This window comes from Microchirus variegatus, assembly GCF_963457635.1.
Source record: "Microchirus variegatus genome assembly, chromosome: 13".
Classification (NCBI taxonomy): domain Eukaryota; kingdom Metazoa; phylum Chordata; class Actinopteri; order Pleuronectiformes; family Soleidae; genus Microchirus; species Microchirus variegatus.
In genome coordinates this window covers 11878725-12022903 of record NC_139814.1, presented here as the reverse complement: position 1 = coordinate 12022903, position 144179 = coordinate 11878725, and the positions used below count along the sequence as shown (strand labels likewise).

At 39.3% G+C, this 144179-nt stretch overlaps 11 protein-coding genes across 15 annotated transcripts in view; 4 read left to right on the top strand and 7 right to left on the bottom strand.

Moving 5' to 3' along the window:
• Window positions 1-10566: 10566 nt before the first annotated feature.
• clk2a (CDC-like kinase 2a) lies at window positions 10567-19627 on the bottom strand. The gene is made up of 13 exons (XM_083900180.1): window positions 19497-19627; window positions 17548-17804; window positions 17179-17428; window positions 15999-16089; window positions 15167-15233; window positions 14676-14792; window positions 14094-14260; window positions 13435-13529; window positions 13113-13242; window positions 12896-12978; window positions 12550-12629; window positions 11950-12040; window positions 10567-11851 (listed from the first exon to the last, which is right to left on the bottom strand). The coding sequence occupies exons 2-13, from the start codon at window positions 17802-17804 to the stop codon at window positions 11663-11665; spliced, it is 1617 nt and encodes a 538-aa protein (XP_083756306.1). The 5' UTR covers window positions 19497-19627; the 3' UTR covers window positions 10567-11662.
• A 1148-nt stretch (window positions 19628-20775) lies between these two features.
• Window positions 20776-26977, bottom strand: setdb1a (SET domain bifurcated histone lysine methyltransferase 1a). Its single transcript, XM_083900209.1, has 9 exons — window positions 26921-26977; window positions 25971-26203; window positions 25528-25631; window positions 24945-25433; window positions 24211-24480; window positions 22504-22705; window positions 22280-22353; window positions 21590-21780; window positions 20776-21472 (listed from the first exon to the last, which is right to left on the bottom strand). The coding sequence occupies exons 2-9, from the start codon at window positions 26138-26140 to the stop codon at window positions 21326-21328; spliced, it is 1647 nt and encodes a 548-aa protein (XP_083756335.1). The 5' UTR covers window positions 26141-26203; window positions 26921-26977; the 3' UTR covers window positions 20776-21325.
• A 4789-nt stretch (window positions 26978-31766) lies between these two features.
• Window positions 31767-42953, bottom strand: cers2a (ceramide synthase 2a). The gene is made up of 11 exons (XM_083900289.1): window positions 42593-42953; window positions 38815-38985; window positions 38197-38314; window positions 37874-37992; window positions 36560-36617; window positions 36090-36140; window positions 35834-35926; window positions 34437-34565; window positions 34154-34260; window positions 33340-33493; window positions 31767-33243 (listed from the first exon to the last, which is right to left on the bottom strand). The coding sequence occupies exons 2-11, from the start codon at window positions 38982-38984 to the stop codon at window positions 33097-33099; spliced, it is 1146 nt and encodes a 381-aa protein (XP_083756415.1). The 5' UTR covers window position 38985; window positions 42593-42953; the 3' UTR covers window positions 31767-33096.
• A 5766-nt stretch (window positions 42954-48719) lies between these two features.
• Window positions 48720-73047, bottom strand: celf3a (cugbp, Elav-like family member 3a; the record flags this gene model as incomplete). 3 transcript variants are annotated; one of them, XM_083900296.1, is made up of 12 exons in its annotated part: window positions 48720-48847; window positions 49843-49986; window positions 51224-51328; window positions 53151-53210; window positions 53753-53902; window positions 55057-55201; window positions 56249-56392; window positions 57651-57730; window positions 58959-59087; window positions 60524-60572; window positions 70621-70703; window positions 72903-73047. In XM_083900296.1, 12 exons carry the CDS (start codon window positions 73045-73047, stop codon window positions 48720-48722), a joined length of 1362 nt encoding a protein of 453 aa, XP_083756422.1. The 3 variants fall into 3 exon arrangements, with proteins under 3 accessions (XP_083756422.1, XP_083756423.1, XP_083756424.1); XM_083900297.1 differs by having other exon boundaries at window positions 58959-59084; XM_083900298.1 differs by lacking the exon at window positions 53753-53902.
• A 5041-nt stretch (window positions 73048-78088) lies between these two features.
• Window positions 78089-92640, bottom strand: rprd2a (regulation of nuclear pre-mRNA domain containing 2a; the record flags this gene model as incomplete). The annotated part of the gene is made up of 11 exons (XM_083899484.1): window positions 92422-92640; window positions 88096-88225; window positions 87711-87862; window positions 86311-86363; window positions 86078-86204; window positions 85803-85978; window positions 84621-84963; window positions 83736-83957; window positions 83252-83419; window positions 80858-82514; window positions 78089-78233 (listed from the first exon to the last, which is right to left on the bottom strand). The coding sequence occupies exons 1-11, from the start codon at window positions 92597-92599 to the stop codon at window positions 78089-78091; spliced, it is 3351 nt and encodes a 1116-aa protein (XP_083755610.1). The 5' UTR covers window positions 92600-92640.
• A 647-nt stretch (window positions 92641-93287) lies between these two features.
• ciarta (circadian associated repressor of transcription a) lies at window positions 93288-99692 on the bottom strand. The gene is made up of 6 exons (XM_083900005.1): window positions 99542-99692; window positions 96432-96746; window positions 96264-96339; window positions 96074-96152; window positions 95813-95966; window positions 93288-95649 (listed from the first exon to the last, which is right to left on the bottom strand). Exons 2-6 carry the CDS (start codon window positions 96744-96746, stop codon window positions 95284-95286), a joined length of 990 nt encoding a protein of 329 aa, XP_083756131.1. The 5' UTR covers window positions 99542-99692; the 3' UTR covers window positions 93288-95283.
• A 5905-nt stretch (window positions 99693-105597) lies between these two features.
• On the bottom strand, window positions 105598-107134 carry mrps21 (mitochondrial ribosomal protein S21; the record flags this gene model as incomplete). Its single annotated transcript, XM_083899782.1, has 2 exons — window positions 105598-106006; window positions 107052-107134. 2 exons carry the CDS (start codon window positions 107132-107134, stop codon window positions 105826-105828), a joined length of 264 nt encoding a protein of 87 aa, XP_083755908.1. The 3' UTR covers window positions 105598-105825.
• A 3250-nt stretch (window positions 107135-110384) lies between these two features.
• On the top strand, window positions 110385-115013 carry crabp2b (cellular retinoic acid binding protein 2, b). Its single transcript, XM_083899940.1, has 4 exons — window positions 110385-110504; window positions 113812-113990; window positions 114335-114451; window positions 114874-115013. Exons 1-4 carry the CDS (start codon window positions 110423-110425, stop codon window positions 114922-114924), a joined length of 429 nt encoding a protein of 142 aa, XP_083756066.1. The 5' UTR covers window positions 110385-110422; the 3' UTR covers window positions 114925-115013.
• A 6161-nt stretch (window positions 115014-121174) lies between these two features.
• On the top strand, window positions 121175-130499 carry scamp3 (secretory carrier membrane protein 3). Its single transcript, XM_083899709.1, has 9 exons — window positions 121175-121592; window positions 122018-122098; window positions 123457-123573; window positions 124553-124673; window positions 124992-125120; window positions 125808-125970; window positions 126632-126733; window positions 127344-127461; window positions 129592-130499. Exons 1-9 carry the CDS (start codon window positions 121539-121541, stop codon window positions 129727-129729), a joined length of 1023 nt encoding a protein of 340 aa, XP_083755835.1. The 5' UTR covers window positions 121175-121538; the 3' UTR covers window positions 129730-130499.
• Window positions 130500-131096: 597 nt separating this feature from the next.
• rnf115b (ring finger protein 115b) lies at window positions 131097-137912 on the top strand. Of its 2 annotated transcripts, none has more exons than XM_083900056.1 (9): window positions 131097-131185; window positions 133539-133597; window positions 133679-133736; window positions 133884-134038; window positions 135760-135828; window positions 135923-136001; window positions 136125-136218; window positions 137175-137290; window positions 137459-137912. In XM_083900056.1, exons 1-9 carry the CDS (start codon window positions 131108-131110, stop codon window positions 137579-137581), a joined length of 831 nt encoding a protein of 276 aa, XP_083756182.1. In that variant the 5' UTR covers window positions 131097-131107; the 3' UTR covers window positions 137582-137912. The 2 variants fall into 2 exon arrangements, with proteins under 2 accessions (XP_083756182.1, XP_083756181.1); XM_083900055.1 differs by having other exon boundaries at window positions 133826-134025.
• Window positions 137913-139215: 1303 nt separating this feature from the next.
• Window positions 139216-144179, top strand: part of ash1l (ash1 (absent, small, or homeotic)-like) — a 26947-nt gene continuing 21983 nt past the window's right edge. For both annotated transcript variants that reach the window (XM_083900106.1, XM_083900105.1), the window contains exons 1-3: window positions 139216-139332; window positions 140325-140408; window positions 143132-143915. In XM_083900106.1, the coding sequence (XP_083756232.1) occupies window positions 143316-143915 (600 nt within the window). In that variant the 5' untranslated portion in view covers window positions 139216-139332; window positions 140325-140408; window positions 143132-143315. The remainder of the gene's footprint in view (window positions 139333-140324; window positions 140409-143131; window positions 143916-144179) is intronic.

Sequence of the window (144179 nt, the reverse complement as noted above, 5' to 3'; positions counted from 1 at the left end):
TCAAATTGTTTCCCGATTTTGGACGACATAGAATAGTATGACGTTTTTGTCAAATTTTGGACCAATTTGTTTTTTTTAAAAATGGTCAAATTTTGGAAGAAATAGTGTAGTATGACATTGAGGTTGACGACATAGTATAGTATGATGTTTTGGTCACATTTTGGGCTAAAAAAAGAAATCCAATTTTTTTTTCCAATTTTGGATGACATAGTATATAGTATGACGTTTTTGTCAAATTTTGGACCAAATTTAAAAAAAATTTAAATGGTCAAATTTTGGACGAAATAGTGTAGTATGACATTGAGGTTGACAACATAGTATAGTAGGACGTTTTGGTCACATTTTGGGCAAAAAATTTTTTTTTCAATTTTTTGTCCTATTTTGTACGACATAGTATAGTATGACATTTTTGTCAAATTTTGGACCAAAATGTTTTTTCAAACAAATGCTCAGATTTTGGACAAATAGTGTAGTATGACATTGAGGTCGACGACATAGTATAGTATGACGTTTTGGTCACATTTTGGGCTAAAAAAAAAGACATTTCAAATTGTTTCCCGATTTTGGACGACATAGTATAGTATGACGTTTTTGTCAAATTTTGGACCAAATTTGTTTTTTTTTTAAATGGTCAAATTTTGGACAAATAGTGTAGTATGACATTTAGGTTGACAACATAGTATAGTATGACGTTTTGGTCACATTTTGGGCTAAAAAAAGAAATCCAATTTTTTTTTCCAATTTTGGACGACATCGTATAGTATGACGTTTTTGTCAAATTTTGGACCAAATTTTAATTTTTTTTAAATGGTCAAATTTTGGACGAAATAGTGTAGTATGACATTGAGGTCGACGACAAAGTATGGTATGACGTTTTGGTCACATTTTGGGCAAAAAAAAAGAATTTTCAATTTTTTGTCCGATTTTGTACGACATAGTATAATATGACATTTTTGTCAAATTTTGGACCAAAATGTTTTTTCAAACAAATGGTCAGATTTTGGACAAATAGTGTAGTATGACATTGAGGTCGACGACAAAGTATGGTAGGACGTTTTGGTCACATTTTGGGCAAAAAAAAAGAATTTTCAATTTTTTGTCCGATTTTGTACGACATAGTATAGTATGACATTTTTGTCAAATTTTGGACCAAAATGTTTTTTCAAACAAATGGTCAGATTTTGGACAAATAGTGTAGTATGACATTGAGGTCGACGACATAGTATAGTATGACGTTTTGGTCACATTTTGGGCTAAAAAAAAGACATTTCAAATTGTTTCCCGATTTTGGACGACATAGCATAGTATGACGTTTTTGTCAAATTTTGGACCAAATTTGTTTGTTAAAAAAATGGTCAAATTTTGGACGAAATAGTGTAGTATGACATTGAGGTTGACGACATAGTATAGTATGACGTTTTGGTCACATTTTGGGCTAAAAAAAGAAATTAAATTTTTTTTTTCCAATTTTGGACGACATAGTATAGAATGACGTTTTTGTCAATTTTTGACCCAATTTTTTTATTTATTTTTTTATTGTTAAAATTTTGGACGAAATAGTGTAGTATGACATTGAGGTCGACGACATAGTATAGTATAATGTTTTGGTCACATTTTGGGCTAAAAAAATAAATCCAATTTTTTTTTTCGATTTTGGACGACACTATAGTATGACGTTTTTGTCAAATTTTGGACCAAATGTTTTTTTTTTTTAAATGGTCAAATTTTGGACGAAATAGTGTAGTATGACATTGAGGTTGACGACATAGTATAGTATGACGTTTTGGTCACATTTTTGGGCTAAAAAAAGAAATCCAATTTTTTTTTCCAATTTTGGACGACATAGTATAATATGACGTTTTTGTCAAATTTTGGACCAAATTTCATTTTTTTTAAATGGTCAAATTTTGGACGAAATAGTGTAGTATGACATTGAGGTTGACGACAAAGTATGGTATGACGTTTTGGTCACATTTTGGGCAAAAAAAAAGAATTTTCAATTTTTTGTCCGATTTTGTACGACATAGTATAGTATGACATTTTTGTCAAATTTTGGACCAAAATGTTTTTTCAAACAAATGGTCAGATTTTGGACAAATAGTGTAGTATGACATTGAGGTCGCCGACATAGTATAGTATGACGTTTTGGTAACATTTTGGGCAAAAAAAAAGACATTTCAAATTGTTTCCCGATTTTGGACGACATAGAATAGTATGACGTTTTTGTCAAATTTTGGACCAATTTGTTTTTTTTAAAAATGGTCAAATTTTGGAAGAAATAGTGTAGTATGACATTGAGGTTGACGACATAGTATAGTATGATGTTTTGGTCACATTTTGGGCTAAAAAAAGAAATCCAATTTTTTTTTCCAATTTTGGATGACATAGTATATAGTATGACGTTTTTGTCAAATTTTGGACCAAATTTAAAAAAAATTTAAATGGTCAAATTTTGGACGAAATAGTGTAGTATGACATTGAGGTTGACAACATAGTATAGTAGGACGTTTTGGTCACATTTTGGGCAAAAAATTTTTTTTTCAATTTTTTGTCCTATTTTGTACGACATAGTATAGTATGACATTTTTGTCAAATTTTGGACCAAAATGTTTTTTCAAACAAATGCTCAGATTTTGGACAAATAGTGTAGTATGACATTGAGGTCGACGACATAGTATAGTATGACGTTTTGGTCACATTTTGGGCTAAAAAAAAAGACATTTCAAATTGTTTCCCGATTTTGGACGACATAGTATAGTATGACGTTTTTGTCAAATTTTGGACCAAATTTGTTTTTTTTTTAAATGGTCAAATTTTGGACAAATAGTGTAGTATGACATTTAGGTTGACAACATAGTATAGTATGACGTTTTGGTCACATTTTGGGCTAAAAAAAGAAATCCAATTTTTTTTTCCAATTTTGGACGACATCGTATAGTATGACGTTTTTGTCAAATTTTGGACCAAATTTTAATTTTTTTTAAATGGTCAAATTTTGGACGAAATAGTGTAGTATGACATTGAGGTCGACGACAAAGTATGGTATGACGTTTTGGTCACATTTTGGGCAAAAAAAAAGAATTTTCAATTTTTTGTCCGATTTTGTACGACATAGTATAATATGACATTTTTGTCAAATTTTGGACCAAAATGTTTTTTCAAACAAATGGTCAGATTTTGGACAAATAGTGTAGTATGACATTGAGGTCGACGACATAGTATAGTATGACGTTTTGGTCACATTTTAGGCTAAAAAAAAGACATTTCAAATTGTTTCCCGATTTTGGACGACATAGTATAGTATGACGTTTTTTTCAAATTTTGGACCAAATTTGTTTTTTAAAAAATGGTCAAATTTTGGAAGAAATAGTGTAGTATGACATTGAGGTTGACGACATAGTATAGTATGACGTTTTGGTCACATTTTGGGCTAAAAAAAGAAATTACATTTTTTTTTCCAATTTTGGACTACATAGTATATAGTATGACGTTTTTGTCAAATTTTGGACCCAATTTTTTTATTTATTTTTTTATTGTCAAATTTTGGACGAAATAGTGTAGTATGACATTGAGGTCGACGACATAGTATAGTATGATGTTTTGGTCACATTTTGGGCTAAAAAAAGAAATCCAATTTTTTTTTCCAATTTTGGACGACATAGTATATAGTATGACGTTTTTGTCAAATTTTGGACCAAATTTTATTTTTTTTTAAATTGTCAAATTTTGGACGAAATAGTGTAGTATGACATTGAGGTCGACGACAAAGTATGGTATGACGTTTTGGTCACATTTTGGGCAAAAAAAAAGAATTTTCAATTTTTTGTCCGATTTTGTACGACATAGTATAATATGACATTTTTGTCAAATTTTGGACCAAAATGTTTTTTCAAACAAATGGTCAGATTTTGGACAAATAGTGTAGTATGACATTGAGGTCGACGACATAGTATAGTATGACGTTTTGGTCACATTTTAGGCTAAAAAAAAGACATTTCAAATTGTTTCCCGATTTTGGACGACATAGTATAGTATGACGTTTTTTTCAAATTTTGGACCAAATTTGTTTTTTAAAAAATGGTCAAATTTTGGAAGAAATAGTGTAGTATGACATTGAGGTTGACGACATAGTATAGTATGACGTTTTGGTCACATTTTGGGCTAAAAAAAGAAATTACATTTTTTTTTCCAATTTTGGACGACATAGTATAGTATGACGTTTTTGTCAAATTTTGGACCCAATTTTTTTATTTATTTTTTTATTGTCAAATTTTGGACGAAATAGTGTAGTATGACATTGAGGTCGACGACATAGTATAGTATGATGTTTTGGTCACATTTTGGGCTAAAAAAAGAAATCCAATTTTTTTTTCCAATTTTGGACGACATAGTATATAGTATGACGTTTTTGTCAAATTTTGGACCAAATTTAAAAAAAATTTAAATGGTCAAATTTTGGACGAAATAGTGTAGTATGACATTGAGGTTGACAACATAGTATAGTATGACGTTTTGGTCACATTTTGGGCAAAAAAAATTTTTTTCAATTTTTTGTCCGATTTTGTACGACATAGTATAGTATGACATTTTTGTCAAATTTTGGACCAAAATGTTTTTTCAAACAAATGCTCAGATTTTGGACAAATAGTGTAGTATGACATTGAGGTCGACGACATAGTATAGTATGACGTTTTGGTCACATTTTGGGCTAAAAAAAGACATTTCAAATTGTTTCCCGATTTTGGACGACATAGTATAGTATGACGTTTTTGTCAAATTTTGGACCAAATTAGTTTTTTTTAAAAATGGTCAAATTTTGGACAAATAGTGTAGTATGACATTGAGGTTGACAACATAGTATAGTATGACGTTTTGGTCACATTTTGGGCTAAAAAAAGAAATCCAATTTTTTTTTCCAATTTTGGACGACATAGTATAGTATGACGTTTTTGTCAAATTTTGGACCAAATTTCATTTTTTTTAAATGGTCAAATTTTGGACGAAATAGTGTAGTATGACATTGAGGTTGACAACATAGTATAGTATGACGTTTTGGTCACATTTTGGGCTAAAAAAAGAAATTAATTTTTTTTTTCCAATTTTGGACGACATAGTATAGAATGACGTTTTTGTCAATTTTTGACCCAATTTTTTTATTTTTTTTTTATTGTCAAATTTTGGACGAAATAGTGTAGTATGACATTGAGGTCGACGACATAGTATAGTATGACGTTTTGGTCACATTTTGGGCTAAAAAAAGAAATTCTATTTTTTTTTCCAATTTTGGACGACATAGTATAGTATGACGTTTTTGTCAAATTTTGGACCCAATTTTTTTATTTTTTTTTTTATTGTCAAATTTTGGACGAAATAGTGTAGTATTACATTGAGGTCGCCGACATAGTGTTGTATGATGTTTTGGTCACATTTTGGGTTAAAAAAAGAAATTCAATCTTTTTTTTCCAATTTTGGACGACATAGTATAGTATGACGTTTTTGTCAAATTTTGGACGAAATTTAATTTTTTTTAAATGGTCAAATTTTGGACAAATAGTGTAGTATGACATTGAGGTCGCCGACATAGTATAGTATGACGTTTTGGTCACATTTTGGGCTAAAAAAAGAAATTATTTTTTTTTTCCAATTTTGGACGACATAGTATAGTATGACGTTTTTGTCAAATTTTGGACCAAATTTAATTTTTTTTAAATGGTCAAATTTTGGACGAAATAGTGTAGTATGACATTGAGGTTGACAACATAGTATAGTATGACGTTTTGGTCACATTTTGGGCAAAAAATTTTTTTTTCAATTTTTTGTCCGATTTTGTACGACATAGTATAGTATGACATTTTTGTCAAATTTTGGACCAAAATGTTTTTTCAAACAAATGGTCAGATTTTGGACAAATAGTGTAGTATGACATTGAGGTCGCCGACATAGTATAGTATGACGTTTTGGTCACATTTTGGGCAAAAAAAAAGACATTTCAAATTGTTTTCCCGATTTTGGACGACAAAGAATAGTATGACGTTTTTGTCAAATTTTGGACCAAATTTGTTTTTTTTAAAAATGGTCAAATTTTGGAAGAAATAGTGTAGTATGACATTGAGGTTGACGACATAGTATAGTATGACGTTTTGGTCACATTTTGGGTTAAAAAAAGAAATTAAATTTTTTTTTTCCAATTTTGGACGACATAGTATAGTATGACGTTTTTGTCAAATTTTGGACCAAATTTTATTTTTTTTTAAATTGTCAAATTTTGGACGAAATAGTGTAGTATGACATTGAGGTCGACGACAAAGTATGGTATGACGTTTTGGTCACATTTTGGGCAAAAAAAAAGAATTTTCAATTTTTTGTCCGATTTTGTACGACATAGTATAGCATGGCATCTTTGTCAAATTTTGGACCAAAATATTTTTTCAAACAAATGGTCAGATTTTGGACAAATAGTGTAGTATGACATTGAGGTCGCCGACATAGTATAGTATGACGTTTTGGTCACATTTTGGGCTAAAAAAAAGACATTTCAAATTGTTTCCCGATTTTGGACGACATAGTATAGTATGACGTTTTTGTCAAATTTTGGACCAAATTTGTTTGTTAAAAAAATTGTCAAATTTTGGACGAAATAGTATAGAATGACGTTTTTGTCAATTTTTGACCCAATTTTTTTATTTATTTTTTTATTGTCAAATTTTGGACGAAATAGTGTAGTATGACATTGAGGTCGACGACATAGTATAGTATGATGTTTTGGTCACATTTTGGGCTAAAAAAAGAAATTAATTTTTTTTTTCCAATTTTGGACGACATAGTATAGTATGACGTTTTTGTCAAATTTTGGACCAAATTTTAATTTTTTTTAAATGGTCAAATTTTGGACGAAATAGTGTAGTATGACATTGAGGTTGACGACAAAGTATGGTATGACGTTTTGGTCACATTTTGGGCAAAAAAAAAGAATTTTCAATTTTTTGTCCAATTTTGTACGACAGTATAATATGACATTTTTGTCAAATTTTGGACCAAAATGTTTTTTCAAACAAATGGTCAGATTTTGGACAAATAGTGTAGTATGACATTGAGGTTGACGACATAGTATAGTATGACGCTTTGGTCACATTTTGGGCTAAAAAAAGAAATTCTATTTTTTTTTCCAATTTTGGACGACATAGTTTAGTATGACGTTTTTGTCAAATTTTGGACCCAATTTTTTTATTTTTTTTTTATTGTCAAATTTTGGACGAAATAGTGTAGTTTGACATTGAGGTCGACGACATAGTATAGTATGACGTTTTGGTCACATTTTGGGCAAAAAAAAAGACATTTCAAATTGTTTTCCCGATTTTGGACGACAAAGAATAGTATGACGTTTTTGTCAAATTTTGGACCAAATTTGTTTTTTTTAAAAATTGTCAAATTTTGGAAGAAATAGTGTAGTATGACATTGAGGTTGACGACATAGTATAGTATGACGTTTTGGTCACATTTTGGGTTAAAAAAAGAAATTACATTTTTTTTTCCAATTTTGGACGACATAGTATAGTATGACGTTTTTGTCAAATTTTGGACCAAATTTTATTTTTTTTTAAATTGTCAAATTTTGGACGAAATAGTGTAGTATGACATTGAGGTCGACGACAAAGTATGGTATGACGTTTTGGTCACATTTTGGGCAAAAAAAAAGAATTTTCAATTTTTTGTCCGATTTTGTACGACATAGTATAGTATGGCATCTTTGTCAAATTTTGGACCAAAATATTTTTTCAAACAAATGGTCAGATTTTGGACAAATAGTGTAGTATGACATTGAGGTCGCCGACATAGTATAGTATGACGTTTTGGTCACATTTTGGGCTAAAAAAAAGACATTTCAAATTGTTTCCCGATTTTGGACGACATAGTATAGTATGACGTTTATGTCAAATTTTGGACCAAATTTGTTTGTTAAAAAAATTGTCAAATTTTGGACGAAATAGTGTAGTATGACATTGAGGTTGACGACATAGTATAGTATGACGTTTTGGTCACATTTTGGGCTAAAAAAAGAAATTACATTTTTTTTTCCAATTTTGGACGACATAGTATAGAATGACGTTTTTGTCAATTTTTGACCCAATTTTTTTATTTTTTTTTTTATTGTCAAATTTTGGACGAAATAGTGTAGTATGACATTGAGGTCGACGACATAGTATAGTATGACGTTTTGGTCACATTTTGGGCTAAAAAAAGAAATTCTATTTTTTTTTCCAATTTTGGACAACATAGTATAGTATGACGTTTTTGTCAAATTTTGGACCCAATTTTTTTATTTTTTTTTTTATTGTCAAATTTTGGACGAAATAGTGTAGTATGACGTTTTTGTCAAATTTTGGACCCAATTTTTTTATTTTTTTTTTTATTGTCAAATTTTGGACGAAATAGTGTAGTATTACATTGAGGTCGCCGACATAGTGTTGTATGATGTTTTGGTCACATTTTGGGCTAAAAAAAGAAATTCAATCTTTTTTTTCCAATTTTGGACGACATAGTATAGTATGACGTTTTTGTCAAATTTTGGACGAAATTTAATTTTTTTTAAATGGTCAAATTTTGGACAAATAGTGTAGTATGACATTGAGGTCGCCGACATAGTATAGTATGACGTTTTGGTCACATTTTGGGCTAAAAAAAGAATTTTTTTTTTTTTTCCAATTTTGGACGACATAGTATAGTATGACGTTTTTGTCAAATTTTGGACCAAATTTTATTTTTTTTTAATTGTCAAATTTTGGACGAAATAGTGTAGTATGACATTGAGGTCGACGACAAAGTATGGTATGACGTTTTGGTCACATTTTGGGCAAAAAAAAAGAATTTTCAATTTTTTGTCCGATTTTGTACGACATAGTATAGTATGGCATCTTTGTCAAATTTTGGAACCAAAATATTTTTCCAAACAAATGGTCAGATTTTGGACAAATAGTGTAGTATGACATTGAGGTCGCCGACATAGTATAGTATGACGTTTTGGTCACATTTTGGGCTAAAAAAAAGACATTTCAAATTGTTTCCCGATTTTGGACGACATAGTATAGTATGACGTTTTTGTCAAATTTTGGACCAAATTTGTTTGTTAAAAAAATTGTCAAATTTTGGACGAAATAGTGTAGTATGACATTGAGGTTGACGACATAGTATAGTATGACGTTTTGGTCACATTTTGGGCTAAAAAAAGAAATTACATTTTTTTTTCCAATTTTGGACGACATAGTATAGAATGACGTTTTTGTCAATTTTTGACCCAATTTTTTTATTTTTTTTTTTATTGTCAAATTTTGGACGAAATAGTGTAGTATGACATTGAGGTCGACGACATAGTATAGTATGACGTTTTGGTCACATTTTGGGCTAAAAAAAGAAATTCTATTTTTTTTTCCAATTTTGGACGACATAGTATAGTATGACGTTTTTGTCAAATTTTGGACCCAATTTTTTTATTTTTTTTTTTATTGTCAAATTTTGGACGAAATAGTGTAGTATTACATTGAGGTCGCCGACATAGTGTTGTATGATGTTTTGGTCACATTTTGGGTTAAAAAAAGAAATTCAATCTTTTTTTTCCAATTTTGGACGACATAGTATAGTATGACGTTTTTGTCAAATTTTGGACGAAATTTAATTTTTTTTAAATGGTCAAATTTTGGACAAATAGTGTAGTATGACATTGAGGTCGCCGACATAGTATAGTATGACGTTTTGGTCACATTTTGGGCTAAAAAAAGAAATTATTTTTTTTTTCCAATTTTGGACGACATAGTATAGTATGACGTTTTTGTCAAATTTTGGACAACATAATAAAGTATGACGATTTTGTCAAATTTCGGACAACATAGTAAGGTATGACATTTTTGTAAATTTTGGACGACATTGTATAGTATAATGTGTTTTTTATAAAAATTGTCAAATTTTGGACCAACATTTTTTTTCAAAGGAATTATCAAATTTTGAACAACATAGTATAGTATGACGCTTTGGTCACATTTTGGACGACATAGTATTGTATGATGTTTTTGTCAAATTTTGGATAACATAGTATAATATGACTTTTTTGTCAAATTTTGGACCAAAAAGGTTTTTTCAATTTTTGTTTCAAATTTTGGACAACAGTTGTGTGACATTTTTGTCAAATCATGGACAAAAAAAAGATCAAATTTTGAACAACATAGTAGTTATAACGTTTTTGTAAATTTTTGGATGATATACTAAAGTATGACTTTTTTTGTCACATTTTGGACAACATACTAACCTTTGACTATTTGTTAAATTTTGGACGACATACTAAAGTGCAACGTTTTTGTCAAATTTTGCACGACATACAAAAATATAATTTTTTGTCAAATTTTGGATGACATACAAAGTGTGATGTTTATTTATTGCGAGTCACCCAGCAGTTTTATTATTAGTCAGTGCGGTAAGACATGGACTCGGACGCAGTGGTGGTATTTAAAGACAGAGCGCCTCCTTTTAGCCACAGGCTTAAGCTGATACTGAAAGCACCATACGCCCCTGGCAAGGAGGACTTAACTTTAATTCTACACAATCATACATATATACAGTTTTATACGCTTTAATTTGATACAAAAACATGTCATTTACAGGTGGGAGTGGGGACTGACCTATTGGAACTCAAAATAAATATGTCAACAGGAGCTGTGTGTGGCTCGATGGCTTCCACCAGGAGCTGTGTGCTTAACCTTAATGGTGAGACATTGGATCCAACCATTATCACACATGGAGAAGGCAGTTTATCTGTTTTTTTCGTGTTTTTGATAATAATTCCATAACTAACGCTCAACAACTAAAAAACTAAACGTTTACATGAGAGCATCAACCACTCAATCCACACCGACAATACACAAACTCACACCCTTGACCGAACACACACCCAGAAAGCTTTGTATAACATTAACAGATATATATCTATGAATGAGACGGGCTTTAGAGGCCTGTGTGTGTGTGGAGTCATCACATTATTATCTCATTGGCAACGCAAGAGCAAGTTGGAGGTAAACAGTCTCCATATAAGGATCATTTTATACATTAAAAAAATAATACACAGTGCAAGTGCTCACCTTAAAAAACAAAAACATGACCTCGAGATACCTGCCTCAGCTGGAGATACTTGCAATTTGTTGATATGATGTCATCAGGGAAGAATATCTTGAAGCATGAAATTGTGAACACTTGTGTGGGTGAAGACTTATGCTGCACATACAGTGCTACCTCCTTTATATCCTTTCTTCTCCAGCATTAATTAACAGACGGATGGATGAAGGTGGATCAGAAGTCAAAAAGGAAGACTGGAGCTGCATAGAGGGCTACCCTGGGTACAAACAATCTTTCATGATTCTGTCCTTTACTGAGGCCACTAAAAAAGTCTGACTCTTTTCCAGTCTTTTGCGGGTTGTATAGGTCTCTCTGCAAAAAAACAAAACATGCCTCTTGTGGCTGCAGAGGTGGACATCCAAGGGACAGGACAGGGAGGGCAAGACATTAAGGTGTCCATGCTTTAATGATGATTGACAGAAAACACCTAAAGCCCCTGTAATTCAAGACCTGCACCACATATAAAATATGATCTCTGTCACTCAGTCTTTGAAGGGCTCAGATGTCACCGGCTAATGTCTCTGTTTCCCTCCCAGGTCTTGCTGCTCGTGGCCTCGCCAACGCTGCTATTTTCAAAGAAAGGGTGTTTGAGGGAGTCGGCGAGCGTCAGCCTCTTAGAGGGCTCGTACTCCAACATGCTTTCAATGAGGTCAAACAACTGGTGGTGCTCCTCCGCCTCCGACAGCAGATACCGCTGATGGTGGGACAGACAAGAAAGAGACAAGGTGGAATATTGAGAGATCGTCAAGAGAAACACTGGCAAACAAAAGGAAGACACTCCGCTCTTCTTACCCGCAGAGGTTTACAGTTTTCTCTGACATATTTTCCTGCTGACGAACTCTCGTCCCAGTCCAGGCGACCCCGATAAAAATACTTCTGCTTTCTGAAATGGTACAGACAACAGTGTGAGTGCTAAGCAGCATTTTATTATTACTATTATAACCTTTATTAATCTAGGAAAGCCTCATTCCTGTAAGTTTCCATTCACAGGTAAGTGCTGTTTGATTGGAGTACTGTTTATGTACAAACACTAGCAGGGGCGTGTCTACCTCTGCTGCTCTATGAGGCTTCTTGTACTATCAATGAACTGTAAAAAATATGTAATTATTTGAGCTGAAAGAGCATTAACCCTGTCTCCTCGTCAGTCCAAAAATGTATTGGCCTGGATTTCCCCAGGTTTTCCCCCACTGTTGTTTTCAGTGTTCCAGCTTGTTCTATTGTTTCTAGGTCAATGCCAGTGGTGGGAACTATAGTGCATGCACAGAGCACCCAGCCCAGTTTGAGTCTGACTGAACAGGTAATTCCACATCTGTTTTAAAATGTATTTTGAGTTACATGATGATTCCTAGAGACGCAATAGAAGACTTATGAGGTGTTTTCCTGTTCTCTCACCTTGTTTTACGAATCATCCTAGAGGGAACTGGTCCAAGGATTCTCTCCATCATGGCCAAATGCTCCCTGTTGTCATGGGTCTGAAAGAGGTATGAGGTAGAGACGACCATGATTCAGCAGTAAAGAGAGAAAAGGGGGAGATTTGGGGATAATCGTGATTTAGAAACTGCTGGTTCTCCAGTTACAAAGTGTCAAAAACAACAAGGTTTAAAAACAAATTTGGGGGCTTATTCCTACCAAGTTAACAAGAGAACAAACTGTCGCTGCATGTATGGGCTGCACATGACGTCGATAAAATAACATATAGATTTGCAGAGCTCACTTTATACTTAGAAAACCGCCTTACCTGAAACAAGGTGAAACCTAGGTAGTACTCAAACAGGATACACCCAATGCTCCACACATCACAGGGATGGCTCCAGCCCAGTTCTTAAGGAGAGACACATTCAAATTAGAAGAAGAAGAAGAAAAGATACATATATATGCAGGGTATTGGCATGGCAAAGCTAATGCTGACTGACACATTACTGCCAGCATTTTGTCTTGTGTTCGGTCGTGCTCACCTAGTATGACCTCCGGGGCGCGGTAATGCCTTGTGGACACAATGGTGCTGTGGTGCTCGTGGTCAAAAGTGGCACTGCCAAAATCAACGACACGCACGGCTGTGCTCTTCACCGTCCGTTCTTCTCGTTTCTGTAAGATAGCAAAAACACGAGTGTCAAAACTACTGAACTTATTCTGACTTTAATACATATCCTTATGCAAATTCTCCACGAGTGGCTATGCAACTAAAGAAAGTCCAATCTCATTTTAACTTCATTTGTTTCTTTTTGCCCAAGCAACATGATTTACACGAAAAAATATTTGCTTTCTATAGTTTCTTACCTTTTCTACATTGTAGGACATTGTGAAGTCTGAATTAACAAACAGGATGTTCTCAGGCTTCAGGTCCGTGTGCGTCAGCTTATTGTCATGAAGAACTGTGGACGAAAAATGTTGCTTTTTATACTTTCACGTCTGTAAATTCAAAGTATTTTACATCATCCACCTTCAATCAATCAGTATTTAACAGAGATGTTGATAGATCTGCCATACAGTAAGTCCCTGGGAAATTGTGGGTCCCCAGTGAAAGGACGATTTCTTGAGAAACTGTAGTGTTTAACAGAAATGAGTAATACGATGTCGGCTCTGTCAGAAGAAACCCTGCACAATGTATGTGTCAAGGACAGAGGAGATATACCTTGCAACATGACTGTGTTAATCAATTTAGATGATATAAAACATCAGAACATGAGAATCTGAAGGCGATAAAGATGCTGACATTCTAGTCAGGATTTGATTCTTTCTGAATAGCATAATAATTATGTGACTCTATAATGCCCTCATGTGGTTGCACACGGTCTACTACAGACACCAGCTCTTTACTGCTCTCACTTCACATGCAAGCAACTGACAAAGAAAATGACAATAAACAAGGTGTGCTGTTGTTGGAAAATTACTTATTTTAAAGCCTCATTACAGTAGCATAATGTAGTGTAACTTACACTTCACGGCGAGACAGATTTGGTAGGCCATGTGTCTGACCTGACCAATTGAGTAGGGAAGGTAGTTGTTCTCCTTTAGAAAGTCAAAGGTGCTGAGAGCTAGCAGCTCAAAGGAGATACACATGTGACCATGGTAGTCGAACCAGTCGTACATCTGTACACACAGGCTGAAAAATCAAGAGAATGCAAAGGGTAAATAGTCTGTAAAGAACTGTAATTATAAACAACCTTTTCACAATGGTCGGCAGATGAGAGGAGCCATGGAATGAACCGTCAACTTTGTAATTAGTGGACAAACTGCAGTAGCACATGAGCCACAGACACCCACAGCCTTTACATGAGGTGTGGCAGTTATGTAGAGGTTTATTTATACCAACAGGTTTACTGGCTGAATCAAATATTTATTTTGTAAGGTAAGCCTTGAAAGCTCCCAGTAAAGGAAGTAAAGAGAAAAGTCTTAGACACACCTACCCACATGAGCAAAACTATATTAGTTGAAGACACTACTAGCAGAACTGTGCAATTTTAAATATTTTTCTAAAAAAGGAGAAATGTGTCGATTTAATCAGTAAAGAAACTCACAATTTATTATCAGGGTCTTTCTCATTGATCTTCTCCAGGACATTGATCTCCAAACGAGCTGCTTCCTTGTATTTCTCCACATTTTTGATAATTTTTAGAGCAACGTGGGCTCCTCCCCTGTAAAAGGTAATGAAGCAGAGACATGCATCACATAACTGTAATAATAATAATTATCTGAACCTCACTTTGAGAAGGGGAAAAGTTCCTGGTAGTTACATTGAACTTCAGGCATCAATAAGGAATGTTTAGTTTGACTTAAAAGTTAAAACATATTGGTAAACTATAGTAAATATAGATGATTACAACCCAAATATCATATTGTTCAAGCTTAAACTGTGACTAGCACAATAAACATTTGCTAGCTAAAACAAAAAACACAACAACAAGCACAATAAGTGTTCCTGACTGGAGGTCAAAACTGGAACTACCTCAAAGGTAGAAGAATATGTCCTACATATATTCAGGTTAGAGTGGCACACAAATAAACACACCTGCGATGGTCAATGCACTGCATCACCCTCCCAAAGGTGCCTTCTCCCAAAGTGCTGGCAATCTCATCTGCAATACACCAGAAACAAGAGAAAAAGAAAGGGAGAGCGGGGACAGAAAGAAGAGGAGCATTAGACTTGTGAACTTGAGCAGAAATATACAATACAAAAGTATAGACAGGCGTATCCATGCTAGCGCCCATCCCCTTTTCAAGAGGCTGCCTATTCAAATTTGGCAGACTGGAAACAATCTATGATAACCGGATGCATTGCTTTACGATAAAGGAGGCAAATCTGCCTTCCTTTGACGACCAATTTGTGGCCATCAAAAAATAAACGTTCACCCTTTCAAGACATGGTTCTCGTTGTCCAAAAGGACACACTGTGAAAAAGGCATTACTAAGCAATGCATGATCCTGAAAATAAAACTCGGAACTACACACGTACTGAGTCTGCTAAATGCTGAAGTGTACACTATAACAACAAAATCCTGACACCCTCACAGTGGAGAATAGCTAGCTAGAGTTAAGGCTTTAAGCTCTAAGCGAAACACATCAGAAACAAACAGCTGCAAATCGGATTCTATGTTTAAGAAAATCAACCTGTGAAACAGAAAATGCTCCACAGCTTGAAATTCTACAACGAAAAAGGGGAAAATATCTAACGTCCCTCCTAAAATCTTCATTATTCTTGCAATCCACCCTATTTCAGCTATTAGAGCGAAGAGCATTCTAGCAAGGCATCATCATCATCAGGCACTCCCATGTCATGTAAATGCTCTATGCTTTAATACTCATATGGAGAAGGGTTACGATAGAGTAGTGGCAGTGAGTACATCTCTCTTGCAGGACGTCCCCACTCCGACAGATCAGGTGCCCTTCCTCGTCGTCCCTCACACTCAGTGCCCGTGTCCGACTGCCGCTCCGCTGTTTTCACACCCAAACCACCATCAGCAGGTCACGACACGACCAAAGGGTACAGGGGGATTTCGGGGACAGCCGCAGCCATGGTGTCAGGCGGCACAGGAAGACGAGGAGGGAAGAGGAGGGTGGTGTTGGCGGTAGTTGATGTAGTTGTGGTTGTAGGTGGGTTTGGTGGTCATGGGGCGATTCACGCATGACACCACGTGAAGGAAATATATAACGATAGGGATATAGTGCAAGGGAACAAGTCAAAGATCACATGTTGTCCTCTGCTTCTCTCCCCCCTCTACCTTTAAACCACAGTTGCCTACAAACAAGGAAGCAACTGGCATTTCCATTCATCATCGCAAAAAAAGACAGTAAAATAACTTATTCAGGCTGACTTTTCAGATTAAACAAGATGGAAAACAGGTGTAATCAAGCAGGAAACATGAAGGTAACCTTATACTACAAAGTCCACCCCTTACTCACTTCAGTGTTTACCACCCAATAAAAACGTGTGTGGTGAGATACTGCATACTGTAGCCCACACAAAAACTATATCTTAATACATCCAAGACATTGTGAATGTCATTGAATTTTAACAAAAATCTACAATCAGTTTCAATGAGAATTTAGCATGTTTGGAAGAACATTTTCATTTTTTATTTTCAGCGTATCTGACCTGAAGTTCATGGGTGGCCAACATACATTTAAGGCTTTTCTACGTACTTCTTAATAAACCGATTATTTATTTATGTCAGGGCCACAGATTTAGTTTGGAAAGCTACGGTGATGGGTGTGTGAAAAAAGCAGAAAGTTGTTTGATGAGTAAAACTGATGACAAAGTGTTTGCATAAAAATGAAAATGCTCTGCCAAAAGGAAATGCCAATTTTAGTCAAACCCGCATAAAAAGAATAAAATAAAACAAAATCCCTCTGACAGACAAAAAAAAAAATCATAAAGATTGTACTACTTACCAATTCCAGGAGCTGCAGAGAATAAATGGTTAGGGTAAGACAGAGACAGAAAGAGCTGAGAGAAAAAGACAGAGGTGGAAGGAAAGAGGACCATGACAGTTAAGATACAATCTCAGGGCCGGCTGTACTCACCGAGGAGGACTGGCTATAGGACCTGGTTCTACGCCGCCTTCGTTTGTGCTTACGCCTGCTGCCTTTCCGCCTGTATGACTCTTCCCGTTCCCTCTCACGGCCGCGGCGATGGTCGTACACGTTTGGAGAGAAGTTGCGTGGATAGTAACTTTCAGCTGCTCCATGTGGTTCTCTTTCTCTGTCGCGGTCCCGTTCGTAGTATCTTCGGTCATATGGCCGGTGCTCCACTAAGCGATTGTCATAACTACGACTGAAACAGAGTACATGATACATCAAAACATATAGATAAGCACTCTATATATGGTTTGCACTACAAGAAACATTTTCAGCATAACAAGATAACACATCCCTCTGTGGACACCAACATACCTCCTTGAGCGTACAAAGCTTCCTTCCTGTCTGTGTCCCTGTCCCTGTCCCTGTCCCCGCCCCCTTCTGTCTCGTTCTCTGTCACTGCTGGATGAGAACGACGGTGATCTTCTGTGGCGCTGTCTTCGCCCTCTGTCCCTGTCTCGGTCTCGGTCTCTGAAACGATCCTGGTAGTTGCCTCTGCTGTCTCTGTAACGGTCCTGGAAGCTGCTTCGACTGTCTCTGTCCGAAGACGAGTAGCGTCTTGTGTGAGGCATCTAGTGGATTTGCACAAAAGGTAAAAAAAAAAGTATTCATTAAAAATCCAAAAAAAGCCCAAACTTTAAAAGGCCCTCTAATGATGAACACCCACTAATGTAAGTACAGGGAACAGCTGCAGTCAAATGAAAGTCTTTATTTAACAGTCACCCTTTTTGCCACAGAGTCATCAGAGACTGTTGGTGAATATAGACTCACCAGTTACTTTACAAGGTGTCACTGCAATTTGTCACAAATATCTAACCAACCAAATCTTACGGCAACAACTCAATGCACACAAACATCTCTGGGGTCTACAGAGAATGGTGAGAAACAGTTCTCTGAGCAAAAATGCTTTACTGACACCAGTGGTCAGAGGAGAATGGCCGCAAAGGTCTGAGTTGATAGAGCGGCAATGTTAACTAATATATTCACATGTGGGAACTTGGAACCAAGATATGCAGGAGAGCATCTAGCAGTAATAGGACTGCCATCATTATTATGGTATGATTAAAATCAGTATCATTTTTGATCGACAATCTATGATGACATTGTAATACTATAAAAATGTCACTCTGATTCACCTATTACTTGAACTGTTATACGTCTGTCATTTTGTGAATTTTGTGAATTGATGGGTTTCTCTTATCTCTATGATATTGTAAAGGTTTCTGCCTTAATACAAATAGTGCCTTGAGATAATGTATGTTGTGATTTGGCACGATACAAATAAATTTGAATTGAATTGAACAGAATCCTTGCAGCAGATGGGCTATGTACCTACAAAATGTATCCAGTGAATGTAGAGCAGGAGTCAAATAAAATAAAAAAGTAGTAAGAAGTAATAAACAGTATATTTATCACCACATATTAAACGACATGTGAAAATACAAGTGTTGGATGTAATTGCTGATTGAAAACAGATCTAGTTAAATCAGAATAGTAACAGCAGCGTAGTAAACACACTTGATCTTTAATTGAAAAAACAAAACAAAAAAAACGGTTGTGTGGGAGGCCTTCTCCAGCTTTGAATAAGGCAAACCACAAACACAAACACTGCAACTTTAACGTCATGAGGAAGACGCATACAGACGAAATCTGTGCAGACACAGGTCAAGCTAGCTGGACAGACAACTGTTGAAGAGGGCCTAGAAATTAGTGAACTAATACCAGTGATCAAAGGCGCAGGGACATTTGAATAATCTCTGTTGCATGATTCTTATGAAGTAGAAACAACTAGCTGACGCAAACACTGGCGCTTCAAACGGCAATTACAATACGTACGAATGACATGTACGTAACTGCCCACAGTGAAGCGTTAACTAAGATTAGAATTAGGTAAATGCAATACTTATACAAGTATCGCTATTGCATTCTTATTCACATAAACAAGACCGATGCAGAACTTACGTGACACTGTCAACGATGTTCCTACTTACAACTACGACGTAAATGCAATAACATGTGTCCCCCAATATCTTAACAGCTGCTACATGTTTAAAGTTGAACCATCTAAATAAGCTCACCGACGAACGACGTGGTGGCAGTTAGCACGTTCTGTTAGCAACATCAGGGAATGTAAATAATTTGACCGCCATCTTAGCTTAGCTACGCTCACCAGCTAAACAGCTACTTATGCTAGCAAAGGTACGCGTTTGTTCGGAATGTGGCTTCTTCACGAACACGAAACAGCTCGAATATACGTTATTTACCGTTTTCGCAGCGAGACCCGTGCGCTTGTCCCACAGGAAATCCGTGGTGGCGTTCCAGTTGCCTCAGTTATGGTCTGAGTACTAGCCTGATGATCAGAGCTAGCTAGTAGGCGGCCAGCTTTTTTTCTGTCTGCACGGGACAGCTAGTTCTGCTTCAGACTCAAGGAGCTAACGCCTCCCTGCGACTCAGAGTCCCTAAATACCTAAATATGTTGACATGTCAGCTCTCTGCCCCCATGTCATTGTTGACACTTTTATGCTCCTTTATTATAATAATGATGATGATGATGAGGAAGATGATAATAACAATAATAACAAATCAAAACACATCTGTCTAACTGTACTTGTACCCAAACACAATCAAATATATGTATATATATATATATAGATATAGATATAGATATGTATGTATGTAACAGAATAATGTATCCACCAACAAATCGCCAACCTGTTTTTGGCTTTAAAATCATACACAAAACCAGAGTCTTCCTTTAATTGGAGAAAGTGCAGATCTCTTTTGGGGCTGCAAAGTTTGTCACCACCCTATATCACTTTTACTTTTATCGCTTTACATATATATATATTATTTGTATTTTCTTATCAGGATGTTTTTTTCTCTCTCCTTTTGCCATAGCTCAGATCCCCAGAAAATGTCATCAAGATCCATCCTTTACTTTTGGAGTTGCTGTTCTCAAAAATAAAAATGCAACCAAAACAACTTCCAGGCAGTTGTTTTTACCAAGTGTCAATAAAACCATGTGGGTAGTTACATAATCACCCACCTATGAAACAATGAAAAACTAATGATCCATAACATTAGTTTCCTGCTGCATCTTGATATTGTCCTTGAATCCGTTGTTGGTAATGGTACATCATGTAGGAGAAGACCTTGGACACTGGTTTATATAGTGACAATGTGCTAGTGAAATATGGTGATGGTTCAAAAGTGTTACTCAGAGGTCCACAGCCTTGACCATAGCCAATACATAGTCTTGTAGCAGCTTTGCCATGAAACAATTATTGCTACCTTGTGTCTTGACAAAAAATACAGCATTCTTTAGAAAACAAAACAAGTTTAATACAAATAAAACATTTTACATGTTAAAACTAGATATCCTGGATATTCTGCTGAACTGATGCACATTTCTGACAAAGTTGTGATCATCATACTCCCTAAACAAGAATACAGTAGCTTAAGGTGCACTGAGCACTTCCAACTTTTTTTGTTTTCAGAAGTTTTCTGTGAAAACACGCTCTAACATTTTTAGGTGTTCCAGTTGTTAACGTTTAAAATAGTAGCCGATTTCTTCACAATGTTTGTGAACTTAAACAGTGAAATACGCTGGAAGAAAATAATTCACTTTATTTTGTTCAAGCACAAAAAAACATTTAACATACATAACAATTGACATAAATTATGAACAAATAATTCCTCAAGTCCACACAAACATCAATGTGCTGCAAGACAACTTTTGGCACAGGGACCCACCATGAAGATTTATTTGAATTTGAAACACATAACATCAATACAGACACAGAGTTGTAATGGAAATTTCTGTTTCCATTTCCATGAGAACGCGTGTGTAACTGTTTCAACATTCTTCCACTGTGCCATCCTGTGTTATCTCCTGATACCTCCCTACAACTCCCTTCACCTCCTATTTTCTCTTCTATTAAAGCGGCCTCTGTTCTCATGCTCACCAGAGATCCCCACAGACAGTTTCATCTCTCTTTCTCTGAAGATATAACATCACACAAAGACCACTCCTGGGTGTTTTCGGACAATTACGTAGTAATTATTTCCAGAACACGTAATAATGGTGTTAAACTCAAATGAGCTTAAATTTGCCTGAGGTAAATGGTCTACCTTTCCTGCCTTGCCGTTTTTCCTTGTCAATCTTCATCTGCTCTCTCATATGGGTCACCTGCTCCAAGCGCATGGAGCCTCGGTATAGCCACTCTTTATGTTGGCCTTCCTGAGTAGCACAAGAAATGGACTGGATAAGTGACACAAGTGATATAAATGTATCAATATTAAAAACATATAGAATTTGGGTGGAAACACTTTAAAAAAGGTGGTTAAATGCACTGACCTTAAAAACAACCTCCATCAAGCTGCAGTCAACCCTGAGCACCTCACATTCCTGCTGGACGCCATTAAACGCTGCTTTAATGACCTGTCCCCGCTTGTAATGGGCCTGTGGTGGGTGAGGCCAAGTTTCCAAGTAATCCTTCATGAAGGCTCTGTGGACCCCATCTACAATATCATCCAAAGGCTTTGTCACTGTCACAGAAGAAATTAAAGAATCAGAAAGAACCAGACAAAAACCGAACCAGAAAAAGAAAATCAAACATGGCATCAATCATAAATGAGGTAAGATATGGATGAGAATGACACAGAGATGCAGACTGCTGTGTTTTATTGACATGCTAAACATTACGTTTCCTGCTCCTGGGAACTGCTCCCTCTAATTACTACTATGTTGAAAACTCCATCAACCACCATTGACTGATGCAAACAAAAAGAAACTCACTCTGCCTTTTGTGAGTTATAACGATTTATTACTCATAACCACCAACACCCCACATTTTATATATTTCCTTTCAGACATTTGTGTTTAAGACAAGTCTGACCCAACATTGATTTCTAACAGAAAATAAAGAGTTTTAAACAGACTTAAATTAAAAAGGTTTTTCAGTCAAATCCGTGTTCAAAAATAGCTTATTAATTGTCACCAGTGAATTGAGTCATCAGAAACACACCCTTGTGGTCCTACACTTACATGGCTGGTACACTTTGTGTAAAAAAGACAAGCCAACATATACTGCAGTGTGATCATCGTAAAAGACCAAAAATCTGAAAATTGAAAACAAAAAAGGAAGAAATGATCAAACCCAATTTGTCTGAATCAGGAATTAAACAGTAAATACATGAATGAAAAACTGCAGTAAATGTATCATAAAAGTCAATCCTTGAAGAAACAAAACAATGCGCACACACACAAACCTCATGAAATTCTTCCTGCAGGGTACTTCTGCTATGACACCAGGACAGAAGTAGGAACGATCAGCTTTACACGCGACGACCACACGGTCACCAACAAACAGCTGGTCAGCCTTTGGTGTGTGTTTCAAGGTGATGTGGTAACCAGACACAAGCATCTTTCCCATGTCTTCAAAAACAACCTTGTATTTCAATCGACCGTCTTCTACAAAGGAAAAACAAACATAAAACCATAATCAATTGCTTCAATGCAACACTCTCCAAGTTAGATTCTGATCAACTCCTGATGGGACGTTATGTTATGGTGCCTATTGTAAAGGAGGCAATGCTGTAGGGACATTGTCATATGGTTGCAAAACAAATGTCCATTTTTAAACCTCAGGAATCAACCTATGGGACGTTAAAAGCTCACACTCCGTCCATCCATTCACTGTGCTGTGCTGTGCCTTGTCATCTATTTTCGTATAAATATGAAGATAAATTACAAAACTGACATGATGTTCTTTTGAAGAAAAAATAAGAAATGAGAGATTCATACCATTAACTGCTCAGGAAAATATTGACTGACTTTATAAATCAAGTAAGAAGTAGGCTCATTTTCCCATTTTCTGCAACCAGCCAGTCGCCCCCTGGTGGTTAACTGTGACTTCCATATTATATATAGTCTACAGTTGTGAGGCAGGCATGAATGAGTTAAGGCTGATTTGATGGACATAGACTCCACAAATCTAGTATAGTTTCATGATCATCAAGTAACAACATTATTTTTTTTTACTGCATTTAAGTCTTCTAATCATAAACATGTATTGTATAAACATCACAACTTGCCCTGTTTCCTGCTATTACTGGTTGATAAAGAGAAATGAAATGTGTTGTTTATTATCAGTGGATGTAACATGAACAGTGAGTCCATGTGTCTGCACTAAGAATAGAACACTGCTCTGGTAATTTGGGGAGTTTTAATACTGTTGACTGATCTGAAGCTGAAGTAAACCAGAAAAATTAGATTCCTCTTACAGACAAGAAGTACCTTTTGGTTTAGTGTGTTTTCAGAAAAAACTAAAAAGATGATCAAACTGTTCAGGGTGTACCCTGCCTATCGCCCTATCGCTGAGATAGGCACAGCACCCCCGCGACCCTCCAGTGGAGGATAAAGCGGTTACAGGATCCAGATCCAGTTTCCAGGCTACTACTACTTTCTGAGGCCAGGACGGAAACGTCATCCCCAAGTCTCTGACCACAACAGCCTTCACTACAGGCTGAGACAAACCCAGTTATCCAGATGGATCCTGGCATTTAAAGACTTTTTACTCTTTGAAAAAAGTTTTGAGTAACATCTACTGCACGTACAGGGAGTGGATCACTCACCTGTGGTTCTCCCTAAGGTTTCTACCCCTTTCCTTTTCCCTGTTATAAGGGGTTTTTTCCCTGCTAGCCTTTCCTTACCCTGGTCGAGGGTCAAAGGACAGAGGATGTTACAAACCCTGTGGAGCCCTGTGTTTTGTAATTGTGGGCTATATAAATACAATTTGATTTGATTTGGATTTGAAAATGTATTGGATGATTGATTGATTTGATTTACAAGCGTCATGCGCTACACGGTGCCCAGCCCACATGGACAAATACAGTGAGTCAACTAAATGAGAATAAAGTACATGTAAAGTAGATGCCAAGTGTATATTGTGTTGAACAGCTGAACAGTCTTCTTACCCTTTGTCAGGATTTCCTTGATTTTCCCCTGTTGCCATTTCAGTTGCTTCCTCCGAGCCACAACAGCCATGTCCACACTGAGCTTCTTTTCTGGCACACGAGGAAGGCTCTTGGTGGCTTTATCTGTGGCTTTATCTTTGGCTTTATCTTTGGCTTTATCTTTGGCTTTATCTTTGGCTTTATCTTTGGCTTTAACAGTGGCTTTATCTGTGGCTTTAACAGTGGACTGACATGAAGCTGATACACTGCACACAGAAGGAACCTCTGTCACTGCAAAAGAACATATAACATGGACACATGAAGGGGTGAAATTAAGGTAAATTAATATATTTGTCTGTGTTTGAATACTTCCATTTAATCGGAAGGCAGGGACGTTACTTGCATGCTGCCATGGTGCAGGGGGTAAATTCGGTTAAATGTCATTCACCCCATTTTAGATTACAAAAACATGAACTAGTAACTGGTCTCATATCTTATTGTGGCTCACGAGCAAGCAGGCTGGTAAAGCTTTTTGTAGAATTTGAACATTATCTGTGTTATAGCATCACGACTACAGGCCTTTCTAATTTATAATAGCAACAAGTCAAATCAGATGGCCAAGAATTTCACAGTATTTGTTAGTAGGATAGAGAAAAGTGACTGTTGTTATTTACAGGAACCAAATTAAAGTAAATGATACAATAAAAGCTTCAAAGTGTTGTGTGTTTGAAATGTGTGTTGTTAATGAACATTACCTTCAGTGTTTGTTGGTGGAGACTCTGTTCTCAAAGCACCATCTTTAGCTATGCTTTGGTTGCTGTCTTGAGGTGCTTTAGTTTCTGCTACACTGTCCTTATCATCTGCTTTAGAGGCAACTGGTTGTGTTTCATGACTCCTGCCAAGTTCTTCATTTGACGTTTGGTCTTTTTTTCTCCTCTTGTTCAAAGAGTTAAAACTCCAACCAGAACAATCAGAATCACTGGCGTTTTTTTCTGGTTCCCACTGGTCACCAGAATCGCAGTTGCTAAAGACGTCATCCTCATTGTCATCCGCTTGACAGGTTGATGGAAGTAGTGTAGTGATCTTCCATTCAGGCAGTCTGGTCAAGGTTACCACTGGGTTTCTTATACACGGAAACAGTTTTTTGTCATTGTTTTCATTCAGAGCATGGTCTCTAGTGGCAGGAGAAAGGCAGCCTCCAGTCTCAGATTGAACAGGATCGTATGACAAGTGAGGTACGTGTTCTACAAACAGGGGAAAAAAAAGAAGAAACACAGGTTTGACAAACCAAAACAAACAAAGGCTAGATTGTCTGGTCAAAGATGATGTGAACCTTACCACAACCAGCGCCAACATCATCATCTTCAGAATCTGTGTCTCTATATTCCAAACCCAGCAATGAGTATTGTTTTTTCAGAGTTGCTTCACATGCTTCCACAGACCTGCACATCAACATTATAAAAAGAAAATATAAATCTACACAAACACCATAGGACATTAGCACATTTGCTATTCAGTATTAGTACATGGACATGACTCAAGAGACACTACAGTGGAATTTAGGATATGACAAAAACAAAGTAATGTGGCTCTTATAGAAGACGGGGAAATTCAACTGCTATATCATCTATAAAAGAATAAACTCTTGAAAACATGGATGGATTAAAACCCTAAACTACACAGCATAAGTTAGATTACAGCATGAAAAGATGTTTATGGGGGAAACCAAACAGATCAAAATGTTTTGGGGCCAAAGACAGAGGCAAAGATTTAACACTCACTCCCAGAGTTTCAGGAGTTTAGCAGTGTGTTTCTCCCTCCTTTCCAGCAGCAACTGGAGCATGTTGCACTTCTCTTGCAAAGCCGGGGTGATCAGCTCATGTTCCTCCACCTTCTCTCTGATCCACTTCTGGAGCTCATGTCTGGTCATCTCCAGAATATCCTCCTCCATACTCACGTCAGCACACAGGGTTTCAAATCACATGCCGGAGGTACGGTGAGGACATGAGTGTAGCTGAGGAGAAGACGCCAAAAAAAGACATTTACAGTTCTCTCAATGATGCAAGACAAAAAGGCAGTAGTGGCTCCTCTCAAAAAGGGATTCTAGAACATGTGAATACCCAGATTATGTATTATTATTTCGTTTTTGAGAGCATGGTACATGTACTTAAGCTTGTATAAGTGTTTTTTTCTGTTGTTTTTTAAGAAGTACACTGCAAACAAAAAGAGACTGAGCAATAGTGTTGTTCTATAAATGCTTATTTAGTGTAAACACGTATATACAGTACAATGTGTGTATTATTACATTTTATAATAGCGTAGTGTTTTATCAGATGGATTTAGAGAAGGCAAACAGACCAAATATGTATTTGTATACACTGTATATTACATTTCTTACATAGTGTAGCTAAAGGAGTTGCTTCAATGCATCTACTTGCAAAATCAAGAATGTCTCTTTTTGTTTTTGCACGCGTAAAATAAGCTTTTTTTTACAAACCGAGACCTAAAAGATATCTACATGTGTTCACAACAGGAAACGCTCTAGGGAAATAGCAGTGTACCATGTGTCTTTTCTCCCACACGTTTGGCCGTAGCTGCTTAGCTTTAGCAAACAGAAATGTACGTTTTTGTAGAAAACAAACGACACTAATATTCAGTCAGACCTGAACACCCGACTGCGACAGAAACAGCCCCGAATGTCTCTGGGGAACAACATCCGTGATAAACTTACCAAAAGTCACGTCTATCATTTTTCTTGAAAAGAAATGCGACACTTCTTCGTCCGCGTCTCGTGATGCTGCACTAAGCTGCGACAGACACTTTACTGCCCCCTTGCGTCTACACAAGTGACCAGCAGGTGTTATTATTAAGATATGATATGGTATTGTATTATATTATATTATATTGTATTATATTATATTATATTATAATATATTATATTATATTATATTATATTATATTATATTATATTATATTATATTATATTATATTATATTCATGTACGATCATCTGAAAAACAATTATAGTCTCTATATGGATGAATTAAACATATTTGTGAAGTACGTACATAGTTCTCTGGGGGTAAATTGTCATTAAACAAGAAGGAGAAGGCAGGAAATAATAGTATTTAATCAATAATGAATACATCAAAATGAAAAGAAAATATCACAAGAAAATAAATGTATAAAACCTTTTATATCCAGTGTTCACCCGTTACCCAACAGGAAACTGTCAAACCTGGCAAAGTTGCTGCATACACAGTCGATGTTTATCTTGATTTTGGAAACATGTCCGTGGTGTCTGCACCTAAATCTGTGCCTGTACAGCAAATCAATGTGATATTACATTATTGCTTCACTGAGCTCTTTAACTTTGGCTCTTGTTACCACTTCAAAGCGAAGCACTGGATTAAGCTCGACCGGTTCCATTTGAGAATTCACTCATAGCTGTTCAAAAGGCACTGAGGAGTCTTTTCAAAAACTGTTTAGAATGCCACGTAACATCACTGTAGCATGAGGCTGTGCAGGGAAAATGTATTTTATAGAAGTACATTGATGCAAAACTGCAGTTAAATTAAAAATGGGAACATTCAATCAATAAATGCACATTTTGGAACTTCTTCATGTTTCAAACATGCTCTGAATCCTGTCTCCACTGAAGACACACAGCAACGAGAGTGTACATGTATGAGTTTCTCTAAGTTGGACAGCTGGAGTCCTGCAGAGACATGTCACACAGGATGAAGACACTCTCCCTCAGGTGATCTGCTCCTCCTGGTAGGTGGAGGTGGAGATGGAGCCATACGGATCCACCACTGTTTGAGCACATCGCACCACTGTCACCATCAGGAAGAAACACAGCAGGAAGAGGAAGAAGAGAGCGAAGCCCAAGTCCACGTCCACCTCAAACGGTATTGTCGGGTGAGGGTGAGATGTCTGGTCCATGAAGGCACAGGTGACTGTTTTTCTCCTAATGAATCCAGCAGCAGCAGGTTAAGGACAGTGTGACTGGTGTGTGCACACACACTCCTGAGATGATAAAGCAGATAAAACAGGTTACTATGTTGGCAAAGACAACACACAACTCATGTATTTTATCTAGACTTTAGACTTTAATTTAGTCAGTGGTTCCAAACATAGCCTAATATTTGCTTTGTGATAAATTCAATTGTAAAATATGACAGTGGAAAGTTATTGGAAAATGCTCATACAAACCAAAAATGTTGAAAGCCATTTTGTGGGCTCATGTAAAATATTTGTAATGAAAACAAGAAGCGTTAATGACACACTTTACCTGCAACTTTGTTTAAACAATTTTAAACGTCAGGTAGTTCATCAATGTAACCCGTAATTCAATGGATCTATTTCCCTAATCAACTGTAAAAATAAATAAATAAAAAGAATAACAGTTTTCTAGAGGCTTTATTGCTTTTAAATTGCTTGTTAACGCCAAATATTTACAAGCACAAGTGCACATTATTAGATGCTTGAGCCAGAAAATGACTTTTAAATAATCCTCAATTGCCAAACAAATACATCATTTCTAAACTATTCAGCTCTACTATTGGTCAAGTAAGTTTACACTGTTAAAACAAATCTCTCTTGGATATTAACACATCATTTCCTTCCTTTTATTGTTGTGGACACAAAAGAACAAAAGAACAAAAACGAATGCAAGCCAAAACTCAAAGTGAGGTAACAGTGAATATACGTTTTTTAATGGTAGCAAGATTTGTAACTAAAGCAGAAGCAGAGAAGCTCTGAAGATGATTGCAAAAGTTTCAAACTCACCATCCTTCCTGTTTGGTCAACCGACATCCAGGTGTTTGCTGCTGCTGAGTCTAAAACTCTTAAGAACTCTCTGTGCTGCTTCACTCTGCTTATTATTATTATTATTAATAAAGTTATATAAGATGCTCATCAGTTACCACAGTCTTAACTGTTCCCTGCTTATCATCATCATCATTACAGAGGAAATGAGCAGCCCACACATTAGAGCCTGCACAAACAGGCACACACAGGCGTACACACACACACACACACGCGTGTACACACACGCACACACACGCACACACACACAGGTTTGCACAGCAATCCTTTTAAGGACTCTCACTGAATGTGGACAGCCTCAACACAGTGTTATCCCTAACCTTAACAAATCTTAGTCCAAAATGTAAATAGTCCCTCAGAGATGAGGTTCTGCCTCATTAGGACCTGGTTTTTGGACTACTGGTCCTGACAATGTCAGTGTTTATACCTAAAAAGGTAACAAACACAAGTATGCACACACAAGAGCAGCAGCAGCAGCAGCAGCATGCACGCATGCATCTTGCAACCTCCCACCGGTGTGTAAAGCCTCTATTAATACTTAAGCAGGAATTGAATAACCCTCCACAAAGTTCACGAGTGTATCAAACACCGCACACCTTTTGTTGTCCTGTCAGGAACGACCATCGTCTGTCACCAATTAGACTTCACACCACCACAACTCCTTCGGTGACAGAGCTCCTTCATTACACAGGGCTTACGACAGGCAACAAGGGAAGGAGGGGGAACTTTGCATGCAAGAAAAAGGCAAGGATTTTTCAGAGGAAAGCTAAGACAGCACAGAGGCAGGAGGCGTGGAAAGGAAAGCCCGGCCGTCATAGCAGGAGAAACAGGAGATGCATTACAGCAATTAAATAATGGAGGTGGATGCGAGTGCGGGCGGGAAATTGACCCTGCCGCTTTAAAATGGAGATTGTTACAGTGAAGCAGAAGAACAGTGTGGAGGCTGGAGTACAGAGCACACAGGTAAAGTGATCCTGCTCCATATGCAATTAGGTGAGGAGGGAGGAAGAAGGAGGGAGGAGGGAGGGAGGCCTTAAGGCTGCAGCCAAAGAACAGAGTGGAGGGAAGAGCAACTGGAATGACTGAAAAACAAACACATGTTGATTAACACAGACTTGTTACGTCAACATGTGTTTGTTTTTCTCACCTGAGACTTGAAAATAATTGTAAAAATCACACTAGACATTTTTGGAATGTCTCTCCACTGTACTGCACTGTAATGCACCATCTCATTTAACATTCTCTCCACAGTGACTTCACATCCAACCGGCACAGGTGGAACCAGTGACTCCATACTGAATGATGTTTACTCAGTTTACACAGCAACAGATCATGTGAGAGTTAAGATTTATCACAGCATTTTAGAACAATTTCCCATGTCCGTAATGTCAAACAGACAGGCCAGGAATCATCATCCCCCCAAAGAACAAAGGAAACATTCTCTCAAATACTGTAGATATTGTGGTGTCATTGACTGTACACAAAAGGAAACATATTCTCATCTTTTTTTTAAATTAATTCATTAATTAATTCATTCATTAATCTACCACTTTATCCTCCACGACAGTCACAGGGGTCACTGCTGCCAATCCCACCTGACATAGGGTAAAAGACAGAGTACACCAGTCCAATGAGACAAACAACCCTCCACTCTCACGCTCTCATGCTCACACGTACAGTCAATCCAGGGTGTCCAATTTGCATAATCCCCAAATCTCCAAGAAACTGGAGAACCCAGAGAAAATCCACACACGCACAGACATGAGGAGACCTTGGTATTTCCTGGCTTTTAATACACAGCAGTGTAATGATACTTTCTAATTCTCTTTTTTTTATCCTTCTGTATTTTATTTTAATGCTTCAGTTTATGTTTGATTAAAGTCGTTATACCTTTGTGTCTGTGACTCTGTTATTAAAGCTCTTTGGTCACCTGTGGGATGTTGTTACATAACATTATGTGTATGTTCCTCTTGGAGTGGTTTTCATGTTTTATGTAACCTCATTTGTGCATTTCTTGTTTTTTTTCTGTGAAATACATATTTAAAAAGTGACAGTTACACTCTCTGCATCAAGGTTCATATACTATGAACAACCACTGACAGTCATTTTCAAGCAAAGGTGTTAAACATACCCGGCCTCCAGCTTTTAAAATCATGCTGCTTTCCTGTTTATCCTTTTCAATCATGGGATTTTGAGTAATGATAGCTGAAAAACTAGAGAAAACTATTAAGTGAACAAATAAAAATAGCCATAGCTTGTAGCCCTTAACGATTGACATCGTGTCTGAATTAAAGAAGGAAACTCGAGCTTTAATTCACGTTTGGTAAAACCCATAAATGATTTGTCTTTCAATAGATTTCCTCTGTAGTCTGTTCTTTGAATATGGAAGCAGCTGAAGTTTGTCTGGATTCATTATAAAACACCTGAAACCACATATATACACCCATCAAACATGTCATTTACATTATTATTTTTAAAAACAAAAACAAACAAACAGGCGAGCATGCATAGTTATACACCATTATCTTTATCATCATTATTATTATTATTATTTTACATCTCAGCCACACGCAATGCAGAATAAAAACCACGTTCTGTAGCAGCAAAGCCATTGAGAGCTCGCTGCAGCTGACTGGTCGTCATGAGACCAGGTTTAGAGAAATGTTAGAGGCCATGGGTGTTACTGCGCAGGGGCTTTGAATGTGTCGAGGCACAAAGATCACAGAAATAAAGACAAAAGGCACAGAACATGTTTGTTTTCTCTCTTTACAAATGACACTTGAAATGAAGAAGGCACTTCAAAATGACAAGGTCATACAAAAGTAAACCATACTTTGGTGTATTATTTTTTAGATTTCACTAAACAGCTTCTTTCTTTTTCTTTTTTAAACAAACACAAAATAAGAGGGTAAATAATATGAATAAATATCAAACTAAAATTTGATATCAAACTCCTGAATGCTCTTAAACTAAAAATGAGTAAATTTGAATCAAACATTTACCGCCTTCTTTACCAAATATGTCGTCAAAGCTGATCTGTAGAAGAAACCATAAAGTGCATCTTTGGATGGATGGGAAAAACAACACTGAATGGAAATGCTATTGACTCTTCCAGCACATAAAGAATTCATGAACACTTTGTGATTGGTTTGGGTTACACTTTAACAAATTGCTCCCAAATTGAAACCGTTGACTGGACCGCAAAAGAAAAAAAAAACAAATAAAAAACAACGCAACATAAAAGTCAAACAACTAAAAGTCAATGAGCATAAACAAAAACATTTAAAATGATTCCTGTGCACCCTGCTGCCCACAAGGCCAAGCATTTTTAAGACAAACTTAAGGCACATCATATCTCACACACGGCAGGTGAAGCACCTCCTCGTACTCTTTCATAATGTTAAAAAATATTATTTATCTCCCAATTATTTTTTTTTTACTTTAAACATCACTGAAACAAGTGCATTTCACCGTCTCAAAATCATTGACAACAACCAAAGTGACAAAATGGCAAGTGCATCTTGCAAATATTAAGTACGAGGCCGCAATCTGTAACCAGATTATGGTCCATACAAAGACATGGCCTCATTCACCTTAACGCTGCTCTCACGATGCTCTCACCGACCTCAGTGTCATTATTTAGAGCAGAAAACAGTTCAAGTTCAAAAGCAGCAATACTTGGAAGTGTGTTAACAAACTGTGCAGGCGGGGAATGACTGCCCCATAAGCACAGCGTGTTTTGAAAACACTTCCAGTAACATGTTATGAAGCTACGAGAAGGCAGATTCTGCAACTTGGTCAACAGCACAAATTCTTGGCAAATTAGACTGAAGAGGAGGGGGGGAAAAAAGAGGAGAAAGCGGATGTAACAAGAAAACCACTCTGCTGCTTAAGTACCAATCAGTGTGGTTCTCCAGTGATGAAATGATCTACATTAGACTACCAGGATGTCAGAAAGGAGGGGGTGGATGGATGACTAGATGTGACTGTGTGTGTGCGTGCTGCCCAATCAAACATGCCTATTCTTTGGCTTTCAGGTGAGGACCACATGTTATCATCTCCGTGCCTCACTGTCAGATCAGTGCCTCTTCCTGTGGTTGTTGTTGAGAGGTGTGTGGCCGTTCTGCATGTGGCCATTTTTAGATTTCCCCTTGTGCTCTGGCTCGTGCTCTTCGTCTTCTGACTCCGTCTCCTCTTTATCACTCCGCTCATCCTCAACAATATCCTGTCAGATAAAACAAAGCGTAACACTTGAAGTGATTGTTGCTACACGCAAGGAAATCATTCATATGAAGAAAAAAAAAAGAAGGTACTTTCGTACATTTCCTGGCAGGAATTTGACGACCATGCGCAAGATGAGCGCGGCCCAGAAGATATGCAGAATCTGCAGCACAACCATCAGCCCGTTGAAGAAGTAGAAGCCAGGGAAGAGGGTGTAGAGGGTCAGTGGGTACACCAATGTTGTATGTATGATCCTGGACAATAGAACAAAGGCAGAACAGAGAGTCCAATCAGAGCCACATTCAAAAGCCCATTGACGGCGGCCAGGAGTGCGAACAATGTGCCTGTTGTTGTGTTTACAGTAAAATGTCACACAAACTTTCAGCATGTTAATGAGATTTACTGCTAAATCTAACTTGTATGATGATATCAAGCACTAGAATTTCTGACTTGGGTGGATTGTTCTCATTTTAGATGTTTCCTTGAAATGAAATTGTGTCTTTAAAAAAAATAAAATAAATAAAAATATCTGGTTTTGTCGTCATTTAACTTTCCTTCCCAACAATTAAGTAACTGCAGTTTTTAGCAAACATGACTCAAACATTAAAAAAGTTGCAGCTGCAGGTAAATACCATGTTATTGGTATAGGAGGGAGTGCAGGTGACTCGTAATGTTTGTTCATCATATTACACAGTGAAGAAACGACTCAGAAATTATTCATAACTAAGCACACGTGAGTAATGCATCGTTAAAACAAAGATCTCATAAAGAAACTGTTCATTAACGTGGTTATGCATTACCTAAAGAAAGCAAAAGAAGTGTCAGTGTGAAACACACAGTTATTTCTTCATTGTTCTCAAACATCAAAGTGACTCATGACAGTGACACAGAGTCTGATGCAACATGCTTTTTACCAGAAGGGGAGGATGACGAGGCGGGTGACGATGAACATGGCGGCAAACGCCGTGAAGATGCAGTTGCAGGTTTTCCTCCAACCTGCGTAGTTGAACATTTTGGCGGACTGGAAGGAAAGAGAGAGCAGAGTGTGACCTTTTTGCATGCGTTTTCCTCTAGAGGGCAGACAGAGAACTGTATGTAGATGGCAGCCCTCTCACCATGAAGCTACAAACTATGCAGATGTTGTGAGGTGTGTGAATTTACTATTTCTTTTTCTGCTGTGCTGGCATCTTGTCATACCTCCATGAGATAGTCAGAGGCATCATGCACCAACATGATCAAAGTCCCTGCACGGATGTAGTTGACCAGCCAAGAGAAACTGATAAGAAGGATGGTGGCTACATGGTGAATTATCTGCTCTTTGAAATCCTGCAGAGAAAGGACAACAGATGAGTGCAAAAAGCAAAATGCAACAGTGTTTTGTCACTTATTGATCAAGCTGTAAAGATTGGTCACCAATCAACAGTGCGCGTCTGAATTTGAGGAATGATTTACTTCTGGTATGTAGCACATTATACGGCTTTGCAGCTATGAAAAGAAACAGAATCCACACACGGAGGAGAAAAAAAATGAATTAAAGAAATAAAAGGCTGGTTTGAGGCCCTCTACATAACTATTGTTTTGATTTAAATACAGAACAATTAATAGTTTACAAATTGCAAAGGCGGCAATTGAATTGTTTTTGAATTGAATTCAGTTTTCCATGTCATCTTTGAAAAGATGCAAGAGACAGATGTTTGGAAAGTTCTCCTATTTGCATTAGAGTATATGTATTTTAGGTATATAGTATTTTGATGTAGGACTTCAACAATGACTTCATTATTAATGATTAATACCAATTCATTCATCATTAATAATTAATGATTTTTCAGCTTCAATTTCAATATTCACAGGTTTCTTTGCTCCTTATATGAAATAAATATTAAAACTGAACAGTTTCGAGTTGTGGACAAAGCCAGACATTAGAGAACATCCTCATTTCTAGAATTTGAGAAACAAAACTTTTTATTTTAACATTTTATGGACCAAATAAACAAGTGAGAAAAACAACTGGCAGATGAATCACCTATGAAAATAATTGTTTGTTTGGGACACTATTTTGATTTTATTCTACATCTATGACTGAAGCTCGTTGTGTAAAAATGTTATTGCATATTTTACCCAAATCATTCAGCCCTAGCTCCTTTGTATTTGTACTTCTATTCTTGTAAAAAGGTTATGAAATAAGACCTGGGATTAAGGCCTTCGGAAAATCTGTCACCTTTTACAAAAACATTGAGCTCCATGATGTCGCCTCTTTAGATTTCACATCTAAAGTCGCATATTAACTCACCATGCCTAACCCGAGAGAATCATTTCAGTTTGTTCCCAAATTGACAGTAAAAGGGATGAGAGGAAATGAGCATTATCTTTAATGGCTTTTTAAATTCAGACAGCTTCCACTCAATACGGTGCAAAAGGTCTGGATTTCCTCATAGAAAAATCAATGTGCAAACCTCAAAATACGCAACCAGCGCAGCACATCATCGCTTTACATCATGCACTCACTCTGGGAGTGATTGCTCTTGATGGAGGGTTGCTGAGGGGCTTTAGAGCGGAAAGCCAACACAGTTTAGGAGGCATCGCCGATCACTTACCTTACGCTTGATATCTGATGCTACGCTGACGATCAGCGAGATGTAGAAGCCTAGTTCGATCACGTAGTACCAGTACTGAGAACGCAACAGTGGCTGGGAGAGGGAAAAACAAAGCAAAGATTTAGGAAAGAATAATTTCACACACACACACACACACACACACACACGTCAATTCAGTAAATCAGTAAAGAACAAAGAGATCTATACATTCGTGTCATTTAAAACAAATGTGTAGTGTTGCAGCACTTGTTCGTACCATTTTCGGGAAATCTTCCCATACTTGCTTCACATCGTAGAACCAAGGTTTCTGAGGGGAGATCCACATTTATTATTCATGACATTGTCCAACAAAACACCACAAGCACTCTGATGTTCAAACACCAGTATCCTGCATTTCTGTAACTTTAAGTGAAAATTAAACTTTCATTACATTCTAGCTGCAAACGTCTGGTTTTTAAATGGAATATGTACATATGTGTATAGAGGCCCATTTCCAGAAACCATCTCTCCAGTGTTCTAATGTTACATTGTGTTTGCTAATCGTGTTAGAAGGCTATTGGATGATTAGAAAACCCTTGTGCAAAATTATTATTTTGAATAAAAATCATTATCTCTAATCTTGTCAATGTCTTGACTATATTTTAGATTCATTTCATAGAGTAGATTTCATGGCTAAATGCTGCAAATAGTATTTGTAGTCTTTGTTTTTGTGTGGACAGTACTCACATCGATAAGAACCATCAGGCCAGCAAAGAAAGCAAGAAGGTAAAAAGTAAACCTCCAACTGTAAGAAAACACACAGCGAACTCAGAAATTCCATAATATATTAATTTTACACAGCAAACATGAAACAGTCCAAATGCAGGGTTTCAGAGACTGAAAAACAAAACAAAAAGAAAACACATGTCCTCCAGCCAACCTCCAAATATTACACATGAATTGGTATTTTTATAAAATTACTTTTCATAAAAAACATATTTCCAATTCACCAGACGTGACTGGATACTGGAGTTTAACCACTAAATCACACTTGTGGAGAAATCCCCTTCAGTTACTGGGAAACAGCTGGACGGCACTCATTTCCGTTCTCAGACACAGTCTGAATCCTCTCATCAGTGCGAGGTGTTTTGCAACAGCTTTTGAGAAATACTTGCTTCCATTTTGTTGATGTTTCGTGCCTGATTTGCCAAAACACTGATGAGCCACTGGCAGACCATGGGCTATTAAACACGGTTCATTTAGGGCCCGTACACACAAGAACGAGTTTAAGAGTGTCTGCAAAACTTCAGCATCAGTTTGGCTTTTAATTCACAGGGAACTGGTGTTTTGGGAGCCCTAATGTTTTTGTAAACGGGTGCTAAAATCTAGTAAACGCCACCCTTGTATTTTTGTGTATCAACCAATATGCAATTTTGGAAAAACAATGTCATTAACCACTGTTGGTGTACTTATGGCACTCAAACTGCTGTGACACCATTTTATATGTGATACAAACACATAAACTAGTGACGAGCAAAGCAGTTGTTTTCAGTCTAACTGAATCATTAGAATCAGTTCATAAAAAAAAAATACGCGCGTTGACAACTGACTGGAAATAGACGCGCATATCGTCATGTTTACGTGCCGCGGCGTTTACCAGTTAGCGCCGTTAGCTGCATTAGCTCCTTTTAGCGCGCCTACAGTCGAACTGGAGTGGTGTGTTTATTAAACGAAAAGAGCAGCGCTACAAATAACCAGCGTACCTGTGTGCTGCGTATGTGTGCCTCTGTTTTTAAAGTTTAGCGTTACTTTACAGACTCATTTTAAAAGCGAACATGACGTCACGCAAACATGACGTCACGCGTGTCTTTCTCCGGTCAATCGTCATGGAAACGCGTTGTGCGTTAAACGATAGAATCATATTATGTATAAAGACTTACTGAAATGATGCTGTGTTTACAAAAAAAAGAAAAAGATTGTATTTTTGTTTCATGAATCAAAGACAGCTCAGTATGAAGGGCAGAATATAGTTTTCAAGCTGCTGAAGATGCTCAGCTGTACCTTGCTTCCTGAAATTTTTTGAGCTTGTTGGGTCGGTCCTGGTTTCTTCGCCGCCTGAACCACCTCTGAACCTGCCGCACTGAACAGTCCGTCTGTTTACTTAAACTCTCCATGGAGCTCTGGCAACAACAGACAGGACATAAAAACAAGAGTCAGTGCTTTCTTTAATGCTTGAAGTTGTAAACGTACGGTCACGAACAGGTCACACAGGACAAGGCTGTGAAGGTGTGTAATGTTTCCATCAAGCCGTCATTAAAGCAGTTGCTCTGCAATAAGGCACACAAAGGACACACAGTATGAATGAGGCCGTGCAGGAGGAGTACCTGTGTGGGATGCTTTGATGTACTGCAGTAATAGGTTTCCAGGGTGGGATTTGAAGGTGCACAAATACGCTGTTTGTCACTCACTCCCAGCAAAGAGGCTAGAGGAGTCGCTACTATCCTGGTGGGAAGAAAATACAGTGGATTAAAATACCTTACTGCTCACACACTTTCTAAGGCTTCATCCATACTACTATGTTTTTATTTATTTTCTATATCTATCTATGCGATCTGTTAGCTCAGTTTTCAAAACTAATCTGCAGCCATACTAACACTACTCGGGTACACAGAGGACAGAAGTCGATTGCTTTGCTCTGTATCCGCACTATGAGAATTACAACAATGAAAAGTAGAGCAAGGATTTCTTCTTTGACGACAAGGTGATACTGAAACTCATTAGACTGAGCTTTTCATTCACAGCTACTAGTTGAGTGTTGGCTGATAAGAGCCAAGCAGGAAGTGAATGCAGATAAGTGCATCATTGTTTCCAAAAGTTCTCAGTTTTTGCACATCTGTGCTAAAACATAATCCCAGAGTTTTCAAACTAAAAAAGGAGGCAGCAACTTTTCTCCATTTTTTGTAACCAGACTAGATTTTATATGTTTTAAAACAGCTATTCACCTTTCAAATATTGGTCTGATGACCAGGAAGCAGAGAGCGATAGGGAAAGTCGCCCATAGGTCGCCCATTTTGGGGAAGACTTTGCCATCATGGTCTGTCAGGTCAGCCCAGCCATGGCCTTCAGGAAACCAGATCCAGTCCGCCCATATCATCTCTCTCAACTGAGACATCCTAAAAATGACACAAAGAAAGAGTTTTCTTTTTTACTTTAATGGAGGAAATTAAGACGGGTATATAAAAAAAAAGATAGACGGGTTTATCTCCTCAATGATCTCCAGTCATTTTCAATTGGATAAGTATAGAATCTCATGTGCCAGGGCAATATCCTGAGAGGAAACCGAGAGGGGTGAGAAGAGCAAGAACTGATTGAAAGTGATTAATCTCACTATGCATCAGACAGCAGGCACTGGATCTGAGCACCTCCTGCTCTGGATGACAGGAGGATTTTGTTATGCTGTAAACACTGCAATCCCAAAAAAATAAAAAAATAAATAATATCAATATATAAAAAATATATCAATATATATATATAGATCGCATATATCAATTTAGTTTCTTTTTCCTCTATATAGTATGGCGCTTTGATAAGCTGAGTATTTATTCACGAACCAGGTGTAGAAACCTGTGTTTATTATTTATTCATTTGATAAATTCCAAGTGTGCAGTGAAATAGCCAGTTTCAATAGAACTACCTGTGACATGTCATATTTGGTTTGACTTTGACTGAACATTTCATTTCACAGCTCTCACTTTGCAGAAAAAATATTGGGATATATATATATATATATATATATATATATTTATATATATCATATATTGATATTCAGCCTAAATATATCGGGATATGAATTTTGGTCCACATCGCCCAGCCCTAGTGAAATGTGTCATTTCTGCTATTTTGGACATCTCTAACACATCTTGCTACATGATGATATCAACATAACACAGAAAGTGTTTATATAATAACAACCTGCACCTTCTAGTTTAGACTAGTTAGATTTTTCTCATCATTTGTAACACATTGTACAATAGGTTGACATTTGTGCTTTTTAAAAAAATGTTTTTTAACATTTTGAAGCTGGTAGTTATAGGGTCAGCTTTAAAACAAACTGGGACAGCATCAGTGTTGCCGTGATTAGCGGTAACTCATCTCCTGTGGACTTCATTCATTCAAATGCAACCTTAGCAGATGTATAATCTAGGTTTTCCACTTGATGCTAAGCTTTGCCTGCAGGGACAAAGCTCCAACCATCAGCTGAACCTTTGTCCCTGCATCCAAAGTTTAGCATCAGCTGTCAAGAGGGAAAATCTAGATCGTCACACATCATCTGACAGATCCTATAACAATAAATGTGTGTAGCGGTATGTGTGGACTTTAACCAGTTAAAAGCTTCCCGTAAAGGCACAGTAACTTGAGCAGGCTGCTTTTGTTAACCGGTGTTTTCCTACTACAGGAAGCAGTGAAATATCAACCATCCTCCCTGTTAAAGTTAATCAGTGTGTGGATTTCACTGAACCTGCTCCCTCCTGTTTGTCATCTGTCACATTAGAACTCTGCGTCTTGCTCAAAGTCTCACTAAACTCAACAGGCGTACCTCCTCTCTGGTCTGTGGTCAGCTTTAAGTGGCAGGTCATGTCAAGTCTTGTCAACTCGTGTAAAACATGTGTTACTGAAAGGAGGCTTGATTTCAGTTCTGAATTTAATGGCAGGATTATGGTGAACGCAATCTGTCTAACAGGGGCAGCTGGAAACTGTGAATGTGTGAATCCACCTTTTTACTTTTTGTTTTCTGTGTCACATCTAAACTTGACACTTCAGCAGGGGCTTTGTAACAAAAGGGGGCCTCTCAGGACACCCGAGTGCATTCAGCCACACTAATAACAATGTGAATTTTATGACTGGCCATATACAGGAGGCTGCAATGATACCATGGGTGGAATTTAACCCCAGAACTAATAATCAGTGCCACAAGCTTGAGTCGGTTTGGTTCAATGTTGGGTCAGTTGAGTTCCTTTATTTCTTTTTTTTTTTTTTTATGACGACAAAAACAATTTCCTGCATTGCAAAATTGTAATCTTTGCCAAGTGAAACATCTGCTGCTCTGGTCTTATGATGTCCTCTGGCTAAAACTGACTGTCGGAGACAATAGCTGATGGATCTCTCGCACCTCCAAGCAAGCTACAGTCAACCTCATTTCAAACATTCCGCAGTATTAAAGGCCTGTTTCACCCAAGAGTAATCGTAAAGCAGTTATGATGCTGCTGCGTTTGTTTAATTCACATTCTATTACAGAGTTGGATTAAATTTGACTGTTTATTTATTTAATAAAAAAAAATATCTAGATCTTTTACTCATTAAACTTGTTATAATTGACAGGAACACAGTGAAGAACAGTGTAGGGCTTTTATTTTCTTTGAAGGCAGTCATTTAGACGTCAATGTTTTGTCAGTTTTATTTATTTATTTCAATCCCAACTTCCTCTGTTGTTGTTGGAATGCGACATGATGATCAAATAACACATTTATCTCTAGACGTGTAAAAAAACAAAACAACTCTAAATTTTTTGGATGCAGTGGCCCTTTAGGTTCAACTAACTTATAGAATGGTGAATATTATGAAGATTTTGTTGCTAACTATTAACTGACATCTACTCTAAAATACAACATTTTACGATTTCAAAAATGCCATTTCAACTGGGCAAAGCATTCAACATGTTTGTAGACCTGTTTGAGTTTCCTTTAAAAGACAAACTGTATTTGATTAATTTGTTGAGTCTGCAAAAGGCCTCTAAAGCTACTGCCAGCAACTGTTTTCGTAGGATAAGCGTCAAGGTGAGATACGAAAGTCTCTTGAAAACAAATGTGGTAATGATAGAAATGTTGCACTTTCATAGCAACACAGTGACTGGGCTGCACAGGAGATAAGTATATTGTAAAATATAGGCGGTTAAGGAAATGTGTTGCTTTTGTTTGGCCAAGAATTACCATGAAAGAGGATTATTTTGTTGTTGTTGCGTTAGTTGATCTTTCCAAACTGTTTATTTTAGGCTCTGAAGTCTGCGTCAGTCACAGCGGTCTACGCTGTTTGCGTAAACTCTACAGGGAGTGGTTGAGTGCGCACGCATGGCGGGGAGTCTCCCGGACATAGCGGAACAGAGTAGACGGAACACTGAGATGGAGTTGAGAAGTCTAATAACATCCCACCAACTCGCAGTGTATGCCGTTGTTACATGCACACATTACAAATATAGTTTGAATCAATCGCATAAAAAACCTGAAAGAACAGGTTTAACTTTGCAAAGCGACATGTCCACTTTACGGCGTAAAACTTTTTTTGTGCGCACGCATAACGTGTAGTATCAGCGACATTAGCGGCCGTTTTTCCTCTTGAAAGCCACTTCTGTATTTACCCAGCAGTGTCCGTTGGGGTTTACGAGTTGTGCGTGTTTGGTTTCAAGACCTTGTCTTATCGCGGTGTCCCTAAACAAACACCCCCGACATGAGAACAAGCGGAGAGGCCTGTTAGCTAGCTAAAACTTTGATGTTCCGAGTCCCTGAACGTCTCAACTCGGAGGGTCTCCTCCTGTGTGCGCGTGTCGGTGAAGCGAGAGGAGTTTAAAACCTCAGGGGAAACGAGTGTCCTGTTTCTGTCTAAAATGGCAGTCCTGTGTGTGTGTGTGCCTGAGGGGAATGTGGTGAAAAAGGGGCGCAATGAGACGATAAAACGCTGTATAAAAAGCATCACACACACACACACACACCGAGTAACGGTGCTTACCTGCGTCGACGGTGGCTCGGCAGAGAGTGTGCTCTTCTTCAAATGTATGGCTGCTGCACCTTTTCTGTTCCCGTCGTCACTGATGTTAATCACTTCTCTCCCGTCAAACACATCCCAAGTTGTTGCAACAATCCGCCTTTATCTCTTCTCGGGACATCGGGTTCGCCACATTTTAAGGAAGAGAAGAGGAAGAAGAAGAAGAAAACTACAGAAAACAAACTAGTCTGCTGCTCTCACTGCACTCCAAAACTCTCCCTTGTGTCAGTGACTCGTGCTGTTTGAAAACAAGAGGCAGGAATAGTCTGTCGAGCTCTTTCAAGTCAGATCAAAGTATTCGGAATGTTGAGCCGAGTAGTTCCGATGTTCGGCAGCAGCGAACATTATGGTATGATGTTAAAAAGAGGAGCGAGGGCGGGTGTATGCTATTTAAGGTGACGTGAGCTTTCACTGTGTATGGGAGACGGTTAGTGCCACAAGGCAGCCTGGAAAAATAAACTCGTCCCTTGGGCAAATAGAGATTACCTGAAAGATAGTCTGCAAAAGTTTACCTGGAGAAAAAAACAAACGAATGATTGTGTTTGTCCAACTAAAATTGGTCTTTTCAAATATGATGTGGTAAAAAAAAAAAGAAGGGACTGGTGCACTTAAAATCCATGGAGATCAGTGGATATATTGTAAAACTTTACAGACTGGATACATGTGATCCTTAAAGTGGCCATAGTGTGCTTTTCATGAGTTTGAAAACAGCTGGAAAGGACATAATTCCTTGTATGTCAGTTAGTCTATTATTTACTCAGAGTTGACCATGAAGTTTGTTTATGAAATCCGTTGTTCCCATCGCTCTGTATTCTGCTCGCCGTGAGCACGTTTCACAGCAGCAATTCATCTTCGCCGTCTCTCTGGATCTGTGGGGATCTGATAAAATGTTCTTTATGATGAAAACAGCCGGCGAAGAGACAAGTGACGTATTCCCTGATTTATGTGTATATATATACGTCTCTAGAGATGAACAGCGTAGTATCCTGCCACGGGGCGTTACCTTGGTTGTGTGACGTCAGCTACCGGAGCTCTATAGTGCTACTGGGTGTCGAATTACTCCTGCAAGTATTGGTGCATTCCAGTTGTAATCGGAAGTTGGAATTCTGAAGTTTAAAAAACGTTCCTTCAATTCGAAGGCTGCCTCAAGTCAGATTTCCTACTCAGCAAGTTGGAGGGCTCCCTTAACCCTTCGTTTACTGTCCTGTTGTTGCAGAAAGGATTTGGCAGGCATACTTAATAACTGAAAGATATCGAAAGTTGAAGTTATCTTGGAAAAAGGGACAGAAAGAAGCACTCACTAAGCCCTAAAATCACATGGTAACAAATTTGAATTTACTGATGTAGGCAGCAGTGGATGAATCACTCCTGTGTGCCATGACGTCACTAAGTTACTAAAATTCTCTATGGATTTTGCTTCATAGAGTGTAAAACAAAAGTCTTAATTTTCCTGTATACCTCATGGGTTTTCCTAATCGTAATAATCATGCATAAACATTGATTAAATGTACGATCAGTCTGAAGCTACAGCGCCCCCTAATGTTGCTCTTTATGCTACCCTGACCATGTTTAGACTCATCTTTCCATTGTTGGCTGACATTAGGATATTTTCAAGATGCACTCGGTTGCAACAGCAGTGTAAACAGAGAGGCAACCTGTCCTCCCTCCAAGTGGCACTAATCGTCCCCCATACTCGCAGGCATGCTAAAGAGGGCCGAGGCAAGTTTGGACTCATCATCAGGCCAAACCCAAAGTTGCTGTGACAGACAGATTCACTGCACAACTCAGCTGTAGTTACAAACACATCAACTTTTCCAGCCTCTTCACATCAGAACAGGATGCAGATACACGCACGTTTATCTTTAAAACCATGGTGGGCAGATTATAGAAGTGGGATTATTCTTAGTCCCACATATTTCTGTCTAAATATAATGGACGTCACAGACATGGTTTTATTGTTATTTTGCATACAAACATAAAAAAAAACCTTGTGTTTTGGACTACACTTTGGTTCACAGATTGAAATGTAACCAGATCTGTGTTGTTGCTATTTTCAGTGTTTTCCTTCAGCGCCTCTGTCTGCCTGTAGAGGGCAGCAAACTCCCCTACGATCAAAGCCAAAGCCCCTGAGGACAAACCTTTGTCTGTTCAGTTAGGTCATCTGATAAGACACATGAAAAGAAAGACATGGCATTGTTTGATGAGCACATAGATATAAGCAGAGTTCTCACACAGATCTTTTTGTTTTTTCTAAATTGTATTTTATTTTATTTTAAAGACATATGTTTTAAAACAGCAATTGTAGAGAATAAATAAAGAAACATTATGTTTTTTTTTTCTTACTTCCATAAGTACATTTATGTAATTAAAACCTCTATAAGTGTGTTCATTGTCTTGTAGACTGCAGGAATCATCTTCTTTTTCTTTTCTTTCTTTTTTTTTTACCCCTCCTAAATTTAAAAAAAGAACATTTTAACATCTTTACCCTTCGTCTGATTGATTACCAAATAAATTAAACATAAAAAAAAAGATAGAAAACATTTCAGCCCTTCCTTCCCCTTTGTTAATCTGAAAAGTAGTGGCAGCAGAGAACCTTAACTCAGGACATTTTTAAGTCCTTTTTTTTTTACCTCCATTTTTAAAACCAAGGTATGTACAGCAAGAGGACATCGATTTCTCTTCCAGTTTAATTCCCCCGTGTTTTTTCTTCTTCTCTAATTTACGTATAAATAATAAAACTAACTCTACATAACAATATTACCAATGGTAATCATACAGAATAGTATTTTCTTTTGCCTCTGAATGTAGACCGGCCTTCTGCTGACACCATAGACCACAAATCACACTATACAGTAGAACCCTGTTCAGTAGAATAACATCAGTGATATGCTTTTTCTTAACATGTAGATCTTGTTGCCGACAATAGAGTATGTACATAGTATAAATGAATCCAGCTGTGGAATGATACAGTAGGGACTCGGGGAGCACTTCTGATACTGTAGGTTCTGACTCTGTAGACTGTAGCTGTATATTACTGCTTTTCTCTTGTTGTTTAGGTTTGTTGTTGTTGTTTTTTTTTTGAAGCGCATACACACGACACTGCTTTTTGTGTTGCTCCTGTGCTATACGGTTGGTCAAACAACCAAAAAAAGGCTGGGACATCCCAAGTGGTTTTCCTTGATTGAACTCTTAGGTTTTCCTGGAGATAGAGAAAGGAGAGAGAAAAGAGATCATAGGACATTTTTTAAAAAACAACAACAACAAAAAACCAGATCACGTGAAACACAACACAAACATTTAACACTTTGGTAGTGGAGTGGTGTCTGCAATACACACTGCTTGCACTGATGCCTCAGGGGGGGAGTCTCAGTAATCAACTAACGTCCATGCAACTCAAACAGCGCCAGTTCTGCGGCTGCAAGTGTATGCACGTTCTTAGGAAATACTTCATTTTTGGCAGGCAAATCAATTCAGAACATGCATGGTAGGAATTCTGGCGAGGGGGGGGGGGGGGGGTAAGCCCTCCAAATGTTCGTAAGTAGTTTCATGTTTGTTCTAATCATATTCAGAACCAGTAACCACACTTGAGTTTGTCAGGAATGTTATATTTTAGGTTGAGTGTTTTTAAGATTATCCACCAGCTACATACTGGGCATCTGCAGGGACCTCAATCAACTCATACAGTGAATCATGCACTACCGTTCAAAAGTTTGGGGTCACTGAGAAATGTCCTTATTTGTGAAGGAAAAGCACTTTTTTCCCCATGAATATAACATTAAATGAATCAGAAATACACTCTATACATTGCTAATGTGGTAAACGACTATTCTAGCTGCAAACATCTGTTTTTAAGGGAATATGTACATAGGTGTATAGAGGCCCATTTCCAGTGTTCTAATGGTACATTGTGTTTGCTAATGGCGTTAGAAGACTATTGGATGATTAGAAAACCCTTGAAAACCTTTGTGCAATGATGTTAGAACAGCTGAAAACAGTTTTGCTGGTTCTTTGACGAGAGGGCAAAATTATTATTTTGAATAAAAATCATTATCTCTAATCTTGTCAATGTCTTGACTATATTTTCTATTCATTTTGCAACTCTTTTGATGAATAAAAGTCTGACTTTTAAAGGAAAACACAAAAAAATTTATAGGTGAGCCCAAACTTTTGACAGGTAGTGTAGGTCTCTTATGTAATCTGTTGATGTGACTGAAAACCCCTTAACAAACAGCAATTAATGAAGAACAAAATGTATGTTCGTAGTTATAATTAAAATAAATCTACATTTCTAAAGGTAATAATCAGAATAAGAATTATTTTATTGATCCCCAGAGGGAAATTCTTTTGTTACAAATTATACATTAAAGTTGTATTGTATATCACAATGAAGAAGAGGATTGACCTGACATAAGGACACTGTATGTTAACGGGTGATTAAAGTAATTTTAAATGTATGAATCTAGTGTATCAAATTACTAGCATTGATTTATTTTATTATTGTTGTTATTTTGTTCAGCCTGAACATGATATAAAACCTTGTAAATATAGTTTTGCATGAGGGATTCTTGAGTTTTTGATTAATAACAGAAGAAACCACAATAACTGAGTTGTTTCTCCCTTTTAGACATGTTAATAACCTGCATATACCCTGTGCAAAAGACACATTTTAAATTTCTGGTTGATTTTGGATGTGAATGTATGTGTTATTTTAATATTTCCTGTATTCATTTCTTATGCTTTTATTGATCCAGAATTCCTACAGAGCAGTGCAGTTCCTCAGTCAGCAGCACGTGTCACAGGAACCAAACAGCTTTACCCAAAACCTTCTAGAATCAGGTTGGGGTCTCAGTTGGTACAACACGCACACACACACACACATACACACATTTACTTTCTACGCACAACTATGGCTTCACATCTACTCAAAAACAGTTGCGCAAATATAAAATTCACAAAACTCCTCTGTGTGTCTCACACACAAACACACAAACACACACAGTCACTCGAACCACATACAGGAGCACGTTCAGTGTCAGTCTCACAAAAAACAAACAAAGTTCAGGCACAAAGTCACTTGGATTTGAGTCACAACCAAACAAAAAAACCCTGCATCACCGGAAAACTACCACACCAACCAACTAAACAGAGGGAATATGTAAGAATGATAATCATGACAGACAACAAAAAGGGAAAGCTATCAAAAACCGAAAAGGTCTAATAAAAAAAAGAAAACATTATCCATTATTTGATGGACAACAGGTTGATTGAGTGATTTAGTTTTACAAAAAAAAAAGGCATGTCATGATAATCAGTTACTTACAAATGCTGAGGTAAAGTGACAGTTATTGATCAGTGTTTGTATAAGGATTAAAAACCAGGACAAAATAATAAGAGGAAACTCACAAAGCACCAAACACAGTTCATGGTCGCCACAGTAACCCGCCATGCAGGTGAGCATGGTGAATCAAGGCAACGGCCCAAAATAAAAATTGCTAATGGCAACCATCACAGGCAATATCGCCACAGCAACCAACACAGGCCAATTAACTTACAACGCAGTGAGAAGGAAGGGGGGAGGTTTTAGTGGTTGCTTGGCAACCATAGCCATAGCGACGCACGTCTCCACCATATATGTGAGGACGGGGACAGTCTTGAGAGTGATGTGATGGTTTGTTTTGTTTTGGGGTTTTTTTTTTTTTTCAGGAAAAATGGTATATGGCACAGCACAAAAACAATAAATGAAAAGTGAAACATAAAATTAATGACGGACAGTAGTTTTTGGGCATTCAAGCCTGGGACAGAACACTGGTTAGACACAACATCAGATCCAAGTCGAAGGTTAATTCTCACTCAAACTGTTCCTACGTACTGAGCAAAAGAAAAAAAACAACAACACAGTTATCTTTAAGTCCTTGTAAAGCATTTTAAATGAAGTAAAGTCAATGTACTGTAGGTTTACTGACTCCACATGAAAGACAGCTGTTTAACTACTGATCCTCTGTCTGTCTAACCTCCAGGACACATTTTCTAGCTGTCTATCATTTCCTTTCCAGACTCCTCCCTGTCAGTAATTATTAAATACGTACCTCATTCAGTAAGGCCTGTTGGCATCCTTGGGCCTTTTCAGCTGCACCTTCAGTCTCTTCATGCCGATCTGGAAGCCGTTCATGGCCTGGATGGCAGTCTGGGCACTGGACGGGTTGTCAAAGCTCACAAAACCTGAGGAATAAAAGAAAAGAATGAAATGATCCCAACAGCAGCAACAGGGAATAATACCTTATATGGACATCCTGGGGCGTACATGTTCTTATGTGTTGTTCAGTCAAAATTAGGATCCATTTTATAATGCATACTTGTGCAGAAGTGACAAAATCTTCAATTTTTGTTCATAAAAATGAGCCGCGCGAACTCTAAAATGTGACGTATTTCCAAATTTCACAAATTCAGATTCAAGATTTACTTTTTGCTCAGGTGTGTTTATTATAGTTGGTGAACATGTTAAAAAATAATCATGATTGCCTGAAAAAGAGGATGTAAGACACTCTATATTATATATATATATATATATTGCACATTCTTATATACGTTTTAACATAGTAATGGAAAAAAAACCCAGCTTAAATGCTCTGCGCTCTAAGGGTTAATGGGGCTGCAAGGTGGAAACACGGCTTTTATTAAACCGAACACACACGTAGATGTAAGATTTCCTACGTCAAATTCCTCAAATGTGGTTCATAAATGTAATCAAATCTGCATTAGTGAGCACTACACCTTTACTACACTAATCCATTATTAAGATGCTGATTAAAGAGCACGAGTGTTGCACGGTGACTGGTCACAATTAAAAGGTCACTCATTCTTTCGCTGCGACGCGACGCCACAGACGTCACACGTCTGCCAGGGCGAATTCACAAAGTCACTGAGGAGGAGTGGACCAATATTCCACAGGCAATAATCAATAACCACAATAATCCAGTTCTCTGCAAGGACAGTGCCCAGCTCAGCTGCCAGGTTGGTGAATTATTGCAGTGAAGGTATAGTGCTCACTAACATACAGCTTTTAACACACTTGTGACTCAGATCTGATAGAAATAAGCCTTTTGTTTGCATGTAGGAACTCTTACATCTTATATATATTTTTGTGCACTACACACGAGAAAGGAAATTGTCAACAATAACCATCACAGCTGTGGCCAATGTTCACTGTGACTCACCAAAGCATTTGCTCTGGTTGGTGGCGCGGTCAACAAACACCTTTGCAGAGATGACGTTTCCGAAGGGCAGGAACATCTGCAGTATCTCAGAGTCAGTGAACTCCTGTGGCAGGTGGTAGATGAAGATGTTACAGCCTTCAGGCCCTGGACATGAGGGCAGGAGAGAGAGAGAGAGAGAGAGAGAGAGACAAGGACACAGGGGGACATGTGACGAGACAAGACAGCACGAGTCAGAGGACGAGAGGAACTGGCAAACACCTGTGTACATATCTGTATCTGTATAAATAACACAATGATCAACTGTGATTTACTTCAATTCTGTGTGGGAACATTAGAATATGTAAATGAAAACCACACCCAGAAGAATATTCACGACTCAAAAAAAGACACTATGTATATATACATTATAAAATGTTTTAAAACACACACTACCATTCAAAAGTTTGGGGTCACTTAGAAATGCCCTTATTTTTGAAGGAAAAGCACTTTTTCCCCCCAATGAATATAACATTAAATGAATCAGAAATATACTCTATATATTGTTAATGTGTTAAACGACTATTCTAGCTGCAAACGTCTGGTTTTTAATGGAATATGTACATAGGTGTATAGAGGCCCAATTCCAGCAACCATCTCTCCAGTGTTCTAATGGTACATTGTGTTTGCTAATCGCGTTAGAAGGCTATTGGATGATCAGAAAACCCTTGTGCAATGATGTTAGTACAGCTGAAAACAAATAAAAATCATTATTTCTAATCTTGTCAATGTCATGACTGTATTTTCTATTAATTTTGCAACTCTTTTGATGAATAAAAGTGTGAGTTTTAATGGAAAACACAAAAGAATCGTATAGGTGAGCCCAAACTTTTGAACAGTAGTGTATACAATAGCAAAACTAGGAAATCAATATAAAAAAAAAAGGTGATATTGTGGAATCAATATCACCTTTTTTATGGTTTGGTATATTGGAGGATGAAGATTCCCAGTCTGTCTGGTTGAATAATTATAATTAAGGACAGTAAATAACAATGAAGACAATGTGGAAAAGTATTTGCCTTTATGATATTACAGTATGTAAATATGGATAGATAAATATGGATTAAAATATGATGAGATTTGTTGGTTTTTTTTAACTTGGAAATTGGGTCGATAAAAACCAAAGCTACAAAACCAAAACAGAGTAAAGAATAAAGCGCGACATTAAATCAGATTAGATGCAGCCAGGAGAGCAGTTTTGCCTCCTTCCCAGCCTTTATGTTAGGATAATTGTCTCCTGGGTCAAACTAAACATTCACCAAACAAACATGAGTCATCAGTCTCTCTTCTAATCACAGCTGTACTGTACACTCTAGGTGGTTTCAAAAAGAACATGCATGTTTACCTTCCCGTTGCTGCAGTTGCTGCGGCTGCTGCGGCTGCTGAGCCACCAGCGTGGGCTGATGGGGGAACGGCTGTCCCACCAGGCTGTAGGCAGCAGGGTAGGCGGCTGACGGAGAAGAAGGAGGAACAGGTGAACAGAGATCAGCGAGACGTGAGCCGCTGCCAGCTAATCACTTTACACTAACATCTGACAGAGCTGCTTTTCCCCACCCACTCATGTGTTTGCATGCAGTTTGTAATGTAATGACTCATCCTATACAAAGAGAGACATGTTGTTATATGTGTGCATGTTGTGAAGATTTGTTGGGTCGTTGCAAAGGTCATTTTTTATTCTCGCTGTTTTCCTTTATATTGTATACTGGTTAAGCATGATATGAGGTCAACTTATATATGAAACTAAATCTGTTTCTTTTGACACACGGGAGAAACACATCTCATGTCGACTGAACATTAAAGCTGCACTAACAACAGAAACAATGTAGCATTATTTGAATGTTGAGTCCTTGAGTCTGAAAACAGGCTGTGACAAGCAATACTATCAGACCTGACTGTGGGGAGCGTTAGCGTGTATACAGCTTGCTGGGGCAACGGTAGTTCAGTGGTAGAGCGAGTTGTCTTTCAACTCAAAAGCTATGGGCTTGATTTCCAGCTCCACTAGTCTACATGCCGATAATACTGCTTTATTATGGCAGCGTGTGAATGGGTATAGTGATAGAAAATGTGCTGCGCAAACATTAATGTGCAGAAATGTTAAGCCGCCATTAGATTTGTTGTTTTAACAATGCTATAACGACAATAGAGGATAATTGTTTCTATTTCACTTTACTGGAACACATCCAGAAAATATGTACGCAGTTTTTGGTTGTTTAAAAAAAAAAAAAAAAAATCCTCTACAGGTGTCAAGTATTTTGCGTGATCTACCCTTACACTTGAACAATAGCACAGCTCTGTTAATACTGGAGTGGAACCTTAATTAATGTTACTGGTAAATCCTGTGTTTGTCCTATTATTTCATTTAAAGAAATATCTGCTGTAAAAAAGAAGTGTATTACGCCAGGTTTATTCAAGACATGCTTGAGCGTTACATACACATGTTTCATGAGTTAAACTCATTGACAGCTCGCTAATATATAAGACCAGCTTTAAGTCACATCACTTCATTCCAAATGCCAATGATCACAGAATTTGACAGCCAAACAACAGAGCTGGTGGTGCCTGACACTTTTGCACAGTACTGTAGTGCTGTATGAAAGTGTGTGAATGGTTGAATGGCAAAACTGTCGTATAAAACAGCGTTGAGTGGTCATCGAGACTAGAAAAGTGCCATATACAGACCATTTACAGGTCTGAGGGCTGGGACAAGAGGCGTTTATCCCATAAACCTGCTTTAACGACCGGGTTTTTTGAGCAGTAGAATTCACTTCTGAAACTTTTAATGCACATTTATTTGTGCGTTCCCTGCTGTTTGCTAACCGACTTACAGTTTTCTCGTCTTGACGACCACTCAAAGCGCAGGTTTTTCTGTCACTCTTTCGTTTTCTATCCCTCCCGACTTCTTTTCAGCCGTCAGGAGCAACATGGGGTCAAGTGTCTCGCCCAAGGACACGAGCGGAGCCCGGGAATCGGACCCACAACCTTCAAGTTGCAAGACGACGTGTCTTTATTCCAAAGTTACACACAACAGCTCGAGTCGTAAGAAGACAGTGAAACTGAGGAGGCTAAATGGAATGCAGCCATCGTTAATATGATTGTTTACACCTGTGCTTGTCCTTCTGTGACACCGCCAATTTGTCTGCCATTGAAAACAGGAGCACAGCAGCAGGGAGGCAAGTAGGTGGCAACACATTTTCATTTATTAATGTCAGTTTACTTGACACTTTTTAACCGAACACATCTCACATAATGAGTGCGGAGGCTGTGAGGCTCACCTGTGTAGTGCTGCATGCCTGTGTAGGCTTGCTGTAGAGGATCCAGGACAGGACTCTGAGCTGTGACACAGGAAATACATCGTCAACAACTGTTACATCACACACACGCACGCACGCACGCACGCACGCAGGTTTGTGCAGCTCTTCATCTTTGCACACTGCATTGACTTCCATCCATAAACAACACATTAACCTTAACCGTAAACCATGACCAGTTAATGCCTAACCAGAACCTCTAACCACCGCAGCTGCCAACTCATACAGTTACTCCAGAAATGGGGTTCTGCCTCATTAGGACCAGGTTTTGTGTCTCCATGAGGACTACTGGTCCTGACAAGGTCAGTGTTTATGTGAGCAAAGGTCCTAAATAGGTAAGAAACACAAGGACACACACGCACACACACACACACTCCTAAATCCTGTTATTTGGAGCACATCAGCACGCTCCAAATAATATTCAGTGCTTTCGTTTCATATAATTTCCTCTCAATCACACCCTCGCTGTTCAACATCACAACAGGAAGCTTGCCAGTCTGTGGAGGAACATTTCTTTGTTTTTCTTTGTTTATTTTGATATTTGACTTAGGATGTGATGACTGTACTTTGGTAGGCATGAATTCCGTTAGTGTAGAGCGCTTCGGTCGCTGATTGGCCGTTGGGCGGTGCTGGCACAGAGGGGTAGCTGTTCACCGCAATGGGCGGAGGCAGAGCGGGAACAGGCGTGCCTGCGATGGAGGGTGGAGTGCTGGTACCTGCAAATCAGTTTAGGGGAAAGTTTGGTTTAAATGTCTACTTCTATAACAATTGACTACGTTTATGATAGGACGGTTAAGTAGAAACTTGTGATGACTTTTGACTCCAAACTTTTCATTACATTACTCTCCACTGTGATCCACACTTAACACTGATATTACACTGTAGACAGCAATGATCTGAAATTAAAAAAACAAATCAAGAAAGTGTTTTTTTGTTGCACTCCTAAAGGTTGACTGATAAATCATCCAAGCAGATATTTGTTTATCACAGGATACAAAAGAGCAGCTCGGCACACTGTTGAGCTTTTATTGCTTTGTTAAATTAAGACAATTATTGTTGCAGCACAACAGTGTGTGGACCTACTCTTTGTTTTACTCTGTAGCCGTGGTGCTCCTGTATGCTTTGACTTTTCATATTCGTATACTAAACATTCAGATGTTTGAGATACTCTAGGTCAAATGTTTGTTCATGTCATGTGTTTATGTAAATGAAAACAGATCAACATCAAGACTGAAAAAAAAACAGCTTCAGACATCAGCTGGGATTAAATCAAAATGATCAAACTGCATGCAGGATACATGGCACTCTAACTCAACAGCCATCTCACCTAGTCCGTACACTGCAAACGTGGGTTTTTAAGAAAGAAAAAAAGGGCATTGTTTTTTTAGGAAATTGTACTAGAACCCCTCATTGCTCCACAGGCACAGATGTGTGCCGCCCACTGCTCCTGCGCCTCGTTTCTGTGTCCACTACTGGTGTGTTGTAAAGATGCTTTAAATGTAGAATTCTCTATCGCTGATTGATGTGTGCACATATAAGAAAGGTACAAATTCTTAAAAATCAAACCACAAATTTGAAGTAAACTTTTCATGTAAGGAACATTACCCAATTAATACACAAATAATAATGTACAATTTAAATCAGTTTTAGAATATTTGGCTTATTTCTAGTCGGGCTGTTCCTGCAGCGTAAAAAATAAAAGCTAACATGGCGAACATCATTGCAGTCTGAAGGAAAAAAAAACCCCCCCCACATAATATGTTTGTTATTTTGTCCTCTTGGTCCACCTCTCCTTGTGTAACTGTCCTCATATTTCAGGCAGAAATCTAATCAAGGCCGGCCGGAGCCAGACATCTCTGCCTCTCATTACCTGAGGAGGGGGTGATGGATGCAATCGGCGTGGCAATGATGCTGCTGGGGTTGAGGGCAGCGAGCTGCTGCATCTGAACTGCCGCCACCGTGGCAACAGGAGAGAGGTAGGCCGACTGTGCCACCAGGGCCTGCTGCTGCATCAGCTGGAGGACACACACACACACACACACACACACACACACACACACACACACACAGAGAGAGAGAGAGAGGATGTGATTGAGGAGGAGAGAAAAGGGTTTTCTGAGTTTGTTTTTGTGAGTGTGCGCCGTAAGTGCATGTTTTTTCTTGAATCTAATCTCGGGGTCGAGCAAAAAGCGACTCAACATCAGACATTTCAGTAAGTGATTTCTGTGGATTAAAAGCCCAGACAGACACACTATGTCCCCAAATTTCATTATTAACGAGCCTGAATAGAAACAAAAACAACCCAAAAATTGTTTTTATATAATTGCAGCGATTCCAGACAGAGCTCAATTAGAAGTCACTTTAAATTTGAAGGCCACGTCGCTTTATGCTGCTACACAAACACAGCGTGGCCGTCCTCTGTGACCTTCTCTGTTTGTGCAAACGAGTGCGGACGCTTCACAGTATTTATAATCAAGTCAAGGTAATGATCTGTCTTCAGATGGTGAAGCACGTTCCCGCTCGAAACTGTGAAGGTAAAAAAAGGAACTGACTGCACTGTGCACCATTTATCATTGTTATATTTCAGCTCAAGTTTAAATAAGGGACAGCGTTTTTGTGCACACACGCAAAGTGAAAATGTTGTCAGGCCTCTTTAAGCATCACAAACTGTTAATGAGCCAAATCTAAAACCATTTGCACTAAATGGTCAATTAGCAAAGACAAGATCAGTATTGTCATCTAGTTTGACATTAACACTCTTGTATTTACAAAACTCTCACAGTGGAATAGAAAAAGCTAAAATATGTTTACTTTATGGCACAATTTATAGCACTTTAACTTGAATTTTACCTCAGGAATTTAATTTCTACGCACGTGAGGAAAACATGTTTACAAACTATTTGAGATTGAAGCTTGGTCTCTTGCTTTTATTCAAAAAAAAGACGCTGAATTGGAGATAACATTAGAGAGGGAGGAAAGAGAGGAGGAACGCATAAAAACAAATTAAATGTTATTTATATGCTCTACATATATGTATGTATATGTATGTGTGTGTTCCTCACAGCCTGTGTGTAGGCATTGTATGCCCCGAGGTGCAGGGTCATGGGACTGATGACGCCCAGCTGAGAGGCCACCTGCTGCATCCGCCTGAGCCCTCGCTCCTTCTCCGTATCTGCAAACTTTACCACCAGACTAGATGAGGCGCCCTGTGGAGGGAGCGTGGAACATTTTCAAATCATCACACACACACACACACAAAAAAAGAACATCACCACTTAGCGTGAGGATAACGTGGCTAATGATGCATGTGTTGTCCTGGTAATGTAGAATGTCCAAGAGGCTGATTATTTTTAGCGTAATTGTCTCCAACAATGTTTGTTCCTGATGATCTTCTCTTCATTAGCTTTTCACAACCAGACACAAATAAAGCAGAAATTACATCAGAATGTAAATATATTCCCACATCAACCCATTTTTTTTCCCTTAAACCATCGACATCCAAAAAACAAACAAACAAATGAGCGCATTAAAGAGGAATTTGTCATTAATCCTTAGCGTCAGTTTGTGACTATGTGTGTGTTTGTACATATATATATATCTTTGTGAGAACCAAAAAAACATTTTGGGGAAAGTGGGGACATTTTGACAGTTTTTTACCTTCTGTCACAACTGGGTTTAAAAAGAATAATTGGGTTGAGGTTAAGGGTTAGAGTTAGAGTTAGGCATTTTGACATCAAGGCAAGCAATAAGAATGTTTTACTATTTGGGCCACTAAAAACATGCGCCACATCCTTTGTCTACGTCAAGTGCAACATTTAAAAACCTCCCCAAACCTGACAAACCTGTGTTTGAAATATGAAAAGCCATTCCTCATGCTGAAATTAAGTCCTGTGTACACGGAGGAAGTGTACATTTGGAATCCTGTCCATCTTTGCATCCACGTACCACACATAGTTTTTATTTTATCAGTTTTCCACAGTTAACAGAAGGACTCGAATGGATCTACAAAGTTCTGTAGGTTATATATATATATATATATATATATTTATAAACTTATTTGAAGATGTCATCTTCATTTTATGGGTCAAATAGGTTTTGCGGCTCCAGATAAATTATATTTGGGTGGAGATGGGTCAAAAATTGCTCTTGTGATTCTCGAGGTTGCAGACCCCTGGGCTAGGGAATGTTTTATGTCAACAAGATGTGTGTTTGTGTGGTGTGTGTGTGTGTGTGTGTGCGTGTGTGTGTGTGTGTGTGTGTGTGTGTGTGTGTGTGTGTGGAGGTGGGGGGCAATAATGAGAAGCAGTGACTATAAGCTGAGTCACAATGTTGAGTGACTAAATGACTGGATTTGGAGCAGCTGCGTGCGTCTATATTTGACTTCATGTGTAACCACATGTCTGTGTAGCTTTGTAGTGTGTGTGTGTGTGTGTGTGTGTGTGTGTGTGTGTAGCGGGGACTCACAGGTAAAGTACGACTCCCATGCAGAGTGTTGATGGCCGCCTGGGCCTCTGCATTGCTGTGGAACTTTACAAATGCACACCCTACATAAAATGACACACCATTAAAACGTGGCCTCACACAATCACACAATCGCACGAACGCACACACACAAACACACACACGATCTGAAAAAAAATGACTTTGCTTTAAAAATACATTAGGAGCCGTCTTACATCTAGCGCTTCATCAGTTATTGAGGCATCATTAAACATGGTCCACAAAACATTCATTGCTTCATCAATCACAGCCCGTAAACCTCCAAACGCATCATTAGCCATGACCCATAAAACCTATTGCACCATTAGTCATGCCTCACGCAACGCACGCAGAAAAAACTAGCATCTGTGTTTGAACTGTCGCCGGACTTTGATTTACATGGCAAATATTATTAGCAGTGTTGTCGGTGACAATAACAATCATTTGCATTCGCATGGCGGTCGTGTGTTGCAGGCCTGACTCTTAAAAACACAAATAACACAAGTGTCCGTGTCGCATTGAAACTCAACACGCAAACTCCACTTACAATGTTTAGCGAAGTTGAAAAGCACGAGACACAGGTGTTTTTGGAAATATATTGGGGCTCGTGAAGCTTGCAAATGTGAATTTAGTGCTTTAAAATTGATTGGGTTTTGGCAGTTGGATTACTCTGTGTAAATCAATTAAGATGATGAGTTAAATTTTATTGCATCCATTTAAAATGAAATACATCCCCAACCTCAAAGGTGGCAAAACAGTGCTAACAGGATTCAGGCTTTACCAGGATTTACTGCCCCTGGACCTTTGAGCAAACACAGACACCAACTGTAGCATACATATAGTAAATCTTCATAATCAGAAGATGAGGCTCTTTTGCATCAATAACGTTTCAAAATACTCAAAGAAGATTTGTATAATAAGTGATGTTGTCCTGATTTGGGGCCAAATTATTTAAATTATTGTGTTATTTGTGTGTCGTGCTTCAGTTTTAACTAGGGATGGGACGATGACACTATTTTGTGTCTGATACCGATATCACAAACTTGACCAATATTAGTCCGATACAGTAATTCTGAAGCTGAGTCATTTCAAACACACAATTGTGTAGAACTGTGTAGAACAAATACTGTTCTCCCAAAAAGGAGAAATAAACAGCTCAAGCATGACTCAGTTTAAATGCATTTGTCATTTTTACATGACACACATACTGTCATCATGCTTAATCCGTGTTAAAATGCTGTTGTGTTGTTGTCCGTTGCATCAATTCTTAGTTTATTCGGTACGTTCTGTTACCTTTGCTGGTGCCGTCAGGCCCGCGGAGCACCGTGCACTCCTCTATGCTGCCGAACGGCTCGAACATCTTTCTCACATCGGTGTCCGTCTGCTGTTTTCCCAGCATGCCCACAAACAGCTTCCTGTCTTCTAAGGGGAAGGAGATTAACCAAGAATGGAAGGAAGGGAGAGAAAGAGAGAGAGAGAGCAGGATGATGTGAATGACATCAAAAAAGGGTGATGATGATTTATTGGGGGGGGGGGTGACACAGGCAATGGGGGTAAAAAAAGGGAAGAAGGTGCCATGTCACCGTTATAGTACATGCATGAATAATAAAGCAGCAACAGTGTGACATGCAGTTACAGGGGCAGGGTGGATGTCAGCCTGTCATACTTTACAGCACCAGCAGAGTGCAGTAACACGAACAATCTCCACAAACACGCAAGCATCTGGCGCTGACTCAAATGTTTGTCGCCCTGTGTGTTGTCAGAGGAGCTGCTCCGTCTGTCCACGTCTGTGACGGATCAGAGCAGCGTCTCTGCCGTGTTTTAACCCACTCACTATAAATGTGCACATGTTACCACTACATGTACAGCAGACCTCTCAGGGAACAACACACACACACTAACAGAGTAGTAGTGAGTGTATGAAAATGTGACACAACGTGATCATGTTGTTGTCTGACTTACATCATGCAAATGTAGGAGAAGATAGCGGCTGTGGTAATGTTTAACACTCAAAGATCCGAGTCTGTTTGTTGACTTTTGTAATCAGGCAGCGCTGTCACGCACGGTAATTCAGCCTTCATTCATTTTGTTATTTACACCTGCTCTTTTTCTACTGTGACATGTCAAAATGTCCTTTTTCATGTCCTCTAACACGGTCACAGCTTCACCAACAGCACAAAAACACACACTCTCCAGACAGGACCTTTGTCGTCAATCTTCAACAAAAACAAAAACAAAAACCTGACTTGTGTGGACTACCTTTTTCACATTCCCAATGAATTCGTATACCTTACTTAAGGTGACTAAACCTAGCAGCGTGGGTCTTCAAAATCAGCTCTGATGTTCAATAATGTTCAAACTCATGCTGAATCACTATATTGATGTTGTGGCAGAAGACTGTGAAAATATTTTGCAGGTCTTGAGATTGTGAGACGTCATATTTTCAGGTTATTGACTGACTCTTGAAATTATAGTTTTAGATTAACATTGATTTGTTGTTGTTTGATTGCAGTGGATTTGTTGTTTTATTCAAAATGCTCCTCAACTGATATTCAATACAAGTCACTTAAAAGGGCATAAAAGTAGATCAAAACAAAATGAACACACACAGTTTACAGATAAAAAAAAACCACACACACACACATGAATAATATATAAAGTGCATGTTTTAAGCTGTGTGTAAGTTTGTGTAGATGTACCAGCGCTTATACTGGCTCATTATATTGATTCCTGTGTCACGTTGGAGCTCTGCTCCCCGAAAAAACCTCTCAAAAATGTTCTGTGAGAAAGTTAAGATTCACAGCGCTTGCTGTTTGAGTTGGTGTTGTGTGTCTGAGTGGTGGACAGGTGTCTCTTACCCCCTCTGCTCTCACTGTCAGCTGGCTTCACTTGGATCGGACGGTTCATCTGGAAAGACAAGAGGCGACACGGCACATTACGTTTAAACACAGGACCCGGTTTAGTGACCGTGTGACAAGAGAGGAAACAGGGAAAAGAGGAAATGTATGTACAAAAGAAACCATTTAAATCGTTGGCAGCAGTTTGCATCTTATAGAAATGTGGCTGTTATTTTTTAAAATGGCATCTATTATCGCTGCAATGTGACAAACTAGTGACACGTAGGCATGATTGTGCCTTCAGCCTGTGCTCCATCCTCTACCATTTTCTCCTTTGCATTTGGTCCTGCCTACTCTACTCCGGCAAACCACACCTGACACTGATATTTGGGATATTACATTCACAGTGTCATACAGTGTCTCTTCCTCTCTTCCTCTCTCCACCTCTCCTACCCTCTAATACTGCTGTCTACCGCTCCTTCTGCAACCCCTATCAGACAAAACACACCCATTCGGGATTGGGGAAGTGATAAGATTAAGAACACTCGCCGGCTAATCTGGATTACAGAAGCATGCAGCATCAGAGTGGCGAGACACACGGTCTAGAAACACACACACACACATATATATATATATATATATATACATTTATGTATAAGAAATAATAAAAGAATGACAAAGAAAAAGAATTCATCAAAATAGAAGCTGTTGAAATCCCCCCCTCCTTTCCCCTTCACTTCTTCACATTTGTCCTCCTATTTACTCAGAGCACAGCCCTTATATTAAAATGTGCACACATCAGTACGGCGGCGGCGCCTCGGCTTTTAAAATGTAAAGAGCACGAAAACAGTGAAAAGAGGGCATTGAATGGAATCAAGAGAAGAGGGCAAAACAGAGAAGGGTGGGATTGAGAGGGATTGAGGAGCAAAGGAGCATATGGAGGAAAAGGGTGGAGGTGGGGGGATGTGTGTGTGTGTGTGTGTGTGTGGGGGGGGGGGGGGTGGAGGAGGTAGGTGAGGTGAGGTGAGAGCACAGCAGAGTGACACTCTGTTAACTGTGGCTTAATGAAGGTCTTAATTATGGAGCCGGTGACATTTCAGCCAGTCACTGTTCCTGTGTCACTGATTGATCTGCTGTGATTGGTCACCAGGAGACACTATTGATCGCGAGGAGAGTGGGGGGTGGGGGGGTGGGGGGTGGAGCGGTCATCACGCTCCGCTCTGACAGGGACAGGACCACATTCACAAACACCGCCGTCTCCTCGCCACGACCTCACTGAAGCAGCAGCTGAAATATCTCCACCCCCCCCCCCCTCCTCCTCTTCCCTAACACCTGCTGCGGTGGCCTCCTGTGTCGCCTCACTCAGAGCGGCCAATTGATTGCACCAATTAACAGGGTGATAGAAGAGACGCGGGGGCAAAGACTCAAAACCATATTCCAATCACTCAAGCAAATGGGGGGCCTGATCATGCAATTACCGAATAGTATGAAATTATACTTTTAAGTTCTGCCCTCGCGTCACATTACATGGGAATTATTATCGCCCTGAGAGCGTTGACATCCCAAAATGAATGCACTCGTGATGTCTCAGGTATATTTGTATACACAAGACATCAATCCAAGTATTGCATATTATTATTTACCACTATATAATATTAGACATTTATTCTAAACATCTATGTTTGAAGGCTATTTTATTATTACTATTTAACATTTACATCCTGCTTTCTCAGCTTTTTATTCGCTTCATAAATAAATGTGTTTAAGGGTGGAAAATAAGTATATATGGAGCAGCTATAGGCAACAACTATATAATACATTTAAATGTAATATTTGTCGACCTCAACAGGTGATCATACACAACAAAAGATCTAATCTGATATTTTTGTACACCTTTCCATGCAGGGTTTTTATAGTTAGAGTTACATTTAGTGGGTAGAACATCTTTAGAAAACAAACACTGAGAACAAGACCTTTGGTGTCCTTGGCGGTTGTGTGTGTACGTGCAACAAAGTCTCTAAATCTACAATAAAACCCACACTTATTTGTTGCCGCTCTAACACAAAGATAAAGGATAATTTATTGGGAAATTTCCCGCGCCTTGAGGCAGCAGTTTCGTACGACATCCTGCGCCATGCAATCCCATGTTTGAATGACGCCTGTAAAAAAAAAAATCCCATGGCCCATATTTCAGAGCAGGAAGACAAACGGTGAAGGCCGTGGTGGCGGTGATAAGGAGAGGAGCAGCAGATGGCTCAGGAGATGGGAATTAGAATATACAAGAGGGAAAACAGTGAGAAGTGGCGGCATCAAGGCTGCGCCACTTCACATCAGCACGGCAACCGGACCCACTGCTCTGACGAAAAGACCACGCTCGCATGGCCATCGTCATGACAACCCCGCTGATGAGAACCCCACATCAGGAAAACAAGGATGCTCTGAACGCCGTGCAGAAGAGACGAGGCTGCAAAACAAACGAGGAGGACAAAGAGTGCTTCTAGGTCGAGAGATAGAAGGATTAGATGTTTGAGGGAGGAGGGTGGGGAGGCAAGGAGGTGGGAAAAAAAAGAAAGAAAGAAAGAAAGAAAGGGGGGATGATGGAGGGAGCGTTCGCGCCTGTTGAATGTTGGCGCTGCCTGAAGAGCAGATGCAGAAGCAGGGAGGAAAATATCTCCCTCCTAAGCCTAAACCACTAACAAACACTTTACAGTAATTTGCTCTCTCCCCTCCTCCTCCTCCTCCTGTTGCTCTCCTCCCTCCCTTTTCTCTTTCAGGCTTGTTTACAAAAACAGTCGCACACTGCGAACAGACAACGCACAGGCACAACCTGCCTGATCAACAGCCCGTTTTATCACTGTGTCTCTGCTGTTTGATTTCTGCTCTCCCTCTGTGATCCATCCCCGAGCACACGGCGCAGATATTATAAAAAGCCACCTTTAGACTAAACACACATCCGTTATAACCACACACACACACACACTCACGCACTCTCTCTTTGCTCCTGTCGGTCACAGCAACATCAGCGCACATCCACACACACTTAATCTTTTCTCTCCGTGATGCCACAGGGGATTTTGCGAGGATTATGAGATATTAAATCCATAGATTATCCAATCAAATCACAGCTCGACCCCTTCACCATAATGCATGACCCCCCCCCCCCCCCCCCCTCCATAGTGCCATCAACGTCCATATACACTGAGAGGAAGTCACTCCAGTGTAAATGCATTTTCTCCTACTACAGCAACAGAAATGTGTTTTTCGACCGAGTGCCATTTAAAGCCTGGAGTGAGTCAAGCATATTGATGGCAGAATATTTTTTCTCCCCTTTTTGGTTACAACCTGTAGAGTTAATGATAATCTCTGTGCTCTCAGCTCAACACAACCAGTGATGTCAGGTCTATATAGCAGCGCGCTGCGGTGGGAGGTTGACACATTTCATGTCGTGTGTTTTCTCTCGCAAATTTCCACCCATTTCTCTTGTCTGCCCTGAAAAGCGGCGACGCTGAATGGCGGAATTTATCAGCAGAGACCATCTCTCCTGCTCTTTCAACAACGTTTACAGCAGAGAGACAGAGTTGGAGGTCTGTGTGTTTAATGGAGGGGGGGGGGGGGGGGGGTGTGGGGGGGCACAAAGACAATCTACCATCTTTGCCTCCCCTCCGCTCCATCACACAGCGCTGGTCATTGCATCGTGCCGGTCGCCAAGCAACCTGGCATCCCTCATCCCAGCCGTCTCCAGGCAACGAGACCTGCGACCGTAATCAACCTGCCACCTCCCGCCTCCCCCTACCCCCCCCCCCCCCCCCCTCTCTCTCTCTCCGCCCTGTTCTGCTCCTCTCCATTCTCTGTTGCTTTCGCTTCTCGCTTCTCCATCACAAATGCACTTACGCAGGGACACACTTCTGAATTCACCTGGGGGGGGGGGGGGGGGGGTGGAAGAAGAAGAAGAAGAAGCACAGGTGGAAATTGGTATATTCACAGGCCCAAAAAAATAAAAAGAGAGAGATTAAAAGAAACCGTACGATTGTGAGCTCGCACAAAGAGTCGCAAAACAAAATAACGGAGACGGGCACGAAAGAAAGAAAGAAAGCAGAGATGCGTTAATACGGAATGTTCGTGTTGCCACACGTGGATGCACACACAGATGCGCACACACATGGGTGGGTAAGCACACAGAGCAGAGAGAAACTCTCGCATCTCCTGAAACCAGACAGTTAGTGAATCAATCAAACACAAAGAGACTGACAGCACAACGCCTGTACAGTTCAATAATATTTAATCAATGATCCTCTCTTTAGTGTCAAAGCTGCTTCCCAATGTTGTCTCCCACTAAAACACTGTTCAATAGTCTGTCCAGCATCAGGACCAACCTGACATTTAGCTTTTTTTTTTCTTCTTTTTTTTATTGGTCAGACAGCAACAACAGGAATTCCTCAAAGTGGCGAAACGGAATATCAAAGAGTAGATTTCTTACAACAATAGAGTCAACTCTCAATTGGTTTTGTTTCTTCTGGCTCTTAAATATTCATGTCAAGTGTTGTTTGACTCGACTCAGTGGAGCAGAGGGGAGAAAGAAGTGAATCACGGACAGAGCTCAGTGTGTGTGTGTGTGTGTGTGTGTGTCCAGATTGTCCCACTTTTGATTCAACTCATTTTATTTGTGTTTCACACACGTCGACCACCGCAGTGCAGTGTATATACACGCTTACGCCACGACTTGCAACAGAGTTCAAGGAGCATGATGAGTTTTGTGACAGCCTCTTTCCACTTTGTGTGCATTCACCTACCATATGCACAATACACACACACACACACACGCACACACAGACGCACACCAACCCCCAAAACACTCAATTTCTCAGAGACAGATGTCTGTATTTAAGCTGATAAACACACTGCATCAATGCACCTCCAACCCCCTTCACTCTCGCCGCCACCCACTGTTCATTATGTCAAACTTTCATTCATCTCTTCCTGCCCTCCCCCACCCTCAATCATAGTCCCACCCCTCCTTCATTTATCCAATTTCTCTCTCATTCACACCCATTTACCACGTCTGTAAATCTAATCTGCATTCATCATTACAGTCCCCCCAGAGTGACGTACGGAGAACAGGCCCCCTTTTTTTGTTTTGTTGTTGTTGTCGTTGTCAGTCAGCGCGGCCTGTCCTGCATCATCCCGATTGCGTGTTGATATGCATGAATTATGCAAATGAATCAAAGCCAGATACATTCATCAAGTGAGCACATACGCTGTGAGGCGCACTAATTGCTATCATCCTCATCATCTCTGCGACTGAGTGACGTCGACATACGGGCGGTCTATATATATGTAGAAGCCCTGATTTATTTTCAGGTATGTTCTCTGAGCATCTACTTTGTGTTATCCGCATATTTTGTTGCCTTGTTACATATAAAATATAAATTTTGACCTACTTATCAGTGTTTAATATTAAAAAGGGGCACGGATTGAATAAATCTACACTCCAAAAGAGGACTATAAACCACCCTGGAACCGATCATAAGCCCCCATGTGTCAGCTGAATGTTTACTCAGACATTAAAGGCACAAATTACAACATTCTGGCAACTTCCCGTCTCATATCCTGCATAAAAAGCCTTGGCTATATTTAGCATATGCATTATTTCAGACTATTGATAAGACCGCTCTGTCTGCTCCGTCTGGGTCCTTATGGCTGAGTAAATGTCAAGCTTAGTCAGATGTTCCACTCACAGAGGGATCTTTCCTCTTATATAGGCAGCTTAAACACAGAAGGCCTCGCGGCACAGATTTCACTCTCTCTCTCACACACACACACACACACACACACACACACACACACACACATGCTCTCTCTCTCTCTCTCTCTCTCTCTCTCTCTCTCTCTCTCTCTCTCTCTCTCTCTCTCTGAGAGCAGATAGTGAATAAATAAACCACAGAGGAGCTCATGATAAACCCAACAACTTCCATCCATCCATGCATCTGTACGTCCATGTCTGTGGATGTGTACTCTCCACACACAAAAAAACACACACACACACACATGCACACAAAAGCAAACAGACAGTTAGGCTGCGAACACACACAAACACGCACACACTCACACTCACACATACACAAAAGCACACACTCGTCATTAAACCCTGTTAGTGTGAACACCTGCCCTCCCTTCCCCCGCTGCAAATGCAAATACACACCAAACACACACACACACACACACAGAACTATCCCACTTGGGCACAGTCACATTATTAAATAGTTATTCCATATAAAATATTAACAGTGAGGCATTGTTGCAAATATTAATTCATGTATAAGTGAGTGTTGATGAGGAGCAATTGATGCGTGTTTCTGTTCATGCTAATGTGAGTTTGTAGCACAGCTACTTATCGACTGATTAAAGAAAACCTTAAATATTTTAGGTGATAGTTGAATATTTGTATTTTACAAGTGTGATTCTGTGGTGACAGTTTATGAAAAGATTGATTCCACTATAGTCACGCCTATAGGTCTGCATAGTATTTTCAAATACAAAGCTGTTAGCTTAGCATTAGATAGAGCTAACAAACAATGGAGCTAACAGCTTGGCTTCATGGGTGTACGGGCTCGTTGTGGCTTTTTCTTCCTGTTTATGCTCTTTGTGCTAAGCTACGCTCATATCTGTCACACAGACACAAGCGTGGAGTCAATATTCTCAATACGCATTTAACCACACTTCCAAAAATGTCAAATCTCCATTATTGTTTTAAGCACATGGTCTCTAAAATGTCAGTTTCACTTGTCCTTGACATCGTAAAAATGTCTTTCTTTGTCTGAGCGACGGTGCAAGACCAGAATATATCAGTTTATTATCATACAAGCCTCGGAAAATCATACAAAAAGACTGAAACTAGTGAGTTTTAGCAATTTAGCTCTTGAGATTTTTGTTGTGATACGCTCAATGGATTATAAAAAATAACAACAGATTTTTTTTTTTTTTTTTTTCAGTGAATGCGGCTCTACTGACCCTCAAGGGAAAGTAGCATCATGACTCAAACATGAATTGTCCCATCAGCTGACCTCATGGAGCTGGACAACACAACCTGAGACAGCACACATATACGAAGCTCGATGTCTTCGCAGAGCAGAATGAGAATAGAACTCACAACATAAATGTTTTTTTTTCTCTCTCTTCCCAACCCCCTATTTTCACACATCCTCTCAGAAACTGTTTAACTGTTCCTGCCTTGTTTCTCTCCTTTTTTTTTCTCCAAATGAATAATTCTCTCACTTTCTTTCCTTCGCGTTGAGCTGAATGTGCTTTTGACACCGTGTCTCCTCCTCCTCCTCCTCCTCCTCCTCCTCCTCTCTCACCTGAAGTTACATATAAGACCAGGTGCCCCTCTGATACAACCATCTGTTCACTCACGTCTTTCTCTCGCTGCCTTTATTTTACGCTTTTCTTTCTTCTTTTCCTTTGTTCTGGTGAAATACGGAAGAGAAAGAAAGTCTGACTGTTATTTCCCAGAAAGGAGAATTGCTAAAAAAAAAAAAAAAAAAAAAAAAAGCTGAGTGCTGAGTGTTAATGACATCCTTCAGCTTTGGCTACATTCAGGTGTGCTTTCATTTTAGCTTTCTCCTCTCACTCATATAATTGCTTTCATGTTATTTCTTTTGTATCACCCCGGCCATGAGATGCCAAAGTTAATTATTCTTTGGCAGTGCAGGTGCAATTAGATGACAATTACCCCACAGCTGGTAGCAGGGGTGGGAAGCAGCTCTTGTCCGTGTGGGCGTGTATGGAGCTAATAAGATGGTTTTTGTCTTTTTTCTTTTTTTTTTCTTTTTCCTCCTCCATGTGTCAGCAGAGGGGGAGGGCGAAACCAAGGAGGGTTTAGCTTGTTCCACACAGCTTAGAAGCTTAGAGGTAAGAGGTTGTGAGTGAGGAGAGGAGAGGAGAGAGCCGCTGGGTGTAGAGACACATGGGGGGAAATGGCTTTAGCCGTGGGGCATTGGGATCCTGCTGATCCCCTACGAGAGGTCAAGAAGGTCACGCTACTGTCACGCTAACAATAGGATTTCATTTGTTGCCACCCTCATACCAGCCTGTCCTTTCAAACTGCCTCTGCACCCTGTAGTGCCCCCCCCCCCCCCCCCTCCCTACAATTACAACACTGTGCTCTGCTGCTGAAATGATTCATCAGTTGACAGGAAATTCAGAAATCAGTGATGGCAGAAAAAAAAAAGAAAAACACTGATTTTCGCTGGTTAAATCAATTACTGACTGCGATAATCATCGATTTGTTTTTCAATTAGCCGTCCGTCTATATTATTTAAAAACACAGATCACAGTTTGCCACGGTGATAGCGCTGAGACAAAGAAAACTAACAGATCTTCATGCAGAGAAAGCTGTAGGCAGAAAATGATTGTTCCCACTATAGGCCTGAATATCTCACTGTAGATTATCTGACATATATTGAGATTTGGATTTGTGACAGAACTTTTCAAGTCAAGTGTCTGTTAAATATTTACAGGTACTGGCTTAATGGAGAATTGTGACATAAGATACCATCAAATATTAACTACTATGCCAGAATGCAATCGCGCTAACATCCTCTTAACGTCCGTGTAGTGCAGTTGTAATTGGCACAGAACACGGAACAATCAAAATTATAACCTTTAAATGCAGCCTTTGCAAATTGCAAAATTGCAAACTGCAAATTGCGTTGTTTCAATTTGTGATTTCACTTTGAAAAACGGTTCATTGTCGAGCTCTAATTTAAGTCATTAATCAGTGATGAAAAATCATTTTCTGTCAATCCACTGTTTGATTAACTGGCAATTGATTTTATAAGCAAAAATTACATAAAACAAATCCACTCCAACTACTCAAATATGAATATTTGTTGGCTTTGTTTAGTCTTTGATGATATTACTGTTTCGTGGGACAGGAAGGACATAGAGCAATCGTCTGCCAATTAATTGATTATCCAAGAAAAAAAACCCACACACAACTTGACAATGAATCGATATAGTAAATGATAGTTATTTGCAGCCTGAGGTTTTTCCTTTGTCACCACACGTGTTTCCTCACTCTTCCCTTAAAAGCTACAGCCACAAGCTGTCATTCCGAAAGAAGAATGGAAAAAAAAAAGAAGAAAAGAAGTGAATCACAATGAATGTAGATTTCAGCAGAAATAACCAAAAGGAAACAGGGTCAACGCCTTGTTAGTAAAAAAAAAAAAGAGGAAGCAGCAGCAAGTCTGGGAGCGCACTCTGTCTCAGTAATTCCTTGCCTTGTCGCCTTGTCTCTCATACACTCAGTTATTATGGAGACGTGGCTGTCATGTCATATTTAGCTCTGGAAATGTCATTTGGCAGCACACCTGCTGCCTGGCTATGCTAATAAAGCTAGGTTTAACTTTGATTAGAATTCAGAGGGAGAGAGAGGGGGGGGGGAGTGAGGGGGAGAGAGAGAGAGGAACATCAGAGAGAATTGAACTGGCAAAGCCAATCCAGAAGCGAACCTCATAGCTGTCTCTTTCAACCTGTGACATGCAGCGAGATGACTCATGCCTCAGCTGGATGGATGTGTCTGGATGCATCACATATGAAACATAAGAGAGAGAGCAGCCTCTGACCTTTATTGAAGCACTGGAGCTAAAGGGGGAAGTTGGCCTGGCATGTCAAACTTGGTTAATTTTCCTTTTTGCCCACGTGTGTTTGGGTTCAGATAGCCGGGAATGACAGTTATATTATGCTTCTTCTTTTTTTCTTTTTTTTTTCCTTGCAAGATTTTGAGGATTTTCAACCAGAAATGCACAGATGTCACCAGCAACAAGGCTCCTACTGGAGGATTTCAGCTGTCAATCACGCCTATGTGCCAAGCTCTATCTTCTATTTTCCAAATGCAATGCTCTAGTCAAGAAAACCTGAAACTAGAGCTCCAGGCTCCTCATGAAATTGTTTACTGACGTTATAAATAAAGTGAGAAATCGGATTTTTTTCACCATATACATCCATTCAAAGGAAGTCGCCCCCTGGTGTCTATTCAGTACACTCTTATTTCCCGATTGGCCTCACCGTGCAAACAGTCTATGTCGAGGACTTGGAAAAATGACGACAAAGGTACTCACCCCTGGTAGCGTCTTCTGCTCGTGCAGTGCATTCTGGGCTTTGAGGGCGGACTCACGTGCACAGTATGTCAGGAAGGCACATCCTGGAGATACAGAATAAAAGGTTGATGGTCAGCAAACTACAACACATCAAAGTGTGCAATAAAAGAGGCATTTGTGTTGTAATTTGCATGAGACAGCAGTCATTTTATATACAGCCTCTTAAACAGCCACGGCAATGTTTCTATGTTTTCTATATTATTCTTTTTTAATATAATATATTAATAATGATGTGGAGGTGCCCTTTTTCCTCTTGAGCCACTGTGCACTGTAATGTCTGTGCACACTACTGGTCACTTTCAGGTCAGCTTCTACATAGAGTGCAAAAAAACACACCAGAAAAGTCAATGTTTTTGTTGTTCTTCATCGTGCCGTTGTTTCGATACGCTCATGTAATGTCACGAGATTTCACCCAGATCTTGCACTGATGATGGGATGGAGAGAGCTGGACATGCTGCGTTAAGTGTTCTCCAGAAACATCCTGAAGATTCTTAATGGAGTTAAGTTAAGGCCTGGACTCTGTGGTGCACTATGCATGTGTGAAAATGAACCGTGCTTTCACAGCTGAATGAATCCTGCGTTGTCATCCTGGAACACGGCTCGTTCAGTATATTTAGGTCGTTCAGCTGAGCTCGTTTCTGTGGTCACATATTGTTGTCAAAAAACCTGAGCAACTGAAACAACGGCAGATGATAATAACACTGCCCCCACAGGCACAAAGAGAAAAATAGTATGTGACTTTTCTTTTTTTCTTTTTTTTTTTTTGGCTGGGCAGGGTATATTCTCAGTGTTGGCACTGTCATGTTATTTTAATTTAAACTCAGTTGACTGTTTGCCCTGAAGCCCTGCAGGCAGAGACATCACCGTGCTGTTATAAATATGATCTGATATGCACTGTGCTTTGGTGTCTTTTTCCAGGCCATGTGTCTAATATGGGCCATCATTATTTATTGTATGTCTTTAAATCTGCATTTCACACAAAAACAACAAAGACAACTTTATTTTGTCAAACAGCAACGGGAGATCTCTGGGATTATTAAATCATAATACCTGGAGACAAGTCAGACACAGGCAGGTCTGAATGACTATTTAATATCGTGCTGTTTAGGCAAAACGTATGCAGTTGCACATAATAGAGAAAGGCTTTCATTAACCTTTAGGGCTTCCACAAATCATGAATATGTAAATGTATGCAGAATAGGTGTTGTAGGTGTTAGAGGACTGGTACCACCTGGACCCATACGTCTCCCACATGACTGATGGTTTATGTGGCTTTATAAAGGCCTTTTGTTTCCTCTGCTCACATTTGCATTAGAGATGACAGCTAGGGTCATTGTTTAGCTTGGATCACTTTAGCAACTTAACTCCAAACCTGATGAACGTGGATCTTCACTTTTTACGTCTCCCCAATATGAATGAATGAATGAAAGCAACACTTTCAATTTGATTTGTATCACCATGTATTCCCGTATGTAGAGTACTAAAATAAACACTTATTAATTAATTCTTCCGCTTGATCAAGTTCTTAAATTTTTGTGAGGAAACAATAAAAAGGTTAGTAGTATTTTTACAGTGTGTGCTGCAGGACTGTGCAGACAAATTGCACGTGTGTGCTCGATTGTTTCTGCTCAACATAATTCTTCTGTTTTCCATTGTTGTAATGCACAGAGTTAGTCTCTGGTGCACAGAGGAGAAGGTTCAACGCTGAGCTGGCTCACGGCAAACACCCCCCCCCCCAAAAACCTTTTCATGTCTATAGTCAGAAAACTACACTGAACTATGACTTGAACCGCAGCTTATAAAGTGTGAGAATATAGTGAATACATACAGCAACACTGCACTTTTATACTATATGTGCTCAAATCTATGGAAGAACAAAAGAAATTGCCTTTTGCAAATATAGGTCTTGGCCCCAATTCTGATATAATGTTTACATTTGACTTTTAAAATGAATTAAATGATGTTGATTCAGCTTGAAAACACCTGCCTTGTTACCCCACGTCATTCAATTTGAATCTAAGCTACTTTTTTTCTTTACAAATCAAAGTCTGACTGAACTATTTGTGAAGATATAAACTCTTTTATCCTCACAGAGATGTTTTTAAGAGGTGTTAAATGAAAAAGATCCTCATAATTACAGAACGAATACATCACAACATATTAATTCTAATCATTGTTGTCACCACTACACTCACACCACATGTGCCCCAGACTTTGCTCCAGGACTAAATCTGTGTCCTTACCTTTGTGCATCCCTGTATATTTGTCCTTTATCACCGTCAACTCATAGATCTTTCCAAACTGCTCGAAGATGGGCTTCAGGTCCTTCTCCTCCAGATTTCGGGGAATCTGCCCGATGAAGAGCTTGATTGCGTCAGGCTCCTTCATTGAGAAGTCTGGAGAGGAAGAATAACACACACAAACACACAGAGGGAGAGAGAGAGAGAGAGAGAGAGAGAGCGGAGGCGGTCAGGAGGAGCAGACAGGAGCCTGCAGGCTTAAATTCACACTGCACAGGAGGTGCAAACAGGAGGCTGGAGATGGAGGTGCAGATGGGAACATTCAGTGGGACTGGGAAGCTGAAATATTAGATTCTACTCCCTCAGAGAGACGCCAGGCTTAAATCTCTCACAGATCCAGGACTATAGAACACACATCTCACTGGAAGACACGAAAACAACGCCAAGATCTGGATATAGAATGGATGTAAGAATAGAAATCAACCAAGTTCTGCCAATGAATTCACTGTGCACTGAGACAGACATGTTTTAGTAAGAAGTAAAGCAGTGCGCCATGACATAAAGTTGTTGTTTTTCGACATATAAATAATATAAGAGAGTTGTTAAATTCAACTTATTTTGTGGTTACTTATCAGGATCACACGCACACTAATTAAGAATGACCTTGTTTGTTTTAGTTGAGTTAGGGGAAGTTCAGGATACAAACAAGTGATTGTTTTATGAAGAAATAAGCAAGTGGAAGCCTACAATATTATATGTAGAAAATAATAACACTGGAAATGTTGATGAGCAAGCGTACAATCCAATTATATATGATCAGACGCTGCATTGAGAGAGAGAGATAACTGGGTTTATAAGCACAAGAGTGATTTTTTTTTTTTTGACACTACTTCAATCAGCTCATTTGCATTCACTGCTAAATTAGGAGAGATAATTCTAATAACTTCCATGTTCTTGGGCTGAGATTAAATATTCCCATTGAATATTCATGAGTCATACAGACACACAGCTAAGTTATGACCTATTCTCTTTGTCAGCGTGGAGAGAACGAAACAATTCAGGTCACATCATTGTAAATAATAGTACACACACCTTCGTAGTGAGTGTGCACACTGGAAAAAACACACACACATCATGCCAGTGTGTGTGTGTGTGTGTGTGTGTGTGTGTCAGCACAGCTGGAACCTGCGTGCGCTCTCTTTGTCATCAGCAACAACAATGACCCCGGACACGATTTCGCAACATTTCGAGCAGAAAAAGCCCCTGAAGAAACAAAGAGTCAAACGAACGAATAATCGAATAAAAACAGTGTTCAAACCTGTGGTGCTGTTTGTGGCAGAGAATCGGTGGAGTCAGTGGACGCCTTTCTTCTTCTTCTTCTTCCCTCCTCCTCCTCTTCTTTACTTATGAAACGTGTCTCCCTCAGTTCATCCGGCAGAGAGAGCGTGTGTTTAAATCCCGTTACAAGTTGGGCTCTTTTTCTCCGGTGACAGCACTACTAACATCCAGACACGGTCCTTTATTCGGCATGAGCGTGTTTTTCTTGGTCTGCTTGTTTCCCCCCCCCCGCCCCCTCGCTGCTCTTCCGCGAGGTTTTTTTTCTTTCTTCCAAATATACAAATCTGATATTTACACAAAATCATTAAAAAAAAATAAAAAATAAACAGTGGTCTCGGTGGTTGGAGTGAAAGAGTGAGGAGACGGGTTGATATTTCGGCTTCTTTCAGGAGACGTGGGGAATAATTGTAAGCAGTCTGGTTGGTTGTCCTCTCCCTCTCCTCTCCCTCTCCTCTCCTGTGAGTGTGTGTGTGTGTGTGTGTGTGTGTGACTCTGTACTCCTTTGACGTCGTAAGCCGGTGTCTCCCTCCCTGTCCATCTCAGCTCCATCCCTCCTCCCTCTGGGCTGCACGAGCCCTGATGTCTGCCGCCAGGGACCGTCGCCAAACTACTCGCCCTGTGACGGCCGAACAGGCAAGGAGGAAAGAAGGGGGGGAAATTGATCCTTAACAGTTGAATTTATTTTATTGTATTTAAAAAATAAATAAATAATAATGTTTTAACACTTATGACAACCATATCCCTGTACACAACCCAACAAAACATTACAAGAACATTCACAAAAATAAATAAAATAAAACACAATAAATAATAATAATAATAAATAAAAGTGTAGAATTGCATCACTTTAAATAAAATAAAATAAAACCCAAGCGATACATATAGAATAGAAAAGTATAAGATTAGGAAATAAAGACTATTAAAGGTGCCATACGTAAGAATGTGGCCAAAAACGGTTACTACATTCAAATTCAAAATACCGAGTTCTTTTAGGTTTAATTTTCTGACGTAACTGGCAACCCGTGGTTGCTCGGCAGCTGAGACTCTACTGACTGCAATGATTGGTAGTCGACGGTAGGTGGCGCCACATGCCAAAACATGATTTCAAAACATAAACATTTGCAGTCTGCAAAATATATATTTTTAATGCAAATATTTTGGCTGTATTGTTGTTGTTGGTGAGTTCATTTTGTTATATGAACATTATTCCTGAGTCTCTGTGACATATTAGGAGGATTTTATGGCCAGTTGCTTTAGATTTATTACATAATGCACCTTTAAATACTATTAAATATATGCAAGGTAACAAATGAAAACAAGGTAAGCAATAACATAGTATTTACAAGTAAACAGTGCACTCCGGGAAGACAGTGATATAACTAGCAGTGTTGCACAGGGAATTTTTTTTTTGATCTTTTTAAAAATTGTTTTCATGTTCTTGTCACTTGCTTCACCACGTGATTTGTGTTGTTGATGATGTTATTATTATTCTGCCTGACATCAGATCCTCACTCACTCACTCATCTTCTACCGCTTCATCCTCCACATGATGGGGCGCTGATGCCAATCCCAGCTGACATAGGGTGAAAGGCAGGTTACATCCTGGACAGGTCACCAGTCACTAATCCCCAAATCTGCATGTGGGAGGAATCCAGAGAAAACCCAGATCAGATTCTGAACTTGAATATTCCTCATTGTCAGTCACTGTCTGTGTTATTATTCCTGTGTCTGTGTTCACTACTTCACCAGGAAATCCCTGACATTTGCTTTGTTGGTTTTGAAAGATGGATATTGTAATTCTGCCTGTTTGGTTTTCGTGAACAGCAACGATAGATGTTTCATTATTTGTATACTGTGTCCTTGATCTGAAAACTGTCAGACCTGACTGTCTGTCAATATATTACACTGATTGGACACAATATCATTTTCAAAAAGCTGACACCACTGATTTAGTTAAGTTAATTTACATTAAATATTAAATAAATAAATAAATAAAATGTGGTGATCCAGACACAGATCCAGAAATTATTTCCAAAAACTCTGTCAAACCTGTGAGATTGTACTGACAGTGTGTGAATCAGATCAGCTTCTTTGAGTGCTCTCTCTCGTTTATATAAAGCATGTGTTTAACTTAACCTGTGAACAGTTAGATCAAAACAATAAATACACCTTCATGGATACACTGATCAGGGAGGGTATATAAAGACATAGGTAAGAGCACATGATAGGAAATAACACCTTTGAATGTAATAATAATATTATTACAATGTCTTTTTCATATATCATTTGAAAAAGACACTGTAAACATGAGGCGTGTGCTCGAAGAGGTTTTTCGTTTTTTGCGTGGCCGTTAACAAGTCGACGGTCCCTGACATCAAGAGATGTAAATCCGCCTTTTGTTCTCGCCGTGGAGCTGGCCGTGGTCCTGAAATGGATCTCCTGAGCTCGTGACTCCTTATCGGGGCAGGAATGTGGAAACAAACGTTATTACCATAACTGTCGGAACCTTATTTTCAAACGTTCACACGCGCCGCAAAGACCTAATTTGTTAAATGTGGACAGCATGTAAACAATGAGCCCACATGACAACAGGCTGCTGCGCACACACACACACACACACGCACACAGCCGACATGCGCACACTTCAAAGCAGTCACGATCTGGCGCGGTTCGACGTAAGCAACGTAATTAACACATCAAACCTGTGGACACACACACCTCTATCTCTGTGTGTGTGTGTGTGTGTGTGTGTGAAATATTAAATCATTTATTCCCAGCAGCAGCAGCAGTGGAGCATCTCCTCGGCTCGTCTCTAATGTTAAGACTGCCATCTGTCATTTGCCACTAAACCGTGTGTGTGCTCTCCGCCCTTCAGCCACAGTAAAAGCCCACGGGGCAGACGTGACGCACACACACACACACACTGACTTCATATGTCCGTGATCAGGTACATATCGATGATTTATACCGTGTTTAAAACTGTGCTCTGAAAACGTGATTTCTGTCGTTTTGACAATGGATGACTTTTTCCCCCCCATCCTTCTTGTGCACAACAACGACATCTGGCGACGAGACATAAACACACACTGTGTCGTGTCAGCACGAGCGTTTGTGCTTTAATTATCACAAACATCTTGATAAATAAGGAGCATTTTAACGTTGAAACACGTTGATGTAGCTTCATGACATAACATTTCTGCCTTTAAAAAAAGCATTGAAAAAAATAATAAAGTATCTCAAGTTATAAAACGTGATTTTCCTTATCTTGTGTTGTCCGATTGCCTTTTTTGATTTTATGGCCTACATTTTAATCACCATCTTATCTCTGACCTTGTTTGTAATGTTTGCACGTTGTGTTTCACACGTGTGAAGCACATATTGTGAACACATTGTGACACATTTTTATTATTATTGTGTCAGCAATAAAATGTGTTATTAAAAAATGATTTTGTCTCAAAGGGGGCAAAGGTCATCAGGAGTGGAGAAATAGACACATTTTGAGTCAGCATTATATCTTTGTTTCGTTAAAAAAATAGATGCATTTATTGGATGTTGCAGCTTCCAGTTACTGTGTGGATGAGTGGAACACAAACGGAGAGAAAGAGGTAAAAATGTGTCCGTCAGTGTTTGTGGTTATACTTACTTCACATGGGCCTTTCTGTCCAAACACCTCCTTCATCTACGGTCCCTCTCTCAAACATCCACTGACACACAGAGAGAAACACCTTCAGCATTTTATTTTCCTCCCTGCCTTTACTGCTATCGTTTACTCTTTTTTTTTTTTTTTTTTTTTAATTTCCTGCTGGTGGCTCCGTGTGTCTGTGTTAAACTGGAGGCTTACTCAGCTGCAATCATGTCACACCACAAAGAGACATTAGTGGAAGCAGCATCAGCAGCAGCAGCAGCAGCAGCGACACACTCTCTCCACCTCCATCTGTGAACTTGTGGGGAAAAGTTGCCATCACATCAGACACATCAAAGTGTGGCTCTGCTTCCCTGAGGATGAAAACAGGAGGGAGGGAGGGATGGAGGGATGAGGAGAAACAGGAAAGTGGTTAAAATTCAAGGGACGTATGATGTGTGCACATGTAACACCTTTTAAAAGAAGTAAACATTCTCCTTCAGGACACATTAAGGAGTAAAGAAAACTCCTTCTGTGGTGCACCTCAGTGTCATTAATATAATCTCTCGTCACAGACTGTGGAGGTGCATAAATGTGACATAGTGTTGTTGTTTTTTAAATCTCTTCTCACTGTCTTTGCTGGTGGAAGAACACGTGCACTGACATGTGGTGACTCTCCTGAGCTGATTTTGCTCTCTCTCTCTCTCTCTCTCTTATGAAAGTCTATTCCAGCAGCACCAATTTGAGCTTCACTTTCTCTTCTCACTGCTGCACCTAACAGGTCTGCGGGTGAAAGAAAATGTGTTGAATGACGACACCGTTATGAGCTCATTGAAAGTGTAAGTTTCACATTTAAGGGCCTATTTTCTTTTCCTTTTTTTTGGAGCGGAGCAGAAGAGTCAGTGAGGTATTTGTCTAAAGCCACATGTGTAAAAAAAATAATAACATGGAATAGAGGAATGCGATAAATTAACATTATTCTGATAATATCACATAATATTAATTTATTAATGGTTTCTTTATTTAGTGACTAAAAAAATACTACTACTTCCATATAAGCAGGTATTTTACCTCTTAGAGCATATGCACATAAATCACTTTACTTGATTTCTCACCATCATAAACTTAGCAAGTTTGGTCTCAATCTCTTTCCACTCTCTTAATAATGAATAACGTATTTATTTATTTATCTATTGGAAAGGGCTTTCAACCGTCAGAAGAAAACCCAACATCTGACATTTTAAAGGAGACGGCACTGATGAACAGTGGAGTGGATGTGTTGTCGTGGCCAGGTTGCCAAGGACGACCGGTGTGAAGAAAAGTTTAAATCGAAAAGTTAAGTGTGATCTGGTTTCAATGGCAAATTGAAACAAATAATAAAAATAAGCAGACTTTAATTTGTTTCTCGCCAGACCACGTAAAAAAACATTGTTTAATACAGATTAGATTTATCGGCCAATTAAACGCGCACACTGGGATTAAATAACCGTAAATTTGCAGCCCCAGAGCTGAGGTGGAACTTTTAAACACATTCAGATGAATAAAAAAAACAGATATTTTTTCATTAAGATTTTTTAATTCTAATCAGATATTCCTTTATAAATGCTGCAGTTTATTTGCAACACTGTTAAATACACAGTACAAAAATATAACATAATGTTGACTAGTTAAGTTTGACTTTGAACTTTCATGTTAAAAGTAAACGTAAAAAGTTTTTTTCTTACCCTAAAACTGACATTAAATAAAACATTTCATTGTCTTCACATGAATGATCTTCGTTAGAGATATTAAATATGCTGTTTTTCTTAGGTAATCACCAGAAGATAATCTCTATTTTAGAAACAGTGTAAATGTATAAATATATAGATGAAGTTTAGGGTAGTGGTGCAACAGTCCAAGGATCTGAAAAGAAAAAAAAAAGAGTCCACACACTTTTATAAACTCAGATTTTTATTAGTCAGTACAAGTAAAACGAAACTGAAGCCGAGAATCTTCATCCCCTCCAAAAATGCATTTCTTCTTCTGTGTGGGCGTTGCAGGGCGTTCTCCCCCACCCCTCTCTCTTTCTCCATTTGACTGACTTGTGCCGCTCTCCTTCAAGGAACTCAACGAGACGTGAAACTATCGCCGAAGGGATTTTACGCACTGGTAGAGAGAGCGCTGCTTCACAAATATAACATTTGGAGCTCGGACAGTGAAACAAAATTGCCCCCTCCCCCCCCCAAAAAATGTATGTAATTGTAGCATAAACATGATTTCTACTGTGTATATATTTATATATATACACACACTGTTTTTCACCAAACCAAGGGGAAATTTAAATTGTTTTTCCACATAAGCTACTGTGACACCACTGATTTCGAAGCGAGGCAGTCAGAACTGCTCAGTGAAGAACTAAATAACAGCAGAATCACTGCACCAACTATATTCTTTTCTAGTTCTCGTCGTAAAAATAATGAATATCTAACTCAACTGGAAGAAAAATGACAAATGGCCTTCGACTAGTTGACAGACACTTGATCGCATGCACACACTCATACCATGCGCGCACACACGCTGACCTTTATCAAAACTGATGCTCAATTACACATTTAATTAAACGCTTAATTACTGGAGTAAATAACACAAAAAGTGAATTATATATATATATATATCCACCTCTTATTCTCTTTCTTCTTCTCTCTTCACTCCTCAGCTCAGCCGCCTTCTCAGAGCCTCGGTTTTCTTTTGTCGGTGTTGATCGTCAACCTCCTAAACGACTTTTCCTCCACTTAGCGGCTGACGTTCTTTCTTCAGTTTCACCGTCCGTTCAGGTTCCCACCTCAGCGTCTGCACTTTGATCCACCATCATTTGCCGTTTCAGATTTTAAGTCCTCTCTTGGCAGGGCGTGGAACTCAACTTTCAAAAACTGCCGGACAATGTAAAAAAAAGACCTGCCCCCTGCCTTTGTGACACCTACAGAGATTAAGAGCTCAAATCAGCAGCTCTGGTCAGTACCGTGGATGTGGAAAAGGTCTTTTGGGGGGAAACATTGGCCCAGGATTTCCCCCTCTTGGACCTGGACGTTTGCCTCTTAGCGCTGGGTTAGGGCCATGAAACCGAGGAGGAAAGGGTGCGTGGGGGGGGCCCCTTGGGTGCAGGTGGTGTCCAGGGTGGGGATGCATATGTGGAGGTCGCATACCAGGATGATGTGGCTCTAAACGAGGTGGCAGTGGTCTTCTTGGAATGAATTGCGGAGGAGGGGTGCTGTGGTGCTGGTAGTCATGGCTATAGTAAGGGTCTTCTGAGGGAGAAGGTGGGGTGGTGATGCCTTGACCCCTTAGGTACTGGTGTGGAGGACTGCCTGGCCTCTGATATGGATCATCTGGGTGTCGGTAAGGGTCCTCCTGAAAGTGAATGGAATCGTGACCGTAAAATTTGTCGCGATACTGCAAGTCATTTCGGTGAGGGCGTAAGTCCTCAGGGTGAGGAGGGCGAGGCGGGCCATGTGTGAACAGTGGGTCGTCGGAATGGTACAAGGACTTGTGCTGATGGTCGTGCACTACCATCCCACCGATCACGCTGTCAGTTCTGGGCCCAGTGACTTCCGCTGCACGGTTAAAGGCCTGTTGGTCTGGGGGCATCATCGGATTGCTGGTAATGGGGGGAGGAGCATCAAAGGCCCGAGGAGGGGGAGGTAACTTTGGGACAGGAGGGAGGTTGCTGCTGAAGAAACCAGAGGAGATGCCGCTGCCCTGCTGGGAAACTACCTCTTGAGGTTCCCGAGTTAGCTCTGTCTGGAACTGATAAAGTCCTGACGACTTACTCTCTGCAGGCCCTGCAGGAATCGTCACACTGTATCCTCTGGGTTGCTGAGAGCTCCCCTCTGGGTAATTGTCTCTATACCAACTCATTTCATTCAAACCCTGAAAGCCGTCATCTGCCTGTGTTCCTGGAGCTCTCTCTGCAGGCACTCGCCCTCCAGTCAGAGTGGAGAACTGTTGATAATGTGCTACAGGTGTGGAAATCCCGTGCTCTGGCATCTCCTGTTTACCACAAGGGTGCTGCTGGTAGACCTGCCCATTCTGAGCTTTCTGTTGGGAACCCATAATGTTCATCTGAGAGCTATTCTGATACCCAACAGGAGCTTTTTCCACAGTTTCTCTGGTATTGGTGTTGGAAGTAAACGGGACCAGAGCAGGCTTGTCCATGATCTCATCTTGAGTTGGGGTTCCTCCGCCCTCGTCCCGCACTGGAGTCCCTTCCTGGTTGTCTGTGCCGGTAACTGGGTTGAGAGTTTCCCCTCCCACTGAGTTCACAGAAAAACCTAGGTCAAATGCATTAAAGGCAGGGTTCCCTTGCAGGAAGCTGTGGATTTTAGACTCTAAACTTTTGGAGGACGAGGGCGGAGCTGATTCTGCGGCTCCAAGTTCCATGTTTCTATGCAGAGCCTGAACCAATGCGGATGCTTGGTTGGAAGTCTGAGGAGGGGCTTGGGTTTTTGTGCTCTGCTCTACAGCAGAAATGTGTGGAGAAGGCACTGGTGCACCAGAGGAGAGAGACGGGCTCTGAGGGGGAACTGCTGACACAGGTGTGGACAAAGGAGGAATCTTGCCTGTACTGGAGGAGGCTGGAGAGACATTTGGAGCTGGTTTGTTGAGCATAGAGCTGAGGCCTAAATGAAGAGAAGAAAAGAGGAACAAAGAAATGTTTAGGATATAAAATTAATAAAATAGATTTTTATTTTTTAATGTCAGTGGAGCAGCGATTCCCAAACTTTGTGTGAAAACCTACAGATTTATTTAGGCTCCCGAAACAAATTTGCAGAATTTAACCAACCTTTAAAGTAGACATATTATACCCTATTTGTCCAAGTTAACCTAGTTCCCTGGTGTCCTAATGAACATGTCTGTGACATCCTTTGGTCTAAATACCTTAAGGATGAAGCAACACAGCAGTTCAATCACTCTGCCAAAACAGCTCTGTTCAGAACACTCGGTTTTGAGTGTCTGTCTCTTTAAATGCAAATGAAACTACGTGACTGAGGCTCCGGCAGCTAAAAGCAGTTAGCGTTTGGAAAAGTGATCATTTGACTCTGGCCGGCACACCTGTACTTAGACTGAAGCGGACCACAAAAACATGACACTTTGCCTATAGTGCCTCCAGTCCCAAATATAAGTATTAAAATGATCAAAAAGTTGATTTTGCATAATATGTCCCCTTTGAGTTAAGAGTTGTATGTATATGGTATACAGACATAAAACATAAAATTAGGTTTTAATTATTTTACAAAACATCTCTCTAACATTATGCACAAATTTGCTTGTGTCACGATAGTTTGCCATTTTTAAAAAGTGGCTCCCCATATAGAAAGTTTGGAAAACACTACAGAAGCAGACTCCTTTTTCTCACCCCCGAAACCGCTTTGGCCCTGGACTTTGGACAGAGCACCGAGGAGCTCTGAAGGACTCACGTCCACCTTGGAGAGGAGGTTTACCAGCGAAGAGTTATCATGCGAGGCCACAGAGGGAGCAGGTGTGGCAGCAGGAGCAGCCGCCGGAGGACTCTCCACCGAAGATCCTGCAAGACAGCGAAAAAGTCTAAAATGTGGAAATCTGTAAATCTGTTCTGTCTTACAGATTTATCTGCAGTAACAGCACATTTCACATTTGCTAAATCACTTTCCTTCTGAGCAGACCAGAATCAACCATCTTCTAGAAACTTCAAGGAACAAGACAATAAAACACCCTCAATTATAGCCGTACAGCTTTAACCATTTATTTAATTTGAAAAAAAAAAAGAAAGATATCAGAATAGTTCCGATTTTGATTTACTTTTATTGTGGCATTATAAATCCAGTATATTTTATGATGGCAGAGTAGCCACCATGACTCACCTGTGTTCTTTATGACTGAGCTTAAACTGTTGAGGATGGAGCCAATTTTTCCCAGGTCAACACTCTCCACAGCAGTTGCAGGAGCAGATGCTGCTGCAGGAGCAGCCACAGGAGGCGTGACCTGTGCTATAGGCTGCTCTGTTGCTACTGATGCTTCTGTACTTCCAGTATTCACTGGAGTGGAAACCTCTGGGCGAGAGGGGAGTTCCATCTGTTGCTCGACTGTGGTGAAAAAATATAGCAATAAGTAAAGTAATGTACAACTATCAAATCAAGCCTTTATATCTCTGACAAAAAATACACTATAAAAGGTCACTCATCCAAAACAATTAAGTTTTGAATGAAGACAAAATGTAGTTATTTAAAATACAGATGCTATTATTATAATAATAATAATAATAATAATAACAACATTAGGTGCTTGAGGTGGAAATGATGTAAACAGTACAAGTGGAGAACATTTTTCTCTCATTTAATAATGTATGACAAGACTAAATGAAGACTAACCAATTACAGAACACTGTTGCGGTTTTATAGAAATCTGTAAGTGAAAAAGGAGGCAATAAAATAACAAACTAGACATAAAGGTGTTAAAAGACACATTTGCTCCCGAGTGTAAATGTTAAAATGTCTATTTCCATTACAAGGCTCTAGGACTGCGAAAAGATAAGAGAAATTGCCAGGATGTGATAAAAAGTGATTTGATTTACTGCATAATTCAACAGCCCCACTTTCCATTTCCTCCTTCATAATTTCAACATGTTTTAAATAGAATTCTTCCACAGAAAACGAAGAGGATTCATCACTATTATTGTTCAGCATTCTACTTAAAAACCTCCATTTACAGACAGCCATGAAGTCCCTATCACCAGCCCACTCCCTCACCTATAATGCCAGTATTGTCTACTTCCTCGTCAGAAAGCTCCATGTCTTCTACTTCACGATTGTCATTCTCTCCAACGACATCTGAGCGAGCAGGCGATGCTCCCACTGAAGACAGAGGGCTCGGGGCCGGTGGCTCCACCTCATCGTCCATAGCAGTGGCGTCAATATCTGGATCAGGGTTGGCCATATCCATACCATGAAAGGGGGATTCTGACCCTGTTGGAGATGGAGCGTCTGCAGACGGTGAGGGGATGGGCGACTCGTCCAGATCTGGTAAAGTGGCCTTCAGGGCGTCCAGCTTACGCTTGAGGTGGGAAACCCGGTTAGCAAACGTTTGGTAGGCCTTGAGAGGAGAAGAAGAAAAAAATGAGCGAAACGGTGCATTATTAAAGGTGCCATATGTAAGAATGTGGCCAAAAACGGTTACGACATTCAAATTCAAAATACCGAGGTCTTTTAGGTTTCGTTTTCTGACATAACTGGCAACCCGTGGTTGCTCGGCAGCTCAGACTCTACTGACTGCAATGATTGGTAGATGGCGGTAGTTGGCACCACATGCCAAAACATGATTTCAAAACATAAACATGATTGGCAGTATGCAAAATATTTTTTTTAATGCAAATATTTTGGCTGTACTGTTATTGTTGGCGAGTTCAGTATGTTATATGAACATTATTCCTGAGTCTCTGTGACATATTAGGAGGATTTTATGGCCAGTTGTTTTAGATTTATTTAAATTTAAATTAAATGCAAAACAAGAATTAGCATCACATACTGATCCCACAATCCCTGAAATGATAAGTCATGAATATCAGTGATAGACTGAGGTGAACTTGGAGGTCTACGAGTGCTTTTTTGGTGATGAAAAGTAATTTTCTTTGTTTATACCTTTCAATGGGCCGTTTCAAAAGTTTAATCTTTTGAACTAATGTGGCTTGTCTCGATTATCACAAATCATATCAAACCACCATGATTTAAGTTGATATACCAAAGATTAGTCATATTACATCACAAATAATCAAAAACAATCCCAATTTAATTTTTTGACCCATATTGTGCAGCTCTGTACAGGAAATATAAAACACTACGTCTTTATGAAGTTTAAATTCTTACAACTGAGACCAAAAGATTAAACATTATACCACAAATGCGTCACATCAAATATTTGTTCTTGTTTCTTACGTTTGCGACAATCTTGACCTCCTTGTACTGCATCTCGTAGAAGATATCTGCATTGGTGAGGGCCTCCATGACAGGTGGTCCCACTTTGCTTTCTTTCTCAAGAAACTTGACAAACTCTTGTAGTTGTGTATTTGCCTCCTCGAAGTCCTTGGAGAACCTCTTTCCTCCAGCCTTATCTGGAAAAATCAGTTTAAATAAGTAATATTTCTGATGAAATGATGCATCAAAATCCCTGCTGAAACAGTGCAGTGGTAGAGAAAGACTTTCTCAGGCACCTTTGAGTTTTTTCAGGGCACCAGAACTGCAGATGTCAACCCTCATAGCTGCCAGCTGTTTTTCTCTCAGGTCTACTTCCTCCAGAGATCGCTTGTACTTGGCCAGTTGGTCTATTAGTGCCTGGGGCTAAAGCACATGGAGCAGTGAGACAAACATAATTTAAAGACTACAAGCAGTGAACTTTTGTTAACTTGGGTCAAGTTAAGACTCAACTGAAGAAGTTCTTGCTTACCACAAACTCATCAACGACCTTTGACCTGAGTTCTGCTGTAGATTCAACTGGAGCTTTAAATAAATAAGAAATAAAATTCACATTAGACAGCAAAGTACAGAAAATGTGTTCAACAAAGTAGAAAATAATGAAAAACAAACATTAAACATAAAAAAAGGGTTATTCATTGAATGACCTAATACACAATGTAATACGGATGTCCCGATCAGCTTTTTGGAAATAAAAGGTCACCTTCTATAAAATAAATACTATTGCTGACTGATGTTTAGACAGAATAAGAACATAGTCCTCTGTCTGTACTGCTGCTGCACCACTGATGGAGACGGAGAGAGGGCAGGGTGTCATCAGCTCAGCGTTAGCGAAAGCAGCTGTGTTTGTGGACAACGTGTCATTAGACTGGGACCAAAATAGTGAAAAGATGACTTCGCTTCATGCAGCAGTTCATTTAGCACCCGAGTGTTTATGTTTGTATTCTGTTTATATATCACAACAACCATTGACGAGCCACTCTCCGATTTTGGTCTAATATTGGCCAAAATAATTGGATTGGATATTTGAAAAATAAAAAAAATGAAATCAGATACATCCATAAAGCCTAAAATATGAAGTCAATGAGTATTGTGTTTTGGAGGTGGCTGGTTATATGTAGAAAAGGCATCCGTAAAGATGTGGTATTACTAAGGTGATTAAAAGACTATCAGACAGATATTTGTATTGGTACATACTCAAGATATCGGTATCATACTACACAAAAAAACATTTATACTACAATTTTTTTTTTCTTTCTAAATATGGGCTCCAATCTGGTATTTAAGATTGGGATTGGGATTAGGGATGTGAATCTTTGGGTGGCTCACGAATCAATTAGATTCTTAGGGTCTCGATTCGATTCAAAATCGATTCTCGATTCGATTCAAAATCGATTCTCGATTAAACGGATTCGATTAATACGATTCTCGATTCAAACGATTAAAAAATGTATACAATGCATAGTGTGTTAAGGCAAATTATGGCATCAAAACAATACAGTTTGTATAAAATAATGTGATAATGTGATCACACAAAGGCCAACTTTGTTAAGTTAACATATACTCATTCAAAACAAATAAAAAATTACTTAGTTAAACTTGCATAAATAAAAGCTTAGGCTAGCTGTCTTTTTCTCCCATAAGTTACAAAAATAAACTGTACACAAATAACACAAAATAGAAATTAAAAAAAAAAAAGTGTATGAACAGGATTCAGATTCGTAGATGATTAGAATCGCGAAATTTCTATGTAAATCGATTTTTTCCCCACCCCTATGGGACATCCCTACAAAATACATACCATGAGGTATTGTTATTAAACAATAATACACAAGGTAACGCATCAGTGATAACATTCAAAGACAGACTTACTTTTTTGTTCCACAGGTGTCTCAGGAGGAGACTCTTCTTTGATTAAGTTGCCCCTAAGCTCAGCAATGAGTGTCCCTGTGTAGACACCTCTCTCCTCCCAGATGGTAAGTATCCTTTCCACTGATTTAATAACCTTTGAGTCACGTTCTTGGCTAGAGGAAGGAGAGGAAAAGAGACAGACAGAGGGAAAGAACAGTAGATGTTTGTTGTTGTTGCAATGACATTCGCTTTATTTATGTATGACAAATTTCTTAGCAGGAATAAAACACAGACAAGGGCAGATGAGACAAAGGAAAGTGAGAGGACAAACAGATGAGGCTGACAGGAAGTAGAGGACAAACAGGGCAACAGATTACCGCGTCGTCATCCGACACAAACAACTTACTTGACGAGCACAAATGCCTCAGGGAGCACCTCTGCAAATTCGGTGCGATAGACAATGGCGTTTTTCCTTTTACAGTTCTGAATGACATCGTTGGCGAGGTAAATCAGGTTGAGTCTGTGTGGGGCATCAGCTGTTAGAGGACAGACAATACAAAACATTATTTTTAATGGAAGAGCCAATCTTATTATATTGATTATTTGTATGATTAATTAATAATTTACTCAGTTTCAAACAAACAAATAACTAAAAAAAAACAATTAAAAAAATCAGTCTAACCAGCAGCCAAACACGATAAACGAAAGCCTGTCCTTGTATCTACTAAGCTTTAGATGGAATTCATCTGCACTTTACCTAATAGTCAATACATTTAATCATTTTGATAAACACAACGGCAGAAAAACACATAAGAATTAATAATTAAATTGCTCTAAATCAACACATTTGTTTCATTAGTGATTTAAGCTGATCAGAGGAGTTAAGTAAGACAGCATGTAATCAATGTCTTTGACACCATTTGTGTTTTTGTGTACATGTTGTTGCTGCTAGGCTAATGAGTATTGTTTGAAATATTTTTATTTCAGTTATGCTTTTCCTGCAAACTCCTTAAATTCACCCTAAGAATGAAAACAATCACCCTGTTAAGATTAGGTGTGAATGCATACTCAACAAACATCAACAAACCATGCTTCACATGTAATTTCATACGTATATAGAAGTCATATTAAAGCAAAACCCTGTAAACAGATTATAATGTAGAACATACTATTTACAGGAAAGTGGTCATCTTGTTTCAAATGTAAACATTTTTCAAGCTAAAAACACTTCTTAAAAAGGCACACACTTAGATATAGTTTCTGACCACAAACAAACAAAATGCGGGTTCATCCATCTTTAAAAAGGTAAACAATTTAAGTGTCTCACACTCTTAACCATAAATATTATGTGTAGTGTGCACCCATACTGTCATTCACTACACAAGTGTTCACAACAACACACTTATTCTAAGTCTAACTGTCAAAGACGTGTGTGTGATCTCTGCAGCCGATAAAAATGCAATCCATATAAAAGTGTTCAATGTCAAACTGCAGTGCACACACAAAGAACACAGAGTCTAGGTCATCTCAAAATCTTCACAAACTTTGCTACTTTTCAACCACCCTTCAACAACCATGATAAAATGTGTCCCTTATCTCCAGGCAAAAGCACAGAGATGTTTTCTCAGCATACATTTCATTCAGCCTACAAAGATGGTTTCCAGCATTTGTCATAATAGATGTCCATATAATTAAAAGAGAAGAAGTTGTAATGACGATAATAATCGGTTAATCAGTCGCATGTTTGTTTCACTTAATTCGTAATGAATACACTTGGCAGAGAAATGAAGAATAATCATGAAAATAATAATGAACAGAAAACTAGGTTGTGTGGAAAACAGTGAGAGCTAAACACAATCATTAAAAGTTTATTGAACCATATCATTCTTGAAGTTATCTGAAACAACAATTATAGTCATAATCAACTTATCAGTCACTTGCTTATTCTACTAATTAGTTTACAAACACCAATAAAGAGATCTAATCTACTGTGACATTAAAAGCACCATATTTTGAGCAGCAACAACAGTTTAAAGTTGTCCTTAATAAGGAAACAATTGAGTCGACTGCTCGTTAATCAACAACACATTCACTTAAAAATATTTTTTAATGAATGCACAATCAACACATTACTGTGCATTTAGCCATCATGTTCAATTTATTAATTAATCTAATAAATATGTGCGCTATCTCAGTTTTGATGCCGACAGTGACTTTAACATGACCACTGGTGAAGGCAACTTCTTTTGACTTGAGAAAAACAGCATGAAGAAGGTAACACCATGCACGAATAACAGACTCACAAACATTTGACTAGAAGCCAGTGTAAGTTCATGATCATCACTGAGGAGATGCTCACACTAAGTCTGCAAAATCCAAACCTACAAAATATTGGACTTTTTAGGAAGAAACCAGCCTATTCCTCCTATTGTTCCAGTGGTGTGATGGCAGATAAACGATAATATTTTGAAGCCAATAATGGTCGACATCAATATTGTGCCAATAATATCGTGCCTCCCGACACAAGCTGAGAGACACCAACTGGTCCTAGCATCTAAATCACACATGGCACAACATTGTTGTTAGTTGTATGCTGATAATATTATGATTATATTATATTATGACGAGTAATTTATGTTTGTTTTTTTTTACATTTACAAATGAAAACCAGTAAATCTAAAAAGCTACTTTAACTGTTGAAGTTTTATTCCATCACAATGTTCTAGTTTAGTGTTCTACCCAAGGTACAACATCACCTGTAGAAGTAACATGTAGGGATGCAAGATATTAGACTATCTGTCAGTCCGATATATCGGGACTAATAACCAATAACAATATCAATATATATGCCTTTCCGTTTGCCCAACTACAAAGGTAATTTAGTTGCTTCTGCAGTGATGTTAACGTAATATTTTCATACATATGTTGCAGCAGATATGGAAGTCAAATATCTTTACTGTGCAATATAAATAAGTAATAAATAATAATAGCTGCAGGGGCGCTAGCATAGAAATCAAGGAGGTAGCATCTTTTTCAACCTACTTTAATCATTAATCATATCGGTGGATCTCAGCGTGTTAGCTGATCCTGATATAGCGCTGATAATATCGTGCATCCCTAGTGACAAGTATCTTTTTTCCCCAACAATTAATTTTGCAGGAGCAGTGCCAGCCAGCTTTGAGCCTTGAGTGACAGATTCAACAGACTTCAGCTTAACAGAGACAGCTGTTGAAATTATTTATTTAGATTTAGTGAATATCAAGTCTATGAAATGGGTTCCCCTTTTGTATTTACCACTTTTATCACATCCTCCTCTGTCACAACCTGGCTCAACTAAAGCATTTGCGTTACTCTTTTTTGTCGTTAGCTGATATAACGATTATGGCCTTTCAACTGAGTAGTCAGTCTACAGACTAACAAAATGTCTCTCAGGAATCCCACACCTTCAAAAATCAACAAATGTTTAGATTGTCATTTTTGTTTTTTTTACATCAAAAATGGAACTGAAATTGTTACTGTGACTAAATAATGAGGAAAAGGTCTTTGACAGATTACACAAGAATCATCAAAACCGCCGACTGAAGTCACGGTTTAACTGTCAGTAAATTCATTGGTACATTTGCTGTCAATACTATTATCAAAAGATTAGAAAAGTCATCATCAAACATCAACTCAGAACAGCACAGCAATGCTTAAAAGACACAGCTTCATGGCCTACAAAACCAGTTTGTGTTCCCAGTACACAGCTGCATAACAGCTATGACATGACTGTATGTTAAAAACAGACCAGGCAGGCAATTATATGACATTTTCATTAAGGGCTTTTTTGCCAAATACAGCAACAAAACTATGTAAACATCATAAACTCAGCTGATACATAAAGCAGGGAGAATTACACCTGATCAACTGATTGAAATCACAACTTTAGACAATGCTACTAGCAATGCAATTTAATGAACCTGTTCTATGCCAAATAAATAATATAATAAGTACATGTAGGAACCAATTCATCGACACCTAATTTTTGCTTTAAATTTAAGTATTGTCATGTAGACTTGCTCTATTCAGTCATTCCCACAAACTGGGTTGAGGGACACCCAGATCAGGAGGGGTCGCAGGAGATTATTTATGGGTTACCATGGAAGTAAAAAAAATGTCAAAACATTATACACAAACTTGCCCTTATCAGGACTTATATTGTGCCTTGGGTCGCAATGATTTATCATCTTAAAAAGGGTCCTCAAAGAAGAAATTGGGAAAACACTGCAATCATATTCTAAAACTAGTGCCATAAATGTATAACTTGGAGTTCTCAAACAAATATATAAGTGACAAAATAACATATGTAATATAAACAAATTAACCACATGGAGCTATATTCTGCTTCCAATCCAGCGCTGACTAGCACTTTGATACCAAAACAAATACAGTGCGTCCCTGGGGTGAGTTTTGTTTGCCCTTTCTATAAATTATTGAGGTTATGCTCATATTAAAATAATAATAATTTGGCGGGAGTTAACCCTGCACATCTTTAAATCAACATAGTGCAGCTTTAAATTGTAACCAGGAGGAGCGCTAGTTTTTAACACCACGTTTACCCGGAGTTCCAAAGTATCCCCACGCTGAGTCAAAAACAGCAAATGTCATCTCGGATTCAATTAGGCCGCAGCAGCGACACTGAAGCGACGTCATGTGGCAACAACAGTCAGTTAATTACACCAAAGCTACTCACATTTCCTCAAACACTTTATCCAGTTTCGGACGATCACGCTGTGGTACTTCTTGTTGTCGATACACCACGTCGACAAGCCTTGAATTGAATCCATAGTGTTTGAGACACTTTGAAACTTCCTGGCTAAAGTGGACTCCAGAGAGCCGCCGCCATGAGCGGCTCCTACTCCCGCTGCCATGACCGGAGGAGCTCGTGCTAATACATTCTACCATTCCAACGTACAACACACATTAGCGCTTAGCATGCTAGCTCTCCGTAGCGGCGCCGCGTTAAGAAGCCGCTCATGCTTTCATTGTTACAGATACACTCCTTTAATGTTCGGTGGGTTTCTTTCACAGTTTATCCACAACGAACGTCTCTGTCACAACTTGAAGTTTGAGAGCTCTGCAACGTTGAACATCTGAAGCTACCGCTTAGCACTACCACATCCTGTAGGTCTGTGTTTACTCGTTGCTGCTGGAGGAGTCTTGACGGTCACTTCCGCAAATACGACGTGATCATAGCGCCACCCCGTGTCACGGAAGATACTATCTTGTTAGCGCCACCTGCTGTGTGCTAATGCTAACAACATATCTATAAAGTAACTGTAAAGTAACTATAAAGTGAACGAAGAGGAATAGAACGTACAAATTAAATGGGAGTGTATGAATAAAAGTAATAAATATAGCAATGTCAACATTTCAAAGTCAGTATGTGTTACATAAAAGACAAATGTTGTGTTTATAAGGTATTTAAGGTACATTTTGACTTTAACTTAAAAGTGATGATTCATTTTGTAATTTAATTGTTTATTATGAAAACATTGTATAATTTAAGTCAAATGAAAATGAAATCCCATGCACAACAGTGAAATAAAATTAGCCATTTATGCATTCAAAACATCCTTATTGTAGTGAACACCGCAGCCCTTGCTCTTTCCCAGGATTGAACCAGTGACCTTCTAGTTACAAGCCTAATTCCTTACCTCTTGGCAATAGGCTGCCCCCCGTTATAACATACTGGCTGTCTGCTGCTAAATTTCATGTTCAAACATTTTCAAATTCCAGGGAAACAAACCTTTAAAGTAGAAGACAATTACATTTATTTAAATAAAGTTATTTATAGGTCAAAAATCAACATAATACATTCTGATGACCCACATCATATAAAAGCATGTATCAAACACCAGAAACGATAATTTAATCGCAAGACACGTATGAATGGCTGAAAGATAATTTAAAAAACAAGAAATAATTTAAGACATACAACTGGGTAGTAATATTTTTACTGAGCTTTCAGTTTTCTCCTATTTCACAAATGTTGTTTACACAGATATGTAGTCCAGCACAAAAACACTGTACTGATAGATGCTACATTTTATGTTTATGCAACACTGCACAACACATTGTTCTCTGCCACATGCTTAACATTTTTGATTTCAAATAATTTGATGACAATATGACCAATACTAGTTAAACAACACATATTGGGTGAAACATATATAATGTTTAGTAAGTAATTGCAGGCAAGTTTATGGTTACCTTTAAGGCTGCCTGGTGATGATCAAACAAAGATGAAATGCCATTCAACATGAATGATAACCCAAATGCTATCAAAAATAAAGTGTGTTCAGGAATAGAGTTTTGTTTATGATATCTCAATGTCATTATTTCTTGTTCAATAATCAATAGTAAAGCACTTTGAGTGATACAAATTGTACAACAGCTAGTCAATCCATAAACTGCCGTTTCCCAATCCCATCATCATCACAAAAATAAGTTACCTTTTATCTTTTACATTCATATTTCAAATAAAAACAGGTTTGCCTGTGACTTTGACTCTTGTAAAGCATTCGTCTTAGAAGTAACACACTTGAGTCTGCCCATAGAAACAGTTCCTGAAATCCTATTGTCAAGTCTGTTTCACACAGAATAAAACACATTTTGCCCATTTATTCACTTATTAAAAACTCACACAACAGCTCGTGTCCGTAATTTAACACCACATTTGAAGTGCTTCTGGTCAAATCAGGTTCACTCATATATCCAAAGGTGCAGCTATGATATATCCAGCAATATCCAACTATTATTTGCCCATTGTCTCACCAAGTTCATGTTGCTGTATTTCCTGTACAGCAGTTTTGCTTTTTAGCACAAGTGCAACTAATTTAATCTTTATCTGTCAGAAACAAAGGATCTGTGTTGTATGTATGGAGTATTGAATGTGTGCAATGTGTGTCCTTTATTTTACAATCAACATTTTAAATATGTGTGATCATGGTTTAAATATTTGTGTAACTGTCTAACTACAGATGTTTTCCCAATTCATCATTTCATTGTTTGGTTTTTAAACTGTAAAACAAAATAATATAAAAAATACTTAGGACAGAATTCCCAGGACAGATTATAACCAATAGCCTATGAGAAATATTTTGCTTTTAATAATTACTGTAAATATACACTGACACATTGGTTCAACTTTAAACTCCACCAACAATGAACTTCTGCTGTGTTTTCCTTTCTTTAAAGTGATGATGTGCTTTTTGTGTCACTGTTTGAGCTGAAATTATAAAACAGAGCAAAGATTGCTTTAACGCATTGCACTTGTAGAATCTTTCTTATGTCTTTTAAGTTAGTATAATTCAAATTGTACAAAGCAGACACACATTACACAATTTCTTGTAATTTAGTGCAATAACCCTGGTGTAACTGGAGTGTCTATCTGCATTACCCCCCCTCTGGTTTTAAATGACTAGTGGGCATTAGAGACTGACTTTGCACCTGACTGTATGCTTATGTAATCAAGTCCGCCCTCTGCCCTCACTCTGGCTGGCATGTTGTGGCACCTCCATGTGGTAGCAAGGTCAGTTAAGTCCAGCTGAGGTCAGTCATTTGCAGCAACGTTGCCACTGGATGACACAGCGTTGTCTTGTGTAGCTTTGATGCCACAGTGGGAGAGTGAAGAGATCTCATGCTGCCTCTGATTATTATTCTTTATATTTCTACTTAAAGATGTCGGCCTCCTTGAAGAGCCGTGGCTGTAGTCTGTAAACTCGTGTCCGGCTCTATAGCTGCACGGAGCTGCTCTTTCTTCCTCTGTAATTTCCAGTTTTACAGCAGACACAGGTAGACACGTGGAAACCTGTGAAGTAGAAACCTGGCTGATCCAAGGCCTTTTATGTTGATGGTGCTTACGCTTGGTTGGGATTTTGACAGCAGGTTCAAACTCTAACCAGCTCATTTTTCTTTTCTGGAATAAGAAAGTAAGCATATGAAAAATATCAATAGCAAGTACAAAATAGAGCACTTTAATAAATAAACATTAATATTGTTGTGTTAATATATCAGGGCTCACTGTTTAAGTCTTAGAAACTCTCAAAACAATGATAAATCCAGGATAAAGTGTTGCTTACCTTCACTGGCATGTGGAGCTGATTTTGGCACCAATGTGGTGGAAGTTGGGGAATGATGGTTTGTTTTGGTTCATCGATGGACTGAAAAGCCAAATGAGGGAACCAGACTTTTAGCATCATCTCTATCTGCAGCAGATGTTGGAGGTATTTTTCTCTGCAGAAAAATAAGTGATGAGGTACAAATATTAATTAAAATGCTAGGTTTAACATCCCAACATTGACTTCTGTCATAATATCAGGCTATTTTATCACGGTTTTTACCCCATATCAGGCTTCTGTAGAACTCCAAGAATCCTCTGCAATCTATCGATGGCAACACTCTGCTGGAAACTGGTCAAACCTGCAAGAGTTAAAATTCAAAAGTACACTCTCAATTAAGGGCTTAACTGAAGGCTGGAATGCACCAGACATTAAAAAGATCTGTCACATTTAATATTGAACAACCACATACCTTTGTCAAATCGCCCTGTCTTTAGTCCCTTCAAAAGTTTATGCAAAGGACCGGCAAACCTGTGCAAATCTGTACACTGAGGAAATAAAGAGAAAATCAAGCATTATAACTATGATCACTGAAGAAATAACGACACAATGGCCAAGGATTTACAATAATGGTGCTCACTTTTTTAGCGAAGACCATGTCGCCCGGTGTCACTGGTGATGCACCTAAACTGGCCGCTCCAAGAGATGATACTGAGTGTTTAGTTTCAGGACAGTGTCCCGACTGGTCACTGCTCGACCTTGACTGCAGCTGAATCGAATAAGGTCGTAAATCGACGCAATTTCCTGAAAACTCATCAGCGGCGGGAGCTTGTCTTCTTCCACTGTGGCCCTCTCCCTCCGAGAAGACGTCTGCTTCATCCTCCGTCTGCTCGCTCGAGGAGGAGGGTAACGACTCATTAGAAGGCCATTTGGAAATTGTGCCCAGTGAATTCATCTGTGGATACAGGAAGATAAGAGTGAAGACTGTAAGATGCCTTCATATACACAGTGGTAAATATTACAACCACAGAGCTTCCATAAGTACATGTTTTAGCACTTTGCTAGATCCAACATATGGGGCTATACAGCATTCAAACTGGAAGAAGGTGCTCAAAAAACACACTCATCTGCACACTTGTTCAATTCCTCTTTTTTACGCAAATGTATAATAAAAGCATGTTCAGCATGTAGACAAGGTCAAGATGAACTTCTTTATTTGAAGCCAAGCATCAGAATGAGGAAGAGAGGATTTAAAATACTCTGAATATGATATGGTTGTTTGTGCCAAAACTGCTAATCTACTGGGATTTTCATGTACAACTATTTACAGATAATGGTCCAAAAAAAAAGAGAAAATATTTGGTGAGTGGCAGTTTTGTGGGCCTTGTTGATGCCAGAGGTCAGAGGAAATTGACCAGCCTTGTTGGTTGAAATGACAGAGAGACAAGAGCAACTTAAAACACTTCAGTTACAGCTGGGGTATGCAGAAGACCATCTCTGAGTGCATAACATGTGCTCCTGCAGCAGAAGACCTCACTGAGTGTCACTCCTGATACTCACCAGTGAGTTTAAATTATGTACAACACAAACTATTTTGGTGTGACTTCTCTGCGAAACATATTGTATAACATGGCATTTCTGAGTAAATATGTCAGTAACGTCGCTTGGTCTGTGAGGACTGTCATTATCTTTTATGATATTGTCATTGAAATGGTTGCAGATCAATAAAAATATTTGAATATAATGAACATTTAATAATGCTGTACTTGATCATGCAACATTTACTTTAAAGGTAGCATTCATTATATTCATCCAAAGTCTGTTCATCAACAACAGTTATTACATAACACAAATGCATAACCTCACCCTTGTTACACAGTGGTGGTTACAGCCTTGACGTCATTTATGTCACAATGTCAATATTTAGCAGAGAACGCCGAATATAAACGTGTCAGAATCATCTGCTGTGAATAATGTGTTAACACGATTCCACCGAGTACAACATGATCAATGAGGGCAAGGCGAATGGTCAGCTGATAGGTCAGTCAGATCAATAACTACATGGGCGGGAAAAGGACATAACGTGTCTGAGTGAAGGTCCAAGAGGGAGAGGGAGCACGAGTCTTCATCGAGATATTATCACACAGGGGTGTTCGGTTGTTGGTGGAGAGCACTGTCTGTGCTCAGAGTTTGATTGGCCTGGCGCTATAAATTATTGATATCCTGTATCGCACAACAATCTGTGTGTGTGTGTGTGTGTGTGTGTGTGTGTGTGTGTGTGTGTGTGTACGCAATGTATAAACCCTGCCTTTGTCAGGACTAGTCGTCCCCATAAGGGCATAAGCCTGCTTCTAATAAGAAGTAAGTTCACTCACGGAGGCTCTGGTTAAGAATAAGATGTGAATTATTATTAGGCTACGGTTACGGTTGGATATTACAAGGTTATGTTATGGTTAAGGCTAATGTTTTTGGTAAGGCTGACTTAATTAATGACTCAAAGTCCAACGATGTGAGGACCAAACATTTTGTGAAAGTGAGGACCTCACATTCTGTCACATCGTAAAGGGCTCTTTATGGTTTGAGGGTTTGGGTTAAGGTTAGGTTAAGGGTTATACATGTATTTGTGATGTTTAAGGTAAGGGGCTAGGGCAGGGGTCTCAAATCTAGTTATAGGGGTCCAGTCAAGTAATAAAAAGTCATTTTTATAAAAGGTGCATTATGTAGTAAATCTAAAACAACTGGCCCCAAAATCCTCCTAATATGTCACAGAGACTCAGGAATAATGTTCATATAACAAACTGAACTCATCAACAACAACAGTACAGCCAAAATATTTGCATTAAAAAAAATATTTTGCAGACTGCAAATCATGTTTATGTTTTAAAATCATGTTTTGGCATGTGGCGCCACATACTGCCGTCTACCAATCATTGCAGTCAGTAGAGTCTCAGCTGCCGAGTAACCACGGGTTGCCAGTTACATCAGAAAACGAAACCTACAAGACTTTGGTATTTTGAATTTGAATGTAGTAACCATTTTTGGCCACATTCTTACATATGGCACCTTTAACTATTTAGTAGGGGTGAACTATATGAGCTTAAAATAATATCATGATATTAAAATTAAAAAATATTACTACTAGTAGTAGTAGATTATGATGTATATTTCACATCATTGCAAAACAAAAGTGTTAAATTAAACAATATACAGTTCACAATAAAAGTTTATGATGCAGAATTAATCTATTACTCGAAAAAAAACATGCAGAAATTACGACTAAAAAAAAGTGGAGGGGCCACATGAAATCGATGGGAGGGCTGCATGTGGTCCACGGGCCGTGAGTTTGAGACCTCTGGGCTGGAGAATGTATTGTCTCTACCAGTGTCCCAACTGAGAATGTGAGTATGTGTTTGTAATTAAAAATAAAGATGTGTTATATAACTGGTTCTAACGCTACACTCTGACACTGCTGTGGTTTATAAATATTTGAAGTGACTATAGCTCGTGGTAAAATGCCTTGACAACACTAAAAATATAACACACATAAACATAAACACGGAAATATAATAATAGACATGTGTCGGTTAAACCCTGCAAGACTTACATATATATATATATGTATATATATATATATGTATATATATATATACACATATACATATGTATTACATAAACTATTACAAGAAAAGTGGTTAGTAAACATCACACACACCACTAACCCTAACCCTAAAACATAAGAGAGACTCTTACCTTCTAAATAGAAGAAGAACGAGATTCAGGAAAACGGAACACAACTCCTGAAAAGGCAACTTAACGTGTTTAGAAAAGGTTGAGACTAATGTTTCTGAAAGTTGTATAATCGTGGACTCGTGTCTCCGGCGGTAAGAACGTCTGCTGCCTCTTCTCGTCTCTTCCTGCTGTTTATCTCGACTCTCTTGGTCTGTTTCAGTCACGTCTTCAACCTGCAGCACATGAAGTGCAGCACATGAAGTACACACACGCGCGCACACACACAAACACACACAGGACCACGGAGCTCAACGGACGCTACACGTGCGGAGCCTGTTCTGTGCCGCTATTGGCTGGAGACGCGCTCGCTTTTGCGCACGCGGCTCAGAGGTTTGACCAATCAGCGGCGTGCTGGGCGCCGGTTGGCTGCTGGCGCCGCCGTACTCTGTGCGGCAGCACGTGTTTGTGATATGGTCTTCAGAGGAGGAGAGCAGCACGCGGCAGAGGGTTGACATTCCAACACGCGCCTATACTCTACCTAATTATGACATTAAACCGCGTGATGATAAGGTAGACTGTAGTTGTTCTTTCTCACAGATTATGACCTCTAAAAAAAGACAGTGTTTATAATGTAACACAGTCAACACACTGTGTTACATTACAAAATTCACATGTCTGTACTGTACTTCATTATTATTATTATTATTATTATTATGATGAGCTTTTGACATTCTGCATTTGTCTTGCTCACGGGCACATATACAGGGCCGGGAATTTAACCCACAACCTTCCAGTTGAAAGACAAGTCCTGTACCTAAAATGGATACTTGAGTAAAAATATCTTCACAGAAAATGACTTTGGAAATTTTTGATACAAAATGTACTTAAAAAGAGGGAGGGGTTGTCTTTCAACTAAAAGGTTGTGGGTTCAATTCCTGGCTCTGCTAGTCTGTCTTTGAGCAAGACACTTAACCCCATGTTGCAGCATGTCAATGTGTTACATTACAAAATTCACATATCTGTACTTTACTTTATTATTATAATTATTATGATGAGCTTTTGACATTTGTCTTGCTCACAGATGCATATACAGGGCCGGGAATTTAACCCACAACCTACCCGTTGAAAGACAAGTCTTTTACCTAAAATGGATACTTGAGTAAAAATATCTTCACAGAAGATGACTTTGGAATTTTTTGATACAAAATGTACTTAAAAAGAGGGAGGGGTTGTCTTTCAACTGGAAGGTTGTGGGTTCAATTCCTGGCTCTGCTAGTCTGTCTTTGAGCAAGACACTTAACCCCATGTTGCAGCATGTCAATGTGTTACATTACAAAATTCACATATCTGAACTGTATTTTATTATTATAATTGTTATGATGAGCTTTGACATTTGTCTTGCTCACAGACACATATACAGGGCCAGGAATTGAACCCACAACCTTCCCGTTGAAAGACCAGTTTTGTACCTAAAATGGATACTTGAGTAAAAATATCTTCACAGAAAATGACATTGGAATTTTTTGATATAAAATGTACTTAAAAAGAGGGAGGGATTGTCTTTCAACTGGAAGGTTGTGGGTTCAATTCCTGGCTCTGCTAGTCTGTCTTTGAGCAAGACACTTAACCCCATGTTGCAGCATGTCAATGTGTTACATTACAAAATTCACATATCTGAACTGTATTTTATTATTATAATTGTTATGATGAGCTTTTGACATTTGTCTTGCTCACAGACACATATACAGGGCCAGGAATTGAACCCACAACCTTCCTGTTGAAAGACAAGTCTTGTACCTAAAATGAATACTTGAGTAAAAATTTCTTCACAGAAAATGACTTTGGAATTTTTTGATACAAAATGTACTTAAAAAGAGGGAGGGGTTGTCTTTCAACTGGAAGGTTGTGGGTTCAATTCCTGGCTCTGCTAGTCTGTCTTTGAGCAGGACACTTAACCCCATGTTGCAGCATGTCAATGTGTTACATTACAAAATTCACATATCTGAACTGTATTTTATTATTATAATTGTTATGATGAGCTTTTGACATTTGTCTTGCTCACAGACACATATACAGGGCCAGGAATTGAACCCACAACATTCCCGTTGAAAGACCAGTTTTGTACCTAAAATGGATACTTGAGTAAAAATATCTTCACAGAAAATGACTTTGGCATCTTCTGATATAAAATAAACTTAAGTTTTAGAAGTAAAAGTAAGAAGAGGGAGGGGTCTTTCAACAGGAAGGTTGTGGGTTCAAAGTGTCTTTGAGCAAGACACTAAACCCCATGTTGCAGCGTGTCAATGGGTATGAAAGATGTGTGAATGTGTCATTGAGACTAGAAAAACTTTTATATAAATACAGACCATAATATCAACTCTTTTATGTTGTAGTATCGAGTGACGAAGATGTAGTGGAGTAAAAGTTGCTAGAAATATAAATAAATTAAAGTACAGATACGTGAATTTTGTGCTTAAGTACAGTGTTACATTACAACACTGTGAAAGACAACTCACCCTACCACTGAGCTACCATGACACAATCTTCCCTTTTTAATACTTTTACTTACATTTGTATCAGTAAATGACTTTTGATACTTAAGTACAGTAAATATCATATATTTTAAAGGTGCATTATGTAATAAATCTAAAGCAACTGGCCATAAAATCCTCCTAATATGTCACAGAGACTTAGGAATAATGTTCATATAACAAACTGAACTCACCAACAACAACAGTACAGACAAAATATTCACATTAAAAAATATATTTTGCAGACTGCAAATCATGTTTATGTTTTGAAATCATGTTTTGGCATGTGGCGCCACCTACCGCCGTCTACCAATCATTGCAGTCAGTAGAGTCTCAGCCGCCAACAAACGCGGGTTGCCAGTTACGTCTGAGCTTCAATGGCGGAGAAAATGAAACCGTTTTTGGCCACATTCTTACATATGGCACCTTTAAGACTTTTAATTTTAATATATTATAAAAAGGGACTTCAACTTTGGACAAAGTTGTTTTCTGGCAAGATACTTATACGTTTACTCAAGTAACCCTTTAAGGTACTTTAAGCCTCACAAAGACAAGCAATACAACCACATAAGTAGACCTGAAAACTGCTGATATTTCACAGACATTTCTCTGTTAACTCAAGAGATGGATGTGCATGAAGATCGCAGGAGATGGTCAGTTTCAGGGATACTCAGGTCGTCTTCACCACATTGACGTGGACATTTGGAACAGGTTGTTCCCCGCGAGTGTACATCATAAATCGTCTTCTCTGTCTTTGTCATATCAAACAGCTCAGAATAGATGAGACACCAGCTTCTCCAACATCTCCGAAGCAGCAAAAACACATGTGTAGAACTTTGCAAAGTACACTGGGTGTGGTGTGTTTTATCTGTTGCTTTAAATGCCACATACACTAATCCCTAAAAAAAAAAAAGTGCATGACAAAACACTACAGTGAACACAGACTGGGACAAAGTAACTATACCAGCGTCTCACTGTTTTTTTTGACACCTGCTCAGGCACAGCATTAGAATATGTTGAATTGTTTATGTTTATGTTTATGTTTATATTTATTTCAGACAAAGTGCAGTTACAATTCCAAACAGAAAACAAGACAGAAGAACATATAACGAAAATAAAGAAATATATATAAAGAAAAGAAAAAAAATATAAAAGCAACAAAACATAAATCTGTCAGTAACTGCGCCTGAAAATTGTTGAATTGTGCTTTTATTTTGACAGGGTGATCTGTGAGCAATAATTGACCGCATTATAAAAGTCTCACTTTTTATGATGTCAATTATGACAAATAGAAAGAAAATTTAAGCAAAATAACCTTAGATATGAGCAATAATGGGTTAATCTTCAGTCTATATTGGCTACAATCTATATGATCTGTCATAGTTCATTAAGTTTATTTCAGTGCAAGCAGAGTAAAGCAAATATGTGAAGTAAACCCTGTGGGCTGCTGCGTACTTTGTACAGTACAGATGTTTTAAAATCAGACTTTTGCAATAGCATTTCTGTGGCTAACGCGAGCATTTTCACTCCAACTGATGAACATTGTATCAATCATTGGCCAAATGTCATCTGTCATTAGTGTATCTATGTCTGTTTGTTGTTGGGTGTCTGTTGTTGTCAGATTTGAAGAGCATGTGCTGAAGGAATGGAAGCATGAGAGTTAAAGGGAGCATCAGTGAACGCATCACCGGGGCCCAAAGATTCTGGCTCTGCCAGTTGATATATCTTTCAAGACAGGGTATGAAAGTGGATTATAGATCAAACAACAGTGGTGCGTTGACAATGTGGCAACTTGACAGCGTGGCAAAACGTGGAACTGTACTATGCGTACGACCGATTCACCGTGAAACAGAAGTGCAGTTAGCAGTAAAAGTAGCACGTTGCTCTGACTCCGAGTTGGAAATCTTGAGTTGAGGGAAACTCTGACTACAACTGGAACTCAGTGGAGTTTACATAAGACATTCCATTCAGTTTGAAACGTTCAAAGAGTCACAAAGACCATGTTTTCTGTGATACGAGAAACGTGGAGACAGTTAGTTGGAATCGCCCCAGTTACATGAACATGTGAATGAATGTGTTTGAAGTGTTACACAAGTGAAACTTGTCAATGTAAACTTGATACTCGTCACTGACAAGAAGGTGGTGCTGTGTGTTCACGCTGGCGAGCGGCCAGCAAAACATTTACACATTTCACAAGCTTTTAATTGACACGGCAGCACAACCTGTTACCCAAACAGCTTCACCTATAGAACAACTAATAACACGTTGGTGTTGAACAGTTCGAGAAATAGCTCATGGGAGCTATTAGTTGAACACTTACAATGTGGTAGATATATAATGTAATAATGAAGCACAACAACACAACACCATCACATCAGTTAGTACTCTATATTCTATTGTGAGGATAGAAATGAACTGTTTAGAACATAAAAGAGTTACATTTCTTTTGGGTCGTCTTTGCAGCAAGAAGACCCAGGTTCATGACCCACTAAGAACAAGGGCCTTTGTGCATGGAGTTTGCATGTCCCGTGTGTGTGTGTGTGTGTTTCCTCTTCCGGATGTCAGCTGGGACATATTCCCCTCATGTGGGATGAATAAATGAATGAATGAATACATTTGTGTGGTGGACAAAAATGTAATTGGAGCATCTGCGATTTGAAAGTGATTCATTGTGAAGCCCTGAACTAACTGAACTTAATCAGATATTTTTAACAGATGGGAACATTTCTTACGCATCAGGTTCCTTGGGGATTATTTCCAGTGATGGAAACTTGAGTTCTCTGAAGAACACAACCAAGAACTGTAGATTAACAGCACGAGAAACGGACAAAACATATTTTATATGAAGTGAGGTAGGACTTTGATGAAGGTATCAGAGAAAACCGTCCACCTCTGCTGCTGTACTGCTTCCATCATCTTGCAAATCACTGAAAGAAGCTACAGGATTTAAGTTGACAAATAACGTAAGGAGTCAAAAAAAGAGTAAGTGTGCGCTCATGTGGTGAAAGCTTAGGTGTGCAGATGTGGCTTGTGGGAGGCGGTTGATATTGTTGGCCATCGACGCCACACTGTGCAGCAGTGACCTTGAAGGAAATAACTGCAAGCTGCCCCAAACATCTGCCCCAAGTCTAACCCTAACCCTTCTGATTAATACATTTTTAAATCAATCAGAATTTGTATTTATCCAAATAAAACCCACATTTTTTCTTCCCAAGTCAAAGTTCAAGGCACCAGTTAATTTAGTCGAAAAACCTAATGGGCAGAACTCATATTGTTATTGACAACTATTATATAGTGCTAAAAAATCTACTTCCTTTGATTGAATTTCCTCTTGTAAATGAATTTACATTTAACTACATCTTAAAAGCTCTTACAAGAACATCACCTTTACTTATACACAAGTGTGTGCATACTGCTAATACAGAAGTTGTACTGTGATTAATTTAACAATCTATTATGTTTCTGAACATAGATTTTTATTAGCACAAACACAAAATAATATCAACAAAGTGTTTGACAACCAAGAATGAGGACAAAGAATCTTCTCTGGAGTTCGAATCCAAGGTGGAGGCAAAGGAAAAACAACACCTAGTGTCAACATGGCAAATAAAAGCACATTTAAAAGACACTGCCTTTGTTCAACGTTGTGGCATCTTCAGAGCCATTATTTTCAGTGTTCCTCAAGTTTATTTAGATGTAACGGAAACATTGTGTTGTTTGCGTCCTCCATCTCATCTACCGACAGTGTCCCGTATCATCTCACTGCAGTTTTCACTAGCAGCCGAGCCAAGGATCGTCTCTGTTCGCCCTGGAGATGAAGGCGATTTTCCTGGCCATCTCCATGTGGTAGATCCGCCTACAGGCCTCAAAGCTCTTGCGCTGTCGCTCTCGGCAGGGCTTCTCACAGTAGCGCTTACGCTTCACAGAATCAATAATTCCGTCCTGCGTGAGGACCCTGGAGTAAGTAGAGAAAAAAAAGAAGCATATTGAACGGTTGGTACTTGGTTTGAATTCCACACGGTAAATTGAACAGAGCTTACTGCAATTTCTGGATTCTACGTAGCAGCGAGGCTTTTAACTCAAACTAAGAAAAGGGAAGTACATTAGCACGGTTTTATCACTATCACCAAGACCTCCAGATCAAAAAGAGTCTCGTGGCTCCTCGTACCAATTTCAAACCCTAGCTATTTATTAGTTTTGGTTCTTAGTGGTCATTCCAGTAGTTAATAAAATAGTTTGTTTATTTTTGATTATTTAGTTTAGTTTTTTTTATTATTATTATTAGTTTATTTATTATTGTTTATTGTAATGTTTTGGTTAGATGGGCACTAGTGAGCACTCACAAGTATAAAGGTAGCTGTAGGAGACTCATGTGCACCTGGGTGATGGATATGTATTTTTTTCTTTATTTACTGGAGCATCAGAGGCAAATAAATAAACCAACAAACTTCAGTAACCCAGCATGGACGTTCAGTTTTCTTTTGCCCGAGTACACTACCTGACCAGGGTGCAATAGTCGTTTGATTACGAAGTTTTAGATACATTTTTGTTATTGACAAAGGGCTATGACACTATATAAACAAAGGTAGCTAACGTGCAGCAACGTTATCACATCCGTGTTCATAAAATCCATTAACGCAGTTGTGTTATGTCTAATGATGACACTAGTGGGAAACAAACATAAACAACATACACATATACATTCAAAAAGGAATGTGCACTGACACAACGGTGGTGAAATAGTTCTGGAAAAATACATTTCACTTCATCCCTAGAATGAAATGTCAGTGTCAACAGTGTTTTAAATCAGCATCAAACTTGTATTCGTTGCTTCATAAGTTTATATCGTGTTAACTGTCAGTTGGTGCAACATTACTGCGCAGCCGCAGTTCTGTGACATTGAGCGGAAGACTAACTCTAACATAGCTGACATTAGCTTAACATTCTCTGAATAACCAAACATTCTACCTCATGTCCAGTCTTTAATATGCGACTTTTACCTGTTTAACGTCTTGTACGCTGCGTCGACGTTACCGTCTTGAACCATCACTGTTCGCGCAATGAAGCGAAGGTGTCTCGCCATGATGAACTCGGGTGTTTGCTGTAAAAACGACCGACTGGAAACATCCAACAGCTAAGGGTTCCACATGCTGGAAAATCCTGTTGCATAATAATCAACGCTAGGTGACGCTTCACTCTTTTTCCTGCTCTGTCCTGGGAGTTTTATTTGCAACAAGATGTTAAAAAATAATATCTTAATTAGCTATCTTTTTATGTTTCAGTATTTATGAGCTACGGGAGAGGATTAGGGCCAAATCTATATTTTGAAAAATGTGGAAAACAGTCTGAGAAAAAAAAGTCAGAATTTTGAGATTAAAGTATTCTGACTTTTTCCCCCAGAATTTTACCTCTGATGAACTCTAGCTCTTTTATTTTTTACATTTTGTTTCCCTACCCAAAAATCAGCAATTTCATATTCATCGTATATGTATATGACAAAACATTTTATTTTAAATGTATCACATGCACAACATGCAAATCATATCTTATCCTAAAAAAAAAATCTAATTTGCACAATACATAAATAATATGTAAAAAGTGTACATATAAGGGAATGAATGACTTATTGGATAGTTCAGGTTCTGTCAGTGTATGACCATATAAGGTACTGACACATTATTAATGCTGCCAGCAGGGAAATAAGGAAAAACGGATTTAGGCCACTTTCTGATCTATCATCGTGGCACAAGGGAACTTCAGATGTTTAGGGTGTATCTTGCCTCAGTGTCATCACAGAAAGACTCTGCTGATTGCTAAGTTCAGGAGTTTTTCTCCTTGTTTTGTGTATTTAAGGTCATTGTCATGCTATATAACATTAATTTGGGACCGATTAGACACATCCCTGCTATTTGTCGTGCCCACTTTTACATAATGTGAGTGAACGGGAATAACTACAGACACCAAGGTACAACAGTGTCTGGGCTATCCTTTCATACTCCTCCTCCTCTTCTCATTCCTGTTGTCCTCTGCTTCTTTGTCTGAGGTCAACCCCCGGTGAATGCCGGCCTGGATGGTATATCTAATCATGTGCATTCAAAGCTGCTTTTATATGCTTTTTCTTTTGTATACAATACACAACAAGCGTAATTCCCAAGCCGCTGAAACGCAGCACTGTGTCTGCATGGTGCCACAGGGAGGAATGCTGAGACAACCTGCACACAGATAACATCACGGTACATGAATACACTGCATCATGTTTCCAGAGGCATCTCCTCTGCAGATTTGATGAAATATTCTTGGCAATGAGTGAAAGAGTGAGTGTGGGGGGGAAGAAAAAAAACAACAAAGAATGTGCAACAGAGAAATGTAAGGTTGTGCTATGGTTGCATAAATCTCCATACTTGTAATATTTTAACATCATATTTTATCTACTAGTAGATAAATCAAATAAAGTAAAGTATATGACAAGCTTTGATCTACTTTAAAAAAAAAATACCATTGTTGCAACAGTACCTGTTGTAAAAAGCTGTGAACAATGTTTTAACATTCTTCTAACTCCCTAAAGCAAATGCATTGATAACAGTAAGGTTACTAGTTACTAGGGGTTATTTAGTGTGTATATTCTATGTGTATTTTGTTTTAAAATAAATGATTCCATTGTACTTAATACTGATACTACTACATACTTCAATATAGAATCAATCAATACAGGCACACCTACATATTCACAAGAGATTAAATGCTATAGCTCTGTGTAGTTATTGTTTACTGACTTTCTCATTGTTTGATCATTTCTATTCTATCATGTATGCAGCCTGATATTGTAAATGTAAAGATCATTTAAACACATTTAAACCTGCTGTGTTTCAAACCCAGATTGAAGCTGAATATGAGTTAATTATCATATGTCATGTTGCACAGTTTACTTTAAAACTACAGTCTCAAATTTGCAGTCTTGGTTAGGGATACCTAAAAGTACAAGTATCTGAAGTCACCTTTTACAATATTACTTGAGTGATTTACTGTACGTTAGTATCAAAACGAATTTTCTGATATAAAATGTACTTTTGTTTAAAAGTGAACATTTTTAATAATAATAAAAAAAATGAGGAGTTAGAATTGAGTGACAGTAGCTCGGTGGAGTCGTTTTCCGACAGGGTTTGATTCCCGGCTCCCACGCTAGTCTTCTTAAAGTGTCCTTGGGCAAGATGCTTAACCCTACGTTGTTCCTAACTGTGTGATAGAAAATGCACTCTCTGATATATGTGACATTGAATGGGTGAATGGCAAAAGTGTAAAAGCAACTTTGAGTGGTCATCAAGACTAAAAAAAGTACAATATAAATACAGATAATTTCTGGTTTTATTTGGTAGAGTAACAAAAATAGTTAGGGGGAATGTAGTGGAGTAAAAGTTGCTAAAAAATATATATAACAATGTTGTTACATTACACTGCCAATTGTAATACCATTTTAAACACTATAATGTAACAAATTGTATTTACTGTTTATATTAGTTGATAGATGTCTACATTTAGTGGTTTAGTGTTTTCTTATTTGCGTTTAACCTGCACACACAGAGCAGTCGATGTAAAACGAGCAGTGATTCCGAGCGTCAGAGTGAAGAGGGGAACAGTGTCGTGTGTCTGATTGTTTCCAAAACAATCAAATGTCGCCTTAAGGTAGTGTAACCCGCCACTGTCCGATTCACATAAAAGCAGGTAACGTGAGTCGGTGTGGCCTAACGTAACTGATAATGTGTTGTTTTGATCAGAATGATTAAGCTCTAAAAGGTGTCTTTAAAGCTGAGGACACTCTCCTGTATGGATGTCTCCAGCTGGATGTCTTATCTTTTACCCCCACTCTGGAGCTGAACATCCTGAGTTCACATTTAAGAAAATTAAAACATGGTTTCATTAGTTTTATGTCATTGTTAATTATTCCCTGTTTTCTGGACGTCTTGTCAAATAACTGGTTCTGACATGTGGCACCAACTTATTAATCAATTAACACCTTCCCTTATTATATGAGCAAGATCAACATCAAAGCACTTACTGGAAGTGCCCTTTTTCTTCCAGCTCGTTTCCAAATCTTTCACCATGCTGACAGAGGTGGAGGGGAGAGAGCAGACAGAACCGGGGGGGGAAAGTCCCTCCCTGCCATCAGCCTCCGTATTGGCTGTATTGGCTGGATCAGCATCAGATCCAGGGGAGCTGTCAGCCAATGAACGGAGAGGCAGATGCAGCAGGGAGAGGAGAAGGCTCCACAGAGCGGGTCCAGGAGCAGTCATCTACCAGACTGCAGCCAGAGTCAGCCTCACATTTTTTTTTTTCCTTTCTTGCACTAATCGTTTCTGCGACTGCTTGCACTGACATGGAGGATCAAGTCACAGACTTCTCAGGAAAATGGAAAATGAAGTCTTCGGAACATTTTGAGGATCTCTTGAAAACACTGGGTGAGTGAGAGTTTGCACAGCGGGGCATTTTATTTTGTGAATGTTCAGCACAAATGAATTAAACACAGGGAAGTTTGCTTGCACAAAACAGTTCTGCCTCTTTAACAAAAGCTTTTCAAACTTTGATGCCACTTAATTGTCTGGGTATTTAATAGTTTGCCTTTACTTTATTTTCTTTTTTCTCAAGCTATATTGCTGGAATGGACAGCTTAAAAACTTTATAAGAATAAAAAACAGCCAGTATGACATGTAAAGTTCTAAGTGAGAGTTAAGAAACTAGTTAATTATGCTTTTAAGCTTCTTTATGGATAGAAAAACGATTTAATAATTAACACTTTTCAGGTAGAGAAGCATTTCACACATTTGTTATCAATACGTTTTGTTAAATTGATACTGAAGAACAATTTGGTCACGATATATGCTTTGAATGAAAGACCTGTCAGTCATGTTGCGGCATTATCAGCTGGAAATCCACTTGGCTTAAAGGTCAACCGGTGCAAACCAATGTGGTCTAAAGCCAGCGACTCTGTGGTTTAAATCGATTTGCTTCACTCTTGTAACCTCATGCGTCTTGTTCACAGGGACGAACAGGCAAGTTGTGTCTTTGGGGAAGAAGAGGATAAAAAGGTCAGATGAGGGCCAGTCAGTGGCATCCATTAAAAATCCGAAGACAAATAGCCTGTGGTGGAATGTTAGATTAGACTCATCTGAAGCAGGGTCCTCATGCGGTTGTAATTAGAGCCAGTGTAAACGGAACTAAGCCTTAACATGGGCCCCAGCAGCCAGCGGGCTCTGAGAATGACTTTCCTTCACTTCCCTGGGCCTCTCTGACCCAGTCCAGCGCTGTCTACTGTATAAGTGTGAATGAGTGTGTGTTGTAGCACTGCGCCACGATCAAATACGGTTTAAAGTGGGTCACATTTGGCGGCTCGTCCCGCTTTAATCTGAGGCCAGTCCAGCTCACACCGATACGGACAGAAAACTGCAGGGTCAAGAGGCAGTTAACATTTGTTTAACTTTTATTAAACATCATCTACAATGACGATGTTGTTGATTGATTGATTTAAACTGTAAGTTTCATCCTCATTGTGTAACAGGTTATAACTCCTTGTTGTAAATCGTGTTATATCCTCTCTCTCTGTGTGAGATGAATGGATGAATGGACTCACCACAGACTCATTAACTTCAAATTTAATGAGAGTGAATGACTGCACAGACAAGAAAGGACAAAAAAACGTCCATGATTAGATGGCAATAGGAGAATGTTCATGAATATATTAAAAATGCATAGACTAGGCACAACAAATGTACAAAAAAAACAACCACAACCAAAATTGCTTTGCCTTTCTTTCAGTCTTCATATTCAGATTCAATCTCATTATAAGAAAAAAAAAAGAATAAAGATGAACCCCCTGAACTCAGAGCTCAGGTTATGAAAACGAGCTTTCAGCTTCAGGTGAGGTTTTGCTGGTGCCATGTTGAGGGGATCATCATGACATTTGTTCAGCTCTGGCGCTTCTGTCTTTTTTTTTTTTGCAGACTATTCCTTTTGCAATATCACAGTAATTACTGGTGTAAAGAACCATACCTTCAAGGTTTTTCATGTTGTAACCCATCCACCCATTAGCTTTACGTAGGTCGGTAGGTAGGTACGAGGGCAGCTGGAGCCAATCCCCGGCTGACATTAAACGATGGAGCGCAAATCACATATGCTTCACATTACTGGCAACACTTCGCTGAGGCATACCATAAATTCTGACTTGTAACCAAGGAATGAATCACAATTAACAATGTATTGCCTCATGTTTTATGGTTAAATAAAGTGCTGCCACAACAAGAAAAAGAAAAACACGTTGTTTTCATACATTACTTTCTGTCTTGTAAAAAAAAAGTCATTGAGATGATAAACAACATAGGAGCACAATAAGAAACATGAGCAGTGTTAAAAGGAAAAAACACAATTACGCTGCGTGTATTGTGCATGTAATGTATATCATGTGTTTTTGAATGAATGAATGAATGAATGAATGAATGAATGAATGCTTTATTTCAAACATGTGCAGGTAACATAAGAAGTAAACTCAAAACAAACCATTGGGATTAGTCAAACAATAATTATAGTCAAAACAATAATAATATGAACCTAACATGTCCGAAAAGGAGTAGGATGAAGCATAAGCAAACCCAAATTTACATAATAATAATAATGCATGAATGTGTATGTGTATACACACTGTGCTGTGTACACTCTTAGAAATAAGGGTTCCAAAAGGGTCCTTCTACAAGGGCTGAGGTTCTACCTGGAACCATTTGCTTCTGACAAACCCTTTCCCGAAGAAAGGGTTTTTTCAAGGGTTCTTGGTAACACTAATGGTTCCAGTAAGAACCATTTTGATCCAGAGAACCCTTTAAAACACCTTTTCCAAATAAAGGGTTTTATAAGGGTTCTTGGTGGAACCCTCCAAAAGGGTTCCAGGTAGAACCTTTATAAAAAGGTTTTACCTGGAGCCAAAAAGGGTTCTTCTATGAGGACAAGCCGAAGAACCTTATATGGTTCTACTTAGCACTTTTATTTCTAAGAGTGTACTTGTATAATACATTTAATGGTCAATTTAATTATGATGTTTAGTAGGAGGAGGGATTTTAGTGGTTTAAAGTACAATTATATAGTTTGTATAGTTTCAATTGTTCACTTTATTTATCTTTTTCATAGGAGAATCATTGCACACAAATGAATATAACATGTAAATCTGCCAGTTTATAGCCATCATGGCTAATTTGCCCGAGGCAGGTTGATGGAAATGAAACAAAACGCAAAAAGTACATACACAAGAAGAAGTAAATCAATAAATAAGGAGAAACAACATAAGCTATGATCCAGTTAACAAAGACTGATCATACTGTGATGCATTAAGGCAAACAAGGAAATATTGGACCATACTTTTTTCGACAAAAATAGATTTTTAAAAAAGAGTTTGAGATCCTTAATACTAACCATGAATACATCTGGTTCTTACATGACAGCTGCTGTGTGGCCTGTGACTCTCACATGTCAAATAACATTGTTTTAGTGAGCAAGCAAAGACATAAACTTCCCAGCGATCATGTAACATGTGTCAAAAATCTAAACATTCTGAGACATCCACACGCTGAAGCAAGCATCACATGTCTGCTCATATATACGTACTCATAAAATGTGCTTGTTGGAGCTGTAACACTCAAAACTGGTCTTTCCACTCATCACAAACCAGGTGATGCTTTGACCACAGCTGCCAGTTTAATATCTCTCCTGTTTGTGTGCAATCAGGCGTGAATGTGTTCCTGAGGAAGATTGCAGCTGCAGCGGCCTCCAGCCCAGCGGTGGAAATCTCCCAGCAGGGAGAGAGTCTGACCATCCAGACGTCCACGAGCGTACGCACCACCAACGTCTCCTTCACTGTGGGACAGTCCTTCAATGAGGCCACAGTGGATGGACGTCCTTGCACGGTACGGACCAACTTCACTTTAAGCATTCCTGTATAATGCCAATGAATGCGTATGAGCGTTTGGCACAGAACAGCACGACTATCCGCGGTTCTGTGCGCACACAAAACATGTGGAAATGATTTCAGTGCAGCCCCAGAGCCTTTCCCGGTGATGGGACATGGATCTGTTCTTCATTTCTTTGTGCTGATTGTGTGGTGAAGCACACAGCTCCTGACAACCCCGTTAAAACGCTCCGACGTGCAGGGACTGGCACACTGAGCTCCAAATAATGATTAAATCCCAAATGTTTCTTGAACTCCAGTGTCCACAGCACTGACATGGTGTTATTCGTCTGCTCCATGTAGAGTTTTCCAAAGTGGGAAACAGACAGGAAGATCAGCTGCGAACAGACTTTACAGAAAGGCGATGGGCCCAAGACGTCGTGGACTCGAGAGCTGACCAACGACGGAGAACTCATACTGGTGAGCAATAAATGATACACTTGTGTATTAAAAAAAACAAAAAAAAAAACATTAAAAATCTATTTTTTTAATAGACATGTAACACAATAATACACTAGATACTAAAAAGAATGTCCTGGAACAACGTAGAACTACTTAAAAATCAAACTGGTTTTCCCTTTTTCCCCACATTTCCTGATACTGCATGAATCATGCTTCATTATATTGAATTAAATACGTTGCTGCACAGAATGTTGGGGGATTTCCAAAGTTAGTAACTTACATCCACTGAGGGTCATGTTCAAAGAGGTCTTTCCACACGCTGGCGATTGTGTTTATTCTAAATGAGTAATAAAGCATTTTGTACTGATCATCATTATGTTTAAACCCCCCCCCCCGGAAACCAAAAACTGACATTTTCCTATCCTGTTGTTTCCTTTCAGACCATGAGCGCCGGAGACGTTGTCTGCACCAGAGTTTATGAGAGGGAATGAGGACGTTTTGAAAAGTGTCATACAATACTTCTGTTTGTGCCTCGTGCATGGTTTGCATTTACCCGCCATAGTCGTCCTCTTGTCGTCCTCGTCTGAGTGTGTGTCAGTTGTCGGTCACACTGCGTTGAAGTGACTTCAGTTTACATGAATGTATGTCGTTAAAATTGTCTCTTTTTTAACAACAAAGCTGCATTTACGCTTGTAGAAATGGTACATATTCCCTTTTTTTTTTTTAAAGAAGTGTCTAAACCTTTTTTTCAAGATGTTAAACTGTCTGATGATTCCTTTTTTTTTTTTTTTTCAAACACTCATTCTTCATGCTGCCTCCTCCCTGCACCTCCCATTCCCTTGTTGTCCATCCACAGACTTTACATCACTCTCTGGCATTCATTTCCTCAACGTACAAGTTATTCCACACTCTTTCCCTTCCTCCGTTTACGTCTCACTTCGGTCCCCTGTCCTCCGTGTGCCCTCTGTCATCGCCACAATATGTATTCAATTAGTCCAAACAGTCCCCAAAACAATTCATATTTTATACACTTTACTTTTAGAGATACTTTGGCAACAGTGAGAAAGGAAACAGGGAGTGGAAAGGAAAATTATTGAGGCAAACAGAAAAAGCAGCCATGAGAAAGTCATTTCATAACTTCAGAAGAAGTTCTACTTTCTTATTCTTGTCTTTCCATCTGTACCTCTTTGCAAAATGAGGTCAGTAAAAATCCCCCCCTTACACACCCTTCTCTTTGGCTTTGCATGCAGGTATAAATGTCAGACGGCTTCCTCTTAGACTAGTCGCTCTCTTTCTCAAAAAAACCCCAACACTTTTCATCTCAGGGGATGCAAAGAAAACATCGCAAAGACACGCTGAAATGTGAGGCGAGCGCACCATCAGCCAAACCTGACAGATCTGTCAGTGTTCAGAGTCCCCGAAGTCTGTCCTTCACTCAACGACAGCTCAGTGAGAGTCAGACTTCACCTTGATGTGACAAAGTGGTCATGCGGGGGTCACTCAGACACCCTCTGAGCCGCTGAGTGCCACAGTTTTGGTTTACAGAGAGTGAGAGTTTTTGCGGGTTTTTTCAAGCCGTGTGGAGGCAAACGCCGCTGTGAAGTATTTCCTGGTTTATACACACAGAGCTGAGTGAGCAGCAGGGGAGCTGGGCCTCCTGCAGCAGGAACCCTCTCAATAAACTCAATAGGTCAACATATATATGTATATATGTACTGTATGTGTGTGTTTGTGCATGAATGAGGGAAATAATAGGAATCGGACAATGCTGAAATACTTTCCACCGCTGGTCTGCAGTTTGTTTCTGCATGAAAGAAGGAAAGAAAGACAGAGAAGTTATTATGTGTGACTGTGTACACACACACGGCTCACACTGATACATCATGCACATACGATTAAGTCTCACAGGCGGAAAAGTGCATTCACGCTCTCAGAGAAACCAAGTTTACTGTGTTAGAGTTCACCCAAACCCACAGTGGCTTTAACTGCACTCTGGAGGAGGTGGAGAGTTCACACTCGCACACACGCACACACACACACACACACACACACACACACACACACACACACACACACACACACACACACATGCATGCACGCACACACACGCACGCACACATACATTTGTGTCTAACTTTAACCCTCACTCTAACTTTACCCACGGCAACTAAGTGCCTAACTTTAACCCTTAGCCTAACCTTAACTATCACAACTAAGTGCCTAACTTTAACACATAGGCTAACCTTAACCATCACAACTAAGTGCCTAACTTTAACCCTGCCTAACCTTTACCATCACAACTAAGTGCCTAACTTTAACACATAGGCTAACCTTAAACATCACAACTAGTGCCTAACTTTAACACTCACCCTAACTTTTTAACATCTCAACTAAGTGTCTAAATGTAACCCTTACCCTAACCTTAACCATCCCAACTAAGTGCCTAACTTTAACCCTTAGCCTAACCTTAACCATCATAACTAAGTGCCTAACTTTAACACTTACCCTAACCATCAAGACTAAATGCAAAACTTAACCCTTACCCTAACCTTAACCATCACAACTAAGTGCCTAACCCTATAACCAGGTCTTAACCCTGAAATAACCCTTTAAAGACACGAGACCCAGACAAAATGTCCCCCAAAAATATGTTTTTTATATTTTTGGTCCTCTCAAAGATATAAATACAAGTACACCAACACACACAAAGACTAATGGTGAATAATGGTTGTTTGCCTCATAGGAAAAGTCTAAACCTGCAGTCCCTCCTTTCACTTTCCACATGCAACTGTTATGCCAAATCATTCCTCAGGCGGTGATGTCATGGAGCCTCACATTGCTCGATTGGCTCAGGAATGCTGTGGTTTCAGGACCAGGAGGCTCACCAACCCCAGCGTTTGAATCGGGGCCACGTGGACCAATGGTGACAGGGTCGATTAATGGACCTGATGAGTCACAGGCGCAGTTTGATGAGGGTAAAAACGACAGATTAAGGGGAACGTGTGAGCAGGTCCTGGCAAACGTGGTGATTGGAAACAGAGCTGAGCCTCTTTAAAAAAAAAAAAGGTTAACGTTCCATATTTTTGACCCTTTCTTTAGCACAGGCCGGTGTGTGAGAAACACTAAGTAAATGGGTTCATAACTATAAAAAATGCATGGGGAATAAATCTTAATGTCTGATCCTGCCTGAACCCCAACTAAGAAACACACATATATAAAGCTACTCCTCTGAGTTTAATGGAATAACTTATAATTGTGCTATTTCTCGCACATTTTCTTTCAGTTTTATGACCCCCTGGATACCTTAAATGAAGGTATATGTCCTAAATCAGCAGTTTTAAAACTCCACTAAGAGAAGATTGTTTCAGAGGGCTGACAATGTTTTAAAAATACTGAACTTAAATGTAACATAAACCTGTCATTTTCCAAGTCATCTTCCTCCACTCCTCATGCAGATAGTTCGATGCCACATGCGGAGAGACAGAAACGAGCCAACTGCATTAAATCAAACCCACAAGACTTCATTTCAAATTCTAGAGGAGAGTTTCAAGATATACCAAGTATGTCAGGTTGCATGTTGGCGAAGTATATTTAAAATTCCGTTCATATTTAATGAAAAGGTTCACATGAAGGGAGCCCAGGATTTGAAATTCCACCTTTCAATGAAATTCAAGAACACAGGATATTACTACCTCAGAATACTGTGACCGCTGAAGAGGTTCTGACTCCCACTCACATTAATTCCTGCTGCATAAATACACACTTCTTGCAGGGAATCAAACCTCAGCAATCTCACAAAAGGAGTATGAAGAGTTCTCTCTCTGACAAACAGTCCGGCCTATAAATAAAATCATATGACTGCTCTGTGCCATGTGACTTGTAGGAGAATGTAAGGAGACCAGACGTGATCGCTCATGGGCATTAGACCATGAAACGTGTGTATACAGTAGATGAGCTAAAGGTGTAGTCCTTGCTGCTGCAGCTGCACGACCTATCAATGCAGAGTCGTACGGGACAATAACAAAGAAAAACAATATAATGTGAACCTGTATTGCGTCTTGCACACTTGCAAAGACTCACATCACATCTGAAGACTTTGTGTGTACAGGGACAAGAATCAGAACCCGTCTGTTTCACGGTGTTGAAGTCTTTGAATCATCACTGAGCTCACCTTTGCAGTTGCTGTGAGGTTTGATCATCAGAATCACACATTTGTCTTGAGAGGTAATGTGGAAGCGGGCAAAGACACAAGAGTGACATCTACTGGAGAAGGAGGGAATAAGAAAAGGGCTTTCTGGTGTGTTTTTGATGTAAACAAACTAAAAAAGTGTTAATATTAATTTTACTGCCCAAAAATGTTTGAATGTTTTACATCTGACAAAAGAGGAAGGCTATTTAAGACACAACAATTTTACTGTTTTCATGTAAATTAAGGTGTTTGCTTCAACAGTAGTTTAAACCTTCACAGGATTCACAAAATAGAATAGAAGTGCTTCATGGTGACACTAAAGGCCTGGTTCTGAGGCCTCTGAGATAAGAATGCAGTTTTGTTTTAAACATAAAGTCACGTCAATCACAAGATCACGCTGAGTCATCCACATGCATAATAAATGAAATCGTACCCATTAACGGACCCTGAACGCCTCTCACGTCATCTCCATCATGACAAGATAAGTACAGCAGCGTCATCCTAACAGAAATCAGACTGACGTGTGTCTAAATCTTCATAAAGTTTGATTTCTGATCTTTAGTGTACAGGCTGACGAAAACACAACCGGACAAAGGTTTTGTTAAAACCGAAATTGAGAAGATACAAAGCGTGTTCACCAACCAGGGCACGGTGTCAAATTTAACCTGACCGGAGTCTGCTCTCAGTTTATTTGTGTCACTTCCACTTTTCCAGGGAAAAGGAAGACATGTCAGCTGAGGTCTGAGAGAAGTAGAAAATGAAACTTTTTGTTTCACAGTAGAACTAGACTTTAGTCACATGTTTTTTTCTGTCAAAACATCTCAAAAACTAAAACTTTATCAAAGATATTCTTTTAATCAGTCCTGATTCTGGCAGATAACAAAATGTGATTTTATAACAAACTTCTAATGAACTGTTCTGTGAAACAACTACAAGGTCAATTTGGACTTTTATTTCTCTAAGTCTTTGAATCATCTCTGTCCCTTCCTTCTCATATTTCTTACACCTAACCATGACATGTTCTATTGTTTTTCTTGAGTACAAAATACACATTTACCTGAGTCATGTTCAGTGTGACCCAATCTAAGTCTTGATATTATCCTTTCATATCTTCTGTTTCCTTCAGTCCACCTCACTTATCACACTTTCTTTCAATTCTATAAAGCCATTGTCTTTGTCTCTCTTTTTCTCCCATTGCTTGTTGGATTTTCCTGATTTTATGGTGGTGTTTTATAATTGACTGGTTTTATAGTTATTCTTTTACTGGTGCACTTCTGTTGTCTTTTATAGTGTCGTCTTGTAAAGTTGTGGATCAGCTTTTTTGGGGGGGTCACACTTTCTGCTGCTTATGAGAGAAAAAAGTGTTCAATGATTCAGCCAAATATTATACATTGTACAAAACACACATACACACATATGCGTTTGTATTTCCCCATGAGGTCCACTGACTGGGAGAGTCCTGGTGGGGGCCACCCTTTCTGAGGGGTCTACAGACTTGGTTTTAACTGCTATTTTTTTTTTTTTTTATTCCTGTGAGAATGAAACATTAATTTTAATCCTGAATTTTGGTTCCTATGGGGACCAGTCATGGGTCACCATGGGGGCTTCCAAACTCCAACCCCACCCATATTATCTCTATATTATGTCTGTAAGCCTCAAAGAGGCAGAGAAAAGATGCTTCTGGCCTTCAATGATCAACACTGATACAACTCAAAAGAACAGGAACTCATTTTGCTTTTCTCAAAGAGCTCACCGGGATTGTGTTGTCGGCAGCAGTGAGCTGAACTGAAGCAGCAGGAGCAGCAACCTGAGTCTCAAATTTAGGCTCAGCCTCAGTCAATACGTACTCAAGTAAAATACAAAATCCTGATTTTAAATTGTACTTAAAAAATACAAAATACACAAAAAAAGTATTCAATACAGTAACTTGAGTAAATGTATTTCGTTACTTTCCACCTCTGCTCACACACACACACATACTGGTTGCTCGGCAGCTGAGACTCTAATGACGGCAATGATTGGTAGACGGCGGTAGGTGGCGCCACATGCCTAAACATGATTTGCAGTCTGCAAAATATTTTTTTTTAATGCAAATATTTTGTCTGTACTGTTGTTGTTGGTTAGTTCAGTTTGTTATATGAACATTATTCCTGAGTCTCTGTGACATATTAGGAGGATTTTATGACCAGTTGCTTTAGATTTATTACATAATGCACTTTTAAGTTACCTCTCTCTGTGAAACAGGCTATAGAGTTACTCCTCTTTCTCTGGTTTGACTTACCTCCCTTTGTGAAACGGAAAACTCAGAGTTTCCCTCATTTCAAAGCAGTTTTCACTAAACCTGCTTTGTGAAACGGACCCCAGGTCCTGACAATGTCTGTGTTTATATAAGAAACGGTTCATTTACGTCAAAAAGATTGAATTGAATTTTGAAAAGTTCACGCATGCTGGCCACGCCCCCGCCAGCTCCCACGTGCTCCTCTGCCGCAGCAGCAGTCACATGACATGACCAGGGCTGGTTACTTCCTGTCTGAGCCGTGGATGTTTTCCTGCAGGAGAGAAAGGAGAAGAAAAACAACACGTTTTCATCTCATGCGACACATTTTCACGTCCAGACCCTGAGACTCGGGACTGAAGAGGAGAACCCCCCATTAACGTGTCTACGTCACTCAGTCGCTCCCAACTGTTTATTGTTTTTGAAGCTGCGGAGACGATGTTACGCCGGAGGGGCGGGTAGCTAGCAGTTGAGAGTAGAAAGAGCCAAACACCGCCCGCCCGGGTGGCCCGTTCGTATTTGGAAAAAGAAACAAACGACGCGTATTGACAGTGTGCGTGTGTGCGTGAGACCAAATTCGGACATTAGCAGCTAATGGTGGCTACTTCACATTAGCTTCCATTTCTTCATAAACACTCGTCATGTCAAAATACACAAGCTTCTCGGAGCCCATGGACGACCAAAACCCCTTCCAGGTGAGTGTAATGACATTACAGCTGCTGTGACTGTCGTTGTGTGTTTAAATGGATAAAAGTCATTCATGTTGCTTTAGTGTAACAGCAGGCGAGTTGTTGCTCATGTGACAGTGGGGGTGTTTTTGGGGCCTGACTGTCGTCATTGATCCTGTTGACATCGAACAAACACAATTCAAAAAGACACTTTGACTTTTGTGTTGATTATTCTTATGTCTATACTGAGACTTCAGACTAAAATAAATAAAGACTCTTCTAGAATACATACATATATTCTAAGGCTACGAAAACCAAGCATTTTTTATGAAGTTATTTATATAAACATGCCTATGTGTAGTATTCAAGTTCTGCCAGGAAGCCCTTATAAATGTTACACACTGGAGCATTAATGTGCTAATTACACTAATGTGTCTCTGTTTCTGCTATAGGATCCTGCAGTGACTCAACACAGCAGCAACGCAGGATATGCCACACTGGACCTTTACAACCCATTTGACAACACGACTGGGGTGAGAATATTTATGTCTGATATGCTGACGCAGTGATTCTTAATGCGTGCATCAAAAAGGCTTTTCATTTTTATTCTTCATTATTTGTCGTGGACTCGTAGTCCAACAAAAGAAACATTAATATAAGAAATCGATAAAATAACCATAAATGCTTGCAGTCTATTATCATTAGTAGTAAAAGCGATCGGGTTTAACTCGCCTGTAATTCACCTTTTATCTGATTACCTTATGTGTCAACAGAAATGTTGACTCATCACAATCATGCTTGTATTTGCTGGGGGATCATGTGATTAAAGGTTTTGCTTTCAGATTTGAACTAAGGCTGCTGCATTCTTATATTTGGGAATGGCTGTGTTGGATTATAACAGGGTAATTCACTTGATTGTTCTGTCTGTGTGCGGTATGTTTATTAGCCTCATTTCTGTCCTCTTTTGTCAACTCTACAAATATAAACAAAAGGAGATATTGGAAAAAAGTCAGATTTACTTCCACGTAACTGAGAAAGATAATTTCAGAATCTATCTATCTCATTCATTTATCAGTCCTAAACCTAAAGACCTACCATTAGTATATCTAACAAAAGCCTCACATTCTCAAATGTTAGAGGCCACAATCTGCATGTGGATTTTTACATTTTCTCAATTAATTAATCCTTTCAGTTCAGCTCTCAACACAACAGTGTTTTTCAGCTGTGCTTTACTGATGGCAGATCACAAGGGGGTGTTATTTGCTCTGAAAGTAATACATTTTGGATTTTATATTGTGAAAATAGATTGTGGAATGACTCATTCACAGTGGGTAACGTAATGACAAATTAATATTAATACACAAAATTACTACAAAGCTTCACTATTCAAAACTACAAACATAAAGATACTCATACCAGACCCCTCAAAATAGTCACCATACATTTAAAATGCAAACAAAGTGAAGACAGAGGGACACAAGCAATATAAACAACACAAAAAAAGGAACCACAAACACAGAAGCTGAAATGTATGCAGTATGGCTTTAAATCTGAGACTCTTGCTCTTATTTGGAAATGAGTTGTCTTTTAAATGTCTGTCTCACAATCTATACATGGCTGCAGGGCACTTACTTGTAATACTACATCCTTCATACAGTTTCTGATGACGCATTGGTGTGCATCTGTGTGTTGTACACATAGAGACAGTTTGGGTCTATGTGTACTTCCTGTTAGTCATTGGTATTAGTAATACTGAAACACAGGGAACTGAAGTTAAGCCTGTCATGACATTACGCTCTGCTCTCAGATGAACACTGGGTTTGAACACAGTAGAGATGCATGAAGCGAAATTAGTTTTTGACGCCTGTCTTTTAACAAAAATATTTTACAGCCTCCACCACCACCATATGATGCCACGTCGCCCACTGCTGCACCTGTGCCTGCGCAGACCCCGCCCAGCAGAACAACGCCAACTGAACCTCGCAATTATGGCTCCTATAACTCCCAGGTATATGAACGCTCAACATGTGTTGAGTCTGTTTGTCGTTGTCGTGGGTATATTCTGATGAATCAACCCACACTTTTCTGCATGAGCTGGGGGTGGGATCTTCAAAAAGAAATGCTCCAAATCATTAACTGTGCAGCAATCAAGTTTAGTCATCTAGTAATTTCTTGTTTTTGCAATTGTTAGCGCTTTGTGAACAAATTACTCAAACCAAAAACTCCACCTTTAAAAGCATATCTAATTACTCTGTTAGTCTGACTGAAACCAGACTTTTATAATACATGCAAACATGTTAGTCTGACTGAAATTGTATATCAAATTTCTTAAAGTTAGGTCTAATACACCTAGATAATGCAATTAGGAGGTACTACCACATGTATACCATCAATATACCATGTATACCATCAATATACCATGTATACCATCAATGGGACATGAGACAGACCCACCCTGGGCTGATACCTGGAAATAATAGAAGACTTCAGTAGACAGAAGAATAAGACAACAGATACTGACGTGGACTGACGAGAAGACATTTAAATTGATAGTAGTTTTTTTTATTAAAAAGATGGAATGGTGTTTGACATGCTAATAAGTAGCTGCATGCTATACATGCAGATACTACCTAATACTAACAAGCTAAAAAGGGATTTATATCCGCCTGGAGGTGGAGTCAGACACACTAGTGTTTGTATACTGGGACAGGGGCAGTAGTCCAACTGAACTGCATAGTTGAGCTACAACCATAGCATGACTGGCTGCATAGAAACATTCTGATTGTACCTATGCTCAGTCATGTAACTACAGTGAACATAAAACACTTGACATTTGTTCACTTGGCAGCATCCCTCCTGGGAGGTGCCCTTCCATGAGATACAAGAGCTTTACAAAATCCTTTTCATTATTTACAACACAAACACAACCTCTCCCCGTGAAATTTGACATGCTGTTCTGATGCGTCCTTTTCCTCTTGCCGTGTCAGCCTGTGGTGAATGCAACCACGGCAGAGCTCCTGAAGAAGCAGGAGGAGCTGGAGAAAAAAGCCCAGGAGCTGGAGAGGAGAGAGAGGGAGCTGGAGTCACACGGCCTGGGACCTGGAGCCTGTAAGAGGGGAATGATGTGAAGGTTTATGGGGGCGTGTTGGATTCAGAAGCCCGATCCCTATTGTCAAAAGGGAACACAGATGCACTGTAACCTGTATAGTCGATGAATGATGAATACTTAATTTGCTGTATTATCCCTTATATGCATTTGTAAGCATATCATTAAAAATTAATAAGGGGATTATAACACACAGCATAAGGGCATTTTAACTGTACAGTATTAGCTAACAACTGCACTGTCATCTGTAGCGTCGTTGTTTCCTTTTTCAACAGTTGTACTTTTGCTGCATTGTCATTCATTATGTTTTTGGCCTTCAGCCCGTCAGAATAACTGGCCCCCACTGCCGTCATTCTGCCCCGTGGGCCCCTGCTTCTACCAGGACATCAATGTGGAGATCAGCCAGCGTTTCCAGCGTACAGTCACCATCATGTACTACTTCTGGATGTGTGAGTTCCTGTTATTCCTTAATCTGCTAATAATAATGATAATTAAAACCCTTCAGTGAAGATTTATCAGTTTAAGCTGATAAGAACTAAAAGATTATCTTGTAAAATTGAAAGTATTCTCTGGAGTTTGAGCTTGAATGTTTGCACAAAGACTCTGAGGTTTGTGGCATGAAGCAGCTGATATTGAGTGGGCGATAGGAGAAGATTCATCAGTCATCAACTGGAGCATCTTTACGAGAAAATAACATAAACGATAAATGAGTTGTTGTTGAACTCACAAGAGAGGGATGTCGCCTTATTAAAATAATTCCTGCAAAAATGGCCCCAGCCTATATGAACAGTAATAGAGTTTAAATAGATTTTTGATTAATGACCTAGGTGACTGTGGTAAATCCCTGAAATTCAAAGAATATTAATTTAATCAACAAATGGTTTTTAAAAAGCTTACTTTGGAGAGAAGTCATTATTCTAACAGCACTTAATGGAGTTAATGGACTTATTGGGCCTCTCTTCCACAGAGTGGCAAGTTATATCATCCTAAATCCTGACAAATTGTCTTTTTTCTCTTACAAGAGGGATAGGTATGTTGGAAGTATGGTGTAGTGCATTGTTTTAAAGCAAATCAAATGCAGAACGTTTCACTCTGGTTCAATCATTTCCCTTATATTTTTTTTTATCCATGTCCAGTTGGCACCTGCACGCTGCTCCTCAACCTGATCTCCTCCCTGGCCATTTTTTGTGTGGACACCACAGGCAGTGGTGTGGGCCTGGGTCTCGCCATCTTGTGGGGGATCCTCTTCACACCCTGCTCTTTCGTCTGTTGGTACCGACCTATGTACAAAGCCTTCAGGTGTGTACCACCATCTTGATGGCATTTTTTGTTTACATGGAAAGAGGCACTTGCTTGTTACCTGTCACTCTGTCGTAGATGTTCTTCAAGGTTAACCTAAGTCCTGCCTGGGCAGGACCGTTAGAAACAGTACAAGTAACTCTCAATATGTTATTGACTTGATAAAAGGCTGACAGGAGGTATCGAGTCTTTGCTGTGTTGTAATAGGAGCTTAATCTGAGAGTGAAAGCAGTGGAAGTGAAACTAGACACCAGCAAATGAAGCCTGTAAAAAAAAAAAAGAAAAGAAGCAAACTGACAGAGAGCACTCTTGCATTTCGCCTTGCTGTCTCTACATTTCATTTAAATATTCTCCAGTTTAAGATTTTGATATTAAAGGTGTGGACTTTTGCTTCGAATTTACTGTTAGTATTTAATCATACATTTTAGGTACCTTTCAAACACCCAAGACCAGCTTACAAGTCAGTGTTGAACAACATTAGGATGTAGCATTGAAATTACTGTGACAGCTTACACCGTAATGTTGTTTCAAAATCGCTTTGCCCAAATTTAGCCTGAGCAAAGGTCTGATCGGTCAGAACAAAAACATCGCTTACGTTTGCATTGCTTGTTCACAGTAATGATTGAGAGCTGTTCAATAATGATATTTTCCTCTCCTTTAGGAGTGACAGCTCCTTCAACTTCTTCGCCTTCTTCTTCGTTTTCTTTGCCCAAGTGGTCGTCTACGTCATCATGACTATCGGCATCCCAGGATGGGGTTTCAGGTGAGACTAATGTAATCAGTCTATTTGGATTAGAATTCAAATTAAGAATTAGAATAATTTGTTTTTGCACACACACCAAATAGTGATGGTGAATTTGACCATTTGAATTTGGGTGCCTTGATTAGGAGCAACCCAGGCTTTGAAATTTGGAATTCAGATTAGATTTCAGTCTGAATTCTCTGGCTGCTCAAATCTGATTATTATTATTATTTTTTTTTTTTTTTACATCACTCTTACACATAAAGACAATGTCAAATCTGACAAATCTGTGATGGAAGTTCCTGACCCCTCACTACAGTGCAAAGCCAGACCTGGCTACAGCATGGAACTTTGCAGTGAATGTCAGTCTCAGCATGTTGTGCACTGTGACTTGACAGGGTGATTGTGATGCACCTTCATTTTTCCCGCATCTGTCTAAAACTTTGGTACAACCAATCTGCCTGAAAAGATCAGATTTTAGGAAATTAATAAAAAACATCATCTGATTTACCTACACTGTGACTATAGCCTTAAAGTAAACAAGGATATTACTGGGCCTGCCTCAATGTCCATGCCTTCTTCTTCCTCCTCCTGTCTTTAATTTCTCTGTCTCACTGTCCCTTTTCCTCAGTGGGTGGATCGTGAGCCTGGCTGCTATGAAGAAAAGTGTTGCTGTTGGTGCGATCATGATGATGAACGCCATCCTCTTTACTGCCCAAGCAGCCATGGGGGTTATCCTGCTTAAGAAGGTGAGTACGTATTAAGCTGGAGGGGGAAATCGCAGGTTGTGACTCTAATCGAGTCTGCAGTTTTGACAGGGTGTCGGTCACACTGTCCTTCAATGGACTTTAATTAGTCCAAAAAGCGTCCGTAAAAAACAGGAATTCCATTGAGCATGAGCACAAATAAACGGGAAGCAAGTGCCTTGTAATAATGTATTTAAGCATTAACATGAATGTAAACTTGATCATACTTGAGTTCACAACATGCTGGATAATGTGTTTATAAATGTTCCCAAAGTATCAAGGTTCCCAGTTTTCTGAACTAGGATATTTTTTATTAAACCTAAAGAGTAGAACTTCTGTCGTTATCAAAACATTGCCAGCGTCTCTGCACGACCGACCTTTGCTTTCATTAGATTTTCATTTCAATGGCCTGTTTTCTCTTGTATATCTGTCTTTTAATTGCATTTAAAGCGGAACTAGACCGGAAGTTCCAATTAACGCTGTTTTTTAGTGTGTATCTGCGTCATTACCTTGTTTATGAAGCCCTGAAGTTTCGAAACAAACAAATTCAGCCATTGCTGAGAACGCTGTGTTTTATTGTAATCTCGGGCTCAGCGAGATCTCTGAAAATTCCGTTATGGTTACGTAAACAGCGGTTCTCCGGAGCTGCCGATCGTCCTGCTCCGGGCACTAGTCCGGTTGCGTACATTGAACCGCAGAAGAAGAATAACGTCTGTTGTGCAGGTGTTTCACGAGCGACAGTGTCTTCTGACTCTGGGTCTGACTTTGGGTCAAAGTCATAAAAGCGACTGCGGCGGGGAGTGGTGAAGAAGCTATTTTTAAACACTGTTAAAACAATGTTTTGATAATGAGGAGCAGTGCATCCACCGTTCCAGAAGGGGGAGCTGCACTTCTGAGAGCTGGTGTGCCGAATGTCACTTCCGGGGTACTGGCCAATCACAACACAGTCTGTCTTCTCAGGCGAGATTTATGTCTGAAATAGCACGGCTGACAAGTGCTTCAAAAAGGACAGATTTCTATCGGCTCGTTTCCAGCACCTAGGAGGTTTTTGACCATAAAAACATTTTGGACATATTGGACGTTTAGCCCAAATCAGGATTGTCATGAAAATATGACTGGTTTCATGCCGTTTTCAGCCATATTTCAACTGTATGCAGCCATCTTACTTACTAACGTGATTTAGCCGTTGTGCTTTCACGTTGTCTCCATCAGTCTCGACACATCACTGCCTGTGTGCAGTGTGGTAATGTTGCCGGCTAACAGATGTTTGTTTATACTTAAAGGGACACTGCGTAGTATTTATGGGTTTATATAACCCAAAATCCACTTTTTTATACATATAATGTGCTCCTGCATTGTCTAGTCGCTGTATAATAGTTTTTGTTTCATTTTCGTAGTGTTTCAAAAAGTCATGTAAAATAACATGGTCACGGGCCGCTGTTGCATAGCCACTGTTGGCAGCGAGACGCCATGTTTCTACTGGAGCCTGTATGGACAAACCCGAGAGAACAAATCAAGCGTCGCTTTACTTGTAGCGGAAGTCCCGCCTCCTCTCCCTCGCCGGCTCCTGACAGCTCTACCATGGCCACGAAGAGCTGTCCCTCGTCCTTGTCCTCTCCCCCTCCCTCTCGTTGTCTGAATAAATACTAGAACCTCATCTGCTGACGCGGAGAAAGACGATGAGGACGACATTTGACCGGCTGAGGATACCGTAGCACTCAGGGAAGGGAGGGGGTGAGCAGAGGAGCAGTTTGTTGTTGTAAATTTCAGCCTCTCCTCTAGATGTCACTATAAACTACTTACTTCACCTTTAAAAGTACACACTATCATAAATCAATAAATCACACAAAAATAAATGGCAGAAAATCATCTGAACTTATGTAGTCAGTCGGAGTCTCTCAAAGGATGAGAGTGAAAGGAAAATTGTCAAGTTTAACCTGCTCCATATAAACGCTTGCACCTGTTTGGCCCAGGTGGGCAATGACCATCGAGCAGTCTTTAGACAACAAACTATCTAAAGAATAGCCTCCATATCGGGTTCCGCGTATCATTTTCACTCTCACATTGTGTGTTATGATGATGAATTGTTGCATGGATCTGGTTTCAGCGGCCTCTGCTCTTTCCCCGCTCCAGGTCCACAGCCTGTACAGACAGACCGATGCCAGCTTCCAAAAGGCCCAGGCTGAGTTTGCAACCGGAGTCATGTCCAATCAGGCTGTACGCCAGGCCACCTTCAGCGCAGCCCAGGGGGCTTTCACCGCACCACGATAGAGAAAGTGATGTACAAGAAGGCCTGGGAGGGTAAGAAGTGCAGGGCTTGATCGATAGAGCAATTTCCCCAAAGGTTATTTGAGTTTGATTTGGGGGGGGGTTGTGTCATTATATTTACCCCAGGACACAGAAACTATAGGGCACTTGCATGAGACAGAGGTGGGGTTGTGTAATTTCAAAATGTGTACAGGAGAAGTTAACTACATTGCCAAAACAGGATGTCGCAAGATGGAAGAAACGGGGGGGGGGGGAAAATGCGACGAGATGAAACACAAAAAAAACACAGAAGATGCTGTATGAAGTTTGTCACAGTTGTACAAGTGTCACTGAAGGCTTTTTACTAGTGTGTGTATATTAGAAGACGAGCTGTGTGCCAAGTGGGTTAGTAATCACATGATTATGGTATGTGCGTTATGTTTACCTGGAGCCATGTTTGCGTGAATTTTAAGTCTGAACTGAACACTGATTTGTTGCCATTCTAACATGTCATCCACGTGTGAGTGGAGGAGCTTTAGCCAATACTCCATTTTTTGTTGTTGTTGTTGTTGTTGTTGCTGCTTGAGTATAAAACTAATGTGTTGTTTTTGTTGTTATTCCAAAACGAGAATGCCTACTTACTGTACTGCCAAAAGCGCTCATATTGTCAATATTATGATCCTGTGTTGTCGTTGTTTTCGGTTACAATTTACCTGTCACTGCTCTGTTAGTGCAGCCTGTGGTTCTTATGATTATTACAGTTCACTGTTTGTGTTGATTAAATAATAAATTGTCTCGCTCATACAGACAACCTGTTGTATGTTACTGATTTATCTTCCTTAGCCCCATTGGCATGGAAACCGTTTCCATGACAGCATTGAAAAATTTGGTTTATGCCAGTCAAAAGACAAGTGACTTCTTTTAATTTTAATTCTGTGTTTATTTCCCTCATCAGTCTACCCTGTCTCTCTTTGAGCACCGGTATTCAATGACATTCAGTACATGTGTTTACTGGAGTTCTGTTGCTAGGATGCAGCTTCGGTTGACTTCCTGCTCTGTGAAAGGAACTGACAATCTCCTAAAACATTAATGCACGTTTACACACTCTGGCGACACCCAACACTTCTCAAAGAAACTGCAGTCCTTATGTCATCCTGACAACTTGTTGCCTTTTAAACTCCAGGCTGCAATTTCATGTGTGCAATGTGCAGCACATGCACACAAAAAACCCAAATGAGTCCAAATGTTCATATTTATGTTCATATTTATCTATAAATACTTTTAACGGTGACATGTGCTGGGCAGCAGACCCTGCTGAGCAGCTTTACTCGGCTCTGCTCTGATCTGCTCCACTGGCCTCAGACTATTATGGGCTTTTTCTCACACGGACGTCACCGTGAAGATGGCGGAGGCTGCAGAGGCAACGCAACACCGGTTTTTCTGTCACTGCTGTAAACGTGAAACAACCCCTAAGCTCCCGGTGAGTGTGTTTGGAGAGTGTTGTTCCTTCCACACGTGTTGGCCTGGATTCATCCATGCGCTGGAAGACGATTTGTTTGACTTTCTCTTTTGAAAGCGCAAATATTTAGTATTAAATCATATTTGCGCTACGATAATATACTTTGATATCACCCAAGCGCTCATGATGTTTGTTTTATTAACATTGTGCACCGTGATTTTACATAAGAGAGAGAAAGAAGGGAAGGGAGTCAGTTCTGGCGATTCACGTTGCCATATTTAGAAGCGCCTCTGTTGGAGACTTTATGTCCAGTTGTCTACTGTCAGCTGTGAGTGAAGGGCTGTCGTGTGTCACCACAGGCTTCTTACACTGGTCACATGGTGCGTTTAATGTCTGAACAGTCACGTAAGTTATAAAGCTCAGTTTGACTGTTATTTGTCTGATTGTGCCGGAGCTGCAGGAAGAGGGAGCGAGCGCACCGTGACGCTATTTATGGCACAGTTACGCACTGACAGTGTTATGACAGACCAATACTTTGCATGTCACACACACACACACACACACACACACACACACACATGCACCTCACAGTCAAACATCTGGACATCTTCTCACACACTTATATATTCATTTCCTTTATATTCCACGACTAAATTCTCTTCCAAATACTTTGTTACTGTACAGAATTCAGAATTCTTACTTTGTTATTTATAGCAACTTTTACTCCACTACATTTCCTCCAAGTGTCTTTGTTACTCATTACTACCAAATGAAATCAGAAGAAGAAGAGTTGCTTATGGTCTTTCTAAGTTCTAGTTTTTCTAAGTCTTGGGGTTAAAGTGTCTTGAGGACTCATGTAGACCAGCAGAGCCAGGAATTGAACCCACAACCTTCCAATCAAACACAACTCTCCCTACAGTTGAGCCACCATGGCTCAACCTTAACTCAATAAATACTTTTACTTCTAAAACATATGCACATTTTATATCAGAAAATGACTTGTGATACTTAAGTACAGTAAATATCACATACTTTAAAACTTTTACTTCAGTAAGATTATTAAAAAAAAGTGACTTCAACTTCTCCCTTAGTCATTTCCTGGTAAGATTTACTCAAAGTATCCCTTTTAGGTACTTTAAACAAAACTGGATCTGAGTCATAAAACAATACCAAGTACACTTCCTCCCTTTGAGTAATTTAGAAACATGACTTTAACCTCATCCGACTTCTGCCTTCAACTGTTTAACTGTAATGTCTTTTACATTTTGGTCATTCAGCTACACCAAGCTGTTCTGATGCCAAGATTTTCTTTTTAAATCATTTACTTTATTGTAATGTATTTTAATAAAAGTTTATGATCCATTATAATATATTAGAATAAAAGTAGGATAAATTATAAAAATAAGTGATGAAATAGTCAAATATTCCTTAATCATTTACCCAACCGCTAAATATTTCTTAACTTTCTTATCATGCTGTTCATGCACCAGTAAACCAGTTCAGTGCTTTCTGCGAGTGCAGCACCTCGTACCCGTTCTCCTGCATTTCTTATCCAGACAACATCAAAGACAGCAGTGCACACACCGATGCTCTTAGTAAGTCACCTGTCAAGTGACTTGTTAGACAGTAATGCCATTAACAGACAGATGTTCGTTACATATATACACAGATAACAGATAATGACATGCAACATGGGCAGGGCAGTAGTTCCAAAAACAAAAAAATCCTAATGTTACAGCCACATACAATAATAGTCAAGAAGACAATAATGTGCTACTACTCACACAAGGTTAGGGATGTTTGGCTTTTGGATTCAATTTCAGAATGCACCTAAAATGCCCTAAATGCCAATTGTTCAATGTTTCAGTACAGTGAATAACATGCTGTTCTCCAACAAGGTGATTTTAATCACAACTGTCTGATTTAGGGGTTCAATGGTTATTAACCACTAAAAATTACTATTGCACCCTTCTATTTAAATGCCCTGCTTTCATGGTAGAATATCACTGTAGCATGAACTTTTCATAGGGATATTCTTGTCCAATATCCCTATCCACAATATGATTTAGTGGTTAGGGTAAGTGTGGTGTAGTGTTTGGGATGCAAACCTCTTAACTGTGTGCCTGGTTTGATTATTTCCTTATTAGTTTCAGAACATCACAGTCCTGCACCTGCAGCTCACTCAGCCAACACAGGGACATGGTTGTTTTACAGGCTGCATGCTCTAGGGAGTTGAGGGAGTGCACTGTATCTGTAGCCAATAACCAAGAAAGGAGATGGATAAATCCGCAGATAACGACATGTAAATAAATGACTGTGTCCACATAGTTTTGGATTTGAAAATGTACTATACTGTGTTTTTGTTCTCCTGAAGGACTTGGTCTGCCCCAGATGTGACTCTGGCTTCATTGAGGAGGTGACAGAAGAGTCCAGGTACACCTGGTGCTTTAATCTAAAAATGAAGTAACATACTGTACATCTGTGGTTTATAATGACTCTTGTTTTGCGCTGCAGTCTCCTGCAGGACAGCACGTCATCTGCCAGTGAAGACTCAGACTCATTGTTCTCTGAAGTATGTCCTCGTGAATGGCATTTTAATAAGAACACCCCCTTCCTCTGTGTCCTTTGTTTGACACGTTGCTTCTCTGGTCTCTCTTGAAGTTGTGGCAGCTACTGTTTATGGAGCGCTCTGCTCTGCTGTCCCATCCGCCTTCCTCAGGGTCCCACCCCGATGACAGCCAGCAGGTGTCTGCAGGTCAGACCGACTCTCTTCCGCTGTCACAGGCCACAGAACCGGAGTCTTCGTCCCAGCCTGAGCAAGAGAGGCCGTCCAGGCCTGAGCAGAGGCCTGCAGTGGAAGGGTGTGTTTACATGGTACACAGAGACACCACCAACATCTGCTTTAGAATGCTTATTGATCTGTTTTATTCAAAACAAATTGAGTGTTAGGGCTCCGCCAACACTGTCAAATAATGAGATCACTGGCATTTGGTATTGGAGTGATGTGACAGATGGTTGGTCTCATCTATTAACAAGCTGTCATGTGTGTGTAATGACCTTTTTCACAGCAGATATTTGTCAACATGAAATAGTAGGACGTCCACGCGGCAGAGTAGTGGTTAGCGATGTAGCCTTTTCGGCAAAAAAGGTCACGGTTCACGGGTTCCCTGTGTGTGCGTGGGTTTTTTCCAGGTACTTCAGTTTCCTCCTGCAGTCCAAAAAACATGCATAGGTTAATTGAACATGCTAAAGTGTGACAGTGGATGGTTGTTTGTCTCTGTGTGGCCCTGTGATGGAAGGTGTTCCCTGCTTTTTGCCCCATGTCAGCTGGGATCGGCTCCAGTGGCCGGCAACCCTCGTGTGGAGGATAAAGTGGTAGATGATGGATGGATGAAGGAAAATAATCGAACAAACTAGTCCTTTTTTACCAGTAACATTAATTAGAGTTTCACTCCAGCTTAAAGCCAGGGTCGCAGTGTTTTTTTTACATATTTTCCCTCTTTACTTTTCCAATAAAGTAATTGAGAAATAATTATACTATAGTCATTATAACATTGCTAAAACAACAGATCTAATGGTGGCCTCAGACTTTTGCACAGTGCTGTAAACCCCCCCCAATAACATACTGTTTAAAATGTATAAACAGATACATTCTCACACATTCTATGAATAAATTAATGAAGGTCTTGAATAAAAATCTTGCAAGGTGTGAGTAGAAGGGAGAAGAGAGTCGAGGTTAATAGAAGTGTGACATTATGTTTGTTGATTATGCTTCAAAAATCCCATTAGTCAAATACTACATCTGAAAAATGTAGCAGATCAACAGGACAAATGCTTTTTGCTTCTTGCACTACTGCTGTATACACACAACCACTCCCTCAGTCCAGTCTGATAGTTTTTCTGTTCAACAACAACAACAAAAAACATTCATATGCATTCAAGGCTTTCAATTCTCTGTTATTTGACACTGAATACACATTTAATATTTATGAGATAAAGTCTATTACTGAATAATTAAAAAAACAGGTGGAAAGTGAAATTGAGATAATGTCATTTTAAATGAGTTGAACAGTTCACAGGTACATTATTATTGTTGCTGTGGAACATAAAAAAGTACATTTTTATCTTTGACTCGTGCACGTTTAATAAGCAGAGGTAACAACTGTTATCAGTCAGCACAATTAGGTTTTAATAAACTGAATACAAGCTCATCAAATCACGAGAGCAAGCTTTCATATGCTCATTTTCAAGCAATGTTAAGTCATTTCCCTCTGGGAGTAATAAAGCATTTATAATTCTGTTTTCATGATCTGATATTTATAAGGTGAAACAGTTCTGCGTTGCATTCATCGATCTCTGTAATCGTTTGACATCTTTGATTCAACCTGCATAAAAGTGCAGTCAGAGAAGCCTTCCTCACTTTCCTGGTTCTGCTTAATGTCCCCTTAACCCTTACTTTGTCGGCTCCAAATAAATCCATCAAGGTAAAGCATGAATTGAGACAGCTAAAGTGTGAAGTTTGTGTGTGTGTGTGTTTTTTTAGAGGACAACACTACAGCAGACTTGTTTGCTCTCTGTGTGTTTGCCCTTTCAAGGATTGTTCAGCAGGTCTTGGCCGACCTCTTCGCCAACAACGGAAACCCTGGTGCTGCACCAGCTGCGCTGTAAACGCTCTTTGTTTTTTTTTCGATTCGCATTATTTACTTTAGGTTTCATGTGGCTCTGTGTGACCCTGTTGTTGTTGTTGTTGTTTGTCAGATCCAGCATGTTACAGTTATACGCAAACCCAGCAGACTATGCCTGGGGTCAGGGAGGTCTGGATGCTGTCATCACAGAGGTCAGTGATGTTGTGGAACTCTTCATCTGCAGCCTAAAGATATTATGAAGTTATATTTAGATAAAACATGTGGTATCCCTGCATCTGTACATCTTTACATTTGTTTCTTCTCCCACTCACCAGTTGTTAGGACAGTTGGAGAGCTCAGGTCCACCTCCTGCAGAAAAGGACATGATCTCATCCCTGCCAACAGTTTGCATCTCTGAGGAACAAAAAGGTGGGAATACAGACTGGATCATATTACTAGTCTAACCCTTTTTCTCTACTTAATTAAACTCTAATTACTAAAACCCTACTGGCTGGTTCGAACACTTTGGCATTTAACCCTTAGAACACAGAGCATTTAGACTGTTTTTTTTCCCATTCTCATGTTAATACGAATACACAGAGGTTATAAGAATGTGCAATATAGAGTATCCTTTGTTTTTAGCACAACCTATAGACATTTTCTTAAATATGAAGACTAAGAAGATGAAAAACACACGGATGAGTTGTGTATTTTATAGGGGTGAAACAATTACTCCATTAATAATCGTTTACTAAATAAATTGTCAACTATTTTCATTGTGTTTTTAAGGAATTAAAACAACTTTTCAGATTTTTCAGCTTCTTAAATGTGAATGTTTTCTTTGCTCCATATAACAACGAAATCATTCAAACTGAATGGTTTTTGGACAAGACAACAAGACATTTGAGAACATCATCCTTTCCATGTTTGAGAAACACTGATAAACATTTTCTGACATTTTATGGATCGAGCGATTACTCGACTATATACTCGAGAAAATAATCACCAGATTAATCGATTATGAAAATAATCATTAGTTGTAGCCCTAGTATTTTATTCCCAATTTACCAAGGATGCTCATGTGGCATGCACTGAGGGTTAAATTGTATTTGTCAATGTGTATTCATATGTAATTTACAGTTTGGTACTAATCTTCCTTCATTCCCTTCATTCTATTCTCGTATTTCCATCTTTCTATCTCTCTCATTTTCTTTCAAAAGCTGCTAAATCTCCACCTTCACATCTGATTAAACTGGGTCAATATGAAATGACATTGCATTAGAAACACTGTTTTACACTTTACTGGCTTATAATCAGGATTCGGTGCATTTATCCTGTCATGAATCTTAATTTCTGTTCATGGTTGCCTTATTTTGCCTTTCCAGACGGCAGACTGGAGTGTCCAGTTTGTAGGGAGGAGTATTCATTCGGGGAATCTGTCAGGAAGCTACCTTGTCTCCATTACTTCCACAGTCACTGCATAGTGCCCTGGCTGGAGCTGGTAAGGACAATGAATGGCGTGTGGAAAGTCGGATCAGAAGGTCTATTTGATTTGTCATCATGGTTTTATGACATCGTGACATTCTAACCTAAGGATCGCAAACATAGCTTTCGCATGGCTGACTCTTTGCCTGCAGATGATCATGTTTTTTCTCTCCTCTGTCCAAAGCATGACACCTGCCCAGTGTGCCGCAAAAGCCTTGACGGCGTCGATAACAGCCTCCCACCCACAGCACAACCTGCAGGAGATCGCGCCATCAGGACGGAGCGACAGGAGAGGCAGGCCATCTGAAACACAGAGTGAACTCCTCTACCTCCTTTACAGTTTTCAACAGACATGCTGCTCTCCTCAAGACAGACTTTAAAAAAAAAAATGCAGCTTCAGCTTTCACTCTGCCAAGGACTTTTATGTTTTTGTTTTTTTTACACAATCATTGTCACTATACAGCACATCAATAAAGGACGTGGCAGTTTGTTTTGAAGATGTGAAGGTGGTGTGTCCTTCCCTGCTCTCTAAAGTTGGTTTTCTCAGTGACAATTACTTCATGCACTAACTAATCAACACCAAAAAACCCAGTTTAATTGTGAATTTATTTCTATACAAAAGGCTGTTATTAAAGCTTAACCCCTGTGACCCTCATCCTGTGCTCCTCACTTCATCTCTACTATTATGAGACACTGTATATTGACCTTTATGCACCAACCAAATAGGCTATTTTTGTATCACTGATGTGACAGCATGTCTTTGGCTTGTGTTGTAGTCAGAACTGTCAAGCTTTGAACTGAACGTTTGAGGAGGAAGTGCATCACTTTCTCAGTCTCACCTGTGCTACAGAGACCACGTGTTTTCTTTTGTTTGCCATGGTTTAGTGTGTCTTCCTCATTTCTGGTTTATGTCTGTTGGCTAAATTCCGCTAAAACTTTGGACTTTCGTGAAACAGCAAAGATAGATAGATAGATAGGATAGATCGGGGGTTCTCAAAGTTTTGATACCTGAGGGCCAATTTAGGAACCACCAAATAAAAAAAAAAGGAAAACAGAAAGAAAACCCATTTGTAGATTGCAGTTCTACAGTTTACACTTATTGGTCTGTATCCAATAAACATGTAACAATCTTAGTAGCTCCTGGATTAAAACTATCGACTGTAATTCATTGCGGGCCGCCAGAAATGTTTCTGCGGGCCGCCATTAGCTCTCGGGCCACACTTTGAGAACCAATGGGATAGATAGATAATTATATTACATATTTTAATGAACATATTTTGAACAAAGTAATCATGTAACCTGTAAAAAGGTTAGGTTCACAACATGTTTATCCAATAAGATAAACAGGCTGATTATTACTGTTATTGCTGTAAGTATTTATTACATTATTATATTGCTATTAACAATTATTATACATCCATTATATAATAATATTAATGGAACACTGTTAAAACTTGACTCAGACCTTGGTGACTTTTCTTTAGTGCTTCTAGGACTCGAATGGGGATTGAGGACCACTCCACTCAGACTCGACCACTGCTGTAACAGCAGAGAAAAACACCGTCATTGTGGAGCACAATGATTTATTTATGGGTTAAAGGGCTTCTTCCGTTGCCCTTTCCCCCCGGTACACTGTTTACGGAGGGGCAACGTTGTGCTGACAGCCTGTGTGGTCGCCACTTTGACAGTTGACTGTTGCATACCAGCAAAACACACCCTCCACCACGTCAAATCACAGCTAACCGCGGAAACCGAAAAGAGAGAAATATCGAAACACACACACACACACACTTTCAAATCAACAACCAGGGAACCGCGTACAACCGACATTTGCACTCCTCTCGTCCTCCCTCCTCCTCCTCCTCCTCTCACTCCCTCCCTCCCTCCCTGGGACCGATAATGCCCGTGTTGTACTGACACTGTACTAGCGATACGGGCTGAGCAGACATGGAGGCCCGACTAACGAGAGAGGCCCACGCTGACACATCCAGGCCCAGCTAACGGCGAGTCGCAGTGGATTTCGGAGCGTCACGGGAGGTTTTACGGATACTAATTGCTGTAAGGAATAAGGATTTTAACACCGAGGAAGAACGGAGGGAGATCCATTTCGGGTCTCTGTTGATTCAACGCAGCCGCCATTTTGTTGACAGTTAGTGTTTTTTTTAATATCTTACACGGCGCTGCATCTGTCATTTTATACAATTGGGATATAATTCACGGTGGTTTTAATTCGCGCGTGTAATTGTGCCTTCGTCCTTGAATCGACGCGGTGGAATTTTTTTCTTCCCGTTTTAGCTGACTTGCTAGTGCATCGTTAGCCGCCGTAGCTGAGATGTAGTAACACGAGTGCCTGGGAGAATGTGACGGAGATGTAAGATTATGTGCATCACTCGTCCCGGGTTGTGTCATATTCACTTGGTTTTCACAAATTGTGTGGAAGCTGTGGGCGTTTGCTAGTCGTTTGTAGTCTACAACCTGTACATTTTAACTCTGTGTGCGCTAAAAATGTGCTTAAACCGTCCTCAAAACAGCCTGGTTGATGTATGGCTAGTTAGCTGCTGCCAGTGCCATTGATACAAAACGAAGCACAGGGTGTCTATTATAGTACGGATGGTCGCTACTAGGTTGTTGCAAAAATAAACACAGCACTCTAACAATGGTTGTCTCGAGAGCCATGTTTACTGTACATCATTACTTGTTCTCATCTAGCTTAATGTGAAAATCCATCATTTGGGATGTCGATGCTCGCACAGCATCGCAACTTTGTGTTTTGGAAGTGGCAAGGTTAATCAGATTGTGTGCGTGTGCATCGATCTCTGATTGAGATTTGTGGCTGCGTTCAATATATAATGACCTCGTTATTACATGGTCCTCATGGCCCACGTGAAAACATTTGTAGCTCGAATACACTAACTAGTTTCAGGCTGAGCCTCCTCCAGTTCGTGTTGAGACGTGGACGTGTATCTTAAAAACAGTTATGGTTTTTCGAAAAGCAAGCATCTGATCTTTTCTTTTTTTTTAATCCCCCCTTTTTTTTTTTGACAATTCAGCACTTGGAAGATGAGAGAATATGAGGCCACAAGGGAGGACACGGAGTTAAATAATGTGAACACCGTTTCTGGACAGTTACAGAGGTGAGTCACTGAATGCTTTATGAAGATATATATATGGTAGATGACTGCCCACTGTTACCGTTTTTAATCGTCAAATGCGAAATTATTTCTCGACCACATGTAGTGTTAATCTGTGCTGTGCTGTCAAAAATCTGAAAGAGCATGTCTCTGGGGCAGGGTTTGTTCCCCGTAATTATAAGTCTGACTACATAGCGGTGCATTTGCAGAGTTAATATTAGTAGTTGCATTGGAAGTGTGAGGTGATTAGTTCGCTAGATTATGTGTTATTTATTCCCTTGAGGTGCAGTGTTGACTGCATAGAAAACCGAAAGCAGATCATGGTATTTGGTTTGTTCATTCAGCCACGATTTTTGTACAACACGAGGAAAATGCATAAAAACCATTTAGAATAATATTTTGACAGCACAGCGCTGACGTTTTATGCTAAGGATGTTTGCGTGGTACTTGTCTTGAGTGACACCTGTCATTCTCGTCCGATTTAATTGAGTCCCAGCTGCAGCCCCTACATATTTAAGGTTTAAACCCTGTAGCCAGACCTTTTATGTCTGTGTTATAGCGTTTCCGCGGCACAACAAAACAGAGATTAATCGTAGTAGTAAAGGAATTTGGCTGCTTTTCCCGTGAGCATGGCTCAGTATTAATACTAATAGTGTAAAAGCAGTGGAAATGACACCTAGCTCTGAGGGCAGACGCCAGCCCTCATGTGAATGATGTGGGGGTGGGTGGGTTGGATACTATTGCTATGGCCAAAGGGAAATCAGCAGTTATGAACAACGTGTGCAAAAGTGAAGAGGGAGGGAATAAGGGGAGGAAAGAAATAGGAGGGGGTGCGGGAAGTTGTTTACTACGTTCCTGCCTGCTCTGCCATTTTTTTAAAGGTTCTTGACCTAATGTTGTTCTTTGATTTTTTTATTTTATTATAAGAATTATATTTTTGACAGTTGACCCATTTTTTCTTGTCTGTAAGTAATTGTTCAGGAAGTAATAACAAAAGCAAATGACAGGCATGACTTTTAACAGTATGTGTTTTTATTCTGTTGTTTTACAGTATGACTATAAAAGCTGAAATGACTACAGTGAAACCTTAACTGCTTAGTAAATAAAAAAGCACCGTGATGCTTAATTTGAAAATGATATGTTTTAGTGTTTATGAATCACAAATAAGAAAATGATTGGCCCTAGTTTAAGATTAGAACAAGTGTCAGTAAATGACTAGATAAAGAGGTGTTAAGAGGTTAGAGGAATGTTTTGACTCTCCAGGAGGCTTTTCTTTAGACTTGGTGTCTAAAGTTTGGTGCTACAGTGGCTTATTTTTGGCCGCTGTCAGGCAGTGGAAGCAGCTAGCATCATTGCATGTGTTATATATGAAAGAATGGAGAGAACATTTGTCACTCTGTTTATAAAGGACACAGAGTCGGGGGGATGGTTGGTAAAATGTTTTTGATTAAAGTAGGAAAACAGTGACTTGCGTTTGTGTGCTGTTACTACTGATTTCCAAGTTTGCAAAATAGAGGAGGAAGTGGATGGAAACACTTTGAGAAATCAGTGAAAGAACACAGAGATTGATGGAGTGTTACAGAAAGGAGGGAGGTGTGATTTGAGTGTGGTATGTGTAGTGAGGGGGAGTCTGCAGTTTTGAGGCGAAATGGAGTGAGTAATTGAAGTAAACACAGAAAGAGGGCGTGGGGGAAGTACAGGCCAGACTCCAAAAATTGGGCTGCATTTACTGCGTGGTTCAACAAAAACAATTGCTACTACTGTTTTTTACATTCATTACCAGAAAACGAATGTGGTCTTCTTAATACGCTGTGTAGGGTAGATTCCCTTTTTTCTTTTGCTATTGCGGTTTAATGATGGCAACTTGTATGACTTTGTTGAGGCTCCATTAAGTGGCTTCTTTAGTGCTCACCGCTAATGTAGGGCACAGAGAGACCGCCAAGACATTGATGCTCTATCACTCACTCTCATTTGCTGCTGGCAAAAGGGTGGGAAAGGCGGCCATGTTCGCTGTCTATTCCCAGAGGGCCCAATGTGCTGAAGTCACAGTTCTGAATTGCCTCCAAATGACTCCACACAGAGAAAGCACCTGCTTGGGGGTGAATCCACATTAAATCACTCAGTATCCATGGGGAGATGTAGACAACTTCATTGAATTGGACTGTGCTCTAAGGTTCACAATTAAGACGCATGCAGCACTCGCTAGCCGCTCTGCTAACAGGGCATGAGCAGAATACCTCTATCTCATGTTTTCCTTGCAACTAATAAGGGAACTTAAAGGATTTCTCATTTAGCATTTTGTCTTGTGACACCTGAATGATTGGACTGTGGTATTAATAATGACTTTGTATATGGTGGGTTTTGCATTTCTGAGATTGACTGCTAAGAGTCCTTGAGCCGATGGTTACATTTCTCAGGTAAAAGAGCCTTAGCTGTGTAAATAGGTCACAGATTGTTAAAGGCTGTGAGGACGAACACACCATAAAAAGTCACCCAGACAGGATGAAGGACAGCCTCTAACCAAATAGATGATAAAAATTGTTGCCCTCCATCTGCTTTGCAGCATCATTCATTGGAAGACATTTCATACTTAGTTGTAGGGCACTGTTTAAAACTGTCAGTGTTTGGTTGATGTTGGTGTTGCAGTGACTAATGTGGACTTTTTTGTCTGTTCCATCCTTTCTTTCCTTCTCTCCCCCCTCCTTTACCTGCTATTCCTCCTACAGTTGAAGGACGGAGAAAGAGGGCTGGAAAGCCAAGGGAGAGAAGCCACCTCAAATCAAGGAGAGCTTCATCCTCACAGTTACCCCCTCTCCCCCCTTCCCCTCTCCCCCCTATCCCATTCCCTGAGAAGATCTCTACCTGGTATCCCCACTATTCCCTCCCCTGCAAACTTGTACACTTCCTGTGATGGATCAGAAGATGCAAGGGGGAACTGCAACCCCTCCACCTCTTATCTCAGGTGCATCAACTGGAGAACGAGAAAAGGAGGGAGGAGGTGGAAGAAAAGAGGATGAGGATGAAAAGAAGAGAGATAGAGAGAAGGATGGAGGAGCTGCCAATGTCTCAGCTGGTACTGGAGGGGCAGGCGCAGGTGGTCCAGGCGGTGCCGGTGGCGACCAGTCACATTTCTCCATCAAAGAAAGCAGCCTGTCTGAAGGCAATGTCAAACTTAAGATTGGTCTTCAAGCAAAGCGCATGAAGAAGCCACCTAAAATCCTGGAGAATTATGTGTGCCGGCCAGCCTTCAGGGCCACTGTGCGGCACACGGGGCGTGGTGGAGGCAGTGCTCGTGGAAACCGTGCAGCATCAACAAATGATGGACCAGGCACTCAAAGTCAGAGTCCTTCACATGGCAGGGAAAAAGAGAGGGAAAAGAGTCCCAGTGTCAACAGACCACCCTCATCATCATCATCAACCCCCTCTGCGAAAGCTCCTACACCACCTCCTCCTGCCAGTACTACCACCATGTCATCCTCCCAAGTAAATGGGAGTGCTCCATCAAAAAGGGTGAGGAGAGAGAGAATAGTAATATAATGTACTTTTATTCAACAATAGGTCACTTAATAATAGTCAATATTATTAATTTTATTAATAATAATAGTTATTATTAATAATAGGTCAGCATGTTAACAAATGTATTTATTAATGTGTATTTACGTTACTTTCTTTGAATGTTCTTAGTCCATCGTTGGTAACATAGTGGCCCACAACTAGGTTACCCAAGTAATCACCATGTTATTGCACAGATAAAGAGCAGAACATAAATTGTTC

What these genes read in the sequence shown, in the direction of transcription:
- clk2a (XM_083900180.1), bottom strand. Translation starts at nt 17,804, where the DNA reads ATGCCTCACACAAGACGCTACTCGTCTTCGGACAGAGACAGTCGAAGC. An exon ending in CCTATAGCCAGTCCTCCTCG is followed by an intron (nt 16,090 to 17,178) that starts GTGAGTACAGCC and finishes GTGTGAAAACAG; the next exon opens with CGGAGCGGCAGTCGGACACG. An exon ending in GGACGTCCTGCAAGAGAGAT is followed by an intron (nt 15,234 to 15,998) that starts GTACTCACTGCC and finishes GGTGTATTGCAG; the next exon opens with ATGAGATTGCCAGCACTTTG.
- setdb1a (XM_083900209.1), bottom strand. Translation starts at nt 26,140, where the DNA reads ATGGAGGAGGATATTCTGGAGATGACCAGACATGAGCTCCAGAAGTGG. An exon ending in AAACTCCTGAAACTCTGGGA is followed by an intron (nt 25,632 to 25,970) that starts GTGAGTGTTAAA and finishes GTTGATGTGCAG; the next exon opens with GTCTGTGGAAGCATGTGAAG. An exon ending in TGATGGAGGTTGTTTTTAAG is followed by an intron (nt 21,473 to 21,589) that starts GTCAGTGCATTT and finishes TGTGCTACTCAG; the next exon opens with GAAGGCCAACATAAAGAGTG.
- cers2a (XM_083900289.1), bottom strand. Translation starts at nt 38,984, where the DNA reads ATGTCTCAGTTGAGAGAGATGATATGGGCGGACTGGATCTGGTTTCCT. An exon ending in AAAAAATTTCAGGAAGCAAG is followed by an intron (nt 36,618 to 37,873) that starts GTACAGCTGAGC and finishes GTTTTCTTACAG; the next exon opens with TTGGAGGTTTACTTTTTACC. An exon ending in TCAAATTCCTGCCAGGAAAT is followed by an intron (nt 33,244 to 33,339) that starts GTACGAAAGTAC and finishes TTTATCTGACAG; the next exon opens with GATATTGTTGAGGATGAGCG.
- ciarta (XM_083900005.1), bottom strand. Translation starts at nt 96,746, where the DNA reads ATGAATTCACTGGGCACAATTTCCAAATGGCCTTCTAATGAGTCGTTA. An exon ending in ACATGGTCTTCGCTAAAAAA is followed by an intron (nt 96,340 to 96,431) that starts GTGAGCACCATT and finishes TTATTTCCTCAG; the next exon opens with TGTACAGATTTGCACAGGTT. An exon ending in CTACAGAAGCCTGATATGGG is followed by an intron (nt 95,967 to 96,073) that starts GTAAAAACCGTG and finishes ATTTTTCTGCAG; the next exon opens with AGAAAAATACCTCCAACATC.
- crabp2b (XM_083899940.1), top strand. Translation starts at nt 110,423, where the DNA reads ATGGAGGATCAAGTCACAGACTTCTCAGGAAAATGGAAAATGAAGTCT. An exon ending in TGGATGGACGTCCTTGCACG is followed by an intron (nt 113,991 to 114,334) that starts GTACGGACCAAC and finishes TGCTCCATGTAG; the next exon opens with AGTTTTCCAAAGTGGGAAAC. An exon ending in ACGACGGAGAACTCATACTG is followed by an intron (nt 114,452 to 114,873) that starts GTGAGCAATAAA and finishes GTTTCCTTTCAG; the next exon opens with ACCATGAGCGCCGGAGACGT.
- scamp3 (XM_083899709.1), top strand. Translation starts at nt 121,539, where the DNA reads ATGTCAAAATACACAAGCTTCTCGGAGCCCATGGACGACCAAAACCCC. An exon ending in ACGACCAAAACCCCTTCCAG is followed by an intron (nt 121,593 to 122,017) that starts GTGAGTGTAATG and finishes TTTCTGCTATAG; the next exon opens with GATCCTGCAGTGACTCAACA. An exon ending in GGGTTATCCTGCTTAAGAAG is followed by an intron (nt 127,462 to 129,591) that starts GTGAGTACGTAT and finishes TCCCCGCTCCAG; the next exon opens with GTCCACAGCCTGTACAGACA.
- rnf115b (XM_083900055.1), top strand. Translation starts at nt 131,108, where the DNA reads ATGGCGGAGGCTGCAGAGGCAACGCAACACCGGTTTTTCTGTCACTGC. An exon ending in AAACAACCCCTAAGCTCCCG is followed by an intron (nt 131,186 to 133,538) that starts GTGAGTGTGTTT and finishes GTTCTCCTGAAG; the next exon opens with GACTTGGTCTGCCCCAGATG. An exon ending in GAGGTGACAGAAGAGTCCAG is followed by an intron (nt 133,598 to 133,678) that starts GTACACCTGGTG and finishes TTTGCGCTGCAG; the next exon opens with TCTCCTGCAGGACAGCACGT.